This window comes from Macrotis lagotis, chromosome X (genome assembly GCF_037893015.1).
Source record: "Macrotis lagotis isolate mMagLag1 chromosome X, bilby.v1.9.chrom.fasta, whole genome shotgun sequence".
Taxonomy (NCBI): Eukaryota; Metazoa; Chordata; class Mammalia; order Peramelemorphia; family Peramelidae; genus Macrotis; species Macrotis lagotis.
The window spans coordinates 562,521,700-562,665,878 of record NC_133666.1 but is presented as its reverse complement, the minus strand read 5'-3'; the positions used below and the strand labels follow the sequence as shown (position 1 = coordinate 562,665,878).

The 144,179-nt window shown below is 34.6% G+C and overlaps 1 long non-coding RNA gene across 1 annotated transcript; it reads right to left on the bottom strand.

Moving 5' to 3' along the window:
* Nucleotides 1-41,915: 41,915 nt before the first annotated feature.
* Nucleotides 41,916-136,250, bottom strand: LOC141498077 (uncharacterized). The gene is made up of 3 exons (XR_012471548.1): nt 136,118-136,250; nt 61,655-61,697; nt 41,916-44,369 (listed from the first exon to the last, which is right to left on the bottom strand). It is a non-coding gene; the product is annotated as an uncharacterized LOC141498077 (long non-coding RNA).
* Between the last annotated feature and the right edge of the window lie 7,929 nt (nt 136,251-144,179).

The following is a 144,179-nucleotide window of genomic DNA, read 5'->3' as shown; positions in this document are numbered from 1 at the left end:
TGACATAATGGACCTGGAGTCAGGAAGACTACTCTTTGTGAGCTCAAACATGACTTTGAACACTAACTGTGTGACTTTGGGCAAGTCACTTTACCCTGTTTGGCACTGTTTCTCTTCTGTAAATTGAGTTAGAGAAGGAAATAATAAGTCACTCCAGTATTTCCTGCCAAGGAAACCTCACACGGGGTCACAAAGGGTTGTCCTGGACTGAAAAACAAAACAAAACATAAAACAAAGAAGACAACAACAAACCAAATGATTAGGATATAAGTACTTATCTAATTGTTACTAAATGAAATTGTTAAGTATTTCTCTTGGCTAAGGACATATTGAAACAAGAGAAACTAAGTGCAACTGTTAACCAATAAAGTTTGGGAAAATATAGAGTAAATTGGACAAAGAAAGCAAAAGATAATAAATCCTAGTCTAATTTAGTTAATTATAACATGGTATGGGGAAAGAAAACAGGATTTGGAGCCAGAGCCCTTGAGTTAAAAAACCCTGCTTTGGCCACTTCAGGTTTGAGTGACCTAAATCATGTGAAAAAAAATTTAATGAATAGCCGCTCAATGAAACAATTTTTCTGGGCCTCAGTTTTATCATTTTTACAATAAGGAGGTATAGAGTCAGAGTTAAAAGTTTCTTTCCAGTTTTTAATCTATCACTTTCTAATACTATAACATCAGTATTTGCTCTGCCATCAACTTAAAAGTTATGCAGAAGAGTAGAAGTCAATAATCCAAGTGAAGATTACACACTCTCTAAGGTCAGGGACATGCCATTTTTTTGTATCCCTTATAGTTCTTGTTCTTAGCATATCACAGATGCTCAGAAAGTTCTTTTTGACTGGATGATATCAACAGTGATACTGTAAGAAACCCTTAGATCAGGGATGGGGAAAAGTCCAGTCCATGGATCATATAAGGCTCATGCATTTGTTCAGTCTGGTGCTGCCACAAGCAACTGCAGGCAAGACTTGTAATTCAATAAATTTAGGAATTTTTTAAGGGTGAATTAATTAAATAAATGTTTGACCAAATATAGCTGCTGAATGATGTTATAAATATCCAAATGATCCTTGACAGATAAAAGATTCCTCACTCCTGACTTAGAAACTCTATCCTAAAACATCAGAAATAACGCACAATTTCTAATAGACGTGGGAAGGGAATAAGCATTTATTATTATACACTGTGCCAGATGGTTTTTTAAATAATTTTTTATTTTTATTTTTTACCTTTTAAAATTTTTTAAAAATTTTTTACAAATATTATATCATTTGATCCTTACAACAACCCTATAAGGTAGGCACTGATAATATCCTCATTTTATGGTTCAAGAAACTGAGGCAAATAGAGATTTAAGTGACTTGCCCAGAGTGATATGGCTAGTAAATAGCTGAGGTGGTATTTTAAGTCTGGTCTTCCTGATCCTAGACCCAGTCCTCTATCCTTTGCACCATTAGCTACCTAACCTCCCAAAGAATCCATAATTGTTCATCTTTAATCAACTTTCTGAGTAATGCTGTAGATTGCTAATGTTCTATTCTTATTTCAGAAATGGTTGTGGGTTAAATTAGTTACACCTGTATAGAGCAAATACTGAAACAACAGCAGCCATATTTCCTCTGTCTATTTCTGTTTCCTCTCAGTAGCAGCTGCCAGATTAACTGTGATTTTTCCATAATAAACTCAGGAATTTCATCTGGGTTACCCAGGTGACTTCTATAAATGGAAATCACTGGTCCTATATTAGGACCAGGTAAGTACTGACCTGAAAGATGTCAAAGATGTAAAATGTCATCAATTTAATAAAATGTGGGGTTTTTTTTGGGGGGGGGGTTCTTTTTTGGTATTCTCTACTTGACATTCAGAGCCTTTTATTAAAAAAAATGCTTGGAAAAACCCAATTCTAAGCTTTTCTGTATGACATGACCTTGCCTTTCCAGTTTTTACTTTCTCCACCTTATTTCCATTGCTTAGTGAATCCCTCATAGTGCAATTGATCTAAAAGTTTTCCTTAGCCTTTAATAAGTAAATTGAAATGGAACACTGCTATTACAATTCATTGTGACTTAATCATATCTACTCTAGTTCTGCATTTTTTACATGATCATAAGCATTTATTACGTGATAAGTACTGAGCAAATATACAAGTAAATATAGTTCTAGCCCTCAGTTCACATTCTAATAGGAGACTCCATATATAAGAAAATGTGGTTAGAGAAGGGAACTTTGGTCCTGAATTTCTAGGTTGATGAGTGAGGTCATGGAAGGCAGATTAACATACCCCTTCCAGGTAGAGTTGTTTTAATCATAGTTTCAGAATAGCAGTAAGGGTTGTTAGGGATTGGGGGTTGTAGAGATGTTGGGGGACCCTTAGGCAATTGGCTAAATAATAGGGAGAAAAGTATGGTTAATACCTGCCTGATATAGTACTAGTCATTTCACCAGTGGAAAGAATCTGGGAACAGATTCAGAATACCAGAGGGAAAATCTCAGAGAACCAGAGGGTAAAAACCTACAAGACATATTTTCAAATTGAAGTCTACACAACTTCATTTAGAAAAGTCTTCCAATTACCGGTACTAGTGGAGAAGTTACAATGCCATCCTCAGGACTAACTAATTTGTGATTTCAGAGGCCTTTGGCAGTTTTAGCTATTTAGTGCAGTCTTTAAAAAACAACATGGTTTGCAATTAATGTGATACAGGGAGGAAAAGCAAGGGAGAATGATAATATGTTTATTCTTTCAAAATCCTAGGATTTTCTAACTTAAGCCTTGAAAAATGAGAAAAGACTTGAAAATCTGATCTTAAAGAAAATTGTGTTTGAACTAATTTAGGGAACCCAAAGAGATGAATATTATTTTGGTATGCTGTAAGACTGAATAAACAAAGGAAAATATTTATGTAGCTCAATAATAATCTTTTATCATATTTTCAAATAGTCAAGGCATGTTGTATAATATCCAAATATCTTCTCAAATTAGCTATAAGAATTAAGTAGGTATAAAGTAGTCAGAATTACTAGAATGGTAGATCAGGAAAAAACTGGAGCAATATCCTGCATTGATTTCAGCAAAACATTTGAAAACTATTTTTCTACTCTCCTTGTAGACAAGATGGGAAGATGTGGTCTGGATGATAGCACCTTTAGATTTATTCAGAACTGGTGAAAGGAAAAGACTCATGGAGTACTCATTTATATCTCTAAATTAGGGAGTAAAAAGGAATAGATAAGCAATAATTAAGCACTGGCTAAGGGCTCTGGATGCAAATAATCAAAATAATCAAGCAAGATAGTTCCTGCCCTCAAGGAGTTTGCATAAAGGAGAGCTAATTAGAAAGTGATTGTAGGAAGGTGTTGGCTGTCTTTGCCACATAGTCCTTTGGAATAAGCTAAAAAATGTCATGGTGACTTAGTTCTTGAAGCAAAGTTGGAAATTACATTTCTCAGAGCCTAGGACCTCAGGATTGGGCGTCTGACTTCTGATAAGAGGCAAAGGAAGGCCACAAGGGCTTCCATATGATTTAGAGGCAGCTGGGACTTGAACATGTTCCATGACTCTAAATGGTTCTGTGCCTTCTCCACTCCCTATTCCAAGCCCAGTCCTTTAGCATCTAGATACTCTAGCTGTCCCTTACCTACAAGAGACAATAATTGGAAAGAATTGTTAGCAAGATTCTATAGTAACTTAGACTACTTTGCTTATATTTTTATTTAACTTAGTAATGGAGGTAGAAAGTAGACAGTATGTACAACTGTGAGGAGGAAAAAATCTAGTTTTTCTGATAATACTTCTTGAGGATTTTTTTCCAAGCAAGACCAAATATATTTCTTTCATTTCAGGTGTCTAGATAGAAGATAGGGAGTAGACCTGTGATTCCACTGCTATAGAGAAGTGCCAGATGTAGACACTGGTTGAAATTGGTTGCCACTTTTTCTGAATCTTATAGTCTTAGAGAGTTGACTAGAGTGCTGAGAGGATAAGTGACTTGATCACGGTCAAATAGCCTATTTATGTCAGAGGTAGTAGAGCTTGAATTCAGGTCTTTCTGTCCAGGAGGCCAGCTATCTATTGGAGCAGCTATGTGACACAATGGAGTCAGAAAGATTTGAGTTCAAATCTATATGCAGACACTTATTAGTTGTGGGAGCCTGGGGAAGTCATTTAACCCTTTTTTGCCTCAGCTTCCTCATCTGTAAAATGAACTGCCATAGGAAATGGCAAACTACTGTAGTATCCTTTCCAAGAAAACCCCAAATAGGATCATAAAGAATAATATGGGTAATATATAGGATTGTAGAAAATAAACAAAGTAATCTAGAAACTTTGAATTTTCTTATTATTTTTATTTATGAAGGACTTTTGATCTATTAAGTGTCATTGAGATTTGATATTATTCAGCTCATATGCAGAATAAGTAATGGGCATTTTGGGCTCAAAGGAACAAATAAGAGGGAAGATGTAATAGAACTGTATATCAAGGAGATATTTTTCTATAAGAAAAAATCACAAATTTCTTTGAGAAAACATTTTGGAGGACATTTAGATAATGTTCAATGGAAAGAGAAACCAAGGAGATGACCTGAGTGATACCAGTGACCTTTTTTTGGTCCAAAGCAAGGTTTTGAGGGGATGGTAAAATAAGAGGAATTTTAAAATAGTCTTGTAGACATTGTAATCTGAAGTTCGCAACAGACCACTAAGACAGCTGGAAGAAGTAGATTGTAAATTGAATTTTGATGAAGATCCCAAAGTCTCTTAGAAGGCAATATTTGATCGGACTGAGGAGCTTCAGAAATCAGAACCTTTTCTGGAATTCTCTCTGTAATATAAACAGAGCAGTCAAGAAATACCTAGTTTGCTTTGCTGATAACTTCATTTCTCAGAAGATCAAGGAACTAATGAAGAGAAATACTACTTTGCGCTTGATTTTACTAATAAATTTAGTGAAGTGGAATTTTAAAGAAACCCAAGGTAATAGCACTCATGCCACCCTAAAGTTCTGAACAGAGAAGGGGAATAACAAATATGTTGAATTATGTATGCTAGTCTGTGAAAATGTGCTTCTAAAGAATGAAAGGACAAATAGGATCTCAGGACTCAAGAACTTAGGAGAGTCAGATCAAGAGGAATAAAAGGTTCTCAATGACAAATTCTAGAGCAGTCAAAATGTTCTGAATTTTTTTATTTTAATGATATTTTAATTTTTCCTAATTACATGTAAAATTATTTTTAACATTTACTTTTTAAAATTTTTTCTTTTTCCTTTTTCCAATTGATAATTTATTTTATTTTCCCAATTACATGTTATAAAAGTTTTTCAACATCCACATATTTGTATGTTATATAATTTCCTTCTACCCTTCCTTCCCATACTTCTCCCCTCAGCAGATGAACATTCTGGTGAACATTGTACATATTGATGTGGATTTGATGTTTACAGATTAGTCATTTTTCTGTATGAGGAGTTAGCATTAAGGGAAAAGAAAGAAAATCATGAGATAGGAAAGAAAAACATAAGAGACGTTTTTAAAAAAGTGAACATAGGATTCATTCAGATTCTGGAGGGTTTTTTGTTTGTATTTATTTATTTATTTTTAAAATCTGGGTATGAATAGCATTGTCCATAATAGGTTTCCTAGGGTTGTCCTAGATCTCTGAACTGCTGAGAATAATGGCATACATCAAAGTTGATCAACTCACAGTGTTGTTAATACGTACAATGTTCTCTTGGTTCTGCTTCCTTCACTCAGCATCAGATCCTGTAATTAATTACATTCTTCTCTAGAGTTAAACTATTCATGGTTTATTTTTGTTTGTTTGTTTTTCTTGTTTTTTAGATTTTTCAAGGTAATGGAGTTAAGTGGTTTACCCAAGGTCACATGGCTAGGTAATTATTAAGTGTCTGAGATGGGATTTGAACCCAGGTACTCCTGACTCCAAGGCTGGTGCTCTATCCAATGCATCATTAGCTGCCCAAATTCATAATTTTTTGTAGAACAATAGTACTCCATAACATTCATATACCATATACCAGTTGATGGACATTCCAGTTTTTTGCTACTACAAAAAGAGCTACTATGATTATTTTGGAACATTATGGGACCTTTCCCATTTTTTATGATTGCTTCTGGATATAAGCCTAGAATTGGTATTGCTGGGTCAAAGGGTATAATCAGTTTTATTGCTTTTTGGGCAAAGTTCCATATTACACTCCAAAATAATTGGATTAGTTAAAAAAAAAATCCATCAACAGGGGCAGCTAGGTGATACAGTGGCTAGAGCACTGACTCTGGAGTGAGGAGTACCTGAGTTGAAATCCAGCCTCAGACACTTAATAATTACTTAGCCGCGTGGCCTTGGGCAAGCCACTTAACTCCATTTGCCTTGCAAAAACCTTAAAAAAATACCAAAAATGACCTAATGTCCCAATCCTCCCACAAGCTCTGCAACATTGTCTTTCCTTTTTGTCATTTTAGCCAATTTGATTGTTGTGAGGTAGCACCTCAAAGCTCCTTTAATTTGCATTTCTCTAATTAGTAATGATTTGGAGCATTTTTCATATGATTATATTATGTAGCTTTAATTTCTTCATTTGAAAACTGCCTAACAGGCATATCATTTAACCATTTATGAATTAGAGAATGACTTGTAATTTTATAAATTTGATTCAATTCTCTCTATATATATTTTAGAAATGAGACCTTAATCAGGACCCCTAGCTGTAAAAATTGTTTCCCAGCTTTCTGTTTTTCTTCTAATCTTAGAAGTATTGGTTTTATTAATGTAAACACTTTTTAATTTAATATAATCAAAATCATCCATTTTACAATATAATGTACTCATTTTTTGGTTTGGTCATAAATTTCTCCCCTTTCCTTAGATTTGACAGAGTATTTTTTTTTAGGTTTTTTGCAAGAAAATAGGGTTAAGTGGCTTGCCCAAGGCCACACAGCTAGGTAATTATTAAGTGTCTGAGACTGGATTTGAACCCAGGTACTCCTGACTTCAAGGCCAGTGCTTTATCCACTACACCACCTAGCCGCCCCTAGAGTATTTCTTGATCTGTTAATTAATTGGTCTATGGTATCCCCCCCCCCCTCCATGTCTAAATCCTGTAGCAATTCTGACCTTATTTTGGTATAGAGTGTGAGGTGTGGATCTATGGCTATTTCTTGCTATACTATTTTCCAGTTTTCCCAATAATGTTTACTGAATAGTTAGTTCTTATCCTAGAGGTTATTGTTTTTGGATTACTACTGTTTCTTTTGTACCTATCCTAATCCACTAGTCCATTAGTTCATTTCTTTACCCGGACCACCGGTACCATGCAGTTTTGATAACTCCTTCTTTATAGTATAGTTTTAGAACTAGAACAGCCAGACTACCTTCCTTTATATTTTTTTCATCAGTTGCCTTGATATTCTTGACCTTTGTTGTTCTAGAATTTTTTCCAGTTAGGTAAAATAGTTATTTGGTAATTTGATTGATATGGCACTGAATAATTAAATTTGGGTAAAATCGCCATTTTTATTATATTATATATTATGTATATTAAAAGTATTATTATATTAGCTTGACCATTTGTTTAGATCTGACTTTATTTGGGTGAGAAATGCTTTGCAATTGTGTTCAAATAGTTGGGTCTACCATGGGAGGTAGATTCCCAAATATTTAATGCCGTCTGCAGTTACGTTAAATGGAATTTTTCTTTCTATCTCTTGCCCTTGGACTTTGTTGTTCATGCATAGAAATGCTGCTGATTTATGTGGGTTTATTTTACATCTTGTTACTTTACTGAATTTATCAATTGTTTCAAGTAGTTTTTAAGATGATTTTCTAGGATTCTCTAAGTATACCATATTATCTACAGAGTGAAAGTTTTCCTTCCTCACTACCAAGTCTCCTTCAATTTCTTTTTCTTTTGTTATTGCTAAGCTAACATCTGTAATACTATATAGAATAGTTATGGAAATAATGGGTATCTTTGTTTTACCCTTGATCTTATTGGAAATGCTCCTAGTTTATCTCCAGTATGTATAATATTTGTTGAAGGTTTTAGGTAGATACTGCTTATTATTTTAAGGAAAACTCATCTATTCCAATACTCTCTAGTGTTTTTAAATAGGAATAGATGTAATTTGTCTATTATTTCTATTGAGGTAATTGAGGTAATTCTATGATTTCTGTTGGTTTTGTTATTGATATGTTTAATTATGTTGCGTGTTTTCCTAATATTTAACCATCCCTGCCTACCTATTTATAAATCATACCTGATCATGGTGTATTATCCTAATAATAACTTGCTGTAATCTCTTTGCTAAAATTTTATTTAACATTTTTGCTTCAGTGTTCAATAGGGAGATAGGTCTAAAATTTTCTTTGTTTTGGTTCATCCTGGCTTAGTTATCAATACCATATTGATGTTAAAAAATGAATTTGGCAGAACTCCTATTTTTAAAAATAATTTATGTAGAATTGGAATTAATTAATTATTCCTTAAATGTTTGGTAAAATTTGCTTGTAAATCCATCTGGATTTAGAAACTTTTTCTTAGGGAGTTTATTGATAATTTCTTCAATTTTTTTTTCCTGAAATGCAGTTATTTAAGTATTTTATTTCTTCTTCTGTTAATCAGGATAGTTTGTGTTCTTGTAAATATCCATCCATTTCACTCAGGTATTCAAATTTATTGGCATATAGTTGGGAAAATTAGCTCCAAATTAGCTCTTTAATTTTCTCCTCATCGGTGGTGAGTTCATCCTTTGTATTTTTGATACTGGTAATCTGGTTATCTTCTTCCCTTTTAAAAATCAGATTAACCAAAGGATTATCTATCTTAATGACTTTTTCATAAACCAACTCTTGAGTTTTATTCATTAGATCAATGATTTTCTTGCTTTCAATTTTATTAATCTCTCCTTTGATTTTCAGAATTTCTAATTTGGTATTTAAGTGAAGATTTTTAATTTGATCATTTTGTAGCTTTTTAAAGCTGCATACCCAATTCATTGATCTCTTTCTCTATTTTTATTCATATGGGCATTTAGAGGGATGTAAAATTCCCCCTAAAACTGCCTTTGATTGCGTTCCATAAATTTTGGTAGATGTCTCATTATTGTTTTCTTGGATGAAATGATTATTTCTATGATTTGTTGTTTGATTCACTCCTTTAAAATTAAGTAATTTAGTTTTCAATGAATTTTTGGTTTGTCTTTCCATGGCCCATTATTACATGTAATTTTTATTGCATAATGTTTTGAAAAGTCTGCATTTATTCTTTCTTCCCTTCTGAATTTGATTGTAAGGTTTTTATGCCCTAGTACATGGACAATTTTGGTATAGGTGCCATGTACTACAGAGAAAAAAGTAAATTCCTTATTCAGTTTTTTCCAGAGGTATATCATATCTAAGTTTTCCAAAATTTTAATCACCTTCTTAACTTTCTTTTTGATTTTTTTGTGGTTAGATTTGTCTAATTCTGAGAGAAGGAGTGAGGTTCCTCTTATTATAGTTTTTCTGTCTTTGTCTCCTTGTAATTCATTCAGCTTCTCCTCTAAAAATTTGGACACTATACCACTAGCTGTATATATGTTTAATAATGCTATAACTTCATTGCCTATTGTACCTTTTAAGAAGATATAGTTTGGGGGCGGCTAGGTGGCATAGTGCATAAAGCACCGGCCCTGGAGTCAGGAGTACCTGGGTTCAAATCCAGTTTCAGACACTTAATAATTACCTAGCTGTGTGGCCTTGGGCAAGCCGCTTAACCCTGTTTGCCTTGCAAAAAAAAAAAGAAGTTTGTTTCTTATTTCCTTTAATGAAATCTATTTTTGCTTTTGCTTTGTTTAAGATCAGGATCACTACCCCTGATTTTTTTACTACTGTTAAAATATATTTTACTCCAGTCTTTTAACTTTACCTGGTGTGTATATCTATGCTTCAAATATGTTTTTTTTAAAGCAACATATTGCACGACTATGGTTTTTAATCCATTGTTCTATCCACTACTATTTTATGGAAGAGTTCATTTCATTCCCATTTATGATTAAAATGACTAATTATTTTCCTTCACGTTATCTCTCACTGTTTGTACTTTCCTTTTTCCTCTCCTCTTATTCCTCCTTACCTTTGTTCTTTTCCCTTTCCACTCTAACTTTTCTTTTAAATTTTAACTTTAAGTTTACTTTCACATATCTTTGCCTTCTCTTTTATCAATCCCTCCTTCACTTTTCTTTCCATTCCCTTTTCTGCTCATTTCCCTATATAGTAAAATAGATTTTTAAACCCAAATTTAGAATGTATGTTATTCCCTCTTTGAGTCAAATCTATTGAGTAGAATTTACTCCATTATCACACCCTCCCTTCTCTCCCCTCTACTTTTAAATGTCTTTGTGCCTCTCCATCTGGTATTATTTATTCATTAATGCCTAGCTTTCTCTGTATAGTACTTCTTTTTAAGTTTTTATTGTTTTAATCCTGTCTTGTACTACATTCCCTTGTCAAAATATACTCCTTTTATCAGACCTGATAGAAATACTGTCAATCAAAGTACAATAAATCGAAGATTGATTGGTTGATTGATTGAAAAACAACATTGCCTTTTAGTCACTAAGTACCCTCTGCTCTTCTGTCTCTTTAGAAATACACTTTTCAAGAGTCATGAATCACATCTAATTATAATCACTTTATATATTTCAAGTACCCTCCAAGGACACACAATCCTTATGAGTCAAAGCATCAAGCAAAGGCAAATCATTTAAAGAGCTATTTGTACCCCACCCCCCCAAGCATACTTCCTCCAATTGCAGCCAAAGCTTCAAGAAAAGCACGTCTCTTCATAATGTTTTTGTTCCAATCTAAGTATACTCTCTCCCTCTGTCTCTATAAGTACTTCAGCCACGGCCCTCCCCAACCAAAGAATCAGAGACACTCTCTCCCATTGTCCTTTTAGTATCCAATTATGATATTAAAACCCTTGTTAACTAAAGTATGGATTAAAATAATATCATTTCCTAATCTCTTTATGTCCAACCCTAACTGCATTCCCACCCTCAGCCCCTATACTATAAACCTATAAGTACTATAAACCTCTTAAGTATCTAGTAAAGTCAGTTCTGACTTAATTATGTAGAGCCTCTAAGTACTCTAAGTACTAGAACATTCTGAAAGTCTCTCTTAAGACCACTGGCTTTGATTATAAGGCATGGGAGACATTAGCACAGGACACCCAGGCTAGGGTGCCCTCATCAGAGAATGTGCTGAGCTCTATGAGCAAGGCAGACTTAAAGTACCTCAAAGAAAACATGAGATATATAAATATATTAAACACCCCAGATGTTCACTTGGACTATTTGCCTGTGATAGAATGTATTTGCCTAATCAACCACAGTCAGACACAGTAATTTTTCTTAAATATTATAGTGATGCCATTTTGTTCTTTTTTGGATAATGAAGGACAAGAACCAACCATACCCATATCCTCTAAGTACAATCTCTTCAACCACGTTTAACCTTTTAACTATCCTAAGAGAAATACAATTCTCAAGAGTTACAAATGTTATCTTCTCTTGTAGGGTTGTATGCAATTTAACATTATTGACAACATTTATTTTCCTCTTGTAATTCATCTTTTTTTAGGCATCTCTTGAGTCTTGCATACAGAGATCGAATTCTTTGTTTAGTTCTGGTCTTTTTATCCTTTATCCTTTTTTCTTTTTTTTTCAAGGGAATGGGTTTAAGTGACTTGCTCAAGGTCACATAGGTAATTATTAAGTGTTTAAGATCACATTTGAACTCAGATTCTCCTGATTCCAGGGCCACTGCTCTGTCCATTATGCTACCTAGTTGCCCCCTTTCTGGTCTTTTTATCAGGAAAATTCTGGAAGTCCTCTATTTCATTAAACAACCATTCCCCCCCCCCCCGTCAGAATATGCTAAATTTTGCTGTGTCCTTTGTCTTCTGAAATATTATATTCCAAGTCCTCTGATCCTATGCTGAAGCTCATAAATTCTGTGTAATTCTGATTGTGCTTCCTTTGTATTTAAATTGTTTCTTTTTTGGTTGCTTACAGTATTTTCTCCTTTATTTGAGAATTCTGGAATTTGGCTATGATAGTCCTTGGAGTTTTTATCCTGGGGTCTCTTTCTGTGTATTCTTGCAATGGTTATTTTGTCTTCTTGATCTAGTAGATTTGGATAGTTTTCCCTGATAATTTCCTGGAAGATATTTTCCATGCTTTTTTTTTTGATCCAGGCTTTCCATAAGATCAATAATTCATAAATAACCTCTCCTGGATCTATTTTCCAGGTTGTTTGCTTTCCTAAAAGGTACTTTAAATTTTCTTCAATTTTTTTCAGTCTTTTGACTTTAATGAGATCTTGGTGTCTCAAAGACTCATTGGTTTCTATTGATCCAATTCTAATTTGGGAGGGGGGGTTATGTTCTTCAGTTAGCTTCTGTGATTCCTTTTCCAGTTGGTTAATTTTATTTTTTGTGGAGAATCATTAAGTATCTGAGCTCAAATTTGAACTCAGGTCCTCCTGACTCCAGGACCCGTGCTCTATTCACTGAACCACCTAGCTGCCCCTGAGTTATATTCTCTTCTTAGATGGTTATTTTTACTTTTAAAGGAATTGATTCCTGCATGACTCTAATTTCTTTTTTCCATTTTTCTTCTTCCTCTCTTCTTTGGTTTTAACATTCTTTATTAAGTTCTTCTGTAAAGTTGTGGATTTGAGTCCAATTCATATACTTCTTTAAGATTTCTCATGTAAGTAATTTGTCACTGCTTTCTTTTTCTGAAGTTACATTTTCTCTGCATAGTAGCTTTCTATGGATAATTCTCTTTTATTTTTTGCTCATTTTGATTGTTTGAGTTCTGTTCCTGGGGGATTGTTTGAGTTCTGCATCCAAGCTTTTTGTTCTGGGACTGGGGTCTGATCCCTGCCTTATCACCAGTGCAGCCTGGGTGTTGCCTATGCAGAGGTTTATTTCCTCCTTTATGTCCAGGCTCTGCCTATGCAGACCTTGTCTGGGATTGGGATCCTCTCTGCTGGCTTGTTATTTAGCTGTCAGGACCTGTGCTGTTGTCTAGCTGCCAGGACCTAGACTACACTGGCTAAAAGCCTCCTGTTGATTTACCAGCTCTCCCACCTAGCTGGATTTTACTTCTTTTTCCCTTTCTCCCTCCTCCCCCTCTGCCAGGAGACAAACCTTCTCTGAAGATTTTCCACAATGCCTACGGTTGGTTGAAAATTTGTTTGGATCTTTTCTTGTATCTGTAGCTTTAATGTCTTTGTAGAGGCTTCATTTAGCATTGGGTAGGGAAAAGCTCTTGGAACATGGCTAGCTTCATGCCATCTTGGTTCCACCCTGGAAGTCCTTAACATTCACTTTCTCCTCCCATTCCTCTGAGATTGTAAGCAATTTGATATTGATTATACATATGAAATCATGCAAAAACATAATCCCATTAGTCATATTGTGAAAGATAACCTCCCCCCAAAATAAAGCAAAAAAATAGTATACTTTGATTTTCATTTGAATCATCAGTTTATAACTCCATCAGTTTTTTTCTCTGTATGTGGATAGTATTTTCCATCATAAATCCTTTGGAATTATCTTGGATCATTGTATTTCTTGGAATAACTAAGTCATTAACAGCTGGTTATCATACAATATTGCTTTTAGTATATACAGTGTTGCCCTAGTTCTGTTCACTTAAATTTACATTAGATCATGTTAAATCTTTACAGGTTTTTCTGAAATCATCCTATTCTTCATTTCTTATAGCACAGTAATATTTCTTTACAAGCATGTACTACAACTTGTTTAGTCATTCTCCAATTGGTGAACAGACCCTTAATTTCTAATTTTTTGCCACCTCACATAAACACACATAAATATAGCCACTAATATATCACAGCCAAAACTGTTATATTTTTGTACAAATAGGTCCTCTTCCCTCTCCTTTTTAAAATGTCATTGGGATACAGATACAGTGGTATTGTTGGATCAAAGGTTATGCACCCAGTTGGTTGTGAGTTTTTTGTTTGTTTTGTTTTTACTTCTTTGGTCATAGTTCCAATTTGAGAACCTATGATCTTAAAAGAAAGTATTTTAGAGATGAAAAAATGAAAATATAGCTGTGCTGAGGTACTTAGGTTCCAAATTGCTGATCATCATATAAACATAACAAGAATCTATTGCTGATTATACAGCAGCAGTATAATCTGGGGGAAGGATCTTGGGAGAAATTCTAGTTATGGGAATTCCCTATACAAATATAAATTGTACCACATCTGTGATATAGTTGAGAAACCTGAGATACATAGAGGTTAAATGACTCACAGTATCACTCAACTAATAAGATGCAAAAATAGGTTTTTGAATCTTTCTTTCTATACCCTGACTCTAATCTGACAGCATTCCCAATATTCTATTGTTCCTTTAGCAATATCATAATCACCTTAAAGTGTCTTCTCTAATATTGAATAGGGAGACAGATGTTTCTCTTTTATGCAGAATTATGGAAAATTTTATCTTTTTAAAGTACAATAGATTCTAGTCTTGGATTCTATTTACATTCTATTACTTTTCTTATTAGCTGCTTGGGAAATAAATGACTATTGCAGAAAGTTTGAAATTGACATGAGAGTATTGAAGTAGTTGTGGACAGGTCATAAGCAGAAATGGAAAATTTCTAGAAAATAAATGACCATAAATCTTTGTCATGTTTTCAGATCTATTATTCAGAGGACATACCCCCAAGGTTTTGTCCTTGGTCCCCCTTTTTTCTCACCTTTTTTTCTACACTGTCAAAAGATTGATAATGTAACAGTTGAGGCAAAGTTTAGTCCAAATATATTTAAATAAAAAATCCCCTCTATAACAAGAGATTTGATTATCTAGTGTCCACTTACAGACCTTCAGCAATGGGGAACTCACTATCTCTTTAGGTGGGTGAAGTAAATTTGGATAAATCTAATTTTTAGTAATTTGTTTTTTTATACAAAGTTGAACTATACCTGACCAGTCTTTCACTAATGTTCCTAGTTCTTTCCTATAGGACCAAGGAGAGCAGGATGAAAACTCTAGAAACACTTAAAAAGAGCTATTGCATTCATCCTTTATTTTCTCTTCTGTAGACCAGTCATGACTAGGAGGCACTATGATACAGTGGAAAAAGCACTAGGTTTGGGTAGTGCACTGGACCTGAAATCAAGAAGATCTGAGTTCAAATCCAGTCTCAGATACCTATTACCTTAGAAACCTTGGGCAAATCACTTCAAGTCTCTGCCTTAGTTTCTTCCTCTGTAAAATGGGAATAATAATAACACCTATCTCCCAGCATTGTTATGACAGTCAGATGAGACAATTGTGCTTGTCATATTAGGCATATAATGCTATTTAAGGTGTTAGATATTATTATTATTATTATTATTATTACCTCCAGTGTTTATTGTCATGGACACATCACGTAGCTTCACTGATCCTCAGAGTCTTTATCTATGAAATAAGAAGGCTGAACAAGATGACTTTAGAAGTTTCTTCCAGAAGACCTATGAGTCTATGACATACTCTAGTCAGTCTGTATAATGTGATCAATCACAAGTCCTCTCACCACTCTGGGAGAGGAAGGGGGAAAAGAAGAGGAGCAACACCAGAACCAGCCCAGGGATGTAAGAAAATTGACCCAACTAACTAGTTTATAGGTGAACCACTGCAACCTAGAAATCTGATTCTGCTTCAATAACCACTGGTGAATATCATAGCCAAGAGTAAAGGCAAGAAAGCAAGATAAAGAGAAATCTTTGCCAACTCCTAATTTATATTTTCACATGCTGTCTACCTAAATCCCCTCTTGGTTTCAACTGAGCAAATTTAGCCATATATAAATAATGTGATGCTAAGCCAAGTAGGAAAATTGGAAGCAATAAGCTGAGATACAGTAAGGGAAAGTTGACATCCTCCTGCACATTTATTAAAGCATATTCTCTTAGTTGTTTACCTTCCAATCTTGGTAAAATCTTCTTGAAAAAAAAAGTAATTTGAATATTCTTTTCCACTGAGTAAAGATAGATTTCTCTCTTCTCTCTTTGGATGTCTTATACATCATGATCTTGCAACTTGTTACATTTACATTTTCTTATTTGTTGTATCAATTAAAAAAGTGAAGATAGGGGATGATGAGATTTGTTAACTAATTTGCACTCTTTCCACAGGCTCTGAGCAGTGTTCCCAGAGTACAGGAAAATACTGCAGAGTCCTGCATAAATAGTAGCTGTTTTAATATCACTTTTCAACAAAAGAAAGGATTTTGGAAATAGAGAGGGATCTAAACTTCTGAATATAGGATGATGAGTGCTTGGCTTTAGGAGGTTCTCACCAGATAGTTGTTGAATGAATGAATTTTTTTTAAGTAATAATAGCTAGTTTTTAATGTATGCAAACCATGTAAGATTTGTAAAATACACATATTATCTCATTTTTTCCTCTCAATGTTGGAGAAATTAGTAATATTATTATCCTTATTTTATAGATGAGGAAGCTGAGGCAGACAGAGGTTAAATGACTTGCCTAAAGTCACATGGCTAGAAAGTGTTTGAACCCATATTTCAGCTCATTTTTTTTCTGAAATCTACATTTAATATTCTTAAGCATTAGGCCAATAGCTATCTATATTTGGGGTTATATTGTCAGAGACAGGAGGCACAGCTAGACAGAAAAGTCAATGGAAAGTATCTGGAGATTTGAGTGGATTATATGGCCTTTGAGTCAGGAGGATAGGAGTTAGAATCTGGCCTCAAACATTTGAATACTAGCTGAGACCCTCAGGCAAGTCACTTCACCTTGTTTGCTTCATATACAGGGCAATCTGCAATCATCCTGATTCATATCTGGCCATTGGACCCAATAGCTCTGGAGGAGAACGTGAGACCCAATATCCCCCTTGCTCAAATTCAATTTATGTGCTTATCATGGCATCATCTCCCTGATGTCATGGTCTTCTTTGAAAATTAAGGACAAATATTATTATAAAGTTCATTTGAGTTAACAGTGTGATATTACAACCAGTGGTTAATTCAATATTAACGGACTTTGATAGAGGGACATTTAATATTTTTTGTATAATTATAGGTAACCCACTGTAGGGAGCTTATTGATATGTTGGAGAGCATGCAAAGGGGAACAACCATCATGGTGAAAGACCTGGAGTTCATATCATATTACTCTTCTGTTAGTAAGCAGGCAAACTATATTTCCTTATTAGCAGGAAAAAAACTCCCAAGATAAAGTGAGAAAATTATGCTTTAATTTGCACTCAGAGTTCATCAGTTCTTTCTCTGGAGGCTGATAGCATTTTTTCCCCATTTTAATTCCTTTTGGAATTATTTTGGATCATTTTATTGATTAGAATAACCAAATCTTTTACAGTTGATCATCATTTCAACATTTCTGTAACTGTGCATGATGATCACCTGGTTCTTTTGACTTCTTTTTTTCATCAACTCACCTAGGTCTTGTTATGTTTTTCTGAAACACCCTCCTGTGGGTTCAATAGTTCCTTAAGAATAGTGACAGGTTTGTTTTTTTGTTTTGTTTTCTTTTTGCCTTCTTTGTTTCCTAAAGAAGGCTTTTTAAAAATCATTTTATCATTAATTAATTGTCCATTTTAGTAATTATTAATCAAGCATTTGTTATATAGATCCAATACTTTAAGATTTGCAAAGGATAATAATCTTATATGATCTTTAGAACAACCCTGTGAGGCAATTATTTATTATTATGCCCATTTTGGAGGTAAGGAAACTCAAGAAGAGGAGTTAAATAATAAATCCAGATTGACATACCTGGTAAGTGTATAGGATTGAATTTGAAATGAGGTCTTTCTGACTCCAAGTCCAACACTATATTCATATACCATCACCTGGCTGCTTATGAGGATTGGTTGAAGGAAATTGCTAAGTTCAGTCTGGAGAAATTAGACATTTTGAACCCAGAGTGGAAATAGGAACTAATTAAGTTATAAAAAATTACCAACAGAAATCATATGACTTTCTCAACAGATGCCGAAAAAGTCTTAGATAAAATATAATATCCATTCCTATTTAAAAAAAAACTAGAAAATTTAGGAATAAATGAATAAATGGAGTTTTTAGTATCTATAGAAAACCATCAACAAATATATTTAAATGGGAATAAACTTGGGGCATTTCCAACAATATCAGGGATGAAACAAGTATGTACATTATCACCAATACTCTTCAATATAGTAGTAGAAATGCTAGCTATAGCAATTAGAGAAGAAAAAGAAATTGAAGGAATCAGAATTGGCAATGAGGAAGCAAGACTCACTCTCTGTAGATGATATGATGGTATACTTAGAGAACCTGAGAAAATCATCTAAAATACTCCTTGAATCAATCAACAAATTCAGCAAAGTAGCAGGATATAAAATAAACCCATAAGCCATCAGCCTTTCTATATATATATAAACAACAAAGCCTAAGAGCAAGAGATAGAAAGAGAAATTCCATTTAAAGTAACTGTAGACAACATTAAATCCTTGGGAATCTCCCTCCCAAGACAAAGCCAGAAATTGTAACACAATTATAAAGCATTTATTACCAAATAAAGTCAGATGTAAATAATTGGAAAAATGTTAATTGCTCATGTTAAGTCTAGCTAATATAATAAAAATGACAATTCTACCCAAATTAAATTACTTATTCAGTGCCATACCAACCAAACTTACAAATACTTACTTCATTGAGCTAGAAAAAAAAATAGCAACAAAAGTCATCTGGAGCAATAAAAGGTCAAGAATATCAAGGAAACTGATGGAAAAAAATAAAGGAAGATGGCCTAGCTCTACTGGATCTAAAGCTATAGTATAAAGCAGCAGTCATCAAAAGAAATACAGTAATAGATCAGTGGATTAGCATAGGTTCAAAAGAAACCACAGTAAATGACTACAGCAATCTGCTGTTTGATAAATCCAAAGACATCAGCTTCTGGGATAAAAACTCACTATTTGACAAAAATTGTTGGGAAAATTGGAAAATAGTATGGCAAAAGCTAGATATAGACCCACATCTCACACCCTATACCAAAATAAGGTCAAAATGGGTACAGGATTTAGACATAAAGGGCGACATCATAGATAAATTAATAGACCAAGAAATACTCTATCAGATCTATGTAAAGGGGACAAATATATGACCAAATGTGAATTAGAGTACATTATAAACTGTAAAATGAATGATTTTGACTACATTAAATTAAAAAGGTTTTGCAATAATAAAACCAATACTGCCAAAATTAGAAGGAAAGCAGAACGTTGGGAAACAATCTTCACAACTATGAGCTCTGATAAAAGTCTCATTTCTAAAATATATAGAGAATTGCATCAAATTTAAAAAGTTGTAAGTCATTTCCCAATTGATAAATGATCAAAGAATATGAATAGACAATTTTCAAACAAAGAAATTAAAGCTGTCTATATATAATCATATGAAAAAATGTTACAAATCACTATTGATTAGAGAAGTGAAAATTAAAATTACCCTGAGGTATCACCTTACACTTATCAGATTGGCTAAGATGAGAAAAAGGGAAAATGATCAATGATGGAAAGATTGTGGGAGCACAGGGACATTGATGCATTGATGGTGGAGTTGTGATCTGATCCAATCATTCTGGAAAGGAATATGGAACTATGCCCAAAGAACAATAAAACTGTTCATACCCTTTGACTCAGAAATTCCAATTCTAGGTCTATATCCAGAAGAAATCATAAAAAATGGGAAAAGTCCCATATGTTCCAAAATATTCATAGCAGCTTTTTTTTTTTGGTAGTGGCAAAGGACTGGAAACTGAGAGGATGCCCATCATTTGGGAAATGGGTAGACAAGCTATGGTACATGAATACTATAGAACATTATTTTTCTATAAGAAACCATAAATGGGAAATTGCTCATTCCATCAGTGCAATAATCAGGGACAATTTTAGGGCATTTGTGATGGAGAATATTATCTGTATCCAGTTTAAACAAAGACCAAAAGACTATTACCTTCAATTAAAAAAAAAAAGTTGACTTATGTACTACTTAATTTTGCTATCTCTAAAATTTTGTCTTTTCCTCAAAGATATGTTTTTTCTCTCAACACATTCAATTTTGATCAATGCATAACATGGAAACATGTAAAGATTATCAAATTGTCGTCTGTAGTGGGGAGAGGGGAAAGGGAGGGAGGGTGGCGGGAAAAAGGATAAAATTCAAAACTTTACCAAAATGATAAGTAGAAACTACTATTGTATATAATTGGAAAACAAATAAAATATTTATATAATAAAGAAAAGAAACAAGAAACCATAAATGGTTGAACTCTAGAAAAGAGTGGAATGAGTTACAGGATCTGATGCTGAGCTAAGGGAGCAGAACCAAGAGAACAATGAACACATTAGCAACAACATTGTAATATGAACAACCTTGATGGAAGTAACTCCTTTCAGCAGTTCAGAGAGCTAGGACAACTGTGTCAGACTAGCTTTGGACAATGTTATCTCCATTCAGGGGAAGAAAAACAAAACAAAACAAAACAAAACCTACCCTTCAGAATCTGATGAACACTTTATAAATTTATTTTATGTATCTCTTTCTCTTAATCCTAATTCCTCACACCAAAAATGACTAATCTGTAAACATGTTTATCAAAAATATGTATGTATAATGTTAACCTGACTGCCACTGATGGGAGGGGGTGGGAGGAGGAAATTTTGTGATTTAAAAATTATATATATATATATATATATATATATATATATATATACACACACATATGGATGAATGTTGAAAAAATTAAATGGATGAACTTTTGGAAAAATTAAATTAAATTAAAAAAGAAATTAAAAAAACCAATTGAGGTAGAAAACTTTCTAATGAATGAAACTATTCAAAAGTAGAATGAGCTGTCTCAAGTTTCTCCCACAGTGAAGATTTATAAACAAAAGCTGGAGGAATCTTTGTTAGGCACACTGTGGAAAATATTTCATTTGGGAATAGTTTAGGTTTGTTGATGATTGATGTACATCCAATTTTGAAATTCTTTGATTTTGTGGAATCTTATGACTTTTGTAAATAAAAAATGGTATTGGACCTATAATTTCAGCAATACTGAGAACTCTTTGTGAAGATCTTCCTCTGCCAGCTATGCATTTTATAATGAATTGAAAGAAAAAGAAGAGAAAAAAATAGCAGATTCATGGAGTAGTTTAAGCTTTGTCTGTATGGATTAATTTCATAACTGAAAATATCATACTGTATTACTTCTTAATATACATATGAGAATTTTTTTTTTACATTTTTGACTATTTGGGATCACTTTTTGATGACTGTTATTTTTCATCATCAAAATGGACATTTTTTCTGAAGGCTTTATATATCTTTCCAATGTTATTTTTTAAAAATATATTTATTCATTTTAAATAGTTTTACTTTTTAAATTTTGAGTTCCAAATTCTTTCTTTCTTGCACACTTTCTGGCACCCAGTATGTTATCAATTTTATATGTGAAATCATGCAAATATATTTCCATATTAACCATATATATAAGAAAGCAAGATAAAGTGAGAAAAATTATATTTCAGTTTGCACTCAGAGTTCATCAGTTCTCTCTTTAGAGGTTAATAGCATTTTTTTTTATTATGAGTCCTTTGGAATTTTGTTGGAATTTATATTGATTAGAATGGCCAAATCTTTCACAGCTGATCATCATTACAACATTTCTGTCACTGTACCCAATGATCACCTGGTTCTTCACAATTCAATTTTCTTTGGTTCATATATGTCTTGTCATGTTTTTCTGAAACTATTCCCTTTGTCATCTTTTATAGTACAATAATATTCCATAATTTGTTTAACATACCCCAATGCTAAGCATCCTCTCTATCATTTCTTTGATGTAACAGAGTTGCTATAAATATTTGTGCTCAAATAGTTCCTTCACCCTGCTACCTCTTTTAAAATCTCTTTGGAATACAGACCTGATAGGGTTATGTTGGGTTAAAGTGTATGCACAATTTTATAGCCTTTCGAATATAGTTCCAAATTGTTCTCCAGAATGGTGGATCAGTTCACTACTCTTCCAGCAGTTCCTTGATGTAACTTCCCCCCCTTGTCTTTTACAGTATTTATCATTTCTGACAGGTGAAAGTGGTAATGTGTTAAGATAATATGTAAGGAAAAATTGTTTTTATTGTCATTTCCCTAATCAATAATAATTTAGAACTTTTTTTTCATAAGACTAGATAACTTGGATTTCTTCTTCTGAAAACTGCCCATTTATATCCCCTGACCATTTTTTAATTAGGGAATGACTTTTTTATATAAATTTAATTCAATTTTATACTCTATATATTTGAGAAGTGAAACCTTTATCAGAAACTTGATATAAAAATTTTGATATTATTTCAATATCAGTGGGAGCTTTTAGCATAATACAGCTCCAATGATTATCTCTTTTAATTGTCTATTTTTGCTTTTTTGCTTTGTTTAAGATCATGACTGCAACCCCTGATTTTTTTAGTTCTTTTTTTATTTTTTTCCCTGATTTTTTTTAAACATTAGCTGAAGCATATTAGATTCTGCTCCAACCCTTTATTTTAATTGTTTGACTTTCTATTTCAAGCATGTTGAAACATCATATTGTTGGCTTCTGGTTTCTAATCCATTCTGCTATCTGCTTCCATTTTATGTGTAAGTTCATTTCATTTACTTTCAGAGTTATAATTACTGTGCATTTCCCTCCATTTCATTTTCTTTTTTTTTCCTTTCACTCTTTTTATTCTGTCTCTTGTCAAAAGTCTATCTTGTTTCCAAACACTACCTCCCTTCATCTATCTTCCTGTTTATCACTCCCACTCTCCTTTCTCTTATCCCCTTCCCTTCCTATTTTTCTACTGGGCACAGTACATTTCTATACAAAACTAATTTTGTGAGTGTGTGTGTGTGTGTGTGTGTGTGTGCGCTTATTCTTCTCTCTGAACCAATTTCAGTGAGACAGATGTGCCAATGCCCCCTCATTTTCCTATTATGAAAGGTCTTCCTTGACTGCCTTTTTAATGTGAGAAAATTTTCCCTATTCTATCTATCTATATCTTCCCTTTTCTCCCAGTGCAACCTTTTCTCTTATTCCTCCATTTCTTTTTTTTTAGATTATGTAACATAATTGACTCACTCCCATGCTCTCTGTCTATGTAAACTCCTTTTAATTGACCTAATAATGAAAAATTTTTTTTTGGAATTACATATATCAACTTCCCATATAGGAATGTAAGCCATTTAACTTTAGTGAGAATCTTACAATTACTTTTGCATGTTAAGTCTTTTTATGCTTCTCTTGATCATGTGTTTGAATGTAAAACTATTTAATTACATATCCATTCCCCAGGAAGGATTATACTCAGTTTTGCTGACTAGGTGATTCTTAGTCATAATACTAACTCCTTTGCCTATTTGGAACATTATATTCCAAGGTACTGTTGGAAGGGTAGAAGCTGCTAAATCTTATGTTATCCTAATCTGATTCCGTGATATTTGAATTGTTTCTTCTGCTTGCATTATCTTCTGACTTGGGAGTTCTGGAATTCACATATAAAATTCCTGGGATTTCATATTGGCATTTGCTTCAGGAGGTGATCAGTGGATTTTTTAAATTTTTTTTTTTTTACCTTCTGGATTTACAATATCAGGGAAGTTTTCCTTCATGATTTTTAAAAATATGATGTGTAGGCTCTTTGTTTGATCATGACTTTTGGGTAGTCCAAAAATCCTTAAATTATTTCTTTTCAACTGTTTTCCAAGTCAATTTTTCCAATGATTTTTTTTCACATTTTCTTTCTTTTTTTATTCTTTGGTTTTTTAAAAAAATATTTCATTCAAGTCATTAGTTCCAGCAGGCCTAATTGTAATTTTAAGGAATTATTTATTTCAGTGAAATTTTCCATTTGATCAAGTCTGCTTTTTTTATGTAGTTCTTTTCATTGTATTTTTGTGCCTCTTTTACCATTTAGCCAATTCTGTTTTTTAAGGTGCTATTTTCTTCAGTATTTTTGTGACTTTTTACCAGCTTATTAATTTTCTTTTCATAATTTGATCACATCAATTTAATTTATTTCCTTAATTTTTCCTTAACCTCTCACCTGTTTTTTCAACTCTTCCAGGATTTCTTATTGGGTTTGCATTCAGTTAGCACTTTTCTTTGAGACTTTTTTGGGGGAAGGGGATCTGTTTTCATACTGTTATCTACTTCTGAGTTTATATCTTGGATTTCCCTGCTACCATAATAATTTTATGGATATATTCTTTTATTGTTGTTGTTTGTTCATTTTTCCAATCTATTTTTTGCTTTGAACTTTATACAAAATTGGGTCCTGTTCATATCAGGGTATGGAGGCACTGTTCCAAACTTAAGGCTTTTGTATGTTGCTGTTTTAAGGAGTCTAAAAGTTTTTGGTGGTTCCATAGTGGTATGATGCTGGAAGAGATGGGATCACAACTCCCTTGTGTCAGTACACTGATCTTTAAACAGGAAAAGTCACTGCTCCTCTGCAGCTGCAAATGCTAGCCCTCCTCCCTTCTTTGATATTGTGACCAAGGTCGCTGCTCCCTTGTGACTAATCACAAGCACTACTCTCCTCCCTAGAACACAAACTCAGAATTGCTTTTAGGAAATAGAGTTGTCAATCAGCACCAGCTGTATCCAGTGTCAGCAGAGTCCTCTATAATCTCTTTTTGACTATTTGTCCAACCCCCTTAACATTTCTGAACTGAGAGCTCCAAAAGCTGCTGCTGCTGCTGCTGCTGCTGCTGCTGTGGTAACTGATGTCATCTCTGCATTTATGGTTTTTGGACAGCCCTCCACTCAAATGTCACAGACTTCCCCAACTGACCTCTTAAGTTTTCTTAATCCAAAAAAAATTTACCCTTTTGCTGCCTCTGCTGATCCAAAATTTGATTTAAAACATTACTTTAAATTTGTTTAGAGGGAAAAATTGTAAGAATCACCATCTTGGCTCTCCTCACAGTGTTATTGGTTTTTTTTAAAGGATACTGAACACACCTTTACTTAATAGTTCTGGTCACCAACAATGCTCATTTTTTGTTGTATAATACTTTGATAACCTCTAGGGTTACTATAATTATTGCATCATAGATTGAGAGAAGAAAGACATATAGTTCAACCTTCTTAAATGACCTTATACTGCCATCATTAAAAAATTAAAAAAAATTATTGGTCTTTTTATCTTTCCTTTTAGACTATTAGTTGTAACACCATTATTATCAGTATTATTGCATGTAATAAAAATAAAAATAATACTAATAATTCCTGCTTCCAAGTCACTATGGACTGGGTAAACCATATAATTATTTATGTACTATGGGCTAGGTCTATTATGGTGGGTATAATAATATTGCAACTTGGCTTGTACTTCCTTGTCTGTCTTATTTCCTTGCTTTCTAAAACCCTCCAAAAAATAGGCTATCAATTCAACATCAAGGAAGAGTAGTAAATAATTCAACCTGTTGATGCTGTGCTCAAATCATTTACTAAACAGCTTCATCAGATACTACAGTCACAGTTACTGAAGAATTAGTAGAGAAAGTCTTGCCAACAAAGTAATTGGCACTGTTAAATGGTTCAATATCAGAAATCAACCTAATTTTAACAATAGAAATAGCACTGAAGAAGTATCAATACTTTCATTTCTGTTTTACTCTGAGAATCATGAGACTTTTTCCATCTGATCTGACATTGAAACTTTCCACACATGTTTTTTTTCCTGTTAGAAGATAAATTCCTTGAGAAAAGGAACTATCTTTTTTTTATTTGTATATCCAATACTAAACACATACTTCACACATACTAAGAACTTAAGAAATGTTTTTTTCCCATTCATTTATCTTTTCACCATCTCCTCTAAATCATCAAAACTCATCAAAACATGGAAACTATAAGAAAGTTGTTGTATAGCAGAAGAGTAAATAATTGTGTTGCCCATATCTTCATATCTATTAGTTTCCCCAACTACTTTTATACTTCTGAGACATGTGGAGAAAAATTAGGGGAAGGAGTTGAATGACAAGAACCCACATGGAGTGGCTTGCAAGCAATCAGCAAAAAATAGGAGAGAGCATCAGGGGAAGAATCAGTCTTTCAGTCTGTTCTCACAGTGGTTGGAGTTTCATGGCATCACTAATTTGTCTCCTGAGCCTATGCCACTAGTTCCACATTTCTCACAAGGCATCATAATTCCCTAGTCCTACACAGATCTGAGATTTGTCTCAGTTTCTCTTTCCTATGCCCAACTAGGGACACAGTGGCAGCCAAAGAAATAACAGGTAACATGCAGCTAGCAGTAGGAGGTCACCAGTTTGGCTGGAATAAATAGATTGGATATATCTACAAAGATAGACAGAAGAGGAACTTGGGGCATGTTAGGAAATGCATGCTTTAATACATTTCCTACTGTCTCTGTTGTCCTGCTGTTCTGTTTCCTCCCAGCAACCACCAGGGAGCACATTTATTACTTAGATAACCTTGCTATCTAAAACTGCATCTAAAATAAGAAATCACAAGTTCTGAGTGAAGGCAAAGTCTTTGAGACATCTATGATGACTATTCAGTTACACAGCATCCTGAGTGAGTATGTTTGTGGGCTTATATGTGCATGGACTTTTCTTGGTTCTTGGTTTTGTGTAGATATTTGAGGCCAAATAAATGATGTTTGAAGGTCATTCTTCTTCATCTTTTTATATATAGTTAATGTTTATTATCAACTATGATCAGTTGAGTTGGTTTCTATTTCTTGAAATGACTTCCCCTTAATGTTTTACTTAACCATTCCTTTAAAGGAATTCCACTTAATCTTTCCAGATCTGAGTGTTCCCCTATAATTGGTTGTATCACTTTAGAGTTAATTGTATATATATATATACACACACATATATATATTCATTTGGGACATTGGGTTCATATAGAGTTACATGTCATTCTTATCACCTTCATTTAGTTTTATAGCTTTTTTAAAACCTATATATTTATGTTTTATATTTTAAAATTGCATTTGCCTTGTAATTGAATGAATCCAGAAAGTCAGACTAGTTTAGAGGACAGAGAGACAGGTTCAAGGAAAAGAGGTCTAGAAGACCTGATTTCAGGTCCTGTTTCTGACAAAGTCAATGGGTATGGCTACTTTTTTTTTTGCAAGGCAATGGGGGTTAAGTGGCTTGCCCAAGGCCACACAGCTAGGTAATTATTAAGTGTCTGAGGCCAGATTTGAACACAGGTACTCCTGACTCCAGGGCTGGTGCACCATCCACTGTGACACCTAGCTGCTCCTGGGTATGGTTACTTTCACAGCCCTACCCTAAAATGTTGAGTCTTGCAGAGAATAACTCCTCTTTTTTTTTTTTTTGACCATACTTCATATAAGCCTTTATTTCCAAACCCATCTGGAGCTTTGATGAATATGTTTACTTCATTTCTCCCCCAAATCCAGGAAGTTCATATCCCATTTAGATGACCCCCTCCACTTCTTTTGTTCCCAAGGGCAATTAAGTTGTCTTACACATACCTAAGGTGTTTTTTTTAAGGAAAGAACCAGTTGGGGAGGGGAAGGGGGAGAATTGAGAATTCTGATATAGGAAACTACACTGGGAAAGAGGAAGATTTTATAATCATAGTATCATAGATTTGACAATGAAAAGAAAAGAATTTTAGAGACCATAAATTTCGGCTCCTTTATTTTGCAAGCAAGAACATTGAGGCACAGAGAAATTAAATGACTTGTTTAGGGTCACATAGCTAGCAAGAGTCTGAGGCAGGACTTCAGCATTTGATCCACAGTACTACCTCTGAATGGGTATGCTTATATATAAAACAGTTGTACCTATTTGTACCTAACATATTTGGAGGCTGTAAAGTATGGCAGTGGATAGAGCATTGTCTTAGAGTAAGGAGGACAGGAGTTTGAATTCAACCTCAGATTCTTGATACTTATTAACTGTATGAGTTGGACATAAGATCCAGATAGCTCTGGAGAAGAAAATGAGGCTGGTGACTTTGCACAGCTTCCCTCACTTAAATCTAATGTACTTTCATGTCTTGGCTTTATCTCCCTGTTGTCATGGTCTTCTTCAAGAACAAAGGACAAACGTCATTATCATTCCTTATCTGTTCCTCACAAGTAATACCATGGAGGTTTTACTACTTTCTATGCAACACCCTTAAAGGTCTTTTGTTGTAGTTTGTCTACAGATAACTCAGTAAATAGACAAATATAGAATGTTAGAGTCATGTAATGATCAGGTCCAGACTTATCACTTGAAAGTTTTTTTTTTGTTTGTTTTTCTTTTTTAGGTTTTTGTAAGGCAAATGGGGTTAAGTGGCTTGCCCAAGGCCACACAGCTAGGTAATTATTAAGTGTCTGAGGTGGGATTTGAACCCAGGTACTTCTGACTCCAGGGCCAGTGCTCTATCCACTGTGCCACCTAGCTGCCCCCCCACTTGAAAGTTTAATGAATTGTTCTAGATCATACAGCCAGAGATTAACCTAGAACATCATATCTTGATTCTTGATTAGATAAGATAAATATTCCTATAAAATGATTAGTGCAATGCTTTGCACATAGAAGGTCCTATAAAATGTTGTTGCCCTGTCTTTTCTTCCCATCTCCCAAACCTCACTGCCATACTCTGGATTGATTGCACTGGGCCTTTGAAAGGGAAACATTTATCTGAACATAGAAGATGTTTTCAGTGAGTCATGAATGTTTACAGAACATTTTGTGACTTTATCTCCATTATTGCAAATGATTTTTACTACAGACTATGAGTTAGGTAATACAAGAATGGTTTTTCTCATTTTACAAAGAAGGAAACTGATTCTTGGAGAATTGATTTGCCTAAGGTCATTTAAGTATCAAGGGCAGAGTAGAATTCAAAATAAGGGCTCTGACTTCCAATCTATTCAGTAAATGAGAAGAGCACAAGGTGACATTATTTATTTTGTGTACTGAGGTCTGAGGTGGCCAAGGTCTTACCTTTCAGAGAGAATATAATTTCCTGGTACATTTGACATCTCATTCTGATAGCCTCATAACAATCACAGAACTGATAAGGACTATCATATTGATTGCAATATCACCATCTGGTGGTGCTTGAGTAGAATGACATTCCTCTTCAAACTTTATGTACTTAAAACTGCAAATAATTTCTATTAACTGCTCAAAGCAGACAGAGAACTGGATAAAGGATGTGGGGGACATACAGAGAGAAAAAGAGCTGGACACTAGAATAGCATGGCTAGTTGTGTGGCCTTCTAAAAGACATGTCTTTTTTTTATGAATTTCTTTACTTATAAAAACAGAGGGTTGGATTAAATCAGAGGGATCTATGAATATATTTAATTCAATATAATTGATTTCCTTTATTGTTCTTTATATTTTACATATTTAAAAATATCATTATGAGAAGCAATTCATAGATTTCACCAGACTGACAAAAAAAGGTACATATTAGAAAAACATCTAAGGAATTCTAGACTAAATATTATCTATTGTCATTGAAAATGTGCTAGCAATTTATGAGTTATAGGACCTTGAATTCATATCCTATGTATCCAATTCATTAGGATCATAAATCAAAAGAACTGGAAAGTTTTAGATTACAGAAGAAGTGGATGAAAGTATAAGGAGAGGACATGATAACAGTTTTCAATCATTTAAAGAGATGTCATATTAGATTTATTTTGTTTGACTCCAAAAGACAAAATGAATAGAAACTGCAATGAGACAAATTTCAATTTGATACAAGGAACAGATTCCCTTGGATCCTAGGTGCTAGGATCACTACTGAATCTTCCAGACAAGAGCTTATAAAGTATATAAAGTGTTGCTTGCCTAAAAATCAATGCAAGTCATCAACACTAATGACTATCCAAATAACAAAGCCTCTACTGACTGAACTTTGCCTTTCAGACCACCACCCTTCTTTCCTAATCTCACTGACCCCAGAAAAGAAGTCAATGACTGCAATTTCTGCAGAACTGGTCTAGGTTAGGATGTGCCAGCTGGCATCCTGAGGCTCTCCTGCCATCTGGTCATTATGTTGGCTGCTGTGTTTATTCTGGCTTATCCCTCTAAACCTCAAAACCTGTGTCCCTTAACCTAATTCCTTTATCTGGCAAGTAGAAAAATATATCTTTTTTTCCCTGATAATAATAACAACCAACATATCAAACTCAAAGAGATGAAAACGGCTTTATGTACATTATTTTGTTTGATACTCCCAATAACCATGGTCTATAAAATATTTTAACCCTATTTTATAGATGAGGAAACTGAGTTCCAAAGGAATTTCATAGAATGACTTATTTGAAGGCACCTTAGAGAAACCATTTAGTTGTATCAAAGTTTTGTTTTACTGAGTAATTAATAATTTTCTTAATTTTGGCTAGCAAATAATTTTTTTTTATAAATGGTCATTTGGATGTTTTTCATAAATAAAAAAATCTCTCCTGGAGACCTCTTTTTAGAAATTTATTTAATTTTAGATTTATGGAATAAAACAATATTTCTATAACCCACTATAATAAAAAATATGGTTACACATGAAATTACAAATCTGTTTTGTACAACTTGCTATTCCTTTTAAGTGTATAATAAAGTTGTCAGGTAAATTTCTTTTTTCCCCTTCCCATCTTCCTCTCCTTTGCCCCCTGCTTTAAATAGATTTTACATATAAATACATAAATTAATCAATCAATCATACAGAATGATGATTTTCCTGGTAATGTGATTTGCCTTGGGAGAAGGGGTGGGAAGGGGAGGGATGATGTTGGACTTGAAACCAAGCAATACAGCTGGTGGTATGGAATTGAATGGTAAAATGTTTCTCTCCATCAACCATGCCAGTGGGAAGCTGCATTATTCTAAGGAAAGGTAAAGCATCTAGGAAGAAAGAAATATTCCCTTGAGTGCTACTGATCTTTTAAACCCAAACATGAAAAGTGATAGCGAATGTTTTAATATGAAAAATCAGATTTTTTTCCTACAGTATCATTTCACCTCTTTTTTATGCTTTCCCTTCAAGTCTATGTTGAATTCTCTTTTGTAAAGGAGACTGGTGCTCATTTCTCAAATTTATAAAAATAAGAGTTATTCTCCAATTAATGAATGATCAGAAGATATGAAGAGTTTTCAGATGAGGTTATCGATGCTATCTATAATCATATTCAAAAAATGTTCTAACCCACTATTGTTTGGAGAAATGCAAATTGAAGCAGTTCTAAGGTACTAACTTGAACCCATTAGATTGATTAAGAGGTCAGAAAAGGAAAATCATAAATATTGGAAAGAATTTTTTGAAAATGAGACATTGATGCATTGTTGGTAAAGTTGTGAACCAATTCAATCATTCTATAGAACAATATGGAACTATGCCCAAAAGGCTATAAAAGCATACCTATCCTTTGACCTAGCAATGCCACTACTAGGTCTATATTCCAAAAAGAGATGAAAAACTAAAAGGAAAAGAACCTATATGTATCAGAATATTTATTTATAGCAGTTTTTTCCTGGTGGCAAGGAATTGGAAATTGAGGGAAGGCTCATCAACTGGGAAATGACTGAACAAAATCTGGTTTGCGATTATGATGGGATGCTATTCTGTTATAAGAAATAATGTTTAGGATGCTTTTATAAAAACGTGGAAAGTTTCACATAAGTGAATGCAAAGTGTAATATACTATGTACAAAATAATAGCAATATTGTAGAATGATCAGCTGTGAAAGACTTAGCTTTGCTTAGCAATATAGTGACCAAAGACAACTCCAAAGGATTTATGATGAATCCTATCCATCCCCAGAAAAAGAGCTGATGGTATCTGAATACAGATTAAAGCATACTTTTTAGACAACTTTAAAAAAAAGAAAGAAAAAGAAGTTGGTGACCAGAAAGATATTTCTGTGAGAACCCAATGCATTTATATACAATTTTAGGGAATGACTCAATTTATTGTACAGGTCACTCTAACTGAAATAGAAAGTCAGGTAGTCAGATCAAGACAAAACTCCTGAGTAGAAAAAAAGCCTTCTTTAATCTTTTCTCTTAGCCTTCTTAATCTTTTCTTATTAGTCTAACATTTGTAATTGAATGGGACACAGAAGGGACATAGACTTTAATTTCACATTTCTCAGACAGCAATGTCAATTCCTTTTTATTTTTAATTTTTTGCATGGCAATAGGGTTAAGTGACTTGTCCAAGGTCACACAGCTAAATAATTTATTAGGTGTTTGAGGTTGGATTTGAACTCAGGTCCTACTGACTCAGGATTGGTGCTCTAGCCACTGTGCCACTTGGTTGTCCCATACAATGTCAATTCCTAAAGAAAACTCTCTACACTCTTAAGGGTATCATAAGCCCAAGAAGGTGAAGACATTGAGGCACAGGCCAGAAATGAGCCATAATAGAAATCAATGATGGCAATAAATTATTACTTTAATCTCAATTTATTATTTCACTGAAGCCAAATGCCACACATAAGAACATGAAATTTTGTAGATGCTTTAAAAATGATTTTGTGGTTTGCTTATAGTGAGGATGATTAGTCATCTTGGGGTGGGAAGAAAAAGAAACTATATCCCAAGTTACGAATGGTCCCTTTTGGAGATAGTAGTTAGTAGCTATCATTGTTTTCTGGGTTCTAAAATAAATAGCGCAGACTATCCTTTATTTATTGCTGAGCTTGCTGGTATGAACATAAAGACACCTTGTAGGAGAACTTAATAGGGACTTTTCTATTGTTATCAATTTTGATAATTTAATCAGTAGAGGCTGCCAGAGATTTAGAACCAACAGGGAAATACTTAAAATTCTTTCTTAAGTACAAAAACCTTACCACTTTGCAATCATCCTTTACAGGATTCCAAATCAACTCAAACTATTTTTAGAGCCATTAAAATTGGCTAATTATAAAGCAGTGCATGAGATATGTTTAGCACATTTTCTGTAATCCAAGAGGAGGTTCGTCATTAGAATTATTTAATGCTTAAGAATGGGTCAATGATTTAATTGCTCTGGAAGTTTGACCTTTCAGTTCTGAAAAAAAAAGGCAACAAAAGTGAAACAGTTTTATGACTCATCAAATAAGCATAAACCTACTTGAAATAATTTCTGTGGGGAGAGAGTATAAGGATCAAATTGTTCCTGTTGCTGAGTCTCTTCTTTCCATAATGTCATCTTGGAGGAATAAAAGAGGAGACATTTCTGAGGTGACTGATATGACTACGAAGGGAGCTCATCAGTGAGCACAGGTTTTAAAAAGACATGCAATAGAGATGCTAGGTAAGGCAGGTCACTGAAGATTACTATAAAATAAAGAAATAGTCCTATGAGAATAAGCATCATGAACACTAAACTCTAGTTTGAACTGAGGTTCATGATACATACTAAGGAAACCAAAATGGTTTTCCTTTCTATGACAGGGGCAAAGAGGGGAACAAGAAAACAATGGAGCTAACTAAGCCTTAGAGAAACAGACTAATGGATGAGGAGAAAACAGAACTATTCAATTCCTAATTTATCTTTGCTTTTTCTCCAAAATGCAAATGTTGTATGTATTAGGAGGGATTAGTATAGAAATGTTTGATAGAAAGGAGAGGCAGCATGGTGTGATGAAAAGAATAGTGGATTTCAAGTCTTAGGACTTGAGTTTGAATTTTATCTCTGCTTACTAATTATGTGAATTAGGGTATGCCATCTAATCTCACTGAGTCTAACTCTTATCCACTGTTCAGTAAGAAGTTTCACTTAACAAGGGTGTGGTAGAAATAATTCCAATTGACTTGAGAGAGCCAATTATTTAATTTTCAGTGTGTTTGCACCTCAGAAATGATGAAACAATACAAATCAGGGCTTGATGTATTGTTTTGAAGATTTTTTTAGATTTAATGAAATATTAATAATTCAGATTAAACTTTATAATGTATTGAATATACATTTTTTCAAAGGGAGCTGATTATTAAACTTCTACAAGTACATTAATGTTTCTTAGGTTCCTTTCCTGCTCTAAGCCTTTGCTTCTCTTATCCATTGTCCACTAAAAATGCTTGGACTTTCATCCAGGATTTTCATAACTATTTGTTGTACTCGCCCTAAAATGTCTTTTATGTGTATGAGTGCTCCTTTATTTCTATAGTATAAAAAAATAATAAACACTCAAGTTGTTGAGTAACATGAGAAATTAGAGATATTTTTCAATGATCTTTAAATTTCTCATATGTAGCTAATTGAAATAGGCCCTTCTTGACATATATGTCAATGAAAACCTATTGATTAACTCCTAATCTCTCCTCAGAGACAGAATTGATCTAATTAGATTGATCTATGCCTTTGAGGGAAATAAACGGAAACACCAGTAGCCCCAGTAGGTATAGAATTAAATTACTACCATATTTTTTAATACTAAGGATCACATTATATTGTTCAAATCCAATTCATATGCTTGTCATGGTATCACCTCCCTGATATGAGGGGCAGCTGAAAGGTGCATTGGGGTAGAGTGCTAGCTCTGAAATCAGGAGGACCTGAGTTCAAATCTGGACTTAGACACTTACTAGCTGTGTGACCTTGGGCAAGTCACTTAACCCTGATTGACTTACAACCAGAATTTTCTCCAGTCATCCTGATTCATATCTGACCACTGGACCCAGATGGCTCCCAAGGAGGAAGTGAGGTTGGTGACTTAGCGCAGTACCCCCTTAATCAAATCCAATTAAGGTGCTTATCATGGCATCCCCTCCTTGATATCATGGTCTTCTTTGAAAATGAAAGACAATTACTACTATTACTACTACTACTACTACTACTACTACTACTACTACTACTACTACTACTACTTCTACTACTACTACTACTATTATACTTCTTTAAAAGTTTTGCATGTAAAACAATCATGTTTACATTTATAAATATCATTTTGTGAAAACAATTCTTGTAGAGATGACTCTGGGAACCAAAGCAATAATAGTTTTTTTCCCCCTCAACTGTATTGGTTTTAAGTATGGACCAAGATTTTTGGGACACTGTATATTGATGGGACACCATGATGTCAAGTATATAAAAATATGCATCACCATTTAGCTATAAGTTCCTTAGGGCTGGCAAATAGTAAACATTAATGAATGCTTATTGCTTACTCAATTCCTTGACTGTTGACCAGGAAATGCAATAATTGAGTTGTTATAATAAGGGTGAGTGATTAAAGACGGAGAATCTATATGGGGTTAAAAATAAGAAGAAATCTATTGAGGAGTCATTATATGGGGGATCATTGAAAGACAGCAACAAATATTTACCTAGTACAAAGTTAGTTGGAGGATTTGTGATCTGTCAGTGCAAAGAATATTCATGCAATAAGATAAAAACATCCACTGACATAATGAGGGTCATATTTCATTACCAGATACTTTTTTGTCCTCAATATTTCCTTTTCATTAGACTCCATCTACATGTAGGAATGGTCTTATCTTCTTTACTCTTGGGTTTCTCAGTCTTGGACCCTTCTCAAATCTAGTCAAGAAAAATTCTTCTCCATTTGGATGGAAACAACAACAATAATGACAATAAAAATGATGATGACAGAAATTATATAGCTGGAACTTACACAGCACTTTAAGATTTGCAAAATGCTATATATCTGTTAGTTCATTTAGGTCTCACAACATACCTAAATCATTCACAAAGCTATTAAATTGATTTTTTAAAAGTGCATGTCTGACCATTTTATTTCCCCATTCAATAACCTTCAGGAGCTCCTTATTTCCTTCAAGATCAAATATAAACTACTCAGTTTAGTACTAAAAGTCTAGCCCCTTCCTCCATTTCTAGATTTATTGCTAATTGCCTCCCTTCAAGAACAGCAGACTTGTCAAATTGGCCTTCTTCCTCCTACACAATAAGGTCTTCATTATCATCTTCCTTTTTTTGCATGGGTTGCCTTCTCTCCTCACTTCTGTCTCTCAAAATCAACACCCAGTCTAAGAACCACCTTTTTATATGAAGCCTTAACTTGTCCCCTCAGATGTTAGTGTTTCCCTGGCATGCTTTCCTTTCTCATTACCTTAATTACTTCAGGTTTATGCCTTCTAATTTTAAGAGTTACCTAGATCATCAAGAAATCAAATAATTTGACCAGAATCATACATCCAGTAAATATCAGACAACAACAACAGTAATGATTAGTATTTAAATATCACCACATGGGCAAGTTACCTAGAAACTTTAGTGTAATATCCCTGGAATGTCACATCCTTGATTTTTCCCCTTTGATCAGACCAGGGAAGTTTTCCTTTTCAGTTTTTCACAGTAAAAGTGACACTAAATTATGATTACCACACTTTGTTCAGAAACAAGAGGAGAAAATTTTATTACTAATATCATGATCATATTTAGAGGTGGAAATGACATTGTTAGGTGAAAATAGTTTTCATCAAGGAAGGAGTCTAATAAAATGGAAACCTTGATTGTATCATGAAAAGATCACCTTTCATATGAAAAACCAAAAACCAAAACCAGTAAAAAACAAACCAAAAAAAAGTTCTCCATTAAATCATATTCTGATACTTCTGTTGTATATTTGTTCTAAGAGCATTTCAAATTCCCAAAGATTTTAGGATTTTGTTTTTAAATTTTAGAAAGGCTTTATTTTGTTTTATAATTTTCCCCCTAATCTCACTTCCCTCCCCCTCCCCCCACAGAAGGCAGTTTGCTAGTCTTTACATCATTCCCATAGTATGAATTTTTTAAAACAACAGTTAAACTCATTTTAGAGTTAATTCTGATGAATTCTGAACAGTTGATAGCCCTTCTTTCTTACTTCACTCTCTAAATACATATCACCATCTGGTGGCTACATGAAGTTATTGCACCCTGCTTTCTATTTTGGGGCCTACCTACTGAAAATTCACTTACGGAAGGTTTGGGATTTGAGTGACGTCTTTATTCAGTTATTTTTAGGGTTTGTTTCTATCAGATTTCCACTTTTTATCCTCTAATCCTAGAACTATACCATAATTTTCCTGAAATCATTTAAAATCTATTGCTATTTGTAGAATCCTTGTTTCACATCCTCCCTAATTTGTTTAATTTTTCTAAATATTAATTTTACTTCACAAAAAAGAAAATTAAATATACCCAGTAACTAATTTTAATTAGAAATTCAGCTAACCCAATTAAATTACTTTTAAATACTGCTTTTTGACAACTTTTATCCCCTCTGCTTTCACCAACAAAATATAGCATTAACTACTTTAAAGACAACTGGGGTGATTATTAATAATTAATGATAGGGGACTGATTTCAAAGGCATGTGAAGGAAAATATGTAAAGAGGATACAATAATTTTTTTTTTTACAGAATCAATATACATTTTGAAACTATAGAGTGTTTTGTACAAGATGTAATATTGCTGCCCTCTTGTGGTTTAAAAGTCTTTTCTCTCTAACCTTAAAATTTGCTATAAACTTATTGATACTTTCATGGATACTTGATCTGACAAATATAGCTATTGTCTCCAGTCATATAGGTCACATCCTCTCCACGCCTGCTCAGCCTGTCACTCTCAGTCATGTGTTCCTGTAAATCTCGATGGGGTCCACCCAGCAATAATCAATTCATCAATCAATTTATAAAGTACTAAGTATCAAACACTGTATAAATTCTAGAGATACAAAGAAAGACACAACAGTCCCTATCCTCCAGGAGGTTACATTTGAAAAAGGGGAGGAAGAACATATATAACTAGGCATCTATAAATTTCATGCTGAGTGAGAGATGGAAAGTAACCTTATGAGAGAAGACTTTAGGCATTCTTTAGAAAAGTGGGTTTTGAACTGAGTTAACATATTGGAGTTTAGCTTGCAGATTTATTGATACTGTATGAATACACTCACTACCCACCACTACCACAATAAAATTATTATTATTATTATTTATTATTTTTATTATTATTAAATAATACATTTTAAAAGTTCAATTCCTTAAACATGTCAACATTAGTGATACAAAAGAGGGAAAGATCAGTAGGGGATTAGTATGCCTTAAGACAACTACAGTTGTTGTAAAGGGCTAAGAGAAACCCTAGAATACCAGCAAATTTATTTCTGGGAATTCTAATGCTTGCGTGAATGTATAATATAAGTGCAAAAAGACAGATGGGGCAGCATAGAACTGCTGGCTGGTCCTACCTGAAACTGTCTTGACTCAGAGGACAGAAGAGTGATTAACTCTTCCTTGTATTTTTGCAAAGAAATAAAGATATCCTAAAACAAATCAGAAATTCAAATGTATATTCTATATTTTAGATATTTTGCATATATATATATATATATATATATATATATGTATATATATAGCACTAACCACTAAAGAAGGCAAACCAGGAGTGGCATGAAGTGGATTAAATACATGATTACTTTTACCATGTGTCAATACAATATCATAACAAAATAGGAATCAGAAGATACAACATATAAGCAAGAGTTTCATTCACACTGCTTTTTGTTACTGGTAACCTTAGCTACAAGTCACAAAGCAATATGTTGCTAACCACTGAAGGAAAATTTAAGAAAGAAAAGAAAGAAAAGGAAAGAAAGGAAGGAAGGAAGGAAGAAAGAAGGAAGAAAAGAAGAAAGAAGGAAGAAAAGAAGAAAGAAGGAAGAAAGGGAGGAGAGGAGGGAAGGGAGGGAGGGAGGGAGGAAGGAAGAAAGGAAGGAAAAATTAATCCTTTAGTCTAGATAAGGTACTTCCAAAATCTTAAAGGGGAAAAGTTGAAGAGTGTGAGATCATTTGAAAATCACCATTAAATGTAAATTCAGAAATTGTACCAGTCATAAAATTAATGACTAAAAGTAGCATAAGTTAAATTGAAAAGGATTTTGAAAAGCTTTTTTTTTTGATTTGAGAGCAGAATCAGTTATGGTAAAACTAAGTGTAATATGTCTGGGGTCACTGTGATAGATCAGATACTCAGAGATAGGGATCCTGAGAGGGAGACTGATTACATTTCCCTTCAGTGTTCTAGGGGTAATACTTAGGGGCTGTGATTTTTTTAAATTGATATTTCAATTTTCCAAGTACATGTTATGAAAATTTTTCAACATCCATCCATATGCATATATATATGTTTAAGCTAAAAAATATACTTCTACCCTCCTTCCCATGTCTCTCCCCTCAGCAGCAAACTGCCAGATTAATATTGTATATACATATTTGTGTTAAATATACAGATTAGTCGTTTTCGGTATGAGGAATTAGAATTAAGGGAAAGAGATACATAAAATATAATTTTTATAAAGTGTTCAGTTTCTGAAGGGTTTTTTGTTTTGTTTTGTTTTATCTTTCTTCCTCTAGATGGTGATAGTATTGTCCATAGCTGATCTAATATGGTTGTCCTAGCTCTCTGAATTGCTGAGAGGAACTGTATCCATCAGGTCTATCATCTCACAATGTTGTTGCTAATGTGTACATTTTGTTCCCTTTGCTCCACATCAGATCCTGTTATTCATTCCATGCTTCTCTAGAGTCCGACCATTCATATGTTTTTTTTAAATAGAATAATAGTATTCCACGATATTCATATAACATAACTTGTTCAACTGATGAACATTCCCTCAATTTCCAATTCTTTGCCACTATAAAAAGAGCTGCTATGAATATTTTGAAACATATTGGACTTTTCCCATTTTTTTATAATTTCTTCAGGATATAGACTTAGAATTGGAATTTCTGGATCAAAGGGGAATTGCTATTTGGGCATAGTTCCATATTGTTTTCCAGAGAAGTTGGATCCATTCACAACTCCACCAGTAATGCATCAATGTCCCAATCCTCTACTACCTCTCCAACATTGATCATTTTTCCTTTTTGTCATCTTAGCCAGTCTGATAGGGTGAGATGATACCTCATTGTTGTTTTAATTTCCAATTCTCCAATCAATGATGATTTGGAGCATTTTTTCATATGATTAAATATAGCTTTAATTTCTTCATTTGATAACTGCCTATTCATATCCTTTGACCATTTATCAATTGAGGAAGGGTTGTGATTTTTAATACTGCTGCTCCTGAGCCCCCACCAGTGTTCTCCTCATTAACAATAAAACAATTTATTCTATTAACATGAAGGGATAACTTAGTCATTCAGGCAATAAATGTTTGAGTACACAGTGCTAAGCACTGAGAATACAAATACAAAAGACAGACCCTGTTCTCAATAAGTTCACAATTTCATAGGAGGAACAACTTATAAACAAATAAGAACAAACTATATTCAGCAGAAGGAAGGAATTAACATTAAAAGTATTGGGGAAAACTGAAAAGGCATGAAATCAAAAAGAATTATTATAACCCATTTCCCTCTCCCATCAAATCTAAGGCAAACACTCCCACATTTTACACAGAATTCATGGGAAGAATGGGCAGCAACATAATACAATGGTAGTGAATGGAAGTATGTGCTATGGAGACTGATCATATTTAAGAGTCTTAGTGTCTCTTTTACCTCAAGCAATAGAATGAGAGGATGGAGGCATTTTTTTATGCTTTTAAAATCAATTTATTACTGTTTTCTCCACACACCTGCACATCTTTCCTTAAACAGCTCTCCTATTTATTATTCATAAGAATAATTTCTTTTTTGGAGTGTAAGTTTATGAGTTATGTGTTGTGCTTTGGGGAACTCTTAATAGTAAAAGAATTGCCATTAATATATAGAGTCCCATAGCACCTAAGTCCCTTGTCCAGTATCACTCACACTCAGTAAAGTTCAAAGGCTGGTCTTGGAACTAAGTCATTCTGATCCTAGAACTAACTTTCAATCCTAATCCACTAATTTGCCTCTTTATGTTACTACTATTTATTCTTACTTCTAATCCTTCTTATACTTATGAGTAGAATCCAATCCAGCTTACTAACTGTATGACCCTGAACAAGTCACTTAACCTATCTCTTCCTTTGTTTTCTCAGCTGTAAATTGTGATGAAACTATGCATAGAGAATCCACAATTCTAAGTTTGAAATGAGTATATTTGTTTATGTAAGAACCATATGCTGATTTTAAGATTTATAGATTAAGCATATAAACAGTTACATGTCACAATGGATAGTTCACTGCAGCAGGAATCAAAAAGGTTCATTTTTTCTGAGCACAAATCCAGCTTCAGTCACTTAACCTTGTGTACTTCAGTTCCTCATCTATAAAATGAACTGGAGAAGGAAATGGCAAACTACTCCAGTGTCTTTGCCAAGAACATCTCAAATAGGATCACAAAGAGTCAGAATGACTAAAACAACTGAATATCAACCACAAAAATATGAATAGTAAGGGGAAAGAAAGTGTTGATGGCCACCTTACTAGGGAGTGCATGACCCAAAAGACCTCACCTATAGAAGGCAGTTGGACCAGAACTTAAATTTCTATGAGTGTTCTAGATTGGTGGATAGGGGAGAGGGGAGGAAGAAAATAAGCCTTTCTTAAGGACCTACTACTTTACAAATATTTTTGCATTTGATCAAATTAAGTGTTAAAGAAATGCATCTAAAAAGGTTTTATCACCTCTCTATCACTTCACTTTCCTGTGCTATATGAAGCAAGGGAGAGATTGAAACTAAGAACACAAAGGGGCAGCTCAGTAGTGTAGTGGATAGAGCACCAGCCCTGGAGTCAGGAGGATCTGAGTTCAAATCCAACCTCAGACACTTTGCCTAGCTGTGTGACCTTGGACAAGTCACTCAACCCATTGCCTTAAAATAAATAAAAAAATTAAAAAAAAAACTGAGAACACAGCCCAGTCCATAATATACAACTGCTACTGACACAATCTACAGACTGTTTTTTGGGACCCTGAGATGTCAAGAAGGACTTTGACTACTTATCCAGTGGATATATTAAGGTCTCTCATTTTCACATTGATATCATCTAGGCTCCTCTTCAAGGAAGCTCAGAAACTTACTATTCAGAAATAGAACTAGAATTTTTTGCTTCTTTTTTTTCCTGCTAAGAATTATGATCATTTGCCTGGGAAGGATAAATCAAAAAGTATTGATAGAAAGTTGAAAACAAAACTATGTGATGATTTAGTAAGAGATTACTTAGATTTCTTCACCAAGTTCAGATGATTCATCAGGTTCAGATGATTTACATTCCTGTAATGCTAATGTAATGTAATCCTCAAAATATCATAGGAAATAGGAGATGTTTCAGAGGGTCAAGGAAAGGTAAATATCCCAATTTTCAATACAGGAAAATGGTCAATCAACATAGTTTGGGTGAATTCATAAAGAGTAAAATTACAAAAATAGAATGCCATAAATCAAAAGGGGTTATTTGAAATTAATCTCTGTTCTTTTTTTGGTAGTTATTAGTCTGGTAGATAAAGGGAAAGTCAGAAATAAAATAGATTATAATTTAAGCAGTATCTAAGGCAAAGTTTCTCAATCTTTACTAAGTGGGGGAGCTGGGGGTTGACATTAAGGGTGGGAGGGGATACATGTAAGAGAGATGATAGTATACATAGGGACTTTCAGGTTAAAAAAGTATTTATTAAGCACTATATGTTAGGTATTGTACTCACTGCTGAGTATACCAATATAAGTAAGAAGAAAGACAGTCCCTGCTTTCAAGAAACTTATATTCTTTTTTGAAATAGTATCCTATTTTTTTCCAATAACATATGAGGATAATTTTTAACCAAATTTTGAGATCCAAATTCCCCCTCCCTTCCTTTCCTCATCTCTTCTAAAATGGTAAGCGATTTGATAGAGGTTATATGTGTACCATCATGTAAAGTAAATAAGGAACATATATTCTAAATTGGGGGGAGAGAGCTAACACAAGTAAAGGCTAGGGTGCACATCAGAGGCATGGCGATAAAGTCTAGAGACTCAAAAGCAGAGCTGAGTGAGAACTCAAGAATAATTGGCTTGGGCCCTGGGAGGAATTCACCAATGGGAAAAGTGGCTGCAGGAATATGGAAAAAATTTAAAGGGTGAGAAGGTCACAGGGAAGGAGGGACCTTCCAGATGCTGAATTGGTTGAAGCCAGGACATAATGAAGAGTCATTAATAGGTCAATGTCATCTTGGAAAGAGATGTCTGTTTAAAGCTCTTAGTGACTAGTCCTTGTCCCTATATATATATTTTTTTACATTTTTAAAAATCAATATCTTGGATAAAGTCGTGACTGATATGCTTATAAGAGATGTGCAGGTCACACAGAGCAAAGAGAGATATCAAACATGTTAAATGATAGAATCTGGTTGCAAAAGACCTTTATAGTGAATAATAGGGAGATGAATATAATAGCATCACATTTTCTGGTATTAAATGTGTGTCTTTGTCTTGAGTCTGAGGATTTCACTAATTATATACAGGTTGGGAGGAATGGGTAAGAAATAGCTTTGGTACCCCCCCCAAAAAAAATCAAGGAGCTTTAGTAGACTGAGAATTCATGAGTCAACAATTTTACATGATGTACAAAAACCATAAATGCTATCTTAGATTGCATTAGGAGAGACCAAATGTATGGAACTAGTGAGGTGATGCATGGGTCAGACTACATCTGAAAAACACTGTTCAGTTCTGGGTCCACATTTCAGAAAGAAATTTGACAAATTGGAGAATGTGCAGAGAAAATGGTGAGGATGCTGGTTACTATTCCCTATGAGAATGGCTAAAAGGAAAAGGGAGTTTTTTTCTTGGAGAAAAGATTTAGTAGGGATACAATAGCAGTTTTCAAATATTTGAAGAGCAATCATTTGAGAAATTATTGAAGTTATTCTGCTTGACCCCAGAGAGCATAACTAGGAGAAAAGGGTGGAAGTTTCAGAGAGATAAATTTTTCCTTCCTATCAGGAAAAAACTTCTCAACAATTAAATCTCAAGAAATACCTTCTTAGGAGATGGGTTCACTCCTATGGAAATCTTTCTTGCTCCTCACTTCTACTCAAAGAAGACCAATGATATCACGAACAATGTGATCAACTGTGACTGATCGGTCCAATGTGAACTAAGAAGGTGCTACCACAGATTGAGCACAAGTAGTCCCTTTTGACATTTGGGATGGAGATGTCTCTAGATTTGAGCTTCTCATGTTTCTTCAAAGATCTTTATGGTAGCTTAGATCACTACTTGTTTATTAGTATTGTTTAGGGGATTCTTGCACATGACAGAGAGCACAATCTCTGAATTCTCTTCCAAATCTGAATTTCTCTCTGCAGCTCAGTTACCCCATCTGTAAAATGGAAATAATAGCACTTATAATAAATGTTGTGAATATCAAATGATAATAATAATAATAATAATAATAATTGTCCTTCATTTTTGAAGAAGACCATGACATTAGGGAGGTGATGCCATGACAAGTATATGAATTGGATTTGAGTGAAGGGGTGCTGTGCTAAGTCACCAGTCTCACTTTCTCCTCCAAAGTCAACTGGGTCCAGTGAACAGATCTGAATCAGGATGATTGGGGATGGCTTTGGATGCGAGGCAGTCAGGATTAAGTGACTTGCCCAAGGTCACACAGCTAGTAAGAGTCAAGTATATGAGGCTGGATTCAAAGTCCTGTTCTCCTGACTCCAAGGCTAGTAGTTCTCTCTTCATGTATCACCTAGCTACTCTAGCAAAAGAGATATTGTGTGTAAAGAGACTTAAAGCACAATACAAATATTCCCAAAGTCCAAGTACTGCTTTAAGTTGTAAAACTGCAAAACTACATTTTAGACTCTAGAACTTAACACTAAGACTTTTAATGTCTGTTAAAATCATCATCACCATTATCATTGCCTCTTCAGTGCACCTTTCTTACTTCTGCTGTTCTTCTTTCTTTGAAATAAGAAAGAAGGGAGAATTATATTCCTGTATGCATTTTTTACCTTCAATATTAGGATATGGATAGGAATTGTGATTTCATTTATTTAATAAGTACCCAGATAAGGAAGCTCCTTCTAACAAAACAGAGTGGTGTTTTCTCTGTACTGAGTTGTAGAAAATTGCTTAGAGCACTTGAGAGACTAAGTGACTTGACCAGAGTCATGGAGACAATGTGTGTCTTTTTTTCCCATGAGCCTAGGTCTTCCTAGTTCAGAAATCAGCTATCTACCACTTTGCTTCTCTTTGTCTTCAAAAAAACTTACCTTTAAAAAATGGATATTCACTCCCCCTCATCCAAAAGATTTTGAATGATTTCAATTCATGAAGACTTCTGCTTTATTAAAAACTCTATCTTGTTATACCATTCAGCTTGGTTCGATTCAGGTGTATAAATAAAAACAATTTCAAAGATAAGATGTAGACATCTTGAATCTGGGTTATGAGATGTAAAATAGTCTTAGGAGTTATCAGGTCTTAGGTTTAAGACTACAAGGGAATTGAGATATATAGTCTTGTTCTCATTTTAGAGAGGAGAAAACTAAAGCCCAGATAGGGTAAGTGATGTTCTCCTTCTGAATCCCACTCTCTTTCCCCTTAACAATGTATTCTCATACTTAATTATTCACAAATATAGAGATTCCTCCACGTTTTTTAGGGTTACTTCACTCAGTGACGTATCAACTTTCCTCTCACTTGCCTGGAACAAACCCAGCACTCTAGAGCTCATCTCAGACTACTTTGGTTACATGCTTGAAATCTATACCTTTGACCAGGACAAAATAATTTTAAGGATATATAATCTCTCCTGAGGGACTGCAGATGGATCAATACAATGAACCCTGTGACTTGAGGATGTATCTAACAATTCATAAAAAGAAAAGTAGTTCCTTAGGGTTGATAACATCTTTGTAGAAGATTTCCCCATAATTCTAGCTCTCACCATAATTCAGTTGAGCATAGAAGGCTTATTTCCCATGGATGATAATCACTGAAATAGCTCTCACTTAATTCAAGATGACCTTGACTTCACCTCAATTTTAGTTGTTTCTGACACAACAGCTCCTTGTGGTATAGACTAAATTTTCCAACCAGGACATTAAGTTCTGATGACAAGAGGACCAGAACTTGTCACCTAGCCGGGGCAGTGGGGAGCAAAACTTAAATCTGGCAATGGGAGCATGGAGCAATCAAAGTTGTTTTTGAAGAATCAATAAGTCCCTAAATATTTATTAAGAATTAATATGTTTCAGGCATAATGTCAAGAGATGGGGATTTATAGAAAAGGAAAAACATGGTGCTGCCCTCATAGCATTTAGACTCAGAGTATGGAATGAAAAGGAGTATGGAATGAAATACAACCAATATTTTTCTCTGTTAACCTAACTAATAATCCAGCCTCTGATTATAGACCTTCAGAAAAGTGAATGTCTCCTGACATCATGCTTAAATTTCCTTTTTGCATCTGGATCTAATTATTTATAGCTTTGCAACTATCCTGCCATCACTTATTCTCAAGCAAAATAAGTCTACTTCCTCTTCCTGGTTACAGCCTTTCAAATATTTGAAGATGGTTCTCTTTTGAAGATGGATTCAAAGAAAAGTTGTGGATTTTGAATCAGAGAAACTGTATTTTGATCCTTGTTCTGTTCCTTAAAACATGGGTGATTTTCATATCTTTTTTATATTTTATATTTTTTGGATGCTATTTTATCTATTTTTCCAATTACATACAAGATTTCTTTAACATTCATCTTTTTGTTAACTTTTGAGGTCCACATTTTTTCTACCTCTCTCTCTCTCTCTCTCTCTCTCTCTCTCTCTCTCTCTCTCTTCTTCCTCTTTCCCTCCTCATGACAATGAATAATCTGATATAGGCTATACCTATGTAATCCTATTTAATACATTTCTACATTTCTATATTTTATACTTTTAATATCATTTAAACCATTCTGGATCTCATTTTATTTGTCTATTAAATGAGGGAAATGGAGTTTCATGAACTCTAAGCTATTATAACCTTTGTAAGTCTGGTGAAGCCCAAGGACTTCTCAGAATATGATGTTTTAAAAAAATACATTAAAGATGATAACAAAGGAAACCAATTATATTGAAATAAGATTATTATTTTTTTAAATCTACAATCACAATACTAAGAACCTGAGAAGTAAGTTTGTTTTTCTACAGCAAGAATATGTGATACTCTGCCTTGTCTTCTCCTAATTAAATGCTCTTATTTCCTTCAAGTAATTCTAATAGGGTATAATCTTGAGTCCTTCATTATCCTGACTGCTCTGCTCTGGACACTTTCCAGTTTATCGGTGACCTTCCTAAAATATGACATTTAGTATAGAACATAATACCTTTGAACACAATATTTCTATCCACGTCATCATGGATCATTGAAATTTGATACATTTAACTCTGTCAGGTCTGATAGCTACTAATTTTGGTGTCAAGTAGAATCCAGCTTTATGGAGATAGGGATTAAAGCTGGGATTTTCATTAGTAGGAAAATTCCTTTGACCAGTTCATATTGGTACCAGCTTTGCAAATTGTCTTAAAGCATTCATAAAAGTAGCCTTTAATCCTTTGGCATAGGTGAAGCCTATGGGCCCATTCACAGAAATTTTTTGAATTCAAATAAAATACATTATAAAGGAAACCAATTATTCTAAAATATAGTTATAAATTTTTTTAAAGTTCATAAACCCAATTAAGTTCTAAAATACAGAGAGTTGCCTACAGCATTGGGAATTATACAGGCTAGTCAAGATTTACACAGTAGGTTTGTGTCAATAGTAGAACTTGAACCCAGATCTTCATTGCATCTGCTACACTATAATATCTTTATTACCCAAATTTGCAAGGTTGAATTCCTTGTGATGGGAGGAGAGGCTACCTTCTTACTTCCTCATATAAATCCCTCTTCACACACGAGGGAGCAAAGCCTGAAACAACCCCGCTCCTCTTATTTTTTCAGGGTGATTTTTGGCTCAGCTACACATTTGACATTTGTCACATGACCCATTCATTACAAATGTCTAGGAGAGTTCTGGAGGAACTCTGATGCAATTGGTATTGAACTCTCCTAGAAGATGCTCTTTTATTAAAGAAGCATAAATATGCTCCCCTCTCATCTCTCTGTTCTTCCCCATAGAAAATTGTGCTTCTCTATAAGCTATTGTGTAGTAAAGAACTTGATATGAATCTGCAGACCATCTGTTAATCCTCAATCCAACAGGTCAAGCTGGACCCAAGAGTCTGTTACATCTATGACTGAACTAAGTGTCGATAGCAGTGAGCCCAGAAGCTATGACTGCTCCTGCAGACTCCACAGCGAACTTGGGGGAGAGTCCATTTCTGGAATGCTTTACAGATCTTCTTCATCACATGGTCAGAGTACATCCAGGACAAATAATATTTTCTAATACCTAAGGACAGGGGCAGGTAGGTGCCAAACCCAGAGTCAAAAGGATGCATGTTCCTGAGTTCAAATATATCCTTAGACACTAACTAGGTGACCTTGGACAAGTCACTTAACCTTTTTGCCTCATTTTCCTCATATAAAATGAGCTAGAGAAGGAAATGACAGACTGCTCCAGTATTATTGCTAAATGAAGTTGCAAAGACACAAATGAAAAATGACTGAACTGAACATCTGACTTCAATGTATTCTTTCTGCCTTAATTCATGATACTCCCCTTCACCTAATCTACATTCCAGTCAAATTGGGGCACTATAAACTTGACATTCCATCTTCTGCTCCTATTTATGCAAACTGTCTCTTCCATATACCAAGAATGAATTTTCTTTTCATAGCCAATTTTAGCAATAATCTTCCTTTAAATCTTAACTCAGGTGTCACCTTTTCCTAGAAGTTTTTGTGCTGCTCTGATGGAATTTTACATTTTTATTTTTCTTGGAAAATTCCATCTGAATATCTCTTTGCTAGTGAAATAATTCAATTTTGTTTATTTTCATGTCTGACTTATCTTCCTTTCACCTCCTTTTTCTTACTCATTGAGGAAGTGAGAAAAATAAAATCCATTACAAATTTGTGGAGTCAAGCAAATAGTATTCCCAATCTAATCATGTTTAAAAATGCTTCATCTGTATTCTGAGTCTATCACTTCTCTATCTGAATGTGGTTTATCACATCTTAACATGAGTTTGTGATTGTCATTTGTTATTATGTTGATCAGAATTGCTAAGTCTTTCAAGTTGTTTGTTTTTACAGCAAAGTCATTGCAGATCCATTCTTGGTTCTGTTCACTTCACTTTGGATCAGTTTATACTAGTTTTCATATTTTTTCCTCTGAAAGCACCTCCTTCATTCTTTTCTATTCTACAATAATACCTCATCATATTCAAATAATATAATTTGTTAAGGAATTCCCAATTGATGGATGCTCCTCATTTTCCAACTTTTAGCTACCACAAAAAGATCTACTATATTTTTGTACATATGGGTCCCTTTCCTCTTTCTTTGTTTCTTTTGGGTAAAGACTTATACAAACTTGGATAATTTAGATCAAAGGCTATACCTAGTTTAAGAGCTTTTTGTACATAGATTCAAATTGCTTTCTTTTTTAAAAATTGTATTTACTTAAGGCAATGGGGTTAAGTGACTTGCCCAAGGTCACAGAGTTAATCAATTAAGTATCAGAGTTGTATATGAACTCAGTTTCTCCTGACTCCAGGGCTGGTGCTCTATCCACTATGATCCACTATCAAAGTGCTCTCTAGAGTGGCTTTATCAGTTCACACCTCTAACAATAATGCATTTAAGTACATATTTTCCTTATAGCCCTTCCAACATTTATCATTTTCTTTCTTTCTTTTCTTTGGTTCAATTTTGCCAATATGATAGGTTTAAGGTAGTGCTTGCTAAATTTTATTCTACCCTGGATTATCCTACTCTATGTTCAATCATAGGACTGCAAAATCTCAGTGGTACTACTGTGACTTTCTGGTCTAACTCATACCTACCAAGAATACCTTCTTGGCCTACAGGGATGCAGTGTTTGACTGAACTAGATTGAAATGTAATTGGGTAATGTTTAACAAAATAAATAAAATCACAGTACAAAATAATTAATGTTAATTTATGGTTTTCAAAGTCAATATCAGATCTTTAGAGATTCATTTCTATTTGAATTTGACATCACTCCTCCCAATGACATACTCAAAGACCTCCAGAAAGGAAGAACTCATTACCTCTAAAGAGGTTCATTCAACTTTTGGGGAGCTTTAATAACTATTTTTTTCTCTTATATCAAACTAAATTTCTCTAGTAGAATATAAGTCACTTGAAGGCATTATTTTTATCACAGTAGAAAGAGCTTTGGGCCTTGGGGACAGGAGGATAGGAGTTCAAATCCAGTCTCAGAAAGTAGCATGACCTTGGACAAGTCACTTAACCCTGATTGCCTCTCACCCAATCTACATCTCCAGTTGTCCCTATTCACATATGGCCACTGGACCTAGATGACTCTGAATGAGAAAGTGAGACTGGTGATTTAGCACAGCAACCCCCTCCCCCTCACTCAAATCCAATTCTCATGTTTGTAATGGCAACACCTCCCTGATACCATGGTCTTCTTCAAGAATGAAGGACAAGCTACTTCTCTTACTATGTGCATCTCGGCCTAGAAAGACGGATAGACTATATAGAGGGAAATTGAAAGAACATTCTATACACAGTGGGTGGCAGGAGTCCCACTCCTATGCTTTCTTATTTCCATTGGCACCTCACTACAAGAAAGCAATACTTTAACTCCTCTCTAACTAATTCTCAATTCCCTTTTCCATATTGGCTATTCCAAACCTTCTCTCCTTTCCTTATCATTTTATGTTCCACTCTAGTTTCACATGCACAACTAAAGACTTCATTTTATATATATATATATATATATGTAATTTTTTGCAATGGTTTTTGTTTTTCTTGCTTTCCTCAGCATTTATTAAACTTAATGTATTAGTGACAAGATTTTTTTTTAGTGTTTCTTTGGTGCTCTTTTCTTTCTTTTTTTGCCTTCCCCATCCCATCCCTTACAAATTTACCCTAAATAAAAACTATGCTTTATTAAAAAATAAATATATGCGAACGAAACAATTTCACAAGTTGGGCATATTTCAGAATGACTGTTGCATTGTACAGTAGTTCTTGTTTATCACTTCTTTGTCAAAAGATGGGAAGCATGCTTCACCTGAAACTAGGATTGGCTATGATATTAATCAGAGATTTTAAGCCATTCAAAGCAATTTTCTTATACTGTATTACAGTCATGTTGTAAATTGTTCTGGTTCTGATTGTTTCACACTTCATCACTTTATACAGGTCTTAAATTTCTCCTAATATAGTTATATGACATAATTTATTCAGTTATTGCCATCAATTCCTCCTTTTTGTCAGATCTTTGCTACAACAAGAAGATACTGCTATAACCATTTTATACATATGAGATTTTTCTCTCTATTTTGAACAATTTTTTTGAGTGTTTGGTCAGTCATAGTGTCCCTGGGTCAAAGTGAATGTACAGTTTAGTGCCTCATTAGGCAGAATTCCAAATTGCTTTTCAGAATGCAAATGTGTTCATTTGCACAATCTTGTTGATTCAACCTCTACAATATCTCTCACACTTGTCCCTTTCTCTCTGCTTACATTGGTATTACCCTAGTTCAATTCATACCTAAAGTATTTCAGTACTTTCCAATTTTTTCCCTAATCTGTTCTTTTACTCAGATGCCAAATGATTTTCCTAATGTGCATTTCTGATCATGTCACTCTCCATTCAACAAACTCAAATAGTTACTTCTTATCTACAGAATCAAATATAAAATTCCTGTTTGATATGTAGTCCTTTACAATCTGCCTTTCCCAGTTTTATTTTTCATTTCTCCCCTCTAAACATATTATAATCCCACCAAATTGACCTTTTGGCAGTTCCTCTTACATAGCACTATATTTTCTTGGTTGTCCCCAAGTTTGAAATCTACTTGCTTCTCACTTCCAACTTTCAGAAATCCCATTTTTCTTCAAAGCTCAGCTTAAGATCCATTTTCTACCTGAGGCCTTTCTTAATCCTTCTAGCTGTTAGTGCCTTCCTCTAAAACTAACTTTTGTCTATTGTGTATAACCCAATGTCTATATGTTTCTTCCTTCTGACAGACTGAAAACTCCTTGAAGCCAGGAGGTTTAACTTCTGTTGTTGTATTCTAATAACTAACATAGTATATATCTTGTACTAAATAAATTTATTGGAGCAATTAAGGTACAATTGATAGAGAACCCAACCTATAGTCAAGAAGATTTGAGTTCAGATTTGACCTCAGAAACTTACTGTGACCCTGGGAAGTCATTTAACCTTTTTTTTTGTCTCAGTTTTGTCATCTGTGAAATGGAGATAATAATATCGCCTACCTCCCAAGATTGTTGAGAAGATCAAATGAAATAACAGTAAAGCTTTTACCACATGATACATATAGAAAAGTGACTTATGAATGGCACTATATAAATGTTGGCTATTATTATTATTAATGAATATTAATAGATGAAACAAAAGTCTAGAGCCTGTATAAATAGTTCAGTAAATAGTTCGGATTACTGTAATATAGTATATGTGAGGGGCAGAGCGTGAGAAGTCTGGAAAGGGGAGGTGAAGTCAAATTAGCAAGGTTTTTAAATTCCAGATTAAAGAATTTTTAAAATTTTATTATATTTTTTCAATTACATGCAAAACATTAATGCATTTGTGAGCTTATGAATTCCACATTTTCAGTCATCCTCCCTTTCCTCCTTCCTCCCTATGGCAGTGAAAATCTGGTAAAAGTTGTATGCATATAGATAATATTTTTGAATGATTACAATTGGAAGGGACTTTAGAAATTATTCTAGACCAGCCCCTTAATTTTATCAATGAGGAAATTGAGACCCTGAAAAGGAAATTTACTTGTCCAAGTTACCCAGTTCATAAATAACTTAGACAAGATTTGAATCAGAGCTTTTATTTCACATAGAGCACTCTTTTCTTTAAAACTTTCTATTGCTCTTCAAAGTGTTGGAAAAGGGATAATATTATCATAAAAATAAGACTATATATCTAACAGTCCTGGAAAATCAAGAGAGTGAAAACTGACCAGGTAAGAGTCTATTTTCATAGTTCAGAGCTAGGATGAGAGTCTGAAGAAGACTGAAGTCTGTGGATGTGGAAAGGAGGGAACATATGCGAGAGATGATGAAGAGGTGGAATCAAAGGAATTTGATGACACGTCATATATTGGGGGCGGAGGTGAAGAAGAAAGGATTATCAAAGATGACTCAGAAAACAAGAACCTAGGGGAATGAGAGACTTATAATATGTATATTAGGAAATCAGGAAGAAGAACAGATTTAGGGAAAATATGAGTGAATAAATTGTTGAGTATTTGAGAAACTTTCTGATCTGGATCTGTAATTCAGCTTTTTTGAGAATTCCCAGATGAATAAGCTTCCTCTACCAACACAGATCAGCACCTTCTCTGCATGTTGTAGCCTTTAAAAAGCATTTAGAGCACTGAGAAGTTAGCTTATTTATCTGGGTCATTTAGCTAATTTATGTATGTCAGATTTTTGAATCCAGGTCCTCTTGGTTTCAAGGATGACTTTCTTATCATACTATTTCTCAGCTATTCCCATAGATATCTCAAATGCAACAGATCCAGAAAAGAATTCATTATCTTTTTTTTAGACAGCTAGGTGGTGCAATGGATAGAGCACTTAACTTGAAATAATTTACATTTATCTTTATAAGTTCAAATATGGCCTAAGACACTTAATACTTATTTGATCCTGGGTAAGTCACTTAACCCTGCTTGCCTCAATTTCTCAATTATAAAATGTGCTAGAGAAGGAAATGACAAACAATTCCAGTATCTTTGCCAACAAAATCCCAATGGGCATGAAGAGTTAGACATGATGGAAATGACATAACAAAAGTCCCTTACCTTTGACATAGGACAATGAATAGGACTTATAAATAGCACTATATAAAGTTGGCTATTATTATTATTAATAAATATCAATAGATGAAAAGTAAAGTGTTCAAATTATTGTAATATAGTATATGTGAGGTGCAGAGTGTGAGAAGCCTGGAAAGGGGAGGTGAGGTCAAATTAGCAAGGTTTTTAAATTCCAGATTAAGAATTTTTAAAATTTTATTATTTTTTACAATTACATGTAAAGGTAGTTTTCAACATTCATGCATTTGTGAGCTTATGAATTCCACATTTTTCGATCATCCTCCCTTCCTTGGACAGTAACGTAACTTTTCTGTGTCTCAGTTTTCTCATCTGTTGAATGAGTCTGAACTTGATGGCTTTTGAGGTTCTTTCTAGCTCTACATCTGTGATCTTTTATGTTCCTTTTCCCTAATTTCTTCTGGAGTATGGAATACCTTTCCACTAACTCAGGTTTACAACCTTAGGTTCATCCTTTGCTCTCTGCTCTCCCTCACATTCACTAAATCAAATCAGCCTTCTGTAACATAAAATGTAAGCTCCTAATTGTGATATTTAGAACTATTCTTATTCTGGATCCAGGTTACTAATTCCACTCACCTTCATACATTCTAGCCAAACAAGTCTAATTCCTGTTTCTCAGACTCAACCTTTCTTCTTCCAACTACATGCCTTTTCAAAGACTGTACCCCATTGATGGAATTTGTTTCTTCCTCACCCCAAGCTCTTAGAATCCCTGGATGATTTCAAGGATAAACTCATGTGTCACCTTCTATGAGAAACTTTCCCCAATTCCCGACTTAATATACTGTCCTCTCTCAAATATCATAAACATACACATCTACATACATACTGTGACTTCTTTCCTTCCAGTAGAATGTAAGTTCCTAAAGGAGAGTGATTATTTTTCCCATTATATCTCTTATTCCTAACACTTGACACAATGTTCTTTGAACAAAGAGGATACCAAGAATGAACAAAGTTGGTTTGGATAGGAAATATAACTTTGTCTCCATTAGATACACTTCTTTTCCATGTAGGATTATAGAATGGTCATAAACTAAGCTTCCACTTCGTGTTTTTAATGAGAGTTAAATTCATATATCCTTTAAAGACTTAGAAAAGGAAACTCATTGTATTATTTCTACTGTGCCACCCACACATCAGAGCTGTCTTCAAGTATTTGATGCACTGACATGTAAGAGGAATGAGTTCAACTTGCTCTACGTGACCCTAGAAGATAAAATCAGGAATGATGAGTAGAATTGACAGGAATTCAGATTGTGGCTCAAACTAAGGAAATTTACCCTAATAGTTAAATCTATCCTAAAGGAGACTCAGATACCTTTTAGGGTACATCAGTTGTTAGTCATTAAAGATCTTCAATTAGCAACTGGATGGCTATATGTTGGAGATATTATAGAGGAAATTGGGGGTTTAGACTAGGTTTGGACTAGATGACACATGAAATCTCTTCCAAACCTAAGTTTATGATTTCATAACAAAAAAAGAAACAAAAACAGCAACAACAAGAACAATTCACAGTGAGTCTTTAAGACAGTGATTAATTGTACTAGATTTAACAAGTATTTATTAAGTGCCTACTATGTGCATGCCACAGAACTAGGTGGTGGCTAGAAAAAAAAAAAAGACAAAAATGAATTAATCTATACTTTGAAGGTATTTACAAAGCTAAAATCAATATGGTAGTACTGTGTCTGTCTCTGCAATTCACTGTCAATTGGCTAAGTTGTGAATGAATAGCTTATATTACCAGGTAAATTTCAAGCTTATTGAAAGAACCTGGGATGGCTAGGTGATGCAGTAGATAGAGCCAGCCCTGCAGTCAGGAGGACCTGAGTTCAAATCTGACCTCAGAAACTTAATTTAGTAGCTGTGTGGTCTTGGGCAAGTCACTTAACCGCATTGCTTTGCAAAAAAAAAAACCCTAAAAAAGAAAGAACCCCAAAAAGACCACTTATACTTTTGTGCTTGTCTCAATCTTTAGAACAATGTCATAATAAAATAGATAAGTAATAAATTCCTGCCTAATGAATTGAGCATCATAGATAAATCCCCATGCTTAGTGAAAGCTGTCAAGTTTGAAACCATCTGTTTAAAAGAAAAAAAAATGAAGGAGTCTAGATATTTAGACATCATAAATGAATTGAACAAAAGACTTTATGGGTTGATAGATCATCAGAGTCAAGTAAACTAGGGTTCAGATCTTTTATTTGATGTATACTACTTGCTATATAACCATAAGCCCTCTATTTCATAGAATTATAAGGTGAGGATTCTAAGATAAGAGACAATGTAGTGTAGCATACCAGTTTTGGAACTGGGAAGACCTGAGTTTAAACATTAAATTTTTTTTTTGTTTTTTGCAAGACAATGTAGTTAAGTGACTTGCCTAAGGTCACATAGCTAGGTAATTATTAAGGTGTCTGAGGCTGGATTTGAACTCAGGTCCTCCTGACTCCAGGGCTGGTGTTCTATCCACTGAAGTACCTAGCTGCCCTGGAAGACCTGATTTTAAGTCCTGCTTACTTCTGACACATATTGTCTTCATGACCCTAGTCATGTCATTGAGATTCTAAGTGCCCTAGATACACTATAATTTGCAGAGAAGGTAGCAACCTGAATTGCCAGTGAGAATTCCTTTATGCCATAGTTTCATATGTTCATGAAGTCCCTGGTGTAGTCCCTCTCTCAACACCTATAAAATCCTACAGTTTTGTAGGTGACACTCACATTAATTACTACCCAAATCGACTCATAATTTTATAGTTATGGAAACTGAAACCCAAAATGGCTTTGGCCAAAATCATATAGAAGGAGAAACTTGAGAAAGAACTCTCATGACTGACTTACAATCTAAAACTCCTTTTTGTGTAATTAATAAGTAGACAAACACATATCAAGTACTTACCATGTTGATTTAATGACCTGCTTTGGTAATTGGATTGAATTAGAATACAGAGTATTCTCAATCAGTAAAGATGGGTTTATTTGGATACTCAAGAACAGATTCACTTTTTTTAAATACTTCCCAGAAAAGCATAGAGACAAACTAAGAAGAGAGTTCAGAGGCCATGTAGACCAACTTCCTTTCTTCTTTGCCCAGGGAAACTTAAATGACTGGGAAGATTTGTGATTTCATCCTTACTCCTCTATCCTTTAAGGAACAACGTCTTGAATGTCCTTGTCCCTTCAAATTCAACTCCTAGTGGTCCAGCTTTCATTATAATGAATCTTTTCATTAGCAATAATTGTATGAGATATATAGTCTGTCACAAGGTTCAAACTCAAAACATTTCTAGATTAACATAATTTCTAGATTGTTAAAATTTGTACTACATTAACAAAACTTTCAAGAACCCAGGTCATTACCATAATGCAAGGTGATGGAGACAGATTTTTTTAATAGGATTTAAGATTTCACTGGAATCAGGAACTACAGAGAGGAAGCTCCCTCTACCAGTGCAGATCACCACCTCATCTGAAATTCAGTCTTGCTCAAGGATGCTAAATTGTTAAGTAATTTGTCAATGTTCTCATAGTTAATATGAATCAGAGGTGGATGTATAGAGATTTTCCTAACTGTGACACTAATTCTCTATTACTAGACCTGGCTACCTCTTGAGGGAAGGAGACAGTCATTAGCACTAATTGCAAAGGATGATAGAGGTTAAGGGATGCCCAAGGTCATAATTTGAGTGACAGATGGAGACTTCAACTCAAAGTCCAATGCTCTTTTTACCACACCAAAAAAACATCTTTTTAGTTTACTGCTAGGTGGATTCAACCTTAGGGTGGATGATACTTTGGAGATAGTCCAACTTCATCCTTTAAATAAGCAGGACAAGATATATTTCTACTACTAATGACAGGGGACAATCTCAGACTCTTGAGCACTAAATTCTGAGCAATCTTCAAAATTCCATTGAACATGGTAAATCCCATCTCTGATACTTGCTATGTAAACTCAATTAACAAGTCCCTTAATTGTGCAAAGTCTTAATTTCCTCACCTGTGAAATGAGGGTAATACCTGCAGTCTATAATTCATTGGTAGTTGTGATATTTAATTATGATGTAAATAAAGCCCTTTGCAAACTTTAAAACTCCAAATAATTTTAGTTTATTATTATTATTATTATTATTATGATCATTAAGCCTTAAGTAATCAATTAGCTCAATATAGTAGCACCTTGAATTTGAAACTACTACAGCACCCACTTCAGGAGTGGATTTTTAAAAAATGTTTATCCCCCATTGTCATTGATTGGTTTGCTAAATGATCTTGCTTCATTTTTGCTTCAGTTTGATCCTGCGACTAGCTGAGGGACCTCTTCCAAGGTACAGAACATCTACTTTACTGTGGCATCTGACCCCGTGGTAATTGTGCAACTGAATGGAAAACATGCTTTAGATAAACATTCCAAGTAAGGCAGCCAAGCTTCAGAGACAGAGAAAGTCTTCCCCATATTGGCTCTATTCTTCTAGTCATTTATGCCCAAGCTTTTCTACATTGCCCAAAGGAGCCAGCCAGATTCCAAAAAAAAAAAAAAAAATCCCATCCTTCTTTTACATCTGTTACCTTGGGATGTGGATGCCACTGTAAGGTCAAAGGGAAAAAAAACATCAAGAAAAAAACAAAGCAAGTTATTTGATTTACTTTCATCTCTGAGTCACTCTAGTACAAAAATGACCATACTCTTTCACACCTGGATTTTCCCCATGGGTTCTATGAATTTTCCCCCTTCCTCCCAATAAACTCCCTTTCTCCAAAAGGGGAATTATCAGATTATTCATCCATGCAAAATACTGAAGCATTTTCTGCTCCTGTGAATTTGAGAGGGGGTGACCATAATCTCTCCTTCCTTCCTTCCACCTATATTCTGTTATAGGTCAGAAGAGGAGCAGCTAGGTGATGCAGTGAATAGAGCACTGGTTGTGGAGTCAGGAGGATGGGAGTTTGAATCTGGCCTCAGACACTTGCAACTTACTAGCTGTGTGACCTCACATCTCCAGCCATCCTGATTCATATCTGGCCACTGGACCCAGACGACTCTGGAGGAGAAAGTGAGACTGGTGACCAAGCACAGCACCCTCTCACTCAAATCCAATTCATGTGCTTCTTATGGCATCACTTCCCTGATGTTGTGGACTTCTTCAAAAATGAAGGAGAAACATTAACTTAGAAGAGAAGAGGTTAACAGGGCAAGGCAAATATGGTCAGCTTCAGGCAAAATTGAGAAATAGGTAAACTTTGTCCAAACAACTTCTCTTCCAGTTTTTGCTAGCCTTTGCTCTGCTTTGTTTCAAGCTATAGACAAATTGAAGATGATAAACAGAGGGAAGGAACCAGAATTAAGAGGCAATAAATGGATGAATAAATGAATGGATGGAGGAATGGGAGAAACATTTATTAAGTGCTTACTATACATCAAACTCTAAGATAAGTTGTAGTGATACAAATAGAAAAAGTCACTTTCTCATCTTAAGAAACTTACATTGTAATTAGGAGAGGTAGCACATAAAAAAAGTTCAGTTGTAGGGAAGATAGAGAAGTCCAAAGATGAAGTAGAAGGGTAAATGGCAATATTCTTAAATTAGATAATTCTAACTGATTATACCCTGGTTCTGGGTTTGTTTCATTTGAAAATTAGAAAACATTCCTGAAAATTCCTGGAATTCTATTTCTGAAAAAATTCTGGAAAGTATTATTGAGGTGCTTGTATATGAAACCTTAGAAAGAGAAGGAGTAATTGCTAAAAGCCATTAGGTCTTCATCCTTTTTTTTGTTAGCTTCTGTTTGTGATTGGACCAACACAATTTCCTTTCTTTTTTCTTGGTTTCTTGGTTTCTTAGTTTCTTGATTTCTTGGTTTTTTGGTTTCTTGATTCCTCCCTCCCTCCCTCCCTCCCTCCCTCCCTTCCTTCCTTCCTTCCTTCCTTCCTTCCTTCCTTCCTTCCTTCCTTCCTCCCTCCCTCCCTCCCTCCCTCCCTTCTCTCTCTCTCTCTCTCTCTCTCTCTCTCTTTTTCTTTCTTTTGATTTGACAGGGCATCATCAGGACTAATGGATCAGGAAAAGACCATCAATAGAATATGTTTAGATTTTACAAGTGCATGTAAAAAGGGTTCCTATGTCATTGTTCTCAATAAGATGTAAAACTATAATCTGGATGATCACTATAATAATAATAAATAGCATTTTATGATTTACAAATCACTTTGCATCTATTATCTCAATAGTTCTTCACAATAACTCTATGAGACAAGTTATTATTATGTCCATTTTACAGATGAGCAAAGTGAGACTGAGAGAGGTTATAGAGCTTGTAAATATCTAAGGTAGTTTTGAATTCAAGTCTTTACTACTCTTTCCAATTTGCCACCTAGCTACCTAGTGGAAAATTAAGTAGATTTGGGATCATTTGATGAAATAGGAAACGTAGGAATTTCCATATATGAGGTTTTTTAAAATCTACTCTACAAATACAGGTTGAAGAAGTCATGGCTAGACAATAGTTAAGTAATGAAATGCAAACTAAATGGCCCATGGATAGAATGCCTGGACTCAGGAAGATTCATCTTCCTGAGTTCAAATCCAGTCTCAGACATTTACTAGTTGTGTGGTCCTGGGCAAGTCATTTAACCTTGTTTGCCTCAGTTTTCTCATCTGCAAAATGAATTGGGAAACGAATCAGCAAATCTCTTCAGTATCTTTGCCTAAAAAACTTCAAATGGGATCATGAATAGGCATTCATGACTGAAATGACTGAAAAACAAACAAGGAAAGCTTTGTAAGAATTACTAGTGTGACATATCCACTCATGAGAAGTAGCATAGTACAATGCAAAGAATATTGGATTTGGAGTCAGAGGACCTGGATTCAGATCCCAGTTATGAAATTACTACCTATATGATCTTAGACAAGCTATTTAACTTCTTTGGGATTCAATTGCCCCATTTACAAAGGGTCATTGGAAAGAATGGTACTTCCAATGTGTGTCTAGAACCAGAGTAAACTTCCAGAATGATTTCTGGAGCATTGTGGAGATAATCAGGAATGCACCCTAAAGCCTCCAAAGACAGCAAATTTCTAATGGAAATTAATGGTTGAGGAATCTAGCATGCAAAAGCATAAGTTCAAGTCCTGACTCTGATATTTACCATCTATGTGACTCAGAACAGATTGCTTAGCCTCTGTGATATTCAGTTATTTTGGTATTTAAAAAAAGAATAAATTATATTTCTATTATTTACCTTCTAAGTTCACTGAAAGTCATGTTTTATGTATATTTTAATTTTTTTGATATATGTATATAAGTTTTTGGAACTGACACTGTGATTTCATTGATACAAGAAACTCAATATCAATGCACAATGGCAACTGCTGTGCAATATGGAGATATAAAGACGCAATGACTTGCCAGCATATAGCCAGTATAAGTCAGAAGCAGGACTTACTTACTCCTTACTTATTTACTCACTCTATTGCGCCACTCTATTATTCCTTTACACACATACTCATACAATACATAAATATATTTGTAGGCAAATATATGCCATATGCATACATGTTTGTATATAAGTATGAATATGCATATACATATGTGTATAATTAGAAGCATACACACCTATATTATTGTGGGGGTCCAGCCTCCGCGGGGTCCTTGGAACCTGACAGGAGAGATAGTGTCATTGAAACGAGTTGAGTCAACAAGGGGGTAAAGGCAGGAGCAGGTTGACTGAATGTCAGCTGCTTGGAATTATTTTTATAGTCTCAGAATCATGTATGCTTCAAGCAAGCAAGCTAAGATCATTTCCTTGGTTACAAAAGTATACAATTTTCATCATCAATCATATAATTCATGTGGTTACAAGTTTTAATCATGTGATTACAAGTTTAATTAATAATCATATAGTTAATTGATTTCTTATCCCTGCTCAGACCATGATGACCTCAACCTGTTACCTTATTTATTACTACATTGTATAATTGTTAATTCATTTTAAGTTATAATTAATAGCAATTCTTTTAATGGAAAGTTTTTTATATTTTTTGTGTAAGTAATGTTTTTTGATACACTTCCTTAACGATCTATAGTGAGGGTCTTTATGCTTGTCCACCCATCCGTTAACTCTTACAATAATCAATTTTTCTTTCAGGCCTTGTTGGTAGAAAACACGGTTTCTGTGACTTTTTTTATTCTTTCTCATGAAACTAAGGCTTCTGAAGTTCACATATCACTCACATGTACTAACTGTTTTCTCACCATCTTTTTCATATATTCCTGTTTATGATAAGGGGGCAAAACTATTAATTTCCCTTGAATTCTATCTGACCCATCTTGTATCTGTATTCCCTGTATATATTCTGACATCTACTTGGAATTCCCAGTGTTGGGTTTTCCAGAGATTTCATAATATTGAAGTCTTTTGTATGCCTTAGGGAGAGGCAGTCCTGTTAAATTTGGGCAGAGTTTACAATCTGTTTTATTCAAGGAATTTTTCTGGAATCCTTCCTTTATAAGTCATTCCACTATTAGGGTAAGTAAATATTGCGATCATTAATAGATCTATAAATATTGGTATACAGGGAATATTTATATATATATATATATATATATATATATATATATATATATACACATATATATTGAAGAAGAAAATGTTGTTCCATCAGGCAGTGTGATTGCCTTGAGTCTTCCTGCTGTGACTATGTCAAACAGCTTAGAGACCCTGGCTCCCAATATATAATATATATATATATATATATATATATATATATATATATATATATATGAAAATATAGAAACAAAAATAAATCATCTCAATACTTTATTGTGCTATCATCAATGTAGATACTACTTTTAATGATGAAGAGCACAATCCATCCATCAATATCCAGTCAGATTGAATTCTGCCCATCAGCAGGAATAAATGAATCAGCTGATCAATCTACAACTATTATTGCCTCAGGTCCTCCTGGTTTCAGGGTTGATGCTCTGTCCACTGTATCAACTAACTGTCTTCCATTTAACTAAACACAATAAAACTTCCTGGATACACCCTCATAGCAAACATTGACATCTATTAGATTATGTGATCTTAAGGGGAAGAGACAGGGTGTGAGAGTGACAAAGGCAATGTGTGATACAGAGTGCTGAACTGATCACAGACTCATCCTCTTTAAGTAAAATAATTACATTTCAACCAAAATGATGGCCCTAAGGCAAAATGAATACTAGAAGAATTAATGTCAAGAGATTTGAGTGTCTCTCTGAGTGGGAACAGTTTGTTGTTAACTTGGAGGGAAAACTGAGCCAAAAAACAGTTGGCAACAGTGGAGCAGAAAAGGAATGGGCAGCTTTCAGAGATCTGGTGTATAGCACTGCATTTATTCATCTGGGCCAGAACATTCACAAACACCAAGACTGTTTGATGAAAATGATGGGGAAATACAGAAGTTGCTAAATGAAAAATGAAAATTTCAGCAGGATAGTTCATTCATTTCTAAGAAGGCAGGATCTGATTCCATCAAAAGTAAAGAACAAGTGAAGCTTAGAGAAATGCAGAACTCTTGGCTCAGTAAGAAGGCAGATGAAATTCAGTTTTATGCAGACAGATAAACTAAAATTCTTTTATGATGCCCTGATGCTATTTATGTGTCAAAAGCCTATGGTGCTTCTCAACTATTCAGTGCTGATGGATCCACATTGATTAACAATAGGAACTTCAACCTAGAAAGATGAGCTGAATACTTCCAAACTGTTTTTAACAGACCATCATCAATCAATGCAGAAGTCATTGACTGCTTATCTCAAGTTGAAGTCAATCAGTCCTTAATTGAAGTTCCAACTGAAGAAGAGGTTTTCAATGCCATTATGCTCCTTTCAAGTGGCAAAGCACCGGGTACTGATTCTATCTAGCTGAAACCTCCAAAGTCCATTGCTCATCCAATAACTGGCTAATTTTCCAGGTTATATGGCATGAAGAGGTTATTACCCCAAGAATTCAAGAATGACCACATCCTCTATATCTATAAAAATAAAGGGAATAGATGTACTGTGACAATCACAGAGGTGTTTCTCTTTCAGCAGTCATTGCTGGTAAGATTCTTGCCAGAGTCCTGCTCAATAGGTTGATTCTTCATCTGATAGTCACCTCCCTGAAAGTCAGTGTGGTTTCAGAAAAGGATGAGGAACAATTGATATGGTATTTGCTGCCTGACAACTCCAGGAAAAATGCCAGGAACAGAACAGAGGTCTGTATACAACATTTCTAGATATAAGTCCTTCATTACCATCAGTTGTGAAAGTTTATGGAAAATTATGTCAAAATTTGGTTGTCTGGAGAAGTTCATCAGTATTGTTCATCAATTCCATGACAGCATGCATGTCTGAGTTTCTGGATAGTGGATGATGCTCTCGAGATTTCCCAGTCACCAATGGAGTAAAACAAGGATGTGTCCTGGCTCCCATACTTTTTAGCAGGATGTTTTTAGTCATATTATCAAATGCCTTCACTGAAGATGAACATGACCTCAAGATCAGCTACTGCACCAATGGCAAATTCTTCAACTTGAAAAAGCTACAAACCAAGACTCAAGTTGAGGGAGTGTTGGTGCATGATCTTCTGTTTGCATGATTATGCACTCAGTGCAGCCTCTGAAGCTGAGATGCAACAAAGTATGGGTTGATTCTCTGCTGCTTGTGTTAATTTTGGTCTTACAATTAACAACAATAAAACGCACGTGCTCCATCAGCTAGCATCCTACCATCCATATAAGGAACCATGGATTACATCAAATGAAGAATTTTTGAGTACTGTGGACATTCACTTACCTTTCCCAGGACATTGACAATGTGACCAATGACAATGAGGTTGATGCACACTTTGCTAGAGCTAGGTCATTATTTGGGAACCTCTGAAAGAAAGTATGGGAGAGAAGAGGTAGTAGACTACCAACCTGAAGGCATAAAGAGTCATTGTGCTGATCTCATTGCTATATGCCTGTGAAACCTGGACAGTCTACCAGTGCCATGATAGGAAACTGAATTGCTTCAATTTAAATTGTCTTAGGAAGATTCTGAAGATCACCTGGCAGAAGAAGATACTAGACACCGAGGTCTTTTCTTGAGCTAAACTGCCCAGCATTCCAACATTACTACAGAGAGTGCAACTATGATGGGCTGGACATGTTAGAATGCTAGACATATGCTTGCCAAAAAAAATATTTTATGGGGAGAACTCACACAGGGAAAGCACTCACAAGGGGGTCAGTAAAAGCGATACCAAGACACCCTGAATGTCTTACTGAAAAACTTTAAAACTGATTCTACAACATCGAAATACTGGCACAGAACTGCTCAGCATGGTGTGCCCTCAGCCATGTCAAAATAAAATTGAAGTAGTTCAAAGGAAACATGACATCTATAAGTTTAGAGTATCCATTCCAGGTGTTCACCTGGACTATTTCTGCCCAACCTGTGGTAAAGTATTCCAAACTCGTATTAGTCTTATCAGCTCAGTCAGAGACACTGTATTTGTCTCAAACATAGCAAGGTCATTTTGGTCTTCGACAAGGAAGGACAAGAACCATTATTGTCTCAATTGTTTCAGCATTGTCTAATTTTTTGGAACCCCATTTGGGAGTTTTCTTGGTAGAGATACTGGAATAGTTTGCTATTTCCTTCTCCAGCTCATTTTACATATGGGGAAATTGAGTCAGACAGGATGAAATCATAAGTTACACAGCTTGTAAGTGTCTGAGGTTGGATTTGAACTCAGCAAGATGAATTTTCCTGACTCCAGGTCTGGTACTCTAACCATTGTATCACTCATTTATGAGCCATCCTTATGTGTCAGACATTTTACTAAGGAATAAGGGTAATGTATAAAGGTGAAACAGTCTCTGCCCTTAGGATATTAAATTTCACTAATTTATATATCCACTAGGATACTCTGTATATTGGGGAATAGTAACCAGGGTGATTTGATTTATATAGTTATATAAATTATTAATGAAGTCATAGTTTGTCAAACCCTTTCAGTTATCCTCCCATAAACTCTCTATAGGAGGGGTAGCTAGATGGTGCAGTACTTAGAGCATCAGCCCCGGAGTCAGGAGGACCTGAGTTAAAATTCATCATCAGACACTTGACACTAACTGTGAGATCTTGGGCAAGTCACTTAACCCCAATTGACTGGCATCCAGGGACATCTCCAGTTGTCCTGACTCATATCTGGTCACTAGATTTGGATGGTTCTGGAAGAGAAAGTGAGACTGGTGACTTAGCACTGGGACCTTTCACTCAGATGCTTGTCACGGTACTGGTATCATGGTCTTCTTCAAGAATGAAGGACAAACACCAACTCCATAGGAGGTTCAACCACTTGCTAGGTGACTTCCTCTAGATATCATGTGGATAATCAAAGAAGTACACAGGGTGTCTATCATTTATTCCTTGATCTCATTTGGCAGTTGGTTCACTTTTTCATTTTAGGTAGCTTCAACAATGCAAAAAATAATGTGTATGTCTTTCACAGGCCTCTCCATGGTCTTTTGGTTGACCCTCAACTTTAATTGTTGAGAGAGAAGGAGATAGAGAGAGACAAAGAAAGAAAGAGAGAGAGAAAGAGAGAGAGAGAGAGAGAGAGAGAGAGAGAGAGAGAGAGAGAGAGAGAGAGAGAAGCAGAGAACAAGAACGAGAAAATGTTCATAGCAGAGAGTGGTCAACTACTCCCCACATCTGCCTCACTGCCCCATTTGTGGCCTTCATGAGAGCATATATTGCCCAATTTGTTTTAAGACTTCACTTGGAAACACACTTCCATATTTAGTAATCCTTTTTGACAGGAAGTTGTTATTTGTGTCTAATCTATAGTTCTCCTGCTGCAGTTTTAATTCATTTTCTCCTATTCATTCCTCAGTGATAATGTGGCCATCTGGTCTCCATCCTCTCTATCTTGTAAGTATAAACATTTTTGATGTTCTTGTCTGGTTTCTTTTGATCAATTTACTCTTAAGTTTTCAATGAAAATTCTCAAAAATTAGTAGCAAGTAGAGAAAACCAGTGACTGACTTTAAAACTTTTAAACTTGCAAATTTCTTCAACCTCTATAGCCTTGTGTTTAAAAATCTAATAGTGCATTCTATATATGTTTTGTTTGAAGTGACTTTTATTTTATGAATTAGTCTGGGAGAAATTCCACCAAGTAGAGAGTTTTGATGTGTAGGCATTAAATATGATGGCTGGTTTTGTACTAAGTTGCAATGCTTTTTGGCCCTTAAATAAAAGGAGCATATGCCTCCAGAGTTATGTATGACAGCTGGCACAGCAAGAATGTGGTGATGAGCAGATTCAGTGGCAAAACTGGTTCTCCAACTTTCCTTCTGTCTGGTTGAGGAGAGGGATTTTAGGTTGATATAACAGAGTTCAAAACATATAGGAAACAATAAAGCCCAGCATGAGGGCAGCATTGCTCACCTCCCTGTCGGTGGCCCGATGTGAGCTTCATTTTGTACATTTGGCAATGCTTCTTGTTCTTCTAATGGGGCAGTTTTGATCTTAAGGATCTCTTGCTTGGTGGCTGAGTATCGCCAGACAGTATGCTGCAGGGCTGTCTCCAAAGCCCAGTCATGGGAGTATGGCTGGTAGGGGCAGGCAGCTGAACTTCAAGGTCTATAAATACATTGATTACAAAGTGTATTCATGCATTGGCTTAGGTTTTTATATTGCTGCAGTAGCAACAGCAGGATTGTTTGAAATATTTCTTCTTGAGGTGAAAAAAAACTGGAGTGAGACTGGAATTTTCATTCCAATGTCTCCCTTATACCTTCTTATTGATTTGACAGATATTCAATGTCTACTTTATGTGGCATGATTTTATTGTTGTTTGTTACTATTGTTTTGACCAGGTTGTACAGAAATTGTTGGGAGGTATTTTGCTCTCTTTTTTACAAGGAAAATAAATGGTTTAGCTAGTGAAACTATGATAAAAGTCAATTTATGACTTTTATGACAATTTTCCATCTTCCTGCAAGATTGCAGCAAAACTCTAGAACTCATTCTGTTTTCAATACTTTGTGGTCCTGTGTACCTTTCTCCCTTTGACTGAAAAGGATGGAATATGGACTTTGGAGAGCTCCTCCTAGATCCTCCATTGAAAGAGGGAACCCAGTACAGCTGCCTTATCATTTCCCTTTTCTTTTTTTATAGATCAACTTTCCCATTATATTGTGAACTCCTTGAGGGCAGGTACTGTGTTACACCTTTCTTTATTTAGTTTATTATCATCATATAGAAGGAACTTATAAATGTTTGTTTACTGAGCAGTTTACTTTAAATTTATCATTTAGGCCTTTAGTCTAAAATGCACTTACACAATATCATTTTGTGCATCTGGTTAAGTTACAGCATAAAGACTGTTTCCTTCCCTTATAGATCATGGGAAAATGACTTGAAGTATTTGTCCTTATGTGTTTCCTAATGAAATTTTGCCTTAACTGAAAGATGTTAGAGGGATATCGTACTTCTGAGAAACTGGAAGGTCCTTAGATGTGAAGATAAGATGCTTGATCTAAGGGACCTCCAGTGTTCATGATGGACTGATTTCAATTTCATTTGTCCAGTTTGTATCTAGACATAGAAAGCAAATTCACAGAGAAGATGTGAAAATTCAGAGGAGTACAAGAACTTTTCTAATGTTGAGTAGGGGAAAAATATCAAGGAAGCTAGGAGAGAGCCAATCTCTGGGTCCCTTCAGTTTTTCTGACACTCAAATAACTAGTCAACTTCCTTAAAGGGTTTGAGTAAGATCTGGGTATGTGAATCTTATTTTTTTCATGAATATTTAAAAAAATAAAATACATTTTTAAAAAGGAAAATAATGGGGAAAATATGCTTCAACAAAAGAAAGAATATTGCATTGCAATGAGTCAAAGAGTGAGCTAGCTTTAAGTAAGTCAAATTCCCATGTCATGGTGGAGAAACTCACTCTGTACAGAATTTCATGTGACAATGATGCAAGTGATTCTCCCAAAGATCCCACTCTGTTCATATCCTCCACTCCATATTTGTGAGAATGAGTAGAGAGAATTTGGATTGAAAGATTAAAGGTCATGGTTATACAAATGGGTAAATTAAATTTACTGAAACATTAATTAAAATTTCTTTTTTTATGTTTTTATTAATCTGCTAAAATGTTCTAACTTTGCAGGTGAGAATATCATAATGAGCAGAAAAATAAGAAGAATGGACAGCAGGTGGGGACAGAGTTGAAAGATTGATTAAAAAATTGGGAGATGGGGGGGAAGATTCAGTGAATGATTGATAACCAGTTTACATCTATGTCTTGCTGAGAGCTTTCAAGGACTTCCCTGTTCAATGTGGTATCCTATTGTCTCTAGAATAAAATATAAATTCCTCTATTTAGACTTTAAAAATCTAAACCTGACCTCAACTTATCTTTTCAGCCTCGTTAATCATTATATTCCATCTCTCTTCTGCCCCCACTCCATAATCTGTGACCCAGCCAAACTGGACCTCTTCCTGTTCCTTACACATAACACTTCATCTCCCATTTCCATTCCTTTGTCCCAGAGTTTCCATATGCCTGAAATGGGCTCTTTCCATACCTCTGCATCAAAATATTTCTATCTTACATTAAGAATCAGTTTGAATATCATCTTCTACATGAAATCTTTCTTGATCCTCCTATACCTATCTTGCATTTAACTATTTTTGATATTTATATATGTAATAATTATATAATTATGCTGTCTATATTTTATATGCCTTATTTCCCCAAATAGAGTGTAAACTCTTACAAGTAAAGATTTCATTTTTTTTTTGGTACATGGATAGCCATGGTTTACCAAAGTGTTTGGCACATAGTGGATTCTTAATAAATATTATTTAATGTTAATTAATTGTATATTCCCATATCATCACCTAGTGGTGACATTGGTATATCATATTGTTAGAAATTTGACTCTAATAGAGAGGTCAGACAAATTTTTTTCGCTTTGAATGAAATAAAATGAGAAAGGGAACAAAAGATAGCATATTGACATCATAAAAAGTGGTGTGATACATTGGAAATTGTGTTGAGTTTGGAGTCAGAGAACTTGGATTCAAATCTTAACTATGACACTTATTGTATGATCTTAAGTAAGTCTTTTTTCTCTGTTTATACACATAGATGTATATATATATATATATATATACATGAAGTTTGCAAAATCTCTAAATAAATATTAACTATTCCTGTTATTGTTGTTACTTCTACTATTGAATTCAAACAACTAAATCTAAGCAAAAAGACTTTGTCCTTATTTCCTGAAATTTTTATATTCATTACGGGCAAGAAGAAGGCCTGGTGGTTAGTAGATCTACTTCTGTTCCATTCTTCTTCCTCCTTTGCCCTCTATTCTTTAGATCAGGGACATGGGACTTGAAAGCCCTGAGTAGTTCCCATTGCTGTCCACATCAAATGCCTTTGTCCAGTACTGAAGAATTTTGCATTGTACTGGAAATACCAGACAGCACAACTAATTTGTTTAGTATGACAATGACTGGGCATTCAGAAGTCAAAGAGTATTATAGTAGGTGATGCTATTTTGCTGATTTTACCTAGAGATAAGTTGTCACTTAAAGGACTTCGAAGGAAATGTTTGTGTTATTGATGATATGACCTGGTCTACTAGGTTAGTATGTGAGGTCTAAAATGATATGTAGCTTGGAGATAAAACCAGAGCTAAAGGGAGAGACAAGTATTTGAAGGGTGGAAACATGATATTTTCTATCCTTCATCCCAAGACAGCACTAGGAATAAATGGTGATCATTAAAAGGAGGGAGGTTTTCAATTGATATCAATAAATAAAATAAAACAACTTTCTAATAATTAAAGTCATCCAAATGTGAAATGAACTTCCTCAGGAAATAGTGTGTTCTTTCTCAGTGGAAATCTTTAAGCAGACACTGGATGACCACTTGGGACCCTTATAGAGTATTGGTCTCCAAAGTATGGCCCTCACTCCCAGGATTGTATGACACCAGGATGAACATATCATGGTACATTTAGAGAGTGTGAAAATGGATAACATTCTCCTTTCCTTGTGATAACAATTTATAGACCTTGTCTTCAATATAATTCACATCTCCCCTTCACTCATTATTTCCCAACATTCCCCTAATTGTCCTCCATCCAAGTAAGGACTCCTGAGATGTACAATCTTCCAACCTCTCTTCTTTTTAGGGTATCAACCCCTGAGGAAGGCTATCATATAACTACAACCCAGGCTACACAATCAACTGAAATGGCAAAATGCCTCTCGTCTCTGTCATACTTACACCTCATTAATGACTGATCAGTAAGGGCTCATATTTCTTTTCCTCCTTAACTTCTCAATGGGACGGAGTAAGTACTCAAGGATATGAAGGTATGGATTGGTTTCAATTTGCATCTCAAATCTCATTTTAATTACCTTTACCCTAATAACCACTACTCTTCTAAATTTATTAATTTCTGTTGAGTGTACAACCATCCTTGAATATCCAGGTTTTCAACCTCAGTGTTATCCTTGACTCTTCCTGCTCCCTCATCTTTCAGATCCAATTGGGAGTCAAGTCTTGTCAAATCTACCATCATAATTTTTTTTATCCATCCAGTTTTTCCACTCATTCAACTTCACATCCCACCCCCTTCCTAATCAGGTTTTCAACAACTCTCACCCTTCATCAACAATGGCCTCCGAATTAATCTTCCTGTTTCAGTCTTTTCTGTTTTACTGAATCAGTCCTCCACATACTCACCAAATTGATATTCCTATTTCTCAAGTCTAACAACGTTAACACCATATACAAAAGCCCCAAGTTACACTATGGATTTTAGAGGAAAATATTATTAAATGTTTCTTTCATATTTTAAATTTTTATTTCATGTAAATTTTATAATGTACATAATTATTGATGTAGTAGACATATATGATTTATAAATAAGTAAATATAATCATATATTTATATAAGTGTGTGTCCCAAATTTCTACCAGAAAGGGTACAAGATAAAAATACAAAGCTGTATAAACCATTATTGTTCAGGTATGGGGATGAACTAAATATCTCTCTCTCAGGTCTTTTTCAATGCTAAGTTTCTTTACTATTAGGACTTCTGTATTGTTTCAGCTTACAGAACAGAATAAGTAGGTTTTGTACTGTATATTAATATGTGAATATTTGAAGGAATACTCAAGGATCAATGACTTGGGAATTATCATGATTTGAAAACTTTGTCCAGGGGCTGCTAGGTGGTGCAGTGGATAGAGCACTGGCCTTGGAGTCAGGAGTACCTGAGTTCAAATCTGACCTCAGACACTTAATAATTACCTAGCTGTGTGGACTTGGGCAAGCCACTTAACCCCATTGCCTTGAAAAATCTAAAAAGTAAACAAACCAAAAAAAAAAAAGTTTCTCCACTGACCCATTGGTGATTATGACTTATTAAATAAGTCCTAGTGAGTTTCTTGAGGGACATGGGAACATGGGAACTTGTCTAGGGTGACCAAGTTAAGTGTTAGAGGGGAGACTTGAAACTCAGTCATCCTAACAGACTACTACTATTTCTATTACTACGGCAATGACTACTATTACTACCACCACTACAACTATGACTTTTATGACAACAACAGGTACAACAACAACTACTATTACTACTGCCACCATCACTATCATTACTATCACTATTACCACCATCACCACCACCATCACCATTACTACTACTACTACTACGACTACTATCACTCTACTACTATTACTACTATACTTCCACCACTATTACTACTATCACTACCTATAATTATATTTCTTCTATTACTACAAAAACTACTACTATTACCATTATTTCAAATACTAAAACACCACCACTATTTATTACAATAATCACTACAATAAATAATATAATGAATACTGCTATTAGCTTACATTTATATATAATTTTATATTATTGTTATCTTGTGATTTTTGCAATAATCTTGTAGGTAGGTGATATTTATATACCTTTTAAGAGATGAAGAATTTGAGATTGAGAGTGGTTAAGTGATTTGTTCAGAGTCAGACAGTAAGTAATTATCTGAAGTGCAATTCAAGTTCAGGTCCTTTCTGGCTGGAACTCAAGTCAAGCACTCTGGCCATGGTGCCACCTGTTGTCTGTGGCAAAAGTGTAGAAAACTATTCCTATAATCACAAATATGTGATGAAGCAGCTTGTCTTGTCCATGGTCTCATAGTTGTACATATATTCAATTTAGAATTCAATAATAGGGGCAGCTAAGTGGTGCAGTGGATAGAGCACTGACTCTGGAGTCAGGAGGACCTGAGTTCAAATCCTACTTCAGACACTTAATACTTACTTAGCTGTGTGACCTTGGGCACGTCACTTGACCCCATTGCCTTGCCAAAAAATTTTAAAAATAATTCAAAAATAAACTGAAATGTACTATTTATAGTTTGAAGACTCTTAACAGATTATCCTAATATTCCCATTTTTGAAGTGAAGGCTTATAGAACTAGAGTTAAAAAAGGGAGCTTATGGGCAATCTTGTCTAAGTTTCTCTTTTTTATAGATGGAGAAACTGAAGCTCAATTTGAAGAAGGTTAAGGGTTTGATCTTAGGTCTCTTATCACAAATAAAATACACTGTACCTCCTAATCTTTTAAAATACCTTGGCCAATGGCATTCTGAAAATTAGCAGAGCTAGGATTCCATCCCAGATGTTCTACTTGAAATCCAGAGTCTTTTCTATAACTGCACAGATTCACTAGATTGTAGAGTAAGTGCTTTATAAATTGTATAGTGTGACTTAGGCTATGATTCACGAACAGAAAACATCTAAGAGTTAAGCCTCGCTCATCTGATGTAAGACATAAATTTCAACCCAACCAACTGGCTTTTAACCCAGCACAAACACAACCCCCTTTGAACATCCCGGCAAATCCACTTTAGATGTCCACTTTAGAAGAAGACAAGGACCTTACCCTATGTTATTCCATTTGATGTGGCCTAATTCTGCTGGTCTCCAAAACAGGATTGCTGAGGTCACTCCTTAACCTCAACCCCCTATATAACCATTCAGAACACTTCCAGTGAGCTAAAGGGACAGCTATAGTTAGATTTTTCATTTAAATTTTGGCACAGCCTGAAGTCATTCCTGTTACTTCCAAGGACTGTTGCCATTATATTAAAAAAGAGTAAATTTGCTGCGCATTACTTACTGCCCAGAAAATCCAGTTGAAACCTGCTACTGCCAAATCTGCAGATTCAATGCAGGGCCAGAGACTTTAAATAGCTCCTGCAAGGGAGGATTTTCTGCTGTCTAGAAAAAAAAGAAAAAAAAAAGGGCTTGATAAAGCTTGAGTTTTGAAGAATTGGACATGGACCATTAAAACTAAAAATGGTTGGTAGGAGGACAGTCTCTACCTCTCTTGATGTCTGACTGCCCCATTTGTGTTATTCTTGAAGGCAAAGGTTTCAGTTAATTATTAGTTCCTAAGACTGAAGATGCCTATTGTCAGACTAAGATAGAGAAGAGGATCTTCTCACTTGCATTTTATTACACATCCTTAAGTCTTGCTCTGTCAGGGACCCAGGTCCCTACATAGAGTATAACCTTCAGTTTCTAGTGGTGTCACCTAGATATAGGACTTGGAATCAGGCAGATCTGAATTCAAATCCTAAATCTGACCCTTAATAGTTTTTAAGTCATGTAACATTTTCAGCCCCAGTTTCTTCATCTGTAAAATGTAGAACCTGACTTCCAAAGTTGTTGTGAGGATTTAATGAGATATATGTGAAGTGCTTTGTAAACTTTAAAGAGCATTACAAGTGTTGGCAGTGAATGTTAAGTCTCCTAATTATTTACTTTTTTAACATCAACAATCTCATGAAAGTGACTAGGGACATAGAGAGTCCACATTGTTCTGCTGTTTGGTCCTAAGTTGAACAAATGAATTTTCTTGATTCAAGAATATTCTTGTGCTTAATTCACGGTGCTTAATGTGGTAATGTAGATACTATGAAAGACTCAAACTGGAAAAAATGTATTTTTTTCAAGAAATTTTACAATCTAATAGGATCTGTCTGATCAGAGTAGGCATATAGAAGGTGTTCAATAAATGCTTATTGACTAGGTAATAGTCTGACAAATGATAGAGCCAAGATAAGAACTCAGAGATGTTTCCTAATGATGCAACATCTGTTAAGTGTTTTCTATAGAATATTTTTATCATCTAGTTGCTAAAAGATAGATATTTCATCTGGAACAAATGTAAAGATTTAGTTTTAATTGCTATTTAGCTAAACATTAGAACATTAAATAAATTCATTGTTATTCTTTTATTATTAACAATATAGCTTAATGCTTAAATTGAGAGGCAGCATAGTTCAGTGAAAAGAAGGGTAGATTTAAATTCAGGACTTGGGTTCAGGTCTAGTTCTTTTACTTACTAACTCTGTGACTTTAAGTTATTTAGACTCTATTGGCACCAGGCTCAATTCATTCATCTGTAAAATTAAAAATGACTTCTAAGTTCTCTTCTAGATCTAAATCTATGTTTCTAAGTGTTGGTAAATGAATTTCTCCAGAGGGAAGTTCTAGCTCACTTTTAAAGTCACTAATCACTTCTGACTTGTTTAAATTACGTTTCTGAAACCAGCAGGACTGGTGGTTATTATGATAGAATGGAAAGGTCACTGACTAGAGACAAAAGACTTGGACCCAAATCTTGGCTCTGACTCTGTCTGTTTCTTTGGGCATATCCCTCTATGTCTCATTCTCTTTTCTCTCATGTATCAAATAAGACAGTTAAACTAGATCATCTCACCCAACTGATATCTTAAGATTCTTTCCACTTCACCCTATGGCATTGGGAAAATGTGGCAAATATGGCAAAAATGTGACCAAAGAAAATCCTCTCCTAGAGACAAAAATCTAACATTAAAAGATCCACAAGAGAAAAATTGAGTTTTACCTTCAAATTGATCCTATTTTTTTAAATCATATTCTTTGTAGATCTGGTCAATAAATCATCTTCTAAATACCTAAGGTAATTGAATAAACCACAAATCCCATATGATTCTCACTATAGACATTCTCTCCAAAGTTACTAATAATTTCTTAGTTACAAAAAATGATCTTTTCTCAATCCTTATTCTCCTTGAACTCTCTGAAGTCTTTAATATTATTGATCACCTTCTCTTTCTTGAAACTCTTTTCTCTAGGTTTTTGGGATTCTCCTGGTCCTCCTCTTATTTTCTGACTGCTCCTTCTCAGTCTCTATTGCTCATGTGGTCCACACCCTCTCACTTTAGATGTCCCTCAGATTTTGGTCCAGAGTTCTCTTCCCTCATTACACTTCTTGGTGATTTCATCAGCTCACATAGATGTCTAGACTAAACCTCCCTGCTGACTTCTAATATTTCATTTCCAACATCTCAAAGTGAATGTTTAATAGCTATTTCAAACTAAACATGTCCAAATCAGAATTCATTATATTTTCCCCTTAATCTCATTCTCACCCACCTACTTTCTTTGTTATTGTAGAAGGTCACACTACCCTTCCGGTTCCTCGGCCTTACAGCTTCAGTTCTGTGCTGTTTCTCACTTCCTATATCCAAATTGCTGACAAAGCCTGTTGAGTTCCCCTCTGTAATAGCTGTTGTATCCACTCTCTTTTCTCCTCTGACTTGGCCATCACTCTAGTGCAGACCCCCATCACCTAGCCCTCCTTCCTGGATCATTGAAATAGCCTGCTGGAGGGTTTGCCTGCTTCAAATTTTTTCCTCTACTCCAACCCACCTTCCATTCAGCTACCAAATTTTCCTACAGTTTAGATCTGACCATGTCACTCCCCTACTTCAGGATCAAATATAGAATGCTATACGTATCATTCAGAGCTCTTCATAACCCAACCCCCTCTCATCTTTCCAGTCTTCTTACATTCTACTCCTTGCTACAGAGCCTTAATTCCAGAGACACTGGCATTTGATGAATGGGGACCTAGACTTTAGGAGCATCATTTTGGCTGCTGAGTGGAAGATAAATCTCAAGAGACGAGACAGGGAGACCAATCAGCAGGTTACTGCAGGTGTGTATAGGTGTGAGATGGTAAATGCCTATACCATAGACTGGCAGTGTCAGAGAAAAGGAGGGAGTAGCCATCAAGTCTGTTTAAAGTTAGGAGGAGAATCAACGACATACACAAGAATGGAGCCTGGTGAGGGTCAAAGATACCTGAGCTCTATAGGAAGGGAGTGGGGGAGATGCTTATTAAAGGAAGAATTTAGGCAATGAATACCAACAAAGTGAAGTCACCCCTTCTCTTTCCACAATGCTGCTTGAATCTGGGAATATAAATGAGAGTAGAAAAAAAATCATCCAAGTGAACTGGGCAAGTTTTATACAAATGACACCTTAAATGAGAATTTCCAGCATGCATGACTTCTTTTTCCACCTCACATATATTTACCCATAATTATTTTTCAGTGAAGTGGCCTGACATCAAAAAATATTCCTAAAAGTCACTCCTTTTTTAACAGTTTCCAGATTAGATTTCCTAAGTGAGACAACCTTTATTACAGTCACTTAGTTATTAAGCACTTTCTTTGTTCATAGATTACCGAGCCTATATACTCCGTGCCTAATTACCTTGGACATTATCTAAGTTACCGAGGTAGGTGGCTATCTCACTATGAGCTCATAGCAGAGGTGGCTGCCATTGCTCTGGAAGGTTAATTTCATTCCCACCCATTTTCTATCTGGCAGATCCCATTGTCCACTGTCACCCAGACGCCTCTGATAGAAACAAAGGAGTTTAGCTGAACAAAACAAATAGAGATGCCCCAGTGCAACTGTCACCTAAAACTATTATGAATATTTTTAGGGAAGGTATTTTAAATGCATTTAATCTATTCAGTCTGAAGACTCAAATATCAGGGTTTCTGCTTTAGTGATGTGTCAATGCTTGGCCGCACTTTAAAGTTTCAAGCTTTTCATTGCAGCGCTGAAGTCAGCCTTGACAGAACAATTTATCAGTACAGTAAGTGTTCACTATGTATAATATTAATGGCTTTTTTTTTTACAAATTTAAGTTTCTCAGCATCAAATGGAACCTTCAATTACAGAAACTTCTTCATGGTAACTGGACCTTCTTTAGCTGGAAGTGTAGAGATGACTGAGCAGGTCATGGGAGGGGACAATGGGTACAGTCAGAAGGAAGGAAAGAATTAACCTGAAGCTCCTTTTATTTTTAACTATCATTGTTATTAATATTCATTGAGACCCCTTAAAAGCCTAGCACTATTCTAGGCACAAGGGGCCTCACCTGCTGGGCATTTATGTATATTTATTTTAGAGATCAATTGAGTTGCTTCAAGAAGCTCTCTTTTAATTAGACCCCAAAATATATTGTCTAGGTTTAATTAGGGTCAATCAATCTTTAGAGTAATTTTCTTTGTCTCTTTCAGAGTTATTTAATTCTACAAGTGTGCCTCACCCTAGCTCCCAAGAGTTTCAAGAAATCAAAAGCCCATTCTATCCATCTTAACATTCCAAATTGTCAATCCTTATTGTAAAGATTGCAAATTTAAATATTAAACACGTTGCTACTAAATCTGCCTCTTCTAATCACCAAAGGTTAGCTTTGGCGTCATAGTATCTTAGTTGAAAAGGACCTTGGGGATCACTTAGTGCAGCTTCTAATTGAAGCTTTAATCTTAAATACAACATCCCTTCACAGTGATTGCCCAGTCAACTTAGAGTTGAATAGCTGATGCAGAATTCACTACCTTATGGAATAGCTCCTTTCAAAAGTTTTGGAGAAAGATTGGGAAGACAATAATGACCAAAAATTCTGCATGGGATTTGACCCAAGAAAAATGGAAAATTCCTAAAAATAATGCTTATTTACTGACTGATAGACAATATAGAGGCAAATAATTATTCTAAGAATAATATGATCAGAGACATATTGGTGAATAATTAACAACCAATCACCATACACATATGTATTTATATGTATATATCTCAATACACATATATGTACATGTGTATTTCTATATACATCATATATATATGTATGACATTCTCTTAAGTTTAATCAACATTATTAATATTTTATCCATCACATCTGGACAATAAAAAAACAAATCAAGTTTTCATTTGTAGTGTTTGGCAGTTTCTAAGGTGCAAATGAATTGAAAGTTTAACATTTGCCTCTCTTGAGTTCACTGGTGCTGACTCCAGAACTCCTAACTTTTGTTCCCAAAGAACTTGCCAACAAATTTAGATTGAAGAAAAAATAAGTGTAGAAGATAGAAATAAGGACAAATTATGAGGGATGAATACAAAAGGATGGCATGATCCTGCTAGTGCAATGTCTAGAAGAGTCAATGAGTTCTGTAAAATTTAAGGTTTACTGTAAATGCCATTTAAAAAAAGGGCAATTGTATACTTTATTGGGGACATTAGGAAGATCAAAAAGAAGTCTGCTACTTTGACTAGACTGGACAAGCATAAGAGATAATAGAAAGGCCCAAAGTTCAAGTCTCATTTCCTTTTTGTTTTTGTTTTTATTTTTCCTCCCAAAGAGAATGATCGTAATCATTTTAGGCTAGGAAGGATAGATCAAAAATGATTAAAAAGATAATTGAGACAAGATAAATAAGGAGATAATAACTAAACAGCTAACATTTCACAGTAAATTGAAGTCGTGGGTTCAAACAAATTGCAGTAAAGAGCAACTCAAGAAATGGCAAATGAAGATTTCAAAGTACTTTGAGATGCTCATGGGAGAAATCATGGAGAACAGCAGAAAGTTAGAGGTACTATAGTACTTGAAATGGGAAACATTTCTTTTTTTCTGAGAAGGTGGAGTTTTCAAAATGGTGGATAAAGAATGTGATTGTTATTCCTGAGAAAGATTTTAAAGAGATAGTTTGAGAAAAATTAGAAAAAACAACCAGTAAGTGCCAACATGACTTTAACAAGAACAAGTGATACCAGACTAACCACTTATCCTTTGCTGACAGATTAAGCTCTCATATATCTGGTATTTGAAGATATCAACAGGGGCGGCTAGGTGGCGCAATGGGTAGAACACCAGCCCTGAAGTCAGGAGTACCTGAGTTCAAATCTGGCCTCAGACGCTTAATAATTACCTAGCTGTGTGGCCTTGGGCAAGCCACTTAACCCCATGTGCCTTGCAAAAAAAAAAAACCCTAAAAAAAAGATATCAACAAAGCATTTTAAGATGCCTAACATACCTCTTTATAGACAAAAATGGAGAGATGTCAGAATTGTTGATGATAATGCAGATAGAGACTGGCTACATGATAAAATGAAAAGATTAATGAATCTTTTAATGGCACAGAATAGAGCCATGTTTAATGGAGTACCATTAGGATTTGTCCATGTTTTGTTCTATTTGATAATTTTATCAACTATTTTGATGAAAGCATAAATATTTATTAATATGTATCAAACTTTCATGTTAAGAGTTCTTAATTAAAATTATGATAAAAAATTATAATTACAAAGAAACCAAAAATCCCCCATAACCTTAGTGGGTTGGAATGTTTGCTTAAATCTAAGAGGAAATTAATATGGGAAAATGTAAATCTTCGATATGAATTTAAAAAGCAACCACATAAATACTAGACAAAGAAAACATATAAAGATAATCTTTTTTGGGAATGAGATGGGGAAAGAAGGAGTAGATTACAAATTCAATACTGCAACCAATTTCTATTATAGCCAAAGAACAAAACAAAAACTAATGTGATTTTAGGTCACATTAAGAGATGCATAATACCCAGGACAAGGATTTCCACTATTCTTCCCTCTGCCCAAGTTAGAAGATATTTGAAATTTTATGTAAAATTCTGGATACCACATTTTTAAAAAGACATTGACAATATAGAACATGTTCAGAAGAGGATGACAAGGGTGGTACAAGATCTAAATACCATGTTAGACAAAGATTGATTGATGGCACTAAGGATGTTTGGCAAGGAAAAAGGAAGGTTGGATGACATTCTTCAAGTATTTGAATAAATCTGCTTTTGAAGCAGATTAGAATTATTCTTTTTGTATTTTAGAGAACAGATCTTGGAAGCACTGGGTCAAAGTTGCAAAGACTTCTAGCTAGAATCAACAGAAAGAAAAGTTCCCCAATAATGTTAAATTGAAAATGATTGTTTCAGGAGACAGAAGATGATCTTCTTATTAGAGAATTTTTAGTGACATACCATATTGTTGGAGGGAGCTTGTAACTGTGGGGTTTGGTCAGATATAAGATACACAAAGGACGCCTAAAGTCTTTTCCAACAATGAAATTTATGATTATTAGAAAAGAAGTAATAATAATAATAACTAAATCATATTGTGCTTTAAAATTTGTGAAATGCTTTATGATGCTATCTTATTTGATTTTCACAGTAACACTATGAGATAGGTGCTCATATATATCTATTTTTCAGAAGAGGAAACTGAAACTAAAAGTTTAAGCTACTTGCCCAGATTGTTGCAACTGGTCATTATCTATGGCAAGATTCAAATTCAGGTTCCCCTAAAAGTCAATTCCAGCACTTTAGTCATGATGGTATCTAACTACTTTAGCCTTTTTGGATAAGAGCAAGAAATGATTGTTGTCACTGCAACAGAAAGAACTAGATACATTCAATCTACACACTTTTATGCCATCATTTGAAAAGTATTTTAGAGTTATTGTGATTAATTTTTTAAATCTTTTCTTAATTCGCATCAATTTTCAGTTTTGTTTCCTTTCTTACTCTTTCCATTCTCAAAAGTCTAAATGCTTAGTCATCTGTTAATAAGCATTTCTTGAGTGTCTATTATTAGACAGGTCATGTGCTAAGAGCTGGGATACAAAAAAAATTAAAAGACACCCCTTACTCTCAAGGAACTCATAGCCTAATGAGGGAGAAAACATGCAAGTAGCTATACAAAGCATGTGCTATAAAATGCTTGAGAAAATAACAATGAAAAGCAAACTTCTTGATACTAATGTTAAGGCTAATTAGCACTGAAGGGACTACTAAAGCTGTCCCTGTTAAAATTCTATAGCTTCCATGCATTTCTTAAGTGCCTACTGTGCTAACCAAGTTTAAAATATCTCATTGGTTCCTTACAACAACAATATGCTATTATTTGCCTTATTTTCCATTTGAGAAAACTGAGGAAGAGTGAGAACTTAAGTGTGTTGCCCAGGATACAGGACTATTAAGTATTTGAGACTGGAATTGAACTCAGGTCTTCCTGACTCTAGGCCCAGTGCTCTATCTCCTGCATATTGGTAATATGATCATTGGAAAAGAGTCTTTGTTTTTTGTTTTTTGTTTTTTTTAGGTTTTTGCAAGGCAAATGGGGTTAAATGGCTTGCCCAAGGCCACACAGCTAGGTAATTATTAAGTGTCTGAGACCAGATCTGAACCCAGGTACTCCTGACTCCAAGGCCGGTGCTTTATCCACTATGCCACCTAGCCGCCCCAGAAAAGATTCTTAAAAGAGTCAAAAACTTCTAATAATTCCTTTGTGAAATGATAAACTATACTTTAATAAGTAAAAATGAACATTTTATAGAAAAAAACAGTGTCCTCCCTACAAATGTGAATAACAAGCTATAATCATATTATCCTATGTGGACAAGTCACTTTAATTCCCTAGGCCTCAGTTTTGTTACCTGTAAAATGAGGTGGTTGTAGTAGATGGCCACTGAATTGCCTTCATGATTTAATTTTCTTATTCTTCTTGTCATGACATTTCTTGATATTGACTTTAAGGTATATTTTAGATTCAATTTTTCTCCGATTCCCTTTCCTTTGATTTTTTTCAGGGGATGTGACCTTCCTGTACCCAGGAACTCAGTGTTACTTTATTGTTGTTTTTCAAAGAGCAAACCCAAGGCTTCCATCAGCCAATAGTGTTCCTTTCAGAATTTTAATTTTTGCCCTTTCCCCTAGGTCCCTTGGAGTTTCAGTAAATTTTTGGCATAAATCCCCTTCCTTTGCCCCCCCCCCCCCACCAATAATAACACATTAATGTCTTAAGTGAGGTAAAACTATAAAGAAAAAAGTCAGTCTTTCAGCCAGCATAGTGAAGATTGTGGACTTGGAAGTCAGGAGGCACCTTTCTTCAGAGTCTGACACAAAATATGCAAATCATAAATAAGCCACTTACTCTCCCTTAGCCATGATTTCTTCATTTGTAAAATGTATCCACACAGGGACTTTTTAAGGTTTCAGTGCAGTTTTGTTCTATTAAAGTTTAATGATTTGCATATTAAAACTTAATGATTTGCTACATTAAGCTTTAGGGGCACCCTATATTTCCTATCATACAGGATTGTTCTGAGAATCAAGTGAGACCACTTATCAAAATCATTTTGTAAACATTATGAGGGTTAAATGAAAATCTGTTATCATAATTAGGAACAACAATAAAGAATTCATTTATTCTTCTCTGTCTCTTTTGTCTGCTTTCTTCTTCTGAGTATATGTCTTTACATGAATTAGAAAATGGAGTTAAGTTTTTTGGGGGAAAGAGCATACATACTAATAGTTTTTTATTAAAATAAAACATAATAATTACACCAGTAGGCCAATCAGAGTAATATATGAGATCCAAAAGGGAAAAGATCATAAAACTGGAAAAATTAGGGTAGGCTTTAATATTTAATGACTAGTGTAGAGAAAGGAGAAAATTCTAAATGTGGGGAACAGTATGAACAATGAGATAGAGGCAGGAAAATGAGAGGTATGAATATGGACAGAGAGTAATCCAACTTGGTCAGAGTACACAGTGTTTAAGTATGAGCAATATGAAGTATGTCTGGAAAGAAACGTTGGCACCAGATTGTAGAGTACCTCGAATATCAAATAAAAAAAACTTCACCAAAAAAGGTAAAATAAAAGAGGTTGCAACCAAAGAATAACAAGACTGAAACTAAGCAAAAGTGATTCTGTGGTATTTTACCTGGTAATTGGATATAATTGGGTCATATATCTTATGTTTGCAATGAAGACCCATGTACCTTTCAAAAATCACAGCTGCCCATGAACGTGCTCCATTTCTCCTTTTTTTGTGACAAGGAAACATTAGAGATTTGTGAATATTCCATGAATCTGGTCATAAATTTGCAGAATTGACTTTCAAAGTTATTTTGTAAAGGCAGTTTCTTGTGCTGATCCTGTAGATATGTGGAGACCATTGTTTTTAAAATTGCAGTTTTGTTGTTCTTTCTATTTCAAGGGAGGAGACTTTTCTATCTTAGTTGTAAAAGACTTCCTTTTGCTATCTGAAGAGAGTGCTATCAAATTAGTCTTACCTATCAGAAGCCTTAACCAAAGGTACTTGAAAGGAAGTGATTTATTTGTAACACATTCACCATTCGAGGCATGTCTCCCTGGGTGACTCCAAGCCATAATTAAAGGTCTTCTGAAATGACTGGCCCATTTACTATGATGATCTGCCTCATCCTGTATCTCCCAACAATGCTACCAGGTATTTTGGCCAACAGATAATTGGCAAAGAATTTAAACAATGATCCTTCTTTGGAAAAGGTTATTATAACTAATCTTACCTCTCCATGCTGTTTATATATGACATTGTGCCATAAACCAACAAAAGAATTTCAGAAAAGTTGGGCAGGAGATAAAGTATAATACAATGGAAGAACAGTATAATGGAGAGACTCTTGATCTTGTTGTGAGATACGACCTGGATTGAAATCTCCCCTCTAATACTTACTAATCATATATTTAACTTCTCTAAATCTCAGATTACTCATCTGTAAAATGGGGTTAATAATAGAACTAATTTCAGAGGATTATTGTGAGGATCAAATTCAGTTATTTTTTTATTCCTGAGTTTTTCCTTTTTATCTAGAGTTGTCTTTTTTTTGGGGGGGGTGGAAACAACAAAATGAAAACAAAAACCAAAAAAACTCAGAGCCCTATGCATTGGTCATCATAAATGCAGAGAGACATATAGACAGAGGCAGAGGAAGATAGATGCACAGAGACAAAGAGAAATAGTCATAGAGAATGATAAATGCATAGGAGGGTGAGGGGAAGGAAGGAAGGAAGGAAGGAAGGAAGGAAGGAAGGAAGGAAGGAAAGGAAAGGAAAGGAAAACATGAAGGGAAAAGTTTACTGTAAGGATGGAAGGGAAAAGGAAATAAAAAAAGAAGGGAGAGGGAGATAGATTTGAAGAACTTAAAATAGGTCCTAAAAGTCAGAGAAAAGAACGTTGACAATGGAATAACCATAATTTATAAAGCATTTTACACACACACATATACACACACACACATACACAATTCTGAGATGAATAGTGCATTCCTCTCTACTATTTTCCAAGTTAGAAAATAGAAGTTCAGAGATTTTAAGTGACTTGCCTAAGGTCATATGCTTAATGACATGGATACAGGTCTTCTGAATTCTAAGACCACAGACAATAGTATTATTTATCACCCCACACTTTGACTTCATAAGACAAACTAAAAGTTACTTTTGTCAAAGCTGAAATGCCCTACTCTTGAAGAGCAGCTGATGGGAATGTTCCTGATTTTGGGGGAATGGGACTATTTGTACCTCCTGGGTATCAGAAGTAGAAGGGATTTTGAGTTCAATCCTTTGGAGGGCATGCTTTGATAGCATCCTCTCCTCCATGCCAGAGAAAGCTGCTTCTAGGGTTTATCAGGCTCTGACATGGCTGGGAAGCTTTGTCATGTTTCCGGCTGTGGCAGATTGTATCACAATGGAACAGCCTTGCTTTCTACCCTGCTTCCAATTTGGATAAAGACCTAGAGAAGGATTTCCAAATGTTCTAAAAATCTGGGACATTTCTTTTGCCATCCTCTGCATCCCAGCAACTGTTCCCAAACCTTCCAGCACTTGTCCTGAAGCCATTTCATTCAGAGTCATAGGAAATTTGTTCTCCCCTGGTAAAAGGAAGTATGACCTGTGTTTATTCATTAATCAAATGATACTAGAGACTTCTCAACCCACAATTGCAAAGGAGATGGCTTTGGGTATTTGGCTTGTTTTTATTTTTTTGTTTTGCTTTCCTCCCTATCATTCCGGTGGCCAAAGAAGTCATTAGAATTAGCCAGAAATCTGTTTGTTAGAATAACTTCACAAATTGCATCATGACTTCACTAAAAAAAAAACATATTTCCTATACTAAGATTAAAATAATTTAAATTGGGTAATGGCAGTTCAGCCTACAAAGAAAGAGGAGGTGATGTGCCTAAGGTCAAGAAATTCAATTCAATACACATTTATGAAGTATTTAGTTATGCCCTAGATTATGGACACCCAGGCAAAAAGTTCCTTGCCCTTTAAGGGCCTAACTTCTACTCTAGGGATACAGGTTATACAATATTTCCCTCAGAGGGAAAGAGTCAGTATTTTCATTTATTAATTACCTACTATGTCTCAGACCCTGTGTTAAGTTTGAGGATACAAAGAAAGATAAAAACACTATCCATCTGAATGGAGTTCACAATTCAATGGAGATAAATAGGAAGATAATTCCACACATGCAAGATATTTAAACTGTGGGTGGAGTTCTCAGAAGAAAAGGTACTCATAAACTGGGAAAGTCATGGAAGTCTTTATATGAGACAGCCCCTGAATGTTGCTTTTGAAAGAACCTAGGAAGTCTACCAGACAGAGACTAGGAGGTTGTACATTTTAGGCATAGGAGATCTCTTGGGGGTCTAAAGACCAGAAGTCATAAATGGAGCAACCTGCATGGGGAATGACAAGTTTGGCAAGCTCTAGCACAGAACATGTGTGAAGCATAATCATAGGGAATAAGACTGTCAGGACAGGCAATAGCAAGATACAAAGAGAGAAGATCAGATAACAAGTAGCAGTAGGGGTCTTAATCCCATTCCAAATTCAGGGCTCTTTCTTTTGGGCTATGAGGCTTCTCTTGTTGAGGTCTGGGTGCTGGCACAATCCAGGAAAATGCTATGGGAGTATTGGCTCCCGGGAGCAGGAACATTTGGGCAGTAGTCTTTTGGAACAGAAACAGCCATTTGGTAGCAAATTTGTTAACTGAATTTTGCTACAGCCACAATTGATTTTGGTAGGAAACTGATAAATAGGAACCTCTGGGTGCTCAATTGGTTCTTAATTCTACTGACAGGGACCATGGCTAGGGAATTGCACTTTGCATTTCCTGACCCTGGTGAGGGTCTCACACCATCATGTCTATCCTGTCTTCTCTTTCTGTCTTTCTGTCTTTCAGTCTGTCTGTCCTGTCTGTCTATCTGTCTGTCTGTCTCTCTCCTCTCTCTGTTTCTGTGTCTCTCTTCCAATCAGTCAGTTAACAAGCACACACACACACACACAATAACACATGAACACTGGAGTTCTGAAAAATTAAACACACCCAAGTTCTGACATTTGAACACATGCTTATAGCAGGTTAAAAAAAAATCTACGTCCCTCATTGTAATTGTATGCTTGGTTAGAAATGTCTATTGCGTGGGGTGGCCAGGTGGTGCAATGGATAGAGCACCAGTCCTGGAGTCAGGAGTACCTGAGTTCAAATGTGACCTCAGACCCTTAATAATTACCTAGCTGTGTGGCCTTGGGCAAGCCACTTAACCCCATTTGCCTTGCAAAAACGTAAAAAAAAAAAGAAATGTCTATTGTGACTAGACAATAGATCTCACATAATCAAATTTCATAAAATCTTAGACCTCACAGAATTCAGAGGTGTTCGTTCACAGCTGCTTGGAAAGGGAAGAACTATATAATATCATTTCTTTAAATTTTCCTTACTTTTTTGAATAATAATATTGAATAAGAGAAGGCAGGAGTGCATAATGGAAAGATTAATGAGTCAGAACCTGAGTTCAAATCCTAGCTGCTATTTACTACCTTTTGACTTTGCACAAATCACTTAACTCCTCTGTGACTCAGTTTCCTACTCTCTGAAACAAAATGGTTGGATTACATGACTTCTAAAGATTCTCCCAGTCCTACTTCTATGAGCCATGATGTTATGAGTAGACATGTAAGGAAAGGCTGTGAAAAGTGGTACAAACTGACTTCTTATGACACCTTCCCACTGAAATGAAATTCCATCAAGTCTTAGCAGCTCTGAGGATAACATAAGAAAATAAAAGACCCAAATTATAATAACCAAACCTATAAGACCAGGAAACTGTTGTTTGGGGGATGATATGAAATTATCTTCTCTGAAGGACTTTAAAGAGAGGATAGAATAACCAAGAATAGAATAATCAAGATTGTCTTGATTGACCTGACTATTTTTTAAATTTCTTTTTCTGTTCTGAGATTTTCTGACCCAATTAGTTTTCTGAGAGCCTGAAACTGTTTGAAATTTAGGACCAAAGTACCAGGTTTGTATTCTGCAAAAACTCAAAATGTTTTATGAGTCAGTGGAAAGAGATCATGCCACGAGGAAGATATTTTAACTCAGAAATAGGAGAATGCTAGGGCACTGCTTAGATAACCTTGAAGAGGGAATTAGAAACTTGTACTTTTGTATATTTCTAATATTTTCAGTATTTTTAGCCTGGAAAGTTAATAGTTTCTGGCTGCTTGACCCATCTCATAATTTGAGTATGTTTTCTTTCTCTGGCTGTGAGAGAATTCATCCCATTCAGCACTGATGCTTCTCTTGCAAGCATCTGTTCTGTATCTCCATACCCCAAATGTAACACTGAGAAGCAAATCCATTCTTTTTTGGCATTCAGGTTTCAGGCACTCTTTGTGCCAGGCCTTCTGAAAAGAAGGGGGATGAACAAACATCTTTAAATATTGGATACCCTGCTGCCTCAGGGCCTCTTCTCCTCTCTATATACACTTTTCCTTGTCCAATCTTTTACTATTTATATCTTGCCTTAAGTCCAGCCCAATATTCTTACTGTCTGGACATATCCACTTGGATGAGACTAAGAAATCAATCAGTCAATCAACAAGCATAAAAAATACAGATCAAGTATAAAAGTTACAAAGCAGCCCCTGTCTTCCAGGAATTATGGAGACAACACGTAACAACTGGGTACACACAAAATGCATATTTAGTTGGAAAAATACTCTCAGAAAGGAAGACACTAGCTATTGAAGAGGGGTCAGGAAAGGTCTCCTGTAGAAGATGGGATCTGAGTTAAGTTTTGAAAACAGCCAGTGAAAATAAGGGGTGGAGGAAAGGAAAGAGATCAATCTAGGCATTGGGGATATTATAAAGAAGGAGACAGGACTTGGACTGTAACCTGTGAGGAGGAGCAAAGAGGTCAGTGTAGCTAGATCATGGAGTGTACAGAGGGTAGCAAAGGGTAAGAAAACTAAAAGAGGGGAGGGAAAGGCCCGACTAGGAATGGCTTTAGATACCAGTAACACTTTAATCTCAACATGTCCTACCTGGAACTCATTACTTTCTGCTCAGACTTTATTCTTTATTTCAATTTCAGTTGATGACACTACAAGCCAAAATTGAATCTCCAGTAATGTTTGCTTCTTCTTATCCCACCCCCTCAAAATCAAACTAGAGGTAAGGTTTTTGGTTATTTTTAATGAATATTACTTGGTTGTACTTTCCCCACTCCTTTTCATCCATAAATTAACTCAACACTTTGCTTTTCACTTGGATGATTACAATAGCATCATGAACACTCCATTCTCTGGTCTCCAGGGTATTCTTCACATTGCAACCAAAATATCCTTTTGACCATGTCACTTATCTGTATAAAAACTTTAATTGGTAGGAAAAAAAAGTTAAACTCAGTCTGGCTTATAAGATCTTCTGCCATCTGGTTCCCATTTAACTTTCCAGTCTTATTTCAGCTTTTCCCTCTTCATGCAGCCAAATTACAATTGTTCTATAAGCTGTTGCTTGGATTCAACATGTCATTCCCTGCTAGGTGATGCAGTGGATAGAGAACTGGGTCAAGAGTGAGGAAGGCTTATTTACTAGCTATGTGACCTTGGACTTTTGTCTGTCTCCATTTCTTCAGTTGTAAATTAGGGATAATAATGGCGCTTATCTCCAAAGGCTGTAATGATGATCAAATGAGATAATATTTGTAAAGCACTTGGGAGACTGCCCAATGTGGTTCAGTTATTGTTCGATTATTTTTTTTTTAGTTGTGTCCAACTCTTCATGATCCCATATGGAATTTTCATGACAAGGATACTGGAATGGGTTGCCATTTCCTTCTCAAATTTATTTTACATATGAGGAAACTGAGACATGCAGGGTTAAATGACTTAATCAAAGTTCCACTGTTAATAAGTATCTGAAACTGGATTTGAATTCTCAAGTCTTCCTGACTCCTGACTTGGCACTTCTCTGCCTGGGATTTTGTAGGCATTTAATAAATATTTGCATTCTTCCTTCCATGGATCCATGTATTTTCAGAAAGTTGTTCCCCTAAAACTTACACCCATTTCTTAGAATGTTTTTAATCTTCCTTCATTACTAGATCTGGGTATTAGCTTCTCCAATGACTCAGGAATAGCCCTGATCTATTCCCATCCACTCAGCTGAAAATGTTTCTTTCTGCTTCAAAATTTCCTATAGCATTTTATCCATATTTCTTATCTGTTATCATTCTCTATCTAGTTATAGGCTTATCTTTATACATTCTGTTTGCATAATCATATCATAAAATACTTAATAATGAATACTGTTCTATTTTTTCACTACTGAAATAGTAACTTATATTTATTTAAGATTCATAATTTGAATTCATCACATGCAAAAAATGACAGAGTGAAAGAATTATTTCCAGAAACAAAATATGACCCAAAGTCTTTTGACTATTTCCACCCTACAATCTTAATATTCCAAGTCTAATTTTAGAATTTCTAAAAAGATATTAGTGGTTCTTTGAAAAATCTATACCTAGATAGGCTGCAGTACACACAATAAGTAGTTGGTTATGCAGGTTTTATTTGGAAACCTTCAATGAGAGAAGAATCCATTTCCTTCCAAGACAGCACATTCCACTTAACTTTTATGGTAGAAATTTTTCTTAACATCAAATATAGATCTTGTCAAATTGCATTCACTGGTTCCTTTTTCTATACTCTATGGCCACAAAGTAAGTGTTTAACCTCTCTTCAATGTGATAACTCATCAAATAGACATGTTCCTATGCCTAAGTTAACTCATCTAAAGATTTCTATTTCTTTCAATTGATCCTTATATGGTATAAACTTGAGTCCTATCATAATTGGGGTGCCTTCCTCTAGTGGTGTCTTTACTAATAAACTAATATGAATAAATCTTTAAAAATCTTTAAAGCTATGTGAAATGAGAGATATCTTGATTATTACTAAATCTGGGACTTAGAATTAAACATAATATTTTCTATGTTGTCTAACTAGAAACAATACCCCTCTTAATGCATATTAAAATCACATTGGCTTTTTTTGGCTGTCTTATCACCCAGCTGTCTCACATTAAGCTCAAAGCTGACTAAACCTCCAGATCATTTCCAGACAAATTGTTGTCTAACACGCTTACCCTATCCTATATTTTGTGAAATGGATTTTTTTAAACTCAGTTATAAGGTTTAAATATTCTCATTAATTGTATTAGATCTGCCCAGTATGTTAGCTAGCTCTCCCAAGTTTGTGCCATCTGAAACTTGGAGAAACCTGTTCTTTATTATCATTTTAAAATATTTTATTTTTTTCCTCTATTACATATAAATGTTTTTAAAATATTAGTTAAGGGACAGCTAGAGGGTGCAGTGGATAGCAAGCATTGACCCTAGAGTTAGGTGGGCCTGAGTTCAAATCCGTCCCCTAGGCAATGAATAATTATCCAGCTGTATGACCATGTGCAGTCATCACTTAACCCTATTGCCTTTCAAAAACAAAGAAATTAGTTGTTAGGTTTTGAATTCCATGTTCTCTCTATCCCACCTCCCCACATACCTGAGATAGTAAGTACCTCAATATAAGTAATATATGCATAATCAGATGAAACATTTCCATATTAGTCATGTGAAAAAAAATTGAATAAAGCAAAGAAAAAGGAAGAAGGAAAGAGAAAAAAAGAGAAAGAAAGAAAGAAGGAAAGAAAGAAAGAAAGATAGGAAGGAAGGAAGGAAGGAAAGAAGATAGAAAAGAAGAAAGAAAGAAAAATAGTATGCTTAGGTCTGTATTCAAGTGCCAACTGATAAACAATTTAAGAATTATAGAATCAAATACCAATATCTAGAGAAATATAGTGAGCAGAGATTGGGGGGTAATGAAAAGGCCAGTTAGGAATGAGAAGTGGGTTTCATACCTCAATATCTGTGTACAGAATCACCAAAGTGAGGATAATATAAAGAAATTGGTGTGTGCTAACCATTGAAAAATAAGTATCAGTGATAAATGACCATATTTTTGAAGTTCCTCCTTTGTGGTTGTCTTGTTTCAGAGTTAGAGCTGGTTAAAGTAGATCTGAATGAGAAATGGCTCTATCATAGAATAAAAAACTCTGGAGTATTGAAGAAGACCAGAAATTGGGATCTGGAATCAACTTTTTTTTTGCATGTTTTGCCTTGCTGTTATTGTTGCTTTTGTTAATACCCAAGTGGGTTGATACATTTACTGTGGATAAATAATAGTCCATTCAGATTATTTTTAGTAGCACTGCTTCATAAAACAGCGAAAAGCAGAGGGAAAATACAGTTGAGGAGAATAATCATAAGTAAAAAAAAATTAAACTTCAAAGAATGGATCATTGAATGGAGATTAAAGGAAAGAAAACTTAAGAACCATTGATCAAAGTGTAGGAGAAAGGAAGAGATAAAGGATCAGTTATAGATCACCAGTTCCTTCTCTTCAACATTCTTTTTTCTTTTTTTTTATTAAAGATATTATTTGAGTTTTATAATTTTCTCCCAATCTTGCTTCCCTCCCCTCACCCCCACCCCACAGATAGCACTCCCTCAGTCTTTACTTTGTTTCCATGTTGGACCTTGCTCCAAATTGGGTGTGATGAGAGAGAAATCATATCCTTAAAGAGAACAGATTCTCAGAGGTAACCAGATCAGACAATAAGATATGTTTTTTTTTTTCCAAATTAAAGGGAATAGACCTTGTACTTTGTTCAAACTCCACAGCTCCTTATCTGGATACAGATGGTACTCTCCTTTGCAGACAGCCCAAACTTGTTCCCAATTGTTGCACTGATGGAATGAGCAAGTCCTTCAAGGTTGAACATCACTCCCATGTTGCTGTTAGGGTGTACAGTGTTTTTCTGGTTCTGCTCACCTATGTTGCTGTTAGGGTGTACAGTGTTTTTCTGGTTCTGCTGATCTCACTCAGCATCAGTTCATGCAAATCCCTCCGGGTTTCCCTGAAATCCCGTCCCTCCTGGTTTCCTAATAGAACAATAGTGTTCCATGACATACATATACCACAGTTTGCTAAGCCATTCCCCAATTGAAGGACATTTACCGGATTTCCAATTCTTTGCCACCACAAACAGGGCTGCTATAAATATATTTGTACAAGTAATGTTTTTACCCTTTTCCCTCATCTCTTCAGGGTATAGACCCAGTAGTGTTATTGCTGAGTCAAAGGGTATGCACATTTTTGTTGCCCTTTGGGCATAGTTCCAAATAGCTCTCCAGAAGGGTTGGATGAGTTCACAGCTCCACCAACAGTGTAATAGTTTCCCAGATTTCCCACATCCCTTCCAACAATGATCATTATCCTTTCTGGTCATACTGGCCAATCTGAGAGGTGTGAGGTGGTACCTCGGTGAAGCTTTAATTTGCATTTCTCTAATAATTAATGATTTAGAGCATTTTTTCCTATGGCTATGAATTGCTTTGATCTCCTCATCTGTAAATTGCCTTTGCATATCCTTTGACCATTTGTCAATTGGGGAATGGCTTTTTGTTTTAAAAATATGACTCAGTTCTCTGTATATTTTAGAAATGAGTCCTTTGTCAGAATCATTAATTGTAAAGATTGTTTCCCAATTTACTACTTTTCTTTTGATCTTGATTACATTGGTTTTATCTATGCAAAAGCTTTTTAATTTAATGTAATCGAAATCATCTAATTGGTTTTTAGTGATGTTCTCCAACTCTTCCTTAGTCATAAACTGCTCCCCTTTCCATAGATCTGACAGGTAAACTAGTCCTTGATCTTCTAATTTGCTTATAGTATTGTTTTTCATGTCTATGTCCTGTAACCATTTGGATCTTATCTTGGTAAAGGGTGTGAGGTGTTGGTCTAATCTAAGTTTCTTCCATACTAACTTCCAATTATCCCAGCAGTTTTTAATCAAAGAGGGAGTTTTTATCCCAGTGGCCAGACTCTTTGGGTTTATCAAACAGCAGATTACTATACTCCTCTCCTGCTTTTACACCTAGTCTATTCCACTGGTCGACCACTCTATTCCTTAGCTAATACCAAGCAGTTTTGATGACTGATGCTTTATAATATAATTTTAGATTGGGTAGGGCTAAGCCACCTTCATTTGCATTTTTTTCATTAAGCTCCTGGCAATTCTTGACTTTTTATTTCTCCATATGAATTTACTTACAATTTTTTCTAACTCATTAAAGTAATTTTTTGGAATTTTGATTGGTAGGGCACTAAACAGATAGTTTAGTTTTGGTAGAATTGTGATTTTTATTATATTAGCTCTCCCTATCCATAAGCAGTTGATATTTGCCCAGTTACTTAAATCTGATTTAATTTGTGTGAGAAGTGTTTTATAATTGTTTTCAAAAAGATTCTGAGTCTGTCTTGGCAAATAGACTCCCAAATATTTTACACTGTCAGAGGTTACTTTGAATGGGATTTCTCTTTCTAGCTCTTCCTGTTGTTTCTTGCTAGACATATATAGAAAAGTTGAGGATTTATGGGGGTTTATTTTATAACCTGCAACTTTGCTAAAATTGCTAATTGTTTCCAGTAGTTTTTTAGATGATTTCTTAGGATTCTCTAGGTAGACCATCATGTCATCTGCGAAGAATGAGACTTTTGTCTCTTCCTTCCCAATTCTAATTCCTTCAATTTCTTTTTCTTCTCTAATTGCTGAAGCTAACATTTCTAATACAATATTGAATAGTAGTGGTGATAATGGGCACCCTTGTTTAACCCCTGATCTTATTGGGAATGCCTCTAGCCTCTCCCCATTGAATATAATGCTTGTTGATGGTTTCAGATAGATACTGCTAATTATTTTAAGGAACAGTCCATTTATTCTTACACTCTCTAGTGTTTTTAATAGGAATGGATGCTGTATTTTGTCAAAAGCTTTTTCAGCATTTATTGATATGATCATATGATTTCTGATAGGTTTGCTATTGATATAATTGAGTATACTAATATTGAACCAACCCTGCATTCCTGGAATAAATCCTACTTGATCATAATGTATTATCCTAGTGATGACTTGTTGTAGTCATTTTGCTAATATTTTATTTAGGATTTTTGCATCTGTATTCATCAGGGTGATAGGTTTATAATTTTCTTTCTCTGTTTTAACTCTTCCTGGTTTAGGTAACAGTACCATATTGGTTTCATAGAAAGAGTTAGGCAGAGTTCCATCTTTCCCTATTTTTCCAAAGAGTTTATATAGGATTGGAGCCAATTGTTCCTTAAATGTTTGGTAGAATTCACTTGTGAATCCATCAGGCCCTGGAGAATTTTTTTTAGGGAGTTCAATAATGGCTTGTTGAATTTCTTTTTCTGAGATAAGGTTGTTTAGGTATTTAATCTCTTCTTCATTTAACCTGGGCAACTTATATTTTTGTAAATATTCATCCATTTCACTTAGATTATCAAATTTATTGGCATAGAGTTGGGCAAAATAATTTTGAATTATTACTTTAATTTCCTCCTCATTGGTGGTGAGTTCACCTTTTTCATTTATAATACTAGCAATTTGGTTTTCTTCTTTCTTTTTTTTAATCAAATTGACCAGAGGTTTATCAATTTTATTGGTTTTTTCATAATACCAACTTTTGGTTTTATTTATTAATTCAATAGTTTTTTTTTGCTTTCAATTTTATTAATTTCCCCTTTAATTTTTAAAATTTCTAATTTGTTATTTGATTGGGGATTTTTGATTTGTTCTTTCTCTAATTTTTTTAGTTGCATGTTTAGTTCATTGATTTCCTCTTTCTCCAATTTATTCATATAAGCATTTAGAGCTATAATATATCCCCTGAGAGTTGCTTTGAATGAATCCCATAGGTTTTGGTATGTTGTTTCATTATTATCATTATCTAGGATAAAATGGTTAATTCTTTCTATAATTTGTTTTTTGGTCCACTCATTTTTTAAGATGAGGTTATTCAGTTTCCAATTTCCTCTGGGTCTATATCTCCTTGGCCCAGTATTGCATATGACTTTTATTGCATTGTGATCTGAGAAAGATGTATTTACTATTTCTGCCTTTCTGCAATTGATCATTAGGTTTTTATGTCCTAGTACATGGTCAATTTTTGTATAAGTTACATGTACTGCAGAGGAAAGGGTATATTCCTTCCTATCCCCCATTCAATTTCCTCCATAAGTCTACCATATCTAATTTTTCTAACAATCTATTTACCTCCCTAATTTCTTTCTTGTTTGTTTTATGATTTGATTTATCTAGATCTGATAGCGGGAGGTTGAGGTCTCCTACTAGTAAAGTTTTGCTGTCTATGTCTTCCTGTAATTCTTTCAGCTTCTCCTCTAAGAATTTGGGTGCTGTCCCACTGGGTGCATATACATTCAATATTGAAATGACTTTATTGTCTATGGTACCTTTTAGGAGGATAAAGTTTCCTTCCTTATCTCTTTTAACGCTATCTATTTTTGCTGCTGCTTTGTCTGAGATAAGGATTGCTACCCCTGCTTTTTTACTTCAGCTGAAGCAAAATATATTTTGCTCCAACCTTTTACCTTTACTCTATATGTATCTCTCTGCTTCAAATGAGTTTCTTGTAAGCAGCATATTGTAGGATTCTGGTTTTTCATCCACTCTGCTATTTGCTTATATTTTATGGGAGAGTTTATCCCATTCACATTCAAGGTTATGATTACTAATTCTTTATTGCCCTCTGTGCTATCTTCACTCTGTTTGTATTTTTCCCCCCTTTCCCTCCCTTTTATCCATATTCCCCAGTATTTTGTTTTTGAATACTACCCCCCTTCAGTGTGTTTGCCCTCCTATATCACACCCTCCCCTTTCTTTCCCCTTTCCCTTTTTCCCTTTTCCCTTCCCTTCCTTTTGTTATTTCCCCTTATTTCCCCCACTCCCCTTCCCTTTCTCCCTCCCCCCTCCCCTTTTCCCCTTTTAATACTTGAAAGGTTAGATGTTTTATAAGTTAACTGAGTATGTGTAGGTTGACTTTAAGCCAAGTCTGATGAGAAGAAGATTCAGGTGTTTCTCCTCTGCTCCATTCTTCCCCTCTATTACCATAGGTTTTTTGTACCTCTTAGTGTAATGAGATTTGTCCCATTCAATCCCCTCCCTCCTCCTGTCTCTTTCCTGTCCCCCTTTTTAGGGAGGTAGTGTATTTTTTTAGATCATTCTATCTAGGTCATAGAAAATTGTGAGTGTCTGTCCCTTCTAGTTCAGTATATTCTTTTGGATAGAGTCAAAATTCTTGAGAGTTATTAAAGTCTTTCTCCCAAGTGGGGTTGAAGCCAGTTACATCCCATTAGATATCAGTCTCATGGATAGGTCATGGATGTCCATCATTTCTGGCTAGGTGTATTCTCTCTGTTAGTGTTACATTTCTCAGGATTCTCAGGATTTATGAGAGTCTCTACCCCCCCCCCCCCATGCTGGGATATAGCCAGTTTCAACTTGCTGGATTGCATTTTTTTCCTTTTACCTCCCCCCCCTTTTTTTTTTACCTTTTCATGTGTCTCTTGAACCTCCTGTTTGATATCCAAATTTTCTTTTCTAGCTCTGGTCTTTTCATCAGAAATTTTTGGAACTCTTCCATTTCGTTAAATGCCCATCTTTTTCCCTGGAAGAGAAGGCTCAGCTTTGCAGGAAAGTAGATTCTTAATGTATTGCCTGTGGACTTGTGAACCGATCCAACTATTCTGCAGAGCAACATGGAACTATACCCAAAGAGCAATAAAATTTTATACCCTTTGACCAAGCAATTCCAATACTAGGCCTATATACAGAAGAAATCATAAAAAATGGGAAAAGTTCCACATGTTCGAAAACATTAATAGCAGCTCTTTTTGTAGCAACAAAGAATTAGAAATTAAAGGCATGCACATCAATTGGACAATGGTTAAACAAGTTATGGCTCATGAATACCATGGAATACTATTGTTCTATAATGAACCATAAATGGTCAGTCTCTAGAGAGGCATGGAATGAATTCCAGAATCTGACACTGAATGAAGGAAGCAGAACCAAAAGAACAATATACATATTAACAACAATGTTGTGAGATGATCAATGCTGGTAGATACAGTTGGTCTAACAGTTCAGAGAGCTAAAACAACCCTATTAGACTGCCTATGGACAATGCTATACCCATCCAGAGAAAGCAAAGCAAAACAAAACAAAACAAAATCCTTCAGAATCTGAACATTGCATTCATTTTTAAAAAATATCTTTAAAGTATTTCTTTCCCTTAATCCTAATTCCTCATATCAAAAATGACTAATCTGTAAACATGTTTAAAATAAATGGGTATGAACAATATTTACTTGACTGTTCACCAATAAGGGGAAGGGACTGGGAAGGGTGGGTGGAAGGAAATTTTGTAACTTAAAAATGTACATAGGCCTATGGGTGAATGTTGAAAAGCTTTCATAACATGTATTTAGAAAAATAAAATACTAATAAAAATGACTATAACACAATAAAATTTTTAATAAGGGTCTTTGAAGAAAATAACTCAAACTTAAGTGTAGTCTAAATACTTAGTCCTAAAGAATTGGTGGGCCAAAAACAAATAACGGAAATGAAAATTAATTTCAATAAACAAAATAAAAACAATGATGTAACTAATCAGAACACATGAGAGGCAGGCAAAGGAGTGCTGAAGGAAAAATGTGCAAAAGGTATCCCAAGTTTCTTAGTGCATTTTTTACTTTAATAGCTTTAAAAGTATAAATTTTAAAACCTTACAAAATCATCTGAAATTTTAGAAGCTTAAATTTATTTTACCTTTGGTTTTTGAACTTCTGATGTCAAATTTGTTATTTTTATTTTGTCAAGACAAGACACTTGCATTGTGCATTACGACAATTTTGGGGTGACATTTTTACAGACAGGTTCTCTATTGGTAGATATCTGCTTTCTTGGTTACCTTGGTCACCTGCTCTAGTACCATCAGACATTTTTTGTGAGGTCATGTCAAAACTGATATTACTAATTCATGTCTAAATATCAAGTTTCATTCTTTGGAGGCTAGGAGTAAAAATAGAATTCTTCAAGTCAATGAGCAGCCACTAGTGCAAGTACAAAAGCTTTCAAAGTTTAGAAACTGGCTAGACAATGATTATGTTTAATTGTAGTAAGAATCATATCAACACTTTAAAAATTTTAAATAATTAACCTTCCAAATATTTTGGAGGTTGGAAGTATTTAAACTTCTAAAATTATTAAAACTTAAAACTGTTTTAAGACTTTTGGGACATTGTATTAGTAAATACTTTTAATTAAAAAAAGAGAGAAAATAGATTGATGTGTTGTTCATACACCTAAAAAACAACTAGAAAAGCATAAAGTAAAAACCAAACAAAACACACACACACACACACACACACACACACACACACACACATATATAGAGAGAGATCCTGAAAATCAAGAGTTGAAGAAAATTGAAAACAACTTCCAACTCCATAAATATTGAATCAATAAATAAAATCACGACATGGTTTAAAAAACAAAATAGAAACAATACTAGCCAATCTAATTTTAAAAGGAGAGAAGAAAATAAACTACTTTAGAAAGAATGATTTAAATGAAAAACATAATTTTGTTGCCAAATATAAAATACATAGAATAGCAGAACAAGAAATAAAAAAATTAAACAATCAACTTTAAGAAGATATTGAATGGGGCGGCTAGGTGGCGCAGTGGATAAGGCACCGGCCCTGGAGTCAGGAGTACCTGAGTTCAAATCCTACCTCAGGCACTTAATAATTACCTAGCCATGTGGTCTTGGGCAAGCCACTTAACCCCATTTGCCTTGCAAAAACCTAAAAAAAAAAAAAAAGAAGATATTGAACAAACCATAAATTGAATCCCAAAGGAAGAAAAAGTCGGATGTACTTTGCAACTGACTGCTATGAAGCATTAAAATAATTAATTTCCATATTACATAAGCTTTTTGCAAAAGATAGAAAAAATTAATCCTGCCAAACATTGTCTTGATATCAAACCAAGGAAAGGCAAATCAAAGAAGGAAAACTATAGAGCAGCATTCCTAATGAATATAAATGAAAAAAAAATAAATAAAATATTGACAATAGGCTATAGTGACATATTTAAAAGATTATAGACTATGACCAAGCAATATTTAAACTGGGAATTCAGGATTGACTCAATATTAAGAAAACTATTAATAAAGAGATCACACTAATGTACTAATTATAATTATTGCTTGATAAATAAAAACACGATGCTCATTTTGGTTAAAATATTGAAAAGTACAGGAAGAAATGAATATAACTGTTTCTGGATATCCCTTCTTTTACTAAACACTCTTGCACATGGTCATTTATCCTGATAATTATAGAAGGTGAAGTCTTTATGCAAGAGTGCTCTGATTCCATATGTTCCTTCAACCTTGCCAGCCCTTGCAGTGAATGCTAGGAAATGTGGTAATTAGAGTTTTGAATTTGAATTCTAAGATAACATGCTACTTATATAATACTGGGTATATCATTTAACTTTTCCCAGTCTCACATATCTAATTTATAATCTTAATCAATCATCTTATAATAGCAAATATACTCTAATTTACTCTCCCAGATTATGTCTACCACATGTGCTCCTCAGGGCTCAGCTATGGTCCTATGGGTATTTGTCAGGGATTATGGGCAAGAAATTCATGTTTAGGTGTGGATCAGAAGGGACCTCTGCTTCTGTATTCCTTCAACCTAAGAAATGCATAATGGATGGCACTGAAGGAAAGAAAATAGAAAATACTAGTGAGGAAGTCTTTAGGGGCAATTGTATGAGAATATAAAAGTAGCCCTTCTCACTGCACATGCTACCACTTCTTGGGACTACAGAAAAGAGTTGCTGATAAATGGATGCCAAAGGTAAATAAATAATCCAGAGAAAAGTTCAGTAAATCTTTATACCAGAGGTGATAGTCCTTCCCAAACACCCCACAGCACTAAAACCACTTCTTCTAACATGTTAAACCATATTGAGAATAACCAACAGCCCTAAAACCTATAGGGGGATGCCTACCCTAACCATGTGGAGACTTTTACTGGTCAGATGGTCAGAATGAACAGATAAAAATAATTTGGTTCAATAGCCATGAAAGCAGTTAAAGCAGTTTCTGTATAACACTCAGAACTTAATTAGACATTGAAGCTATAAGCATCATTCACCACATCCCAAGTCACCACCAGTTATCCCGACTTCTGTTTTGCCACTGGACTTTGAAGAGTCTGAAAGAGAGAATGTGCTACATTGTCTCAAATTCAATTCACTCTCAAATCAAGATATCACCTGAGATTTCATTAGTCCTTTTTAAAAAATTAATAAGGTAAAATATTTTCCCACATCAAGGATAGCATTGAGTATCTAGAGATTCTGGCAACTCACTTGTTATCTGTTTGTTTCCTTTCGATGCTCCTTTAATCTCAGATTTGCCCTTGTGTCTTTTTTATATCTTCTCTGCTAATATGACTAAATCAAGGATATATTGAAGTTAATTGATTCATAGAGGTCCATTTATTACATGCCTGACTTTTCTTTATTCTTTCTGTTTCAGATCTCTTCCAAATCCAGTTGATTCTTCATTCAGCTGCCAAGAAGATTTTTCTAAGGCACAGATTTCTCCATATAAACTCCTGTTCTCATACTTCAGTATATAAGTGACTCAGGGTACTTCAACACACATGGCTGTGTATGCTGATACCCCAAATAGCCTAACTTTCTAGTTCTTCAATTCCCATGACTTACTCATCCACTAAAGCTCATTAAACTAATTTCCCATGTTATTTTCTATGCTAAGTATTTATATCTCTCATCCTAATCTATTATAATCATTCTTCCAAAATTCTCATCTCCTCTCCCCAACCTGGCTATATACTCTTGACTCACAAGTCATCACCTGCAAGTCTACCATTTCTATGTTCATGAAATTCAAATTCCTTTATCTGCTTCTATTTCATTTAGATGATGTGTTTCCCTCATCTTTACCTTCTCCCTCTTTTTCCATTGTATTCCTCTTCCCCATTCTTTACATTACTCTTTAGAGATCATCAAAACACAACAGAATTATGCTCAGAGTTTCTAATTATACTTCCTCCATGGCCCCTGATGGTGATTAAGTTCTGAGGGGATACGAGAATAATCATTCTATATTTGATGGTTGACAGTTTAATTTTGTTTAGTCCCTTAAGTTGCTAACACATGTTTATCTTTTGATACTTTTATTGACTTGTGCCTGCATGTCAAATTTACTATTGAACTTGGATCTTTTAATGTTTTAAAGTCTTTTTTTTTCATTTTGGGTTTAGTTTTCTCATATAGGATATACTGGAGAAATTAGACTTATTTATAAGTCTAGGTCTTTTACTTTCTGGGGATATCAAATTCCAAGTTTTCCACTCCTTTATAGTGATGGCTGTTAAATTGTTTGTTTTCCTGATTAACCCCTCAGTACTTTAATTCTTTCTTTCTAACTTCCTGCAGTATTTTTTTCATTGATCTGTATACTCTGCATTTGGGCTATAATATTCCAAGGAGTGTTCATTTGGGGTCTTTTTTAGACAGTGACCAGTAGGTCACTTTCAAATTTTACTTTGTTCTGTCATAGCTCAAAGAGATCAAAGTTTTTAAAATTTATTGAAATAGTATATCTAGTCTTTTTTTGTTTCTGTTTTTCATGACTTTCAGGTAGTTCAATGATTCTTAAATTATATCTTCTTGATCTGTTTTCCAAGTCAGTTTTCATTTGCTTTGAAATATTCCAAATTTTATTCTTTTTCATTTGGTTAGATTTATTATTTCTTGATTTATTATGGAGCAATTAGCTTTTATTTGGCAGCTAGATGGATAGAGGACTGTGTCTGGAGTCAGAAAATCCTGAGTTCAAATGTGACCTCAGATATTCACTAGCTGTATGATGCTGAGTGATCTTTGCCTTAGGTTCCTCTTCCTATAAAATGAATTGGAGAAGGAAACAAAAAAAACTCCCTACAAGATAACCCCAATTGGGGTTACCGAGTCAAAAATGACCAAATAAACAACTGAATAATAATAATAATAATAATAATAATAATAATAATAATAATAATAATAATAATAATTTTCAGAAAGTTATTTTCTAAACTCAGTTTTTATATTTCTCATCCTAATCTATTATATCATTCTTCCAAAACTCTCATCTCCCCTTCCCCAGATTTTCCCATTTGGTTTTTAAATAACTTTTTAGCTTTTAAATTTTTAACTCTTTTGTCAACCATTCCAGTCTAATTCCTTCTACTCCTCTGCCATCTTGACTCTGCTACTTACCAATGTACTTTTCACTCTTTCTCAGCTTTATATAATAATTTGATCTATTAATAATGTTCTCAATCATTAAAGAAGTATTGGTTTGATTACTACAGGATGGACTATATCCTATTTTCATGCAGAGTTTCTATGTTTTTACTATATGAAAAAAGCATTGTTCTAAGTTCCAGGATATAAAAAAGGAAAAATCAAGACTATTCCTGCTTTCAAGAAGCTTGCACTCAAGTAGTTGAAATTCACACATATAGCATTTTCAGATGAATATCAGATGTAAATACCCTATGCTCCTTGGGGTACAATGTCAAAGCTGATAGTTATGTATTTTTAGAATCATTTCTTTTTTTAACTGATATTTTATTTTATTTTTCCAATTACATGTTATGAAAGTTTTTCAATATTCATCTACCACATAGTAATATTTATGTTACATAATTTCCTTCTCCCTCCCTTCTCTCCCCCTTCCCCTCAATAGTGAACAGTCAGGTGAATATTATACATATACATTTGTCTTTTAACATATTTATAGATAGTCATTTTAGGTATGAAGAATTAGGATTAAGAGAAAAGAAAGGATTTCCGGCCAAGATGGCGGAGAGAAGACAGGCACAGTTCTAAAGTCTCCTGATCTCTTCCCCATCTATCACATGAAAAAAACCTCTTAAAAGAAATCCAAACCAGGAAACCCAGAAAGAAAAGCCAGGAGAGGAAAATCTACCTCAGGATTTGTCTCCCGCAGCAGCCTTGGCTGAGTACTGGCAGGTGAGTCTGAGCTCCCAGGGAAGATCAGCCAGACCAACAGCTGAATCAGAACCGGGAGTCTGAGGGCCCAAGAGCCGGACCTGCTGGATCAGCGGTGGGGCTGGACGAAAGGGGCTTGGGTCCACGGAGAAGCAGAGGCACTGGTGTTGTTGCTGTCCCCCTGGAGCTTGGGGAAGGGGCTGAGGGGAGAGGTCTGGGGGAGAGGTCTAGTGTAGGACAGCTGCTGACACCATCCCTGGTCTCCTCAGGTCTGAGAAACTCTGAGCCCAAGCCTCCATTGCGCTGAGGCCTCCTCCCAAACAAATGCAAATTATTTCTGCCCCAGGCCCAGGTGTGTGAGCAAAAGATCCAGCCCAGCTGAGGAATGACCTCAGGCCAGGGTAAAGCCCACCATTGATTGAAGGCAAAAGAATTCAATAGCTCCAATTCCCTCCCTCCAGCAAAGGGAGAAGGCCTCGCAACCAAGATCATAGACACCCCAGAGAGGGCAACCAGCTCCTCCTACTGGCCAGCCGAGAAACTGCACTCAGTAAAGCCTTTAGAGACCCCAAGCCCAGGTGAACCAGCCCCACCCAACTCAAGGTCTTAGCATAATGAAGAAGGGTCAGTGGAAAGGTGGATCCATAGAAAAATTCCTGGAAGGGAAAGACCCCAACCCAGAGAGACCTGGAACATCTGAGGAGAATACAATCTGGTCTCCAGCATAGAAAGACTTCCTTGAAGAAATAAGGAAGGAGTTTAAAAATCAACTGGAAAATTTGGGGGAGACAATTAATACCTTGCAACAAGAAAACAAAACCTTAGAAAGTACAATTGGACAAACACAAAAGGAGAATAAATCACTCAGATCATCAATTGGACAATTACAAAATGAGAATAATTCTCTCAGAACCTCAAATGACCAAATGCAAAAAGAAATTAATTCTCTCAAAACCTCAACTGGTCAAATGGAAAGCTCTTTCAAAAGTAGAATTGACCAATTGGAAAAGGTTAATGAAGAAAACTCCTCCCCCCAAAAAATAATGGAGTCTACAGAAACTAATGACTCCACGAGACAGCAAGAGTCAGTTAAACAAAATCAAAAAATAGAAAAAATAGAAGCAAATGTGAAATACCTCATCAACAAAACCACTGACCTCGAGAATAGATCAAGGAGGGGCAACCTGAAAATTATAGGACTTCCTGAAAACATTGAAGAGAAAAAAAGCCTGGACTTAATATTACAGGATCTAGTGATGGAAAACTGCCCTGACATCATGGAATCGGAGGGCAAAGTAGTTATTGAAAGAGTACATCGATCCCCACCAGAAAAAGATCCTAAAAGGAAAACACCAAGGAATGTTGTGGCCAAACTGCAGAACTATCAGATAAAAAGAGAAAATCCTGCAAGCAGCCAGAAAGAAACAATTTAAATATCAAGGAGCCACAGTAAGGATCATGCAGGACCTGGCTACATCAACTTTAAGCGATCAAAGGGCCTGGAACGAGATATTTCTAAGAGCACGGGAGCTTGGAATGCAGCCAAGAATCTACTTTCCTGCGAAGCTGAGCCTTCTCTTCCAGGGAAAAAGATGGACATTTAAGGAAATGGAAGAATTCCAAAAATTTCTGATGAAAAGACCAGAGCTAAACAGAAAATTTGGATATCAAACAGGAGGTTCAAGAGACACATGAAAAGGTAAAAAAAAAGGGGGGGGTAAAAGGAAAAAAATGCAATCCAGCGAGTTGAAACTGGCTATATCCCAGCATGGGGGGGGGGGGGGGTAGAGACTCTTATAAATCCTGAGAATCCTGAGAAATGTAACTCTAACAGAGAGAATACACCTAGCCAGAAATGCTGGACATCCATGACCTATCCATGAGACTGATATCTAATGGGATGTAACTGGCTTTAACTCCACTGGGGAGAAAGATTCTAATAACTCTCAGGAATTTGGACTCTATTCAACAGAATATACTGAACTAGAAGGGACAGACACTCAGAATTTTCTATGACTTAGATAGAATGATTTAAAAAAAATACACTACCTCGCTAAAAAGGGGGACAGGAAAGAGACGGGAGGAGGGAAGGGATTGAATGGGACAAATCTCATTACACTAAGAGGTACAAAAAAACCTATGGTAATAGAGGGGAAGAAGGGAGTAGAGGAGAAACACCTGAATCTTCTTCTCATCAGACTTGGCTTAAAGTCAACCTACACATACTCAGTTAAGTTATAAAACATCTAACCTTTCAAGAAGTAAAAGGGGAAAAGGGGAGGGAGGACAGAGAAAGGGAAGGGGAGTGGAGGAAATAAAGGGAAATAACAAAAGGAAGGGAAGGGAACAGGGAAAGGGGAAAGAAAGGGGAGGGAGTGATATAGGAGGGCAAACACACTGAAGGGGGTGGTATTCAAAAACAAAATACTGGGGAATATGGATAAAAGGGGGGAAAGAGGGAAAAATACAAACAGAGTGAAGATAGCACAGAGGGCAATAAAGAATTAGTAATCATAACCTTGAATGTGAATGGGATGAACACTCCCTTAAAACGTAAGCAAATAGCAGAGTGGATGAAAAACCAGAATCCTACAATATGCTGCTTACAAGAAACTCATTTGAAGCAGAGAGATACATATAGAGTAAAGGTAAAAGGTTGGAGCAAAATATATTTTGCTTCAGCTGAAGTAAAAAAGCAGGGGTAGCAATCCTTATCTCAGACAAAGCAGCAGCAAAAATAGATAGCATTAAAAGAGATAAGGAAGGAAACTTTATCCTCTTAAAAGGTACCATAGACAATAAAGTCATTTCAATATTGAATGTATATGCACCCAGTGGGACAGCACCCAAATTCTTAGAGGAGAAGCTGAAAGAATTACAGGAAGACATAGACAGCAAAACTCTACTAGTAGGAGACCTCAACCTCCTGCTATCAGATCTAGATAAATCAAATCATAAAACAAACAAGAAAGAAATTAGGGAGGTAAATAGATTGTTAGAAAAATTAGATATGGTAGACTTATGGAGGAAACTGAATGGGGGATAGGAAGGAATATACCTTTTTCTCTGCAGTACATGGAACTTATACAAAAATTGACCATGTACTAGGACATAAAAACCTAATGATCAACTGCAGAAAGGCAGAAATAGTGAATACATCTTTCTCAGATCACAATGCAATAAAAGTCAAATGCAATACTGGGCCAAGGAGATATAGACCCAGAGCAAATTGGAAACTGAATAACCTCATCTTAAAAAATGAGTGGACCAAAAAAAAAATTATAGAAAGGATTAACCATTTTATCCTAGATAATGATAATAATGAAACAACATACTAAAACCTATGGTATTCATTCAAAGCAACTCTCAGGGGATATATTATAGCTCTAAATGCTTATATGAATAAATTGGAGAAAGAGGAAATCAATGAACTAAACATGCAACTAAAAAAATTAGAGAAAGAACAAATCAAAAATCCCCAATCAAATAACAAATTAGAAATTTTAACAATCAAAGGAGAAATTAATAAAATTGAGAGCAAAAAAACTATTGAATTAATAAAACCAAAATTTGGTATTATGAAAAAAACCAATAAAATTGATAAACCTCTGGTCAATTTGATTAAAAAAAGAAAGAAGAAAACCAAATTGCTAGCATTATAAATGAAAAAGGTGAACTCACCACCAATGAGGAGGAAATTAAAGTAATAATTCAAAATTATTTTGCCCAACTCTATGCCAATAAATTTGATAATCTAAGTGAAATGGATGAATATTTACAAAAATATAAGTTGCCCAGGTTAAATGAAGAAGAGATTAAATACCTGAACAACCCTATCTCAGAAAAAGAAATTCAACAAGCCATTAGTGAACTTCCTAAAAAAAAATCTCCAGGGCCTGATGGATTCACAAGTGAATTCTACCAAACATTTAAGGAACAATTGGCTCCAATCCTATATAAACTCTTTGGAAAAATAGGGAAAGATGGAACTCTGCCTAACTCTTTCTATGAAACCAATATGGTACTGCTACCTAAACCAGGAAGAGTTAAAACAGAGAAAGAAAATTATAGACCTATTTCCCTGATGAATATAGATGCAAAAATCCTAAATAAAATCTTAGCAAAACGACTACAACAAGTCATCACTAGGATAATACATTATGATCAAGTAGGATTTATTCCAGGAATGCAGGGTTGGTTCAATATTAGGAAAACTGTTAGTATACACAATCATATCAATAACAAACCTATCAGAAACCATATGATCATATCAATAGATGCTGAAAAAGCTTTTGACAAAATACAGCATCCATTCCTATTAAAAACACTAGAGAGTGTAGGAATAAATGGACTGTTCCTTAAAATAATTAGCAGTATCTATCTGAAACCATCAACAAGCATTATACTCAATGGGGAGAGGCTAGAGGCATTCCCAATAAGATCAGGGGTTAAACAAGGGTGCCCATTATCACCACTACTATTCAATATTGTATTAGAAATGTTAGCTTCAGCAATTAGAGAAGAAAAAGAAATTGAAGGAATTAGAATTGGGAAGGAAGAGACAAAAGTCTCATTCTTCGCAGATGACATGATGGTCTACCTAGAGAATCCTAAGAAATCATCTAAAAAACTACTGGAAACAATTAGCAATTTTAGCAAAGTTGCAGGTTATAAAATAAACCCCCATAAATCCTCAACTTTTCTATATATGTCTAGCAAGAAACAACAGGAAGAGCTAGAAAGAGAAATCCCATTCAAAGTAACCTCTGACAGTGTAAAATACTTGGGAGTCTATTTGCCAAGACAGACTCAGAATCTTTTTGAAAACAATTATAAAACACTTCTCACACAAATTAAATCAGATTTAAGTAACTGGGCAAATATCAACTGCTCATGGATAGGGAGAGCTAATATAATAAAAATCACAATTCTACCAAAACTAAACTATCTGTTTAGTGCCCTACCAATCAAAATTCCAAAAAATTACTTTAATGAGCTAGAAAAAATTGTAAGTAAATTCATATGGAGAAATAAAAAGTCAAGAATTGCCAGGAGCTTAATGAAAAAAAAAATGCAAACGAAGGTGGCTTAGCACTACCGGATCTAAAACTATATTATAAAGCATCAGTCATCAAAACTGTTTTGTATTGGCTAAGAAATAGAGTGGTCGACCAGTGGAATAGACTAGGTGTAAAAAGCAGGAGATTATTATAATAATACACTGTTTGATAAACCCAAAGAGTCCAGCCATTGGGATAAAAACTCCCTCTTTGATAAAAACTGCTGGGATAATTGGAAGTTAGTAAGGAAGAAACTTAGATTAGACCAACACCTCACACCCTTTACCAAGATAAGATCCAAATGGTTACAGGACATAGACATGAAAAACTATACTATAAGCAAATTAGAAGATCAAGGACTAGTCTACCTGTCAGTTCTATGGAAAGGGGAACAGTTTATGACTAAGGAAGAGTTGGAGAACATCACTAAAAACCAATTAGATGATTTCGATTAAATTAAATTAAAAAGCTTTTGCACAGGTAAAACCAATGTAATCAAAATCAAAAGAAAAGTAGTAAATTGGGAAGCAATCTTTACAACTAATGATTCTGACAAAGGACTCATTTCTAAAATATACAGAGAACTGAGTCATATTTTTAAAACAAAAAGCCATTCCCCAATTGACAAATGGTCAAAGGATATGCAAAGGCAATTTACAGATGAGGAGATCAAAGCAATCCATAGCCATATGAAAAAGTGCTCTAAATCATTAATTATTAGAGAAATGCAAATTAAAGCTTCGCTGAGGTACCACCTCACACCTCTCAGATTGGCCAGTATGACCAGGAAGGATAATGATCATTGTTGGAAGGGATGTGGGAAATCTGGGACACTATTACACTGTTGGTGGAGCTGTGAACTCATCCAACTCTTCTGGAGAGCTATTTGGAACTATGCCCAAAGGGCAACAAAAGTATGCATACCCTTTGATCCAGCAATACCACTACTGGGTCTATACCCTGAAGAAATGAGGAAAAAGGGTAAAAACATTACTTGTACAAAAATATTTATAGCAGCCCTGTTTGTGGTGGCAAAGAATTGGAAATTCAGTAAATGTCCTTCAATTGGGGAATGGCTTAGCAAACTGTGGTATATGTATGTCATGGAACACTATTGTTCTATTAGAAACCAGGAGGGATGGGATTTCAGGGAAACCTGGAGGGATTTGCATGAACTGATGCTGAGTGAGATGAGCAGAACCAGAAAAACACTGTACACCCTAACAGCAACATGGGAGTGATGTTCAACCTTGAAGGACTTGCTCATTCCATCAGTGCAACAATTGGGAACAAGTTTGGGCTGTTTGCATCTGTATCCAGATAAGGAGCTGTGGAGTTTGAACAAAGTATAAGGACTATTCCCTTTAATTTGGAAAAAAAAACCCCAGATGTATTATGGTTTTATCTGGTTACCTCTGAGAATTCTGTTGTCTTTAAGGATATGATTTCTCTCTCATCACACCCAATTTGGATCGAGGTACAACATGGAAACAAAGTAAAGACTGAGGGAGTGCTATTTGTGGGGTGGGGGTGGGGGGAGGGAAGCAAGATTGGGAGAAAACTGTAAAACTCAAATAATATCTTTAATAAAAAATTAAAAAAAGAGAGAAAAGAAAGAAAACCATGAAATAGGAAAGAAATACATAAGGGACATTTTTAAAAGGGGAATTTTTTATTTTCTTTTTCTTCCTCTGGATGGGGATAGCATTGTCCATAGACAGGCTTCTAGGTTTGTCCAAGCTTTGAACTGTTGAAAGGAACTGTATCTATCAAGGTTGATCAACTCATATTATTGTTTTTTAAGATGTACAATGCTCTCTTGATTATGCTCCCTTTGCTCAGTATCAGATACTGTAATTTATTCCATACTTCTCTAGAGTCTGACCATTCATGGTTTCTTATAGAATAATAGTATTTCATAACATTTATATACCATAACTTGTTCAGTCATTCCCCATTTGGTGGGTATCCCCTCAATTTCCAATTCTTTGCTACCTCATAAAGAGCAGCTATGAATATTTTGGATCATGTGGGACCTTTCCCATTTTTTTGTGATTTCTTCTGGATATAATCCTAGTATTAAAATTGTTGGGTCGAATCCATTTTATTGCTCTTTGGGAATAGTTCCATATTGCTCTCCATAATGGTTGGATATAGGTTCATAGCTCCACCAATAATGCATTAATGTCCCAATCTTCCCATAACCTCTCCAATATTGATCTTTTCCTTTTTGACATCTTAGTCAATCTGATAGGTATGAGGTATAACATTATAGTTGTTTAAATTTGCCTTTCTCTAATCAGTAGTGATTTGGAGTATTTTTTCATATGATAATATATAGCTTCAATTTCTTCCTTTGAAAACTGTTCATGTCTTTGACCATTTAACAATTGGGGTATGACTTGTAATCTTATAAATTTGATGCAATTCCATATATATATATATGTATATATATATTTTTTTTTTCAGAAATGAGACCTTAATCAGAATCCCTAGCTGTGAAAATTGTTTCCCAGCTCTCTGTTTTCTTTCTAATTTTGACAGCATTGGTTTCATTAGTACAAAACCTTTTTAATTTAATATAGTCAATATCCATTCTATTTCTTACTTGATCATAAATTTTCCTTTCCATAGATCTGACAGATAGAATATTTCTTGAACTAGTAATTGGTCTATGATATCACACTTTATGTCTAAATCTGATACCCATTTTGACCTTATTTTGGCAAAGGGTGTGAGATGTGGGTGCTTAGTTTTTGCCATACTGTTTTCTAGTTTTCCCAAAAATTTTGGTCAACTTTGTCAAACAGTAGATTACTGTAGTCATTTACTACTGTTTCTTTTAAATGTATCCTAATCCACTGATTCATTAGTTTATTTCTTAACCAGTACTAGGCAATTTTGATGTCTGCCACTTTATAGTATAGTTTAGATATGACAGAGTTAGGCTACCTTCCTTTACATTTTTTTTCCATCAGCTGCCTTGACATTATTAACGTTTTGTTGCTCCAGATGAATTTTGTTCCTATTTTTCTTAGCTCAATAAAATAATTATTTGGTAGTTTGATTGGTATGACACTAAATAAGTAATTTAATTTGGATAGAATTGTCATTTTTATTATATTTGCTCAACTTGACTATGAGCAACTGATATTTTCCCAGTTGTTTAGATCTAATGTTATTTGAGTGAGAAGTGCTTTGAAATTGTGTTCACAAAGTTTCCGGATTTACCTGAGGATGTAGATTCCCAGGTATTTAATATTGTCTGCAGTTCCTTTAAATGGAATTTCTCTTTCTATCTTTTACTTTTTTACTCTTTTTTTTAGGTTTTTGCAAGGCAAATGGGGTTAAGTGGCTTGCCCAAGGCCACACAGCTAGGTAATTATTAAGTATCTGAGACCAGATTTGAACCCAGGTACTCCTGACTCCAGGGCTGGTGCTTTATCCACTGTGCCACCTAGCTGCCTCTTATCTTTTACTCTTGGGATTTCATGTTCTTATATAGAAATGTTGATGATTTATGAGGGTTTATTTTATCTTCTACTACTTTGCTAAATTTGTTAATTGTTTCAAGAAATTTTTTACATGTTTTTCTTGGGTTCTCTAAGAATACTATCATATCATCTGCTAAGAGTGAATATTTTGCTTCCTGATTGCCAATTCTGATTCCTTCAATTTCTTTTCTTCTCTTAAGGTTAAAGCTAACATTTCTAATACTATACTGAATAGTAATGGTAGTAATGGGCATCCTTGTTTCACCCCTGATCTTATTGGAAATCCTTTTAGTTTATTCCCATTACATATAATATTTGGTGATGGTTTTAGATAGATAAATACTTATTATTTTAAGGAAAACTTCATTTATTCCTATACTTTCTACTGTTTTGAAGAGAAATGGATCTTGTATTTTATCAAAATATAGCATCAATTGAGATAACCATTTGATTTCTGTTGATTTTGTTATTGATTTGTTAATTATGTTGAATGCTTTCCTAATATTGAACCATCCCTGCCTACTTGGTATAAATCCTATGTGACAATGATGTATTATCCTAGTAATAATTTGCTGTAATCTCTTTGCTAAAATTTTATTTGAGATTTTTACATCAATGTTCATTAGGCAGATTGGTCTATAAATTGTTTTGGTTCTTCTGGTTTAGGGATCAGCATTATAATTATCTCACAAAAAATTTGGCAGAATTCCTCCTTCTCCTATTTTAAAAAATAGTTTATGTAGAATAGGAATCAATTATTCTTAAATGTTTGGTGGTCCACTTGTAAATTGATCTGGAGCTGGAGTCGTTTTCTTAGGGAGTATATTGATGATATCTTCTTCAATTTCTCTTTCTGAAATAGGGTTATTTAAGCATTTTATTTACTCTTCTGCTAAACTGGGAAGTTTCTATATTTGTAAATATTCATCCATTTCACTCAAGTTATCAAATTTATTGGCATACAGTTTAGCAAAAAAAAAAAAACCTGAATTATCTCTTTAATTTCCTCCTTATTGGTGCTTAGTTCACCCTTTCCATCTTTGATACTAGTAATTTAGTATCTTCTTTCTTTCTTTTTTAATCAGCTTAACCAAATGTTTGTCCATTTTATTAGTTTTCAAATGAAACTAACTCTTAATTTTATTTATTAGGTCAATGATTTTTAATTGCTTTCAATTTTATTAATCTCTCCCATGATTTTCAGAATTTCTAAGCTGGTATTTAATTAGAGATCTTTAATTTGTTCTTTTTCTAGGTTTTTTTAGTTGTATACATAGTTCATTGATCTTCTCTTTCTCTATTTTATTCATATAAGCATTTAGAGATGTAAAATTTCCCCTAAAATTGCCTTGAATACATTCCATAAATATTGGTTTAATATCTCATTGCTATTATTTTCTTGGATGTAATTATTGATTATTTCTAAGATTTGTTGTTTGATCAACTTGATCTTTTAAATTAAGTTATTTAAATTCCAATTAATTAATGTTTTCTCCCTGACATTTTATTACATGCAATTTTTATTACATCATAATCTGAAAAGTATGCATTTATTATTTCTGCCCTTCTTTATTTGATATAAGGTTTTTATACATGGTCAGTTTTGATATAGGTGCCAATTTGGTATAGGTAATGCAGAGAAAAAGGTATGTTCTTTTCTATCCCCACTCATTTTTCTCCAGAGGTCTATCATATCTAAGTTTGTAAGAGTTTACTCACCTTCTTAACTTCCTTCTTATTTATTTTATGATTAGATTTATCTAGTTCTGAGAGAGGGAGATTGAGACTACCCATTATTAAAGTTTCTGCCTATGTCTCCTTGTATTTCCACTCAGCTTTTCCTCTAGGAATTGGAATGCTATACCTCTAGGTGCATACATATTTAATAATGAAGCTATAACTTCATTGCTTATGATGCCTTTCAAGAAAAATGTTGTTTCCTTCTTTATTTCTTTTAATGAGATAAGGTTTTGCATTTGCATTTGCATTGTCTGTGATCAGGATCTCTACCCCTCATTTTTTTACTTCAGCTGAAGCATAATATATTTTTCAACAGTCTTTTACCTTTACCCTATGTGTATCTCTCTACTTCAAATGTGTTTCTTGTAAACATATTGTAAGATTCTGGTTTTTAATCCATTTTGCTATCTGCTTCTGTTTTATGGGAGAGTTTATTTCCTTCATATTTACAGTTAAAATTACTAATTCTGTGTTTCCTTTCATGCTATCTTTCCTCTTCTTCCTCCTCACCAAAATTTTACTCCCTTTCCCATTTATCTTTTCTTTAAAATTTTAACTTTGTTTATTTTCACTTATATTTCCATCTTCCCTTTTATCAATCCCTTCTTCCCTTTTTTTCTTCTTCCCCCTCCTCCCACCCCATATCCCTGTCACATAGGATAGATTTTTTTTTCAGACATAAAACTCAGTTTTATTTAGAGGATTCAACACTTGAGCTTCTTTTTTAAAAAATCAGCCTGGGAATACCAAGGATCTAGTATTAAGTAGAAGACTTGTAACTGCAAACCAGGAATGCTAGGCTTTAAAATTAATTTAGATCTGTCATACTTCTGCCCTTAATCTTTATCAAAATGGTCTCATCCTACAACAATTCCTATTTTAAAATCTGACCTATGTATTCAAAGTTCCAAATCTATTCCAAACTAATTTTAAAGAACTTGCTCAAGTCAAAAGGTCTAGCAAATTGGCATGGCTGGGATATACCTTTGTCCTATTTTGATTCTAAAATCATAGGATAGATTTTTAAACCCAAGTGGGAATGTGAGTCAACTCTATTAAGTAGTATTTCCTAAGTGTTCATACCCTCTCTTCTTTCTCTCTATCATAATAGATCTTTGTGCCTCTTCACCTGTTATTTACCTATAGAAATACTATCAATCAATGCTACCTATCAACTGCCATCAATCAAAAGCTGATTAATTGATTACTTGATTTCTTGATAAGCTCATAAATACTATCAATCAAAGTAGAATCACAGGTTGATTGATTGACTGCTTGATTGCATGATAAGCAACATTGTCTCATAGTCACTAAGTACCCTCCCCTCTTCTGTCTCATTAGAAATACACTTTTCAAGAGTCATGAATCATTCCAAATTATAATCATTTTATACTCTACTCCCTTTTCAAGCACCTTTCAAGGACACACAATCCTTATGGGCCAAAGCATAATACAAAGCCAAATTATTTCATGAACCATCTGTACCCCCTCCTCAAGCATACTCTCTCCCATATTTTCCCCCTTTAGTTCCCCAACCAGGGTACTTAAACCTTTCTTAACTGAAATATGAATTAAGTCCAACCCTTCTAAGTAGGTTCCCACCCTTGACTCCTAAAGTCACTTCTGACTTAATTAAAATTAGAGTCTCCAAGTGCTCTAAGTACTTGGACACTCTAAAGGTCTCTCTTAAGAGAGACCTTTTACAATTGATTGTAAGGTATAGGAAATTCAGACTCCAGATCACCTAGCACAGGATGCCCTCATCAGAGAAAGTGATAAACTTTATGAGCAGCAAAGCAGCATTAAAGTAGGTCAAAAGAAACTGAGAAACATAAGCTTACAATACATACCCCAACTTTTCATCTGGACTTTTTGTCTCAAACATAGTGATGTCATCTTGGTCCTCTTCAATGGAAAGACAAGAATTAACTATACTCATATCCTCTAAAATTATATCTCTTCAATTATATTCAACCCATTAACTATTCTAAGAGAAATACAATTCTCAGGAGTTACAAAGATTGTATACAATTAGATGTTCTTGACTAACATTTGTTTTTCCCCTTTTTGTTTACCTTTTCAAGCATTTCTTAAGCCTTGAATTTGGAGATTGAATTCTCTGTTCAGTTCTGGTCTTTTTATCAGGAAATTTTGGAAGTCCTCTGTTTCATTGTACATCCATCTTTTTGCCTGACAGAATATGTTGAATTTTTTAGGGTAGTAAATACTTGGTTGTAATCCAAGGTCCTTTGCCTTCTGATATATGGTATTCCAGGTCCTCTGGTCCTTCAGTATTGAAGTGATAAGTCTTGTGTAAATCTGATTGTGTTTCCTTTATATTTAAATTACTTCTTTTTTGCTAATTGCAGTATTTTCTCTTTTATTTGAGAATTCTTGAATTTGGCTATGACAGCCCTTGGAATTTTTATCCTGGGGTCTCTTTCTGGAGGAGTTCTGTATATAATTTCAAAGGCTATTTTGTCTTCTTACTCTAGTAGAACTGGAGAATTTTCCCTGATAATTTTCTGTATGATATTTTCCAGGTTTTTTTATCTAGTTTTTTGTTAGTTCCAATTAGTCACAAAACAACTCTCCTGGATCTATTTCCCAGGTCATTTGTTTTTCCTAAAAGGTTCTTTATGTTTTTATCATTTTTTAAAGTCTTTTTGCTTTGTTTGATGGAATCTTGTATTCTAGTAAATTCATTGGTTTCTGTTTGTACATCTGATTTTTAGGTTTTTATTTTCTTCAATTTGCTTTTGTGTTTCCTTTTCCAGTTAGTTAATTTTATTCTTTGCTGAGTTGCATTCCTTTTCCAGTTGGTTGATTTTACTTTTTGAAGAATTACATTCTTTTTCCAGTTGAATATTTTTACTTTTATAGCAACTGATTTCTTTGGTCAATTTTTCATAATTTTCCTGAATGACTCATTTTTAAAGTTTTCTTCTTCCTCTCTTCTTTGGTTTTTAAATTCTTTTTTAAGTTCTATGAGCTTCTGAATTTAAGATGCTTTTAAGATTTCCCCTGTAGGTAATTTTTCACTGTTTCCTTTTTTCTGAAGAGCCATTGTTATCATTTTTAATCTGCATAGCAACTTTTTATAGTGAGTATGTTTAGCTTTTTTGCTCATTTTGATTGTCTGAGCTTTAATTCTGAAATATAGGGAGTAAAGACCTAAACTTTTTATGCTGGGCCTGAGATCTGATCCCTGGCTTGTTGTTGGCCAAGATACTGCCAGTGTAGCCCAGTTGCTCTTACAGAGGTTTGCTTCCTCCTTTATGTCCAGATTCTGTCTATGCTGTGGTTTGTTCTCAACCTAGTCCTATGTTTTGCCCCAGTGTTCCCAGGGTTCAGATCTTGTCTGAGATTTGGACTCTCCCTGCTGGCTTGCTATATAACTGCTGTGACCTATGCTGTTTACCTGTTGGAACCTTGAATGCATTGTGGCTAAAATCCTCCCACTGGCTTTCCCCCGCTTCAGCCTCCTTGGATTTTCCTTCCCCTTTTCCCCCCAAAGAGAAGACCTTCACTGAATATCCTCCACAATGTCTACTGTTGAAAACTTCTTTGGATCTTGTCTTTTCTTTTGGTGAGATCCCAGTTTTAATGTCTATGCAGAGGCTTCATTTAGCTTTGTGTAGGGAAAAGCTTCTGGAAAATGCTAGCTTCATCCTGCCATTTTGGGTTTGACCTGGAAGTCCTTTAGCACCATTTTCAATGGTAAAACATCAATATTTTGGATATTAAGGTATTTGAAAGTGTCTTGTATTTCAGTAGTCAGAATTTTATTTTCCAAGTCTTCTTTAGCTCTGAATTATGGGGGAGATCAGAGGTTATAACATTTGCAAAAAATAATTGCTTGGCCACATTTCCACAAGGATTACTCACTTGGATGGCTAACTGGGATGGAGTATGTTTGGGTAGGGATAAGAATACTGAAAAGTCAAAAATTCTAGCTAATATATTAAGGATTATCTTCTTACTACTGCCTCCTATTATGACTTTCAGTTTCCCCACAAATGTAGTTTTCAGATTTTTCAGAGACAGATCTGCTGGCATCTCTATAAAACATAGACAGGTAATAATTGGAAAGATTGCAATGTAGAATACAACAATTTTCTGCTTATATGAAATGCACAAATCTGCAACTATGCTCAAAGAGAAATAAAGCTGATCATGACCTTTGACTCAGCAATAGCAATACTAGGATAATATCCAAAAGAAATCATCAAAAATAGGAAAAATCTCACATGTTCCAAAATATTCATGGCAGCTCTTTTTGTAGTGGCAAAGAATTGGAAATTGAAGGTATACCCATCAATTAGGGAATGACTGAACAAGTTATAGTACATAAATATTAAGGAGTACTATTGTTCTATAAGAAATCATGAATGATTGGACTCTATAGAAGCATGGAAAGAATTAAAGGAACTGATGCTAAATGAAGGGAGTAGGACCAAGAGAATATTGTGCACATTAACAGCAATATTGCAAATTAATCAGTTTTAATGAAAGCAGCTTCTCTTCTCAGTTCATAGAGCTAGTTCATCCCTGGGAGACCTGTTACAGACAATGCTATCCCCATACAGAGGAAGAAAAACAATACAAAACAAAAAACAAACTACAGAATCTGAATGACCAGTATCTTCACTTTTTAAAAGAATTTCTCTTATGTTTTTCCTTCCTATCTTGTGGGTTTCTTTTTTTCCCCTTAGTCGTAGCTCCTTATACAGAAAATGACTATCGTGTTCATTAGACTGTTTGCTGCTGGGGGGGGGGGAAGGGAGAGTGGAAAGAAATTTTGTTACTTATAAATAAATGTAAATATGGAAAAAACAAAAGCAAAAATAAATTATTAAAAGTCAATTGAAAAAATCAAGAAATGCAAAGGGTAACAGAATATGACTAATCCAGCTGCAGGTAGAAAAACAGAGACATCTCAGTTAGAGGACTCTCCTAGTTCAATTTGTATTCATTGTTGAGCTTTAAACTTTGGCTCAAGAAATTAATTTGACAAGTATCAGCTGTGAGTCATCTGAAGAACTTCTGGAAGAATTGGTGAACTCCAGGCTCAATGGGGTTCTGCAATGTCCTGTGGCAGTCAAAAAACATAAATGCAATTTGAGTTGTATTCAAGAGAGGCAATCCCTTCAGGAAGAAGACCTGTTGATCCCTATCCTAGAGTTTTGCTTTAGTCTGGAATTTTGTGTTCAGTTCCAGTTGCCACATTTTAGACAAGACATTGATAAACTGGAGAAAGAGTAGGCAAGATGATGAAAGTCATTGGTTTGTCATTTGAATGTGGTTGAATATACTGGGAATATTTATCCTGGAGAGAACACCTTAGGGGAAAAGTGATAGCAATATACATATTACCTGCATATTCAAGAGGAATTAAATTTGTTCCCTGATTCAAAAGATAAAGATGGGAATAATATTTGGAATTGGGTTTTATCTTAAGAAAAATTACCTAATAATTAGAGTTTCCTCAAAACTAAATTGGATCCCTCAGGAGATTGTGGGTTCTCCCTACTCTTCAAGGAAAGACTAGATTACATGTTGGGAATGTTGCCAAGGATGCCCACACATACATATATATGTACATGCATACGTATATACTTATATTTTGTTTAGATATAATTTCAGCAAGTCTTTTCCTATTCTGATTTTTCATGAGTCTCTATTTCTTGCATGGAATGCTCTGTCTACTTTCATGGTGGAATTTACTCTCTCACAGTTTTCACTTAAAGGAATGAATGGAGAATTTATGAAGTTGCAAAACTCAGTACTCAAGTCACTGACAATGATACCCTGCCTTCTGTGGTCAAGGAAATAGCAATAAGATGAATTTTGCAAAAGTACTGTCAAGCCAGTTTGAATATAAAGCAAATATAATATAAGGTTAAAAGATTATAAAATGGGTAGAAATGTAAAATGAGATTTCTCTTAATTACCAGAAAATGATATTCTTTTAAAAAGATAATAGATAACTGCAGGGTTATATAAAATGACTTTAGTAAAGCAATTGTTTGCTTTTACCTAACTGAACTATCATTTTTGACCAACTTTTGCAATCAGTCAAAAATACCTATCTTGTCTTAATATGGATGTCAACTTTGGGAATTAACAAAACAGTTTCTCTATAGAATAATTATTTAATTCCTTGTTTAAGATTGCTTGTCATTACAGTTGATTTCATGATTAACTTCTATTCCCTATGCTGTGTCCTGTTTTCTGCTTTTATCCCATCATCCTTATCTTTTATGGGTTGGTCCATTTTTTACTGATCCATTAAACAAAGAGAATAGGCAATATGTTTCCTATTTTCGTGATCAGATTCTCCTGAATTTTCCAAATGACTTTAAGATTTAACTTCAAATTCTCATTGAAACATTAATGGAGTGCATATTGTAAGCATCACATCTTCCTCCCAATTTCTAGGATTATTTATCTGATTGTATTATAAGCCTTAATATAAATCTGTGCAGAGATATTCTATTTTAGTTGAGAAACTGATGCTGACAGTTTACTGCCAGATGACAAATGAATGCTGACATTTTATTCTTACATGTTTATAAATCAGTTTAAAGGTTGAGTCATTAATGTGGACAATCCAAAGGATCCATATGCATAAACAAAATATTCATTTTGGGCAAGTGTATATATTCAATATTATTCATAAAAGATAAAATGAAAATTTGAGGTATAGGGAAAAATACAAGCTTACTATATTAGTTTATATTTAAACTAAAAGCTAACTTATTGAATGATAGGTGATATGATCAAAATCAGAGTCAGCATCAGTTTTCATACCGATATTACCAGTTCTCAGCTCACATAAAAAAATACTTTTCTCTTGGATTATTTGAATAGTTTGCTAATAGCTACATCATCACTCCTAATCACACCAATTGATCAAAACTACCATTATGTCTTGGATGGAATAAAAAATGTAAAATCCTGTGCCAAAATTTATTAGATCATTTGCAGATTTTTCTTCCTTCTTTTGGTCAAACTCCTGGACAATGATCTGTCTAAGAAATCATTCCTATACCATCAAGGATACAAAGTCTGTATTTTGCATGTCAGAGTAGAGTTATTCAAAATCAATTTATTTTAAAAATTATGAAACTCAGAATCTTTGGTTCCCTTTCTTTCCAATGAATAATGAAGAACAGGATCATGGACTATTTTCTAAAATGCATTAGAGGAAGTTATAATGGAGTAGGTCTCAGATGTCCAAATAAGTAAAATAAGTCATCTAAAGTCAATCAGCATATAAATTGCACTTTACTCAAACTCAAGTTTTATTTCCTAGTCCAATGCTCTTCCTGCCACCATTCTGGAACTCCAAGTTGGAGGTATGGCATAAAGGACATTGAGAAGAATGTCACGTAATACAAGACCAGTCTATCCACTGACCATCTGGCACTGCTATTAGTTTGGTTGACTCTGTGGGGACAATTATTTCTAGACCTCTAGAAATAGATCTTCTGAGCAAAGTTTTAGGTCATAACTATAGCTAACTTTATATAGTATTTCTTAGGTGCCAAGCTCAACCTTAGGAGGCAGGTTCTATTTTTATCTCCATTCTACAGATGAGAAAATTGAGGCAAACAGACAAAACTTGTCCAGAATCACACAGCTACTAAGTATCTGAGACTAGATTTAAACTGAAGTCTTTCTCCATTGCACACCAGGTGCCCCAGAGATGTCCCTTTGGTGAATATTTTAGAGGACATTAGTTCAAGGACAGTTTGGAGGAGATTTTATAAATGTATATGATGAAAAAGATCAGATTTTAATAATAGAAGCCTACTGATATCCTGAAGCAAAGGTCTAATGTCATCCATCCTTGATATCAAAGCCAAAGAAACCCGACTCTACCTATCTTTCTATCCTCCTTAGATATTACTCTTCCTAACATGACCTGCAATCCAGTGAAATCAATCTCCTCTCTGTTCCTCACATATAAGAGTTCATCTCTTGTCTCTATGAATGTGTGCTGGCTATTTTCCATGAGTGTAATTCATTTTCTCTTTACCTTGGTTTCATAGAATCCTTTTCTCTCCCTTCAAGATACATATTGAATACCAAAGCTTCTACATAATACCTTGTCTAATTCTCTTAACTTATAATGCCCTCTCCTTCAAATTATTTTGTATTCATTTGTATTTGTTATTTTTTGCATTTCTTCTATATACGCATACACATACATACATAGTACAAGTGTGTATAGATGGATTAGTCAGATTAGATTGGATAGTTATTGATATATTTTCTTATCTTCCTTATTAGAATGTAACCTGTCTGTAGAGATTTTTAAAATTGTATTTAGAACCTATTACAGGGTCCAGCACATACTTAATAAATACTTGATAATTAATTGGGACCCTAATTTAGAAGAAAGCCTGTCAGGACTCTGACACAGTTTAGAAAGTACCAATATTATGATAAATGTTAACAATACATTTGTAAGGGCCATAGAATTATCATATAGCAATCAATCAATCAATCATAGACCATCTGAACAAGAAACTCTTAAAAAGACAATTATTCATTCAATTTTTTCTTTATTCAACATCAAAGTTAGTCTTCTTATGTGACTAAGCATTCAAGTTTCCTTTACTCAAACATCACATAGACTTTTGAATTTATTTTTAACTATAGAAATAAAATAAAATTTTGATATTCTAAGCAGCTAAAAGATATATACCTTGAAAAATTAGGAAAAATCTCAATATCGGGTAATTGCACAAGAAACTCTTCAGAAAAAATGAAAAAGAAAAATACTGGAGACCTTATAAAGGAAGAAAGAGAGGTTTCACCAGAATAAATTTCACCCAATATGAAATTATCTACATTTTGCAAATATCATACATAATGGGACTAATTTCCTAATGGGAATTGGGGCATAAGACCTTGCAGTAAATTGCATTCTGTAGAAAGTTCTCATCTGCAAAACCAGTCATACATGAGAAAGGCCTTTATCCTCAGATAATCTGCCAGACTCTAGGACTGAATTCACTGCAATTCCCTGAGAAATTGCATTTGTTAGTGGTAATCTTCCTAATGAGAGGACTGAAAATCTTTTAAGATCAATTTTCACTGTGAGACAAAATTTGATTTCTCTCTTTTCTATATTTTTCTTCTCAGGGTTCTTTGTTTTAATAAAAGGGATGGAGAGCTATCAGCAATCAAACTGAATAGATTTGATCTTTCTATCTATCACTAAGCAGGGACCCTGGAAATCCTAGGAATTTATTACTTTTTCTGAAAATTTATCTTTGTCTTTACTGTCAGTAATAGTTACTTGCTAATAAAATGATTTTGGTTCAGTTATTTTGTTTTGCAAACAAAAAACTAGAGGGTGGTATTAGAGGGATTCTTCCTCAAAGGAGAGTCTTTATAACTATAAAATAGATGTCTATTTAGTCTCTCTCTGACTTACATATTCCTAGTTTCATCTATCCTCATCACAGTTACCAAAGTGATTTTCCAAAGTCACTATAAGACTATAAAATAAAACTGAATACTGAGTAAATTGTAATGACCCGTTTTCTTCCCTGAAATCAGGTGATACTGAGAGATAAGGTCTTTCTTCAGAGAAAGGGGGGATTACAGGGATACAGTGCTGCATATGCTTTTCTTTTTTTAAACTTTCATATTATTTTACTTTATTTTTCCTGGTTACATGCAAAAACAAATTTTGACATTCACTTTTAAAACCTTGAGTTCTAAATTCGTTCCCTTCCTCCCACCCTAATCACTTCACTGAAAAAGCAAGTTATTTGAATAGGTCAAAAATGAGTAGTCATGAAAAACATTACCACAATAATGTTGTAAAAGTAAAATGACACCCCTCCCCCCAAAAAGAAACTTTAATAAAAACAAAGTAAAAAAATACTTCAATCTGTATTCAGAATTTCTTTGTGATGGATAGTATTCTTTATCATAAGTCTTTCAGAGTTCTTTTGGCTACAACATTGCTGAGAAAAGGTCTTTCAAAGCTGATTATTCTACCATTTCTGTTTCTTTGTATATAACACATTTCCTATGGCATCTGCTTATGTAAGATTTTTTTTTTACTGAGAACATCCTGTTCTTCATTTCTTTTAAAAGCATTTCATCTTAATCACACACCACAATTTGTTCAGTCATTCCTCAGCTGATGGGCATACCCTGAATTTCCAGTTCCTTGTCACCAGAGAATATCCATATATATACAAGTCCTTTTCCTTCTTGTTTTTCATGTCTTCTGGAATATAGACCTGGAATTGGCATAGCTAGGTCAAAGGGTAGGCATGGCTTTATAACCCTTTGGGCATAGTTCCAAGATGCTTTACAAAATTACTGAATTCTTTCACATTTCCATCAACAGAACATTAATGTCTCATTTTTCCTATACCCTCTTCAGCATTTGTCATTTTCTCAATCTGTTTTATTAGGCAATCTTTGTCAATAGTGAGTTAGGACATTTTTAAAAAATGATCTAAATAACATTGATAACCTCATCTGAAAACTGTCCATATCTTTTGATCACTTATCAATTGGAAATTTTTAAATTTGACTGTTTTCTAAGCTTGAGAAGTAAGATTTTTATTAGAGAAACTTGTTTCAATATTCCCCCCCACAATTGCTGTTGCTAACTGTATTTCCTTCCATCCTATTCTCCCACTACCATTTATTCTATTCTCTTTCACCTTTCACCCATTCTCTCCTCAGAACTGTTTTTCATCTGCCCACCCCCTTCCCACAATCTTCCTTCCCTTCTATCACCTATCCTCCATCCCATTTTCCTAACCCTTTCCTCTCCTACTTTCTAGGGTAAGATAGATTTTTAGATGCAATTGAGTGTGTATGTTATTCTTTCTCTGAGAATTCCAATGAGAATAAAGCTCACCTCCTCCCTCTCACCTCCCTCTTTCACTCTTTCATTCCACTGCAAAAGTTTTTTCTTTTCTCTTTTGTGTGAAATAGCTTAATCTAATCTACCTTCCTCTTTCCCTTTCTTCCATACATTCTTCTAATCTCTTAACTCCATCTTTTTATATATTATGCCTTCAAATTCAATTTCACTTGTGCCTTGTCTATTTTTGCTCATTCCAACTGTCCTAATAAATGAGAAAGTTCAATGTAGTTGTCAGTATCGTCTTCCCATGTAGGGATATAAGCAATTCAACATCATTAAGTCCCTTATGATTTACCTTTCCTCTTTACCTTTACATGCTTTACTTGAGTCTTATACTGAAGAACAGCTCTGGTTCAGCTCTGGTCTTTTCATCAGGAAAGTTTGAAAGTCCCCTATTTCATTGAATGTTCATCTTTTCCTCTGAAAAAAGTATGTTACCCAATTTTTCTGGGTAGTTGAGTCTTGGTTGTAATCCAAGCCCTTTGGCCTCCTGGAATATCATATTACAATCCCTATGGTCCCTTAATATAGAAGCTACTAAAACTTGCATTATCTTGAATGTGGCTCCATGATAATTGAACTGCTTCTTTTTGACTGCTTACAATATTTTCTCCTTGACTTGAGATCTCTGAAATTTGGCTTTAATATTCCTGGCAGCTTTCAGTTTGAGATCTTTTTCAAGAGGTGATTGGTAGATTCTTTCAAGTTCTATTTTACCTTCTTCTTCTAGAATATAAGGGCATTTTTCAAATGATATCTAGGGGGCAGCTAGGTGATACAGTGGATAGAGCACTGGCCCTGGAGTCAGGAGTACTTGAGTTCAAATCTGGACTCAGACACTTAATAATTACCTAGCTGTGTGGCCTTGGGCAAGCCACTTAATCCCATTGCTTTACAAAAAACTAAAAAAATGATATCTAGGCTCATTTTTGGTCATGGCTTTCAGGTAGTCTAATCATTTTAAAATAATCTCTTTTGGATCTGTTTTCCAGGTCTGTTGTTTTACCAATGAGATATTTCAAATTTTCTTCTAGTTTTTCATTCTTCTGGTTTATTTTATTGTTTCATCATCCCTCACAGTCATCAGATTTCCCTTGTGCAACTCTATATTTTAAGGAATTATTTTCTTTAGTAAATTTTTGTATCTTCTTTTCTATTTGACCAGTTCTGCTCTTGTAAGACATTCTTCTCCTCATTGATTTTTTGGACTTCTTTTCCCACTTGGCCAAGTCTGGTTTTTAAGATACTATTGTCTTCAAATTTTTTTTTGTATCTTCTTCACCAAGCTGCTGACTTGGTTTTCATGATTTTCCTTGCATCTCTCTTTTCCCTTCCCAATTTTCCCACTTCCTCTCTTACTTGGTTTTCAAATTTTTTTTTGATCTTTTCAATAATCTTAGCCCAATTCATATTTTTCATGGAGGTTTTGGATGTAGAAACTTTAACTTTGTTAACTTCTTCTGAATGTGTATTTTGAACTTTCATATGACCAGATTAACTGTCTGTAGTCAGGTTTTTTTCCCTGTTGCTTGCTCATTTACCCAGCTTATGACATGATTTTAATTCTTTGTTAAGGTAGAATTCTGCTTCCGGGGGGAAGATGCACTGTCCCAAGTTTTTTTTAATTAATTTTTATTAAAGATATTATTTGAGTTTTACAATTTCCCCCCCAATCTTACTTCCCTCCCCCCTGCCAAGGAAAGCAATCTGCCAGTCTTTACTTTGTTTCCATGTTGTACCTTGATCCAAATTGGGTGTGATGAGAGAGTAATCATACCCTTAGAGAAGAGACAAGAATTCTAAGAGGTAACAAGATCAGACAATAAGATATCTGTTTTTTCTAAATTAAAGGGAATAGTCCTTGAACTTTATTCAAACTCCACAGCTCCTTAACTAGATACAGATGGCACTCTCCTTTGCAGACAGCCCAAGTCCTTCAAGGTTGACCATCACTCCCATGTTGCTGTTAGGGTATAAAGTGTTTTTCTGGTTCTGTTCATCTCACTCAGCATCAGTTCATGCAAATCCCTCCAGGCTTCCCTGAAATTCCGTCCCTCCTGGTTTCTAATAGGACAATAATATTCCATGACATTATATATTGACATTATATATATATATATATATATATATATATATATATATATATACATACATATATATATATATATATGTATGTATATATACCACAGTTTTCTAAGCCATTCCCCAATTGAAGGACATTTACTGAATTTCCAATTCTTTGCCATCACAAACAGGGCTGCTATAAATATTTTTGTATAAGTAATTTTTTACCCTTTTTCTTCATCTCTTCAGGATATAGAATCAGTAGTGGTACTGCTGGGTCAAAGGGTATGCACATTTTTGTTGCCCTTTGGGTATAGTTCCAAATAGCTCTCCAGAAAGGTTGGATGAGTTCACAGCTCTACCAACAGTGTAATAGTGTCCCAGATTTCCCACAACCCTTCCAACAATGATTATTATCCTTTCTGGTCATATCTGCCAATCTGAGAGGTTTGAGGTGGTACCTCAGAGAAGCTTTAATTTGCATTTCTCTAATAATTAATGATTTAGAGCACTTTTTCATATGGCTATGGATTGCTTTGATCTCCTCATCTGTAAATTGCCTTTGCATATCCTTTGACCATTTGTCAATTGGGGAATGGCTTTTTGTTTTAAAAATATGACTCAGTTCTCTGTATATTTTAGAAATGAGTCCTTTGTCAGAATCATTACTTGTAAAGATTGTTTCCCAATTTACTACATTTCTTTTGATCTTGGTTACAGTGCTTTTATCTGTGCAAAAGCTTTTTAATTTAATGTAATCGAAATCATCTAATTGGTTTTTGGTGATGTTCTCCAACTCTTCCTTAGTCATAAACTGCTCCCCTTTCCATAGATCTGACAGGTAAACTAGTCCTTGATCTTCTAATTTGCTTATAGTATTGTTTTTTATGTCTAAATCCTGTAACCATTTGGATCTTATCTTGGTAAAGGGTGTTAGGTGTTGGTCTAATCTAAGTTTCTTCCATACTAACTTCCAATTAACCCAGCAGTTTTTATCAAAGAGGGAGTTTTTATCCCAATGGCTGGACTCTTTGGGTATATCAAACAGCAGATTACTATAATCATCTCCTGCTTTTACACCTAGTCTATTCCACTGGTCGACCACTCTATTTCTTAGCCAATACCAAACAGTTTTGATGACTGATGCTTTATAATATAATTTTAGATTAGGTAGGGCTAAGCCACCTTCTTTTTGCACTTTTTTTTCATTAAGCTCCTGGCAATTCTTGACTTTTTATTTCTCCATATGAATTTACTTACAATTTTTTTCTAACTCATTAAAGTAATTTTTTGGAATTTTGATTGGTAGGGCGCTAAACAGATAGTTTAGTTTTGGTAGAATTGTCATTGTTATTATATTTGCTCTACCTATCCATGAGCAGTGGATATTTGCCCAGTTATTTAAATCGATTTAATTTGTGTGAGAAGTGTTTTATGATTGTTTTCAAAAAGATTCTGAGTCTGTCTTGGCAAATAGACTCCCAAGTATTTTATATTGTCTGAGGTTACTTTGAATTGGATTTCTCTTTCTAGCTCTTCCTGCTTTATCTTGCTAGACATATATAGAAAAGTTGAGGATTTATGAGGGTTTATTTTATAACCTGCAACTTTGCTAAAATTGCTAATTGTTTCCAGTAGTTTTTTGGATGATTTCTTGGGATTCTCTAGGTAGACCATCATGTCATCTACAGAGTGAGAGTTTTGTCTCTTCCTTCCCAATTCTAATTCCTTCAATTTCTTTTTTCTTCTCTAATTGCTGATGCTAACATTTCTAATACAATATTGAATAGTAGTGGTGATAATGGGCACCCTTGTTTCACCCTTGATCTTATTGGGAATGACTCTAGCCTCTCCCCATTGAATATAATGCTTGTTGATGGTTTCAGATAGATACTGCTAATTATTTTAAGGAACAGTCTATTTATTCTACACTCTCTAGTGTTTTTTAATAGGAATGGATGCTGTATTTTGTCAAAAGCTTTTACAGCATCTATTGATATGATCATATGGTTTCTGATAGATTTGTTGTTGATATAATTGAGCATACTAACAGTTTTCCTAATATTGAACCAACCCTGCATTCCTAGGATAAATCCTACTTGATCATAATGTATTATGCTGGTGATAACTTGTAATCATTTTGCTAAGATTTTATTTAAGATTTTTGCATCTATATTCATCAGGGAAATATGTCTATAATTTTCTTTCTCTGTTTTAACTCTTCCTGGTTTAGGTAACAGCACCATATTGGTTTCATAGACAGAGTTAGGCAGAGTTCCATCTTTCCCTATTTTTCCAAAGAGTTTATATAGAATTGGAACCAATTGTTCCTTAAATGTTTGGTAGAATTCACTTGTGAATCCATCAGGCCCTGGAGATTTTGTTTTAGGGAGTTCAATGATGGCTTGTTGAATTTCTTTTTCTGAGATAGGGTTGTTTAGGTATTTAATCTCTTCTTCATTTAACCTGGGCAACTTGTATTTTTGTAAATATTCATCCATTTCACTTAGATTATCAAATTTATTGGCATAGAGTTGGGCAAAATAATTTTGAATTATTACTTTAATTTCCTCCTCATTGGTGGTGAGTTCACCTGTTTCATTCATGATACTAGAATTTTGTTTTCTTCTTTTTTTTAATCAAAGTGACCAGAGATTTATCAATTTTATTGCTTTTTTCATAATACCAACTTTTGGTTTTATTTATTAATTCAATAGTTTTTTTGCTTTTCATTTTATTAATTTCTCCTTTAATTTTTAGAATTTCTAATTTGGTATTTAATTGGGGATTTTTGCTTTGTTCTCTCTCTAATTTTTTAGTTGCATGTTTAGTTCATTGATTTCCTCTTTCTCCAATTTATTCATGTAAGCATTTAGAGTTATAATATATCCCCTGAGAATTGCTTTGAATGAATCCCATAGGTTTTTGTATGTTGTTTCATTATTATCATTATCTAGGATAAAATGGTTAATTCTTTCTATAATTTGTTTTTTGTCTACTTATTTTTTAAAATGAGCTTATTCAGTTTCCAATTTGTTCTGGGTCTATATCTCCTTGGCCCAATATTGCATATGACTTTTATTGCATTGTGATCTGACAAAGATGTATTCACTATTTCTGCCTTTCTGCAGTTGATCATTAGGTTTTTATGTCCTATTAGAAAGTCAATTTTTGTATAAGTTTGTCTCAAGTTTTTGAGGGTTTTTGCAGCTTTTTTCAGAGATATGTCTAGGGACCTGCAAGTTTTCAATTCTCCCAGGGTCTTAAGAAAGATTATGACTACTCTATCACCTGTTCTCTAGTCTGTGGGTGACCACAAACACTCATACTCCTCTGCCCTGGTACTATGAGGAAAGTCCCTTTCCACTATGGCAGTAAAGCTCACCTTTCTGATAGGATTTGAGTATGGGGGTTCTGCCTCAGAGATAGCACAGAGACTGCTGTAATCTTCTTCTGATACCTTTAATGTCTTTTTTTGCAAGGCAAATGGAGTTAAGTGACTTGCCCAAGGCCACACAGCTAGGTAATTATTAAGTGTCTGAAGCCGGATTTGAACTCAGGTACTCCTGACTCTAGGGCTGGTGCTCTATCCAATGCACCACCTAGCTGCCCCTGATACCTTTAATATCAGTGGACTAAGAGCTCTGGAAGCAGCTACTGCTGATTCAGTGGCTCTGTAAGCTTGTTCTTATTCAGCTGGGGTCTGGTCTGCACCACTGAAACCTGTGCCGGACTATGCTCCAATCTCATTCTAATGCTGCCTACTTTTCTGCAGTTGATCTTGGCAATCCCTGGACTGAGAGATGTGGAAACTGTCACTTTTGCCACCCAGTCACCCAGCTGTGTGTTCCTGGTTGCTTGGGGTTGATTGCCTAAGGGGGAATGTTTCTTTTGTGCAGCAGACCTTTCTGACTGATCTTCCAAATTGTCTTGACTTGGAAGATTATTTCACTCAGTCTTTTTGTGGGTTCTGACACTTTAGAATTTGGTTAGTCATTATTTAAAAGTTTTTGGAGTAATTTGCAGGAGAACTCAGGTGAGTCCCTGACTTTACATTGCCATCTTGTCTTTCCCTCTGCATATACTTTTTAAAAAAATATTTATTTCCATCCATTTTCACATGTATATTTTTAAGTTACAAAATTTCCTTCCACTCTCCCTTCCCACCCTCCTTCCCTCAGTGGTAAACAGTCAGGTTAGAATTGTATATACATATTTTTGATAAACATGTTTAATGATTAGTTATTTTTGGTATGAGGAATTAGGATTAAGGGAAAGAGATATTTAAGAGAAAATTTTTATAAAGTATTCATCAGATTCTGAGGGTTGTTTTGTGTGTGTGTGTGTGTGTGTGTGTGTGTGTGTGTGTGTGTTATGTTTTGTTTTTTCTTCCTCTGGATGGGGATAACATTGTCCATATCCAGTCTAATACAGCTGTCCTAGCTCTCCGAACTGCTGAGAGGAGATACTTCCAGCTAGGTTGTTCATCTCACAATGTTGTTTTCTTAGTTCTGCTCCCTTCACTCATCATCAGATCCTGTAACTCATTCCATGCTTCTCTAGAATCCAACCATTCATGGTTTCTTATAGAACAATAGTTCTTATAGAACAATACTCCTCCATAGTATTCTTGTACCAAAATGTGTTTAGCCATTCCTCAATTGATGAGCATCCCCTCAATTTCCAATTTTTTGTCCCTACAAAAAGTTGCTAAGAATACTTTGGAACATTAGGACTTTTCCCTTTTTTATGGATATAGACCTTCCGGATATAGATAGAATTGGAATCACTGGATCAAAAGGTATGAACAGTTTTATTGTTCTTTGGTCATAGTTCTATATTGTTCTCCAGAAAGGTTGAATCCATTCACAACTTCATCAGCAATGCATCAATGTCCCAGACCTCCCACAACCTCTCCAACATTGATCACTTTCCCTTTTTCTCATTTTAGCCAATCTGGTAGGTGTGAGGTGATACCACACTGTTGTTTTAATTTGCATTTCTCTAATCTATAATGATTTGGAGCATTTTTTCATATGATTATAGCTTTAATTTCTTTATTTGAAAACTTTCTGTTCATATCCTTTGGCCATTTTATCAATTGAGGAATGAATGACTTGTAACCTCATCTCTGCATATACTTTCTTTTTTTTTCTCTTTTTTTCAGGTTTTTTTTTTTTTTTGCAAGGCAATGGGGTTAAGTGGTTTGCCTGAGGCCACGCGGCTAGGTAATTATTAAGTGTCTGAGACCGGATTTGAACCCAGGTACTCCTGACTCCAGGGCCAGTGCTTTATCCACTACGCCACCTAGCCGCCCCCTCTGCATATACTTTCAAAGGAATTCAGTTTTTTCTTCCCTCCTTCATTTTTCTTCCTTCCTCCCTCCCTCCCTCTCTTCCTTTACTTTCTTCCTTTTCCTTCCTTCCTATTTTATTTCTCTTTCTTTCCTTTCTTTCCTTCCTTCCTTTGTTCCTTCCTTCGTTCCTTCATTTCTTTCTTCCTTCCTTTCTTTCTTTCTTTCTTTCTTTCTTTCTTTCTTTCTTTCTTTCTTTCTTTCTTTCTCCCTCTCTCTCTCTCTCTCCATATGTGTGTGTGTGTGTGTGTGTATTGAGAGAAGAGAAGACACAAAGGAAGTGGTCAAAAATTATATCCAGAAATTTCTATAATGTAAAAAAACCATATTTATGGATAAGAGACAATATTCTTACAATGTCTGTATCATCTGAGGCACTTAAATTAATGAAAGATTGAAGATATCCATAACAATAATTTGTAGCTTTTTTGTTGTATGGGATTCAGTTGCATATGGTAGTAGAATTTAATAACAAGTGTTAATATTTTTAAAGTACGAGAATATTCTGCAAGCAAATGTGAAAAATAATTGACCAATATTGGTAGTTGGCAGCTGCCCTTAGGACAATCATGTGGTTATTAATGTTATATTTTATTGGTTCCATCATTTATTCAATAGCCATGTGCAAGCCACTGTACTAGGTTGTATAGGGAATAAAATTCAAATGAGACATGATCTCTTTCTATATGAAATATACAATCTAATAGGGGTTATATCATATAGATGCGCAAAATGAAAATATTAGGTAAGAGATTCAGGAAGTTCTCTGAAAGATTCAGAGAATGAATAATTTCTGGAATGTTTTATATGAAAGATATGCCAGGAAGTAGAGAATTATTAAGATTATAATGGACTTTAGACTGGAGATGCACTTCCTTTATGTGGGTTTGAACTATTTTGAGCCACAACCATCTAGAATTTATCTTTCATTGGGATCTAATTAGAAATTTACCTTACTATTAGTTATAAATATTATTTTACTAAGCAAATTAATAGTTTAAACAGAACAACAGAATAATTACATTAGAAAGGGAAAAACTATTTTCATATAATTTAGAAGCATTCATTTACTCATGAACAATTAATATACTAATTATAGATCTTCATAATCTGTTCATTAAAGGATGTTCCCCTATGAGGTGCTAACAGGACATTTGGTATTGAAACTCTAAGTAATGGGACATCATGAAGCTGTAACTCTTTAAATATAATTGATAGATTTTTCTCAAATTCTAAGTAGCTATTGACTGCATCTATGAAAAAGTAATGAAGTTTTTTTGCTCCTTTCTAACAATGTGATAGCGTTTTTGAATATGGACACCTTGTTTACCTTTTGTGAGATGTTTCATTTTGAAGTAGACATCATTTCAAAGAAATCTCAAACACTTTGGTGGCAATTGATTGAAAACAAAAAAAATTCTTATTTATCTCATTAATGGAAACATGCTCTTAGAGATATCTTCCCAAGTTACTTATGGAATCAAAGCTGTCTGTGATTAAAAATTCATTTAAATTATTAGTCAATTATTAGTTAGTTAATAAATTAATAGTTCTTATAATATAGTAATAAATTAAATAAATGATTAAATTAATTAGTTAAATGAACTAAAAGTTCATCTAAATTATTAGCAAATTATAGTTCATGAATTTAATCAGAGACTGGATCAGTTTCAATGTGCAGAAACTCTTTAGATACCAATTTAGTCATGTGGGAGAGAACTAAAGATACATCACTTCCAGTTATGGCAAAGAATTGGAAATTGAGAAGATGCCCATCAATTTGGGAATGTTGAACAAGTTATGTATGGTATAGGAATATTATGGAATACTATTGTTCTATAAGAAATCATAAGTGGTAGAACTCTAGAGAAGTATGGAATTAATTGCAGGATCTGATGCTGAGTGAAAGGAGAACCAAAAGAACATTCTACACGCGAACAACAACATTGTGATCAACCTTAATGAATGCAGCTCCTCCCAGCAGTTCAGAGAGCTAGGACAATCCTATTAACTTGGCTATGGACAATGCTATCCTCATCCAGAGGAAGGAAAACAAAATAAAACAAAGAAAAAAACCCTTCAGAATCTGATGAATACTATATTCACTTTTTAAAAAAATCAACTCTTATGCATTTCTTCCCTTAATCCTAATTCCTCATACCAAAAATGACTAATCTGTAAATATGTTTAACACAAATTTATAAGTACAATATTAACCTGACTGTTTGCCACTTAGGGGAAGGAAGGATGGAAGGAAATTTTGTAACTTAAAAATATGATCATGCATATGGATGAATGTTGAAAAAAATAACATATTTGGAAAAATAAAATACCAATTAACAAAAGATACATTGCTTCCTTGTCAATTTACAATATGATGCAGTAGTAGAAAGTTTTATATGTTTTCCTATCAAAAAGCCAAAGGAGGTTAAAATTCTGATCTCTACCATTTACTTTCAGTTAGTCATTTCCTCTCTTTAAGATTTAGTTTTCTCATCTGTAATTTAGAAGGTTTGGAGCAGATGACATGTATGAGTCCTCTCAGCTCAAATTTTATGAATCTACCTTTAGTGGCCTTATAATATGTCAATCATTCTATTTAATTTGTTTTATGTTTCATTGTAGTTTTAGCAACAGTGTTAGGAATTTGTGAAAGTTGTTAACAGTTGAACCCCCATAATACTTTTTAATCTCGTCCTTTATATTTTTTATTTAGATGTGTTGTTAACAGTAACAACAATGATGATGATGATAAGAATAACAGAAAAGAAATGAATGAAACTACTACTTCTGCTACTACTTCTCTGAAAAATAAGAAAGTGTCAAAGCTGCATTGGAGACATATTAAATATTAAACAATTATTCTAGTGTAGTAACTTATACCAAGATAATTATTATCAGAACACATAAAAGACAAAAATAATTATATTTGGAGGGAGGGGATATGGAGTTAAGATGACAGAGAAAAGGCAGGACTCACCTGATAACTCCTTTAAATAATGACTAAGAATTCTAGAATGGCAGAATTCACAAAAAGACTGAGTGAAACAATTTTCCAGCCCAGGACAACTTGGAAGAGCAGTGGAAAGGGTATGTTGTAGCATGATGAGAGAGGAGTGCAGTGCAGGTTATGCCAGAAAGAACTGGCCCCAGCAATCCAGAAATAGGAAGCAGGGTGACTGGGTGGTGGCAATCTCTAGACCTCTCAGCCAAGAGATTGCCAAGGACAACTTGGAAGGTCAGCAGGAAAAATCTGCTGCTCTGGGATGAGAGTAGAGGACAGTCCAGTGCAGTCAGGACACCAGCTGACTAGCAACAGATTTTGGGAGCCACTGAAACAACAGCAGTAGCTGCTTCCAGAGTTTTCAGTTCACTGATAGTAAGGGATCAGAAGGAGATTTCAGGGTTTTCTTTGTTGTGACTGAGGCAAGACTGTTGTTTTGCACATACAGTGATCTGGGTCACAGTCTCAGGAAGAAGGGTAGCATAACAGGGCTTGTTGCCCAGGGGAATGGGAGATCCTCCTCTCAACTCCAGGGCAGAAAGAAGTGCTTGCGATCACCCACAGACCAGAGTACAGGTCAGGGCAGTAGTAGTAAAAACCTTTTCTTAGACTTTTGGGGTAAAGCCAAGGTGGTGGTAGTATGAAAGTAATATGCTCCCAGAGCTTTTCCTTACCAAAGATAAATGAAGCCTGTACTTTGACATTCACACTACAGAGCCCACTAAGAAAAAAAGAAGATTCAAAGAAGTTTTCAATAGTAGCCATCATGGAGGATCTTCTGTGAAGATTTGCCTCTTTTGGGGAAAAGGAGAAATAAAGTCCAGGAGGTGGGAGAGTGGGAAAGCCAGTAGGCGGCTCTTAGCTACAGGGCAATCCAGGTCCTGACAGTTTACCAACAGCAGAGATACCAGCAGCTAGAAAAACCTCTTCTTAGACCATACAATCTTGAAAGAATTGAAAGCTTACAGGTCTCTCAAAGTATCTCACAAAACATCTGCCCAAAAAACCTCAAAAGCTTAGGACAATATTCCCTCCATCCTGGAAGTAGAGATCTGCCTTAACAGAGAGTTAAAGTCACGTTATGGTCTGGAGAAATGAGCAAACAACAGAAGAAGAACAATCTGATCATAGACAGTTACTATGGTGATAAGGAAGATCAAAATTCACACTCAGGAGAAGATACCAAATTCAAAATTTCTACATCCAAAACATCCAAGGAAAATATGAACTGGTCTCAGGACATGGAGGAGTTTTAAAAGGTTTTGAAAATCAAATATGGGAGACAGGGAAAATTGGGATGAGAAATGAGAATGATGCATGAAAGTCATGAAAACTGAGTCAGCAGCTTGGTGAAGGAGGTTCAAAAAATATTGAAGAAAATAACATCTAAAAAGCCAACTGGAAAAAAGTTGATCAAAAAACCAATGATAAGAATGTCTTAAAAAGCAGAATTAATCAAATGGAAAAGGAGATAGAAAAACTCACCAATGAAAATAATTCCTTGAAATATAGAATTGTTCAAGGGGAATCTGATAACTTTATGAGAAATGGAGAAAAAAAAATATAACAAAAACAATGAAAAACTAGAAGAAAATTTGAAATATGTCATTGGAAAAATAATTGACCTGGAAAATAAATCCAGAAGAGATCACTTAAAAATTATTGGACTATCTGAAAGCCATGATCAAAAAAAGGCTGAGACAGAAACTAGGCATAGCCCAATATCTCACACCCTAAACTAGGATGAGGTCAAAATGGGTGCAGGATTTAGACATGAAAGGTAATATTATAAGCCAAATTAATGAACAAGGAATAGTTTACATGTTAAATCTATGGAAAAGGAAGCATTTTATGTCCAAAGAAGAGAAGAGAACATTATAAAAAACAAACTGGATAATTTTGATTACATTAAATTAAAAAGGTTTTACACAAATAAAACCACAGCAACTAAGATTTAAAGAAATTTAGTAAGTTGGGAAACAATTTTTACATGGTGTTCCTGACAAAACACTCATTTCTAAGATATATAGAGAACTGAGTCAAATTTATAAAAAGACAAATCATTCCCACTTGATAAATGGTCAAAGGATATGGGAAGGCAATTCTCAGATAAAGAAATAAAATCTATCTAAAGTCATATGAAAAATTGCTCTAAAGCATTATTGATTAGAGAAATTCGATTTAAAACATCTCTGAGGTACCACCTGGTTCCTCTCAGATTAATCAATATTGCTATAAAGGAAAATAATCACTCTTGGAGGGGATGAGGGAAAACTGGGACACCAATGCATTGTTGGTGGAGTTGTGAAATAATTAAACCTTTATGGAGAGAAATTTGGAATTATGCTCAAAGGGCAATAAAATGTGCATATTCTTTGATCCAGCAATACCATTACTGGAGCTATATCCTGAAAAGATCATGAAAAAAGTTAAAAATCCCACAAGTACAAAGGTATTCATAGTAGCTCTTTTTGTAGCGGCAAAGAATTGTAAATTGAGGGGATGCTCATCAATTGGAGAATAACTGAACGATTGTGGAATATGTATGGGATGGAACATTATTGTTTTTTTTTTAAGAAATCATGAAGTACAAGATTTCAGGAAGACCTAGAAAGATTTGCATGAATTGATGCTGAATGAAATGAGCAGAACCAGAAGAACATTTTCCACCTTAACAACAGCATGGAGTCATGATCAACTATGAAGGACTTGTTCATTTCAACAGTTCAGTAATCAACAATTTTAAGGGACTTGTGATAGAAAATACCATCCATATTCAGACAAGGAATTTGGGTGTTTAAATGAAGATCAAAGCTTATTATCTTCAGTTATTAAAAATTATCCTAAGTATTATGTCATTTTTCTCTCTCTAACATTTACTTTCTTCCATTTGTATCTAATTCTTCTCTCACAATATGTTTAATATCAATCCATGTTTAGCAGGTTATAAATTTAGAGTTTATATCAGAATGCTTTCTGTCAAGGGGAGGGGAGAGGAAAAAAAACATAAAACTCAAAACCTTGCAAAAAATGATTAGTAAAAACTAGTGGTACATGTAGTTGGATAAACAAATAAATAAACTATTTAAATGTAAAAAAAGACTTGGACATCATCTTTCAAGAATTTATCAGGGAAAACTGTCCTAATATTATAAAAGCAGAGTGGTAAAATAAAGATTGAAGGAATGCACTGATCACTATCTGAAAGAGATCTCAAAATGAAAACTTCCAGGAATATTATAATCAAATTTCAGAGCTCCCAAGTTAAAGAGAAAAATATTGCAAGCAACCTGAAAGAAGTAATTCAATCATTGTGGAACCATAGTCAGAATGACACAAGATTTAGCAGCATCTACATTAAAGAACCATAGGGATTGGAATATGATATTCTAGAAGGCATAAGAGCTTGGATTACAACCAAAAATCAACTGCTTAGCAAAATTGAACATACTCTTTCAGGGAAAAAATGGATTTTTAATGAAACAGGGAACTTCCAAACTTTTCTGATGAAAAAATCAGGGCTGAACAGAAAATTCTTTTATTTAAATAGTGGAACATTAAAAGGTAAACAGGAAAGGTAAATGTTGATGTTGAACTACTTATATTCATACATGGGAAGATGATAGACAACTCACATGAATGTTCTCATTAATTAGGGCCGATAGAATGACAAGGCACAAGTGTGAGTTGAATTTTAAGGTATAATATATTAAAAATGGAATTAAGAGATGAGAGAGGAAAGTACTGGCAGAAAGGGAAAGAGGGAGATATAATGGATTAAGCTATTTCACAAAAAAGAGACAAGAAAATTTTTGCAGTAGAGTAGAAGAGGAGGGGAGTGAGAGGGAGTGAGTGAACTTTACTCTCATTGCAATTGGCTTAGAGAGTGAATAACATGCACTTATTACCCTAGAGGAAAGTAGTAGGGGAAGGGAATGGGAGAAAGGAAGGGTAGGTGATAAAAAGGAGGGAAAATTCTGGGAGGGGGTGATCAAATGCAAAATGCTTTTGAGGAGGGACAGGGTGAAAGGAGAGAAAGAATAGAAAAATGGGGGGGAATAGGATGGCAAGAAATATAGTTATCATTATGGGAAAAGTATTGAAGCATGTTTCTCTGATAAAGACCTTTATTTTCAAACATAGAAAACTGAATCAAATGTATAAAATAACAAGGGTCATTACCTAATACTAAACGAGTAAAATTTCTGAACAGTTTTCAGATGAGGTTATCAATGCTATCTATGATCACATTAAAAAAAATCTTAATTCTCTGTTGATTGGAGAAATGCAAATTAAAGCAATTCTGATTAACTGCCTTATACCTATTGGATTGGCTAATAAGACAGAAAGAGAAAATGATGAATATTGCAGGGGATATAGGGAAAATGAGACCTTAATGCACTTTAATATTAGAGGAGTTGTGAAATGATTCAACAACAATTTGGAACTACACCCAAAGGGCTACAAATCCATCCCTATCCTTTGACTGAGCAATACTGCTAGGTGGATATTCCAGAAAATGGTGAAAAATGGGAAGGAAAAGCACCTGTATGTATAAAGATATTTATAGCAACTTTTTTCTTGTGGCAAGGAGCTGAAAATTGAAAGGGTATGCATCATTTAGGGTATGACTGAACAAATTGTGGTATATGATTATGATGGAATGCTATTCTGTTATAAGAAATGATGAGAAGAATGCTCTCAGTAATATCTGGAAAGATTTACATGAGCAGATGAAATGGGAATGTACTATATACAAAGTAACAATGTTGTAGGATGATCAGTTGTGAATGATCTACCCTTTCTCAGCAATGCTATGACCCAAGATGACTTTGAAGGATTTATGATAAAGAATACTATCCATCCCAGAGACAGAGCTGATGGTATCTAAATACAGATTGAAGCATACTATTTTTTAAACTTATTTTTCTTGAGGTTTCTTTTTTTCAGGGAGGAAAGAGGCCTATGTTTATTTTCATAACATGAATTTATAGAAATGTTTCACATGACTACACATTCTTAACCTATATCAAATAACATGCTTTCACAATGAGGGGGAGGTGGTAGTTGGGAAGAAGGGACAGAATTCAGATCTCAAAGTTTTAAAAATGAATGTTAAAACTTGTTTTCATATGTAACTGGGGAAAATACAATTAAAAAAGAATGAGATGATGATGATGATGATGATGATGATGATGATGATGATGTTGATAATGGTAAACCAATGTCAATTTAACCTTACTACAGAATATTGAGAAGTAAAGAAATTCAAGATAAGCAAGAATTCCTAAAGAAGAAGTATAAAGAAGTGCATGGATGCCAAGGTTTGAAAGAAGTACATTCCAAGAAAAGCACACATTTGATCAAATGAGTAACAGAAAACTTCTGTGTTATTAATAGTTTGTTGTACACTTGCTTTCAGTCATATCCAACTCTTTATGACACTATTTGGATTCTCTTGGCAAAGATACTGGAATGTTTTGTCATTTCCTTCTGAGGCAAATAGGTTTAAGTGACCTGCCCATGGTCACATGACTTTTAAGTATCTTAAATCAGATGATGATGAAAATATTCAAATGACATCTTTGAAGGCTGAAATGGAGAAGGGTGTCATGGGAACAAAAGTTGAACATGGGCCACATGGTCCTGAGAGATAGGTAGACTTTATCTCAAAGGCATGGGCATTGCTCTCCTTGCCTCCATTGCCCAAGGGGGATTTAAAAGGATTCAGGCTCAGATCCCTGAATCTGGGGTGGCAGAGAGGATCTGGGTGGCACCTCAAGACATCCAATGTGGGAATACAACAAATCCTGCAGGAGCTCTGGAATGAATTATCTTTTCTTTATTAAGGACAGGGCTGCACTGGAATGAGTTTGCCCAGAAAGAGGGGCCCATGTCTTGGAAAGTGTCATGGTTCTTGCAGTATCTGGTGAGTTTAAGTTCGGGGGAGTATACTAACAGAGCTGAGCAACAAAGATCTCTAGGGGCAAAGTGGTTTTGTTCAAATCTTATTGAAAAGTTGTAGCTAATGTTATACTATTGAGTTGTTCATAAAACCACTAGACTGGTGATTAGTCCATTGAGAAGCAGGTTTGAATGCAATGTTATTTCACCAATTTTATTTACTAGAGCTTTGCCCAGCATTGCCAGAGCACCATGGAGCCTCACTATTACAGAAGAAAAATTACATCTACCAGAGTAATGACTCTTGCAGAATCCAGACTTCATCAAGAGTGCTGTTTCCTATCAGTCAGGCTAAGAGGTGAAATGGTTCTGGAAAAGGCAAGTGAGAAGGATGTCTTTGCCTAACACTGACCTCACTCTAATAAAAATAGTGTGTAAGTAATGATACCATGTATATGATATCTTGGACCTCATTGTTTAGGAAGGATGACCATCATCATTATCATCATCATCCACTGAACCATTTAGCTGCCCCCATTAACATTATGAATGACAAAACAATTACAAGGGAAGTAACTGGAATTCTTGATTTTTTGCCAAACCTGGAAGTGGCAAGGCTAAATAAGATAGCTAATTATTTGTTCAAATGCTTCATAGTGGTTCATGAATTGCTTCAAAGAATTTTATCAACTTCCTTTCAGACACAAACCTTTTCTTAAGAGAAAGTATAACAGTGACCATTCCAAATTACTTGCTTAATAGAGTTTACACAAAAGATTCATATCATTCACTGAAAAAACCCAAAAGTTGTAAGAGTGAAATATGCTGTCTGAGGAGCAAAATAGTGGGCAAAAAATACCACAAGGATATGATAAGTAGTTTATTATTGATTCAGTAATTGTTAAAAATCTAAAGCTCATAATAATAATAATACATTATTGACTAACACAAAGCTTTTGATTCAGTTTTGCACTCATTGCCCTTCCATATAAAATATAAATTATAACCAAGTTGGGATCATAAAGTTCTTTTATACATCATACCACCAATACAAAACTCAAAACAATTGATATAAAATATTGTATTTTCCATGGAGTCAGTTCAAGATCATTATATTTCTATCTCACTTTAAATTCATTAAAATATAGTAAATGTCTCCACTGAAAAAAAACAATAATCATCTTTTGGAATATTTTCTCCAGTATATAGAAATGTAATTTGAACTTGATCAAGATATAATTTTTTAAACATGCCAAGGAAACACAGAGACAAAAATCTTTCAGTTTGAATTCAGAGGTTATTTTGAACCAATTTTGAACAAATTCCTATAATATAAACATGGATATTAAAGTATCCTAGAGAATTCAACCTAAGACCTAAGAAATATCTTGTACTTTTCTAGGTAATACACATGACACTTAAAGTTGACAAGAAAATAGGTCTAGTTGAAAAAAGTTAAGAGACTTACTAGCATTCTGAAATCAAAACTGAGTGGGAAAAATATTTAAAGTAATTATCAACTATGCAATATTTATGCACACTTTTGGGAGTATAAATTGGGCCATACCAAATATGAAAACTGTCCTCACACAAACCAGGGCAAAATTCATAAAGTACCGGCCTATCACCCTAAGGAGATTGTTGAAATATTAATTTTTTTTACAAAAATGATAAAAAGAAAATTAAGAAACATTCTTAGAGTATGTGATAAACAGAAAGCATGATAAGGAAACTTCAGGAGCACCTTTAGATCAGAGCTATCACTCCACTGTATTACAGAAAAAGTTTATCACAAGTACATGCTATTGTTTTGGTTAAATGTATGTGATTGTGACTTCTATTTATTCATTTATTTGTTTGTTTATTTGTTTATTTCATTCATCTATCTATCTATCTATCTGTCTGTCTGTCTATCTGTCTGTCTGTCTATTCATCCATTTATTTATTTATTTGTTTGTTTGTTGGTTTGTTTATTTATATATTTATTTATATATTTACTGTTTTTGCAAAGCAAATGGGGTTAAGTGGCTTGCCCAAGGCTACACAGCTAGGTAATTATTAAATGTCTGAGACCGGATTTGAACCCAAGTACTCCTGATTCCAGGGCCCATGCTTTATCCACTGTGCCACCTAG